General features: G+C 56.0%; 6 protein-coding genes across 7 annotated transcripts in view; all 6 read right to left on the bottom strand.

Moving 5' to 3' along the window:
* LOC311159645 (sulfate transporter-like) overlaps positions 1 to 945 on the bottom strand; it is a gene marked incomplete at both ends in the record, with an annotated part of 6,200 nt that extends 5,255 nt beyond the window's left edge. Inside the window, one exon of the mRNA XM_084215821.1 lies at positions 942 to 945. Coding sequence (XP_084071947.1) covers positions 942 to 945 — 4 coding nt within the window. The remainder of the gene's footprint in view (positions 1 to 941) is intronic.
* A 7,991-nt stretch (positions 946 to 8,936) lies between these two features.
* On the bottom strand, positions 8,937 to 18,421 carry LOC311159438 (sulfate transporter-like; the record flags this gene model as incomplete). Its single annotated transcript, XM_084215530.1, has 3 exons — positions 18,307 to 18,421; positions 12,689 to 13,327; positions 8,937 to 10,433 (listed from the first exon to the last, which is right to left on the bottom strand). Exons 2-3 carry the CDS (start codon positions 13,313 to 13,315, stop codon positions 8,937 to 8,939), a joined length of 2,124 nt encoding a protein of 707 aa, XP_084071656.1. The 5' UTR covers positions 13,316 to 13,327; positions 18,307 to 18,421.
* Positions 18,422 to 21,190: 2,769 nt separating this feature from the next.
* Positions 21,191 to 25,412, bottom strand: LOC311159558 (E3 ubiquitin/ISG15 ligase TRIM25-like). Of its 2 annotated transcripts, XM_084215699.1 has the most exons (5): positions 24,787 to 25,412; positions 23,405 to 23,500; positions 22,607 to 22,840; positions 22,456 to 22,478; positions 21,191 to 21,358 (listed from the first exon to the last, which is right to left on the bottom strand). In XM_084215699.1, the coding sequence occupies exons 1-5, from the start codon at positions 25,405 to 25,407 to the stop codon at positions 21,208 to 21,210; spliced, it is 1,125 nt and encodes a 374-aa protein (XP_084071825.1). In that variant the 5' UTR covers positions 25,408 to 25,412; the 3' UTR covers positions 21,191 to 21,207. The 2 variants fall into 2 exon arrangements, with proteins under 2 accessions (XP_084071825.1, XP_084071826.1); XM_084215700.1 differs by lacking the exon at positions 22,456 to 22,478 and having other exon boundaries at positions 21,231 to 21,358.
* A 369-nt stretch (positions 25,413 to 25,781) lies between these two features.
* LOC311159506 (E3 ubiquitin/ISG15 ligase TRIM25-like) lies at positions 25,782 to 30,675 on the bottom strand. Its single transcript, XM_084215623.1, has 6 exons — positions 30,025 to 30,675; positions 29,305 to 29,400; positions 28,701 to 28,934; positions 28,584 to 28,606; positions 27,473 to 27,651; positions 25,782 to 26,881 (listed from the first exon to the last, which is right to left on the bottom strand). The coding sequence occupies exons 1-6, from the start codon at positions 30,619 to 30,621 to the stop codon at positions 26,799 to 26,801; spliced, it is 1,212 nt and encodes a 403-aa protein (XP_084071749.1). The 5' UTR covers positions 30,622 to 30,675; the 3' UTR covers positions 25,782 to 26,798.
* Positions 30,676 to 37,444: 6,769 nt separating this feature from the next.
* PPARGC1B (PPARG coactivator 1 beta) lies at positions 37,445 to 78,674 on the bottom strand. The gene is made up of 12 exons (XM_084215685.1): positions 78,540 to 78,674; positions 49,808 to 49,981; positions 47,385 to 47,597; positions 45,492 to 45,602; positions 43,747 to 44,806; positions 43,216 to 43,252; positions 42,789 to 42,853; positions 41,641 to 42,388; positions 41,054 to 41,129; positions 40,184 to 40,305; positions 39,756 to 39,910; positions 37,445 to 38,183 (listed from the first exon to the last, which is right to left on the bottom strand). Exons 1-12 carry the CDS (start codon positions 78,621 to 78,623, stop codon positions 38,080 to 38,082), a joined length of 2,949 nt encoding a protein of 982 aa, XP_084071811.1. The 5' UTR covers positions 78,624 to 78,674; the 3' UTR covers positions 37,445 to 38,079.
* A 13,694-nt stretch (positions 78,675 to 92,368) lies between these two features.
* Positions 92,369 to 105,256, bottom strand: ARHGEF37 (Rho guanine nucleotide exchange factor 37). The gene is made up of 13 exons (XM_084215522.1): positions 105,052 to 105,256; positions 102,855 to 103,048; positions 102,380 to 102,503; positions 101,920 to 102,067; positions 101,013 to 101,212; positions 100,387 to 100,517; positions 99,799 to 99,903; positions 99,065 to 99,175; positions 98,122 to 98,451; positions 97,322 to 97,450; positions 96,784 to 96,979; positions 96,216 to 96,388; positions 92,369 to 95,932 (listed from the first exon to the last, which is right to left on the bottom strand). Exons 2-13 carry the CDS (start codon positions 103,044 to 103,046, stop codon positions 95,723 to 95,725), a joined length of 2,049 nt encoding a protein of 682 aa, XP_084071648.1. The 5' UTR covers positions 103,047 to 103,048; positions 105,052 to 105,256; the 3' UTR covers positions 92,369 to 95,722.
* Positions 105,257 to 117,875: the final 12,619 nt, after the last annotated feature.

Genomic DNA, 117,875 nt, shown 5'->3' with positions numbered 1-117,875 from the left:
ATCCATCTTTGGGTTTGATCTTATTTAGGAAGATCCAGCTCTGGATCTCTGCCCTGAGAATCACAAAAATGGGGTGAAGCACTTTTACAAGTGTGGTAGGATTTAGGTTACCTTTAGCCTGCTGCTGATTTTCCTTCCCAATTCCATCTTCATTTCTATATTCTGGAGCTCTTTTATCTCTTGAGGTTTCCTTTATGCCCTGATAAATCTTGGGAAGCCCAGACAGAGCCCTGCTCTTCCCCCTCCCCAAGATTTCTGCCTCCAAGCCTTCCCTGCCATCCTCCCCTGGAACCTTTTTCTCCCCTTTCTTGTGTTCAAATTCCCAGTTGCTTTTGTGCACTCCAATAATAAATATCTATTCAAATACATTCCACACTTCACTTTAAAATATTCCATGCTTTTTGCAGTTCTCAAGCTCCTCGTCCCTGCTGGTTCTCTGTGCTGGAAATTCCAGCTGTGGGCACTGAGAGAGGCCACTCCACGTCCTCCATCCCAGCAGAGGGGCTGTGAGAGCACCCTTGGTGACACTGTGCACACCTCTGGAATTCCTTCTTCTGCATGAGGTGAGGCAAGGGCAGAAAATACAAAACTGTCACATTTACTGTGGGAAAAGCATCACAAAAAAAAAAAAAAACAAAAACCCACCAGGGAACTCCAGGTGACCTTGAGGCACCCAAGGCTGTGCTGCCCTCCCCATGCAAGGGCAGCACAGCTGAAACAGTTTGTTTCCAAAAGCATCTTCAGGGCCCGTTCTTTATTGCCACTATAAACTCACCCCATGCTCCGCTCCATCCTGGGCAAGGCTGGGCTGCACAGCTGGTTTTGGACAATGCAGGTGGGGACAGGACCCTGCCTGCACTGACACAGCCCCCTCTGCTTCCCAGAGCATGAAATCCAAAGGTTTTATTCCTGGCATGGTGTGTGAGCAATTAAACACCCACCCATGCCCCACTGCAGGCAGGTGAGAAACAGAGCAGTGCCAACAAGCTCCAGGCACAGGAAACGCAGGAGTGGCATTTGCTGTTTTCTAGCCCAAAGTGAGCAAAAACCATGGAATTTCCTGTGTCTGGGATTGTTACCCAGGCATTTTGCAACGGGCAAATGCAGCAAATTGGAGTCTGTGCTGCTGTGTCAATGCATCCCTTCTGTTCTACAGGACAGGTTGGCACCTCCAGTTTGCCTGGGCACAGATTTAAGTGCACTGCACAAAGGGGCTGGGTTTGCTTCAAGGTTTGTAAATCTATTTGTGATGATTTGGCCTCTGGAAGCCTCTCAGGTCATGGGCCAGCCTGGCTTAGCCATGGCTGCACCCACTGCTCCCCATGACTTAGATCACAATTTTTATTTGAAAAAAAGGAAGTGAGCCAGGTAAAGGTGCCAGGTTAAGAGAGATGAGCTGCTTTTCCTTACCTTCATATGGGGGGTCCGGCAGCATTTTAGGATGGCTGCTGGTTCAGCTTCACTTGAAATGTATTTACTGCAAAACATCATCTTTTTTAAGGGGAAAACAAGGAAAAAGAGACAAGCCCAGAAGTGGTGCCACTGCTGAGATGGCAAAACACAACAGAAGCACCCGAGGACAAAAAAAGCTGAACAGAACCTCTGCAGTTGTTTCTTGGAAAGGGATTATTTACATTTCTGCAGGAGATAACACATCCCAGGAAACATCCCCTGTTCCCTGGCAGGGCAGTTTAATGTTCAGGGGCCCTAGAAGGGCAAAGATAACACAAATACTGAGAGGCCAAAAGTGTCCCTGCCCCTGGGACTGCACCTGGGGGGCTGAGGGACCAGGAGAACCACAAATAAACAACAATAAAGAGCATTTTCACTCCTGGAAGATGGGAAAAAGAGACAAGCACATCAGCTACAGAGGTTTTGGGGAGCACTCTATACAAGAAGGAGGAAAAAAATTCCTTTTGCTGCCCCTTGTTGCTGTCCTGTGTTTCTCCCTGCACGACACAGAGCCCTTGTCCAGATTATCCAGCTAATCACTGCAAACAGATTCCAGATGAATACAGTGAGTAAAAACATGGGGACACACTTCTGTTTCCTACTGGCCTGGCACCCAGCCCAGGCTGTTGGGCATCCTCAGGGGTGAGGACCTGGCACAGGGTGCCCAGAGAAGCTCCCCCATCCCTGGAAGTGTCCAAGGCCAGGCTGGACAGGGCTCGAAGCACCTGGGAAGGTGTTTGGAACGAGGTGATCTTCCAAGCTTTCTGCCAATACTGTCACCCTGTTTTTCTAAGTTCTTCTAAGCCTTCTGATGTTCGCATCATTTTTGTAATGGAGTTTCTCACACACTTTTATGTAGATAATGATTTTTTTTGCATTCCTTTCTGGAGGAGGAAAAATTTGATGGACTGTTGGTTTGACCAGTGTCGTTGGAGAGGTGGCAACTCCATCCTCCAAACCAAGGTCACTTTTAGAATTCGATATATATTGAGATGGAGAAATAAACTTTCTTCTTTTTACCTTGTAAGTTTCAGTGTGTGTCGTTCATTTCGTGTCCTATTGCAACACAATACCTCATCTAATCTCCTGCCATGTGACTGGATTGGATCTTCCATCAGATTTCAAACAGGAGAAGGTTTTTCCCACCACTCAGTCCCTGGGATGCTGTCACAGGGTGTGGTGGCAGCTTTGGGACAAGGGGTGATGGAGCTTCTCCATGGGGAGGTGCTGCAGGAGCTGTCCCAGAGGTCTCTGAGGTTTGGGTGGGAGGGCTCTGAGCAGGCTGGAGCCCTGGGACACCTTTCCCAAGCAGAGGCAGGAGATGGGGCTGGGGGTCCCACAGGATGGCAAGGATGAGTTAATCCCAGGTAAGGCAGAGCCCAAAGCTGCCCAGGTAAATAAATAAATGTGCTGCTGGCTGAGCCTGGTTACCTCAGCTGGGAACCAGACTGGTTTGGCTGGAGGCAAAGGCTGTTCTCTGCTTTTCAGGAGGAAGCTGCTGCAGGCTGTGCTCCTTCTCCTCTGCTGGCACCAACACAGGAGCTGCAGCCTGTGCACAGAGGTCCCCTGAGGTAAAAGGCATCCTCAGGTAAAGGCTGAGCCATGCTGGGCCAGGAAAGTCTTTTCCATAACTCAAGGACACCTTTGCAGACCCAGTGTCACAGGAACTGCCCAGAACTGCCCTCACAGGTTTTTCTGGCTCGTCCTGGCCATGACCTGAGCAAGCCACAGAACCTGGGACAGAATCACAGGATCGAAGGGAAGGGACCCACAAGGACCATCAAACCCAGCCCCTGACCCTGCCCAGCCCCAAAATCCCACCCTGGGCATCCCTGGAAGAGTTTTCCAAGCCCTCCTGGAGCTCTGGCAGCCTCAGGCTGTGCCCATTCCCTGGGGAGCCTGGGCAGTGCCAGCACCCTCTGGGGAAAGAACCTTTCCCAAAATCCACCCTAAACCTCCCTGGCACAACCTGATTTGTCTCAAGGAGCACTGAAATTTACCTCAAGGAGCACTGAAATCCACAGCAGCAGTTTTGCAAGGCTGAGCCTGCAGTGCCAGGTGCTGTAACTGCACCTGTTGTAAAGCACAAGCAGCACCAAAGGTGGCATTTCCACACCTCAGGAATCAGCCCTGGCTCAGGAGGGTGCTGGTCCCTGGCACAGGGCACATCACTGTCCCCAATGCTGATTTTGGTTATTAATGCCACCACAAACCCATCCTGGCTGCACAGAGCAGCTGGGGCAGAGCAAGGTGAAGGTGCCATCAGTCAGCGACAACAAAAAACCCCACAAATGTCATATTTTAATTGTGCTGAAGAAACCCCAGTGATTTTACCAGATTTGACAGAAAATTCTCATGCAAACAAATTAACAATTAAGAATAACAATGGGTACAGCTCAGACAAGACAGGGCAAGGACAGAGAGCCACCACCAGGCAGGGGATGGGCACAGAACTGATGGCAGGACATGGGACAAAATCAAATTTTCCCCACAAACCTGTGGCTGGTGAGCCCAGCACTGAGGGAGGGGCTGGTGGCAGCAGCTCTGTCCCCACCCTGGGCACAGGGTGACACAGCTCCCCCAGCACCCTGTGCTCCACCACCCACCTGGGGCCTTTTGCACCTTCTTTTTACAGACAAGTCACAGCAAAAAATAAAGTGATCTTTTCCACACACTCCATGATTTCCCCACATTTTACTCCAGTAAGACATGATTTATTTTGTAAACAGGTCAGATCTGCTGACCAATTGGATCTAGTCCAGTCCTGAGGTCCTGTTTGGTTAAACTGGGTCTCCAACCAGCTCCAGCCACAGTTTGCCATTTTCTTTGTTCTGCAGAACAGTATTCACAACTATCTAAAATTATTCTAAATTTTCAATGATTAAAAAAATCACACCCCGGACCATACCAAGGACATACTAGAGATATTCAGGAACACAAAACTAAAGACTCAAAGAATCATGTGCTTGTCATAAAAAATGAGATTTTACCTCTCCTTAACCATGTTTCAACTGCATTTCAAATATGCATAAAATTTACTTAAGTCAAAAAATCAGATATAAAAAATTGGACCCAAGTTCAACAAAATGTTTCCCACCTACATGTGGAATCTTTGGATCATTTGAGAGTGGGACCAAGTGCTGTCAGAGCTGGGATTCAAATATTGAAGCAGTAATTTTACCTCAATGGAAATTCGGTTCTCCATCCAATGCTGAAATATTTGGTGAATTTGCACATCAAAGAATACCATTATGCCTTAGCTTATAGAATCTCCAGAAAATAAAACAGACAAGTACTAATTATGCCATGAACTAAATCTTTTTAATGCCAGCCCCAAACCAGGCTGAGGCTCCAGTCTGGGACCCCTCAGCCAGCAGATCCCCAGCCCTGGTTCTCTCAGAGCACTGGGGGGGTTGGGGGCTGTTTTACACTCACTTTACTGCTCAGGAGCTTTGGCTTTATCCAAAGATCACGAAAAGGGAGCAGCAGGTCACATGGAACTCGTCAGACACAGCTCCTTGTGTTTACAGTCAACACTGAGGGACTGGCAGCACAACCCAGCAGGAGCAGCAGCAGGAGGAGCTGCAGAGCCTTTACAGGACATCAGCATCACTCAACCCCAGCCTGGCAGTGTCAGAATGACACCCAAAACCAGCTCCCCGTACCCACTGCAGCGCCTGAAGTTTGCAAAGTGGACTGAAAATGGTTTTTGTGTCAGAGCACTCAGACAAGTGAAACATTTCGAGGGAAAAACAGAGCCTGGCATTCAGCAGGAGAGTGCTAAAGAGATTTCCAGTACAGCTGAGACTGAGAGTTCATTTCCATAATGCTCTGTTGTTGTCATTAACGAACGTGCTAATGATCTCTTAATTTTTCATTTAGACTGATAATTGCTGATTGGGACATTTGGGAATAGAGCTGAGCTGATTTACACCCGCTTCCAGTCTGGTCTGGGGTTCTGGAGGTTGCACTGGGAGGAAGATCCCTGCTCCAGACTGATGGATAACCCAAACCCAATCGTTCTGAGGGGCCCTCTTCCCAAATTCCCAAATTCAGGGGATGGGGGAAGGCTCAGGAAGCAGTGAGTAAGGCAAACTTCCCCTTGAAAACCTGGCACATGCCCAGAGCACTGCTCACTTCAAACAGCAGAAGGCAGGAGAGCCCCTGCCAGGACAGGACAGGAATATTACAAAGGCATAAATGGAGATATCCAGCTGCTGCATCCATCACACGGCACCAAAACACAAATATATCAATATATGGACTCCTTTATAGAACAAATGCTTGGGAGGAAAAGTTTCCAATCAGTGATCCCCAATTCCTAAAGATAAAACTGGATCCCTTTAAAGGGTCCATACACAAAAAATGTGCTGCTTGCCAGTAGGCTCAAATCAGATTCATGTCACTGCTAAAAAACAATTCCAGGCCTAAGAGGAACAGGGCTGGAACCCACTGCTGTAAGAAATTCCAGCCATAACAAGCTTTAATCTCCAGTTAATTCCCAAGAACTCCCTATTGCACTGAACTCTGGCAAATGGCATTTATTTCAGTTCCCATTTAGCCAGGGCAGTGTGCATTAATAGATACTTATTAATTTTAAATAAGAACATTAAAAGTATTTATTGTGGCTGCTTTTGCTGTTGCATTTTAATAGTTTCTTGTGTTTTGCTGGAAATGAAATTTGGAGGCTGCACAAACAGCACTGAGGCCAAATGCAACATGCTCCAGGTAATGTTCAGCACATCTTTTAGATTTAATCTAATTTAATTACCTGAAAAATCATTTTATGGCTGTTTTATTGTGCTTTTTATGTAAATATATACCCAGGAGCCACAAATACACATCCCACTAGTTGCAGGAAGTGGGTCCTTTTTGGAGTTAACACTGCTATTCCTCCCTTCCTGGCACAGGTAGGAATGGATTTACAAAACCATCTTTTAATAAGTAAAGGTTTGGAATTTGGTTACACAAACCTGTGCACGGTCACGGGTGAAAAAATCTCCACCTGGGCAGCATGGAAAGAACGTGGGAGAGAGGGGAAGAGGGAAGAATCACCCAGAGCAGCTGTTATTTATTTCACTTCTGTCCCACTGCTGGCTGCCCTGAAGTGTCCTGGGCAGCAGCTCCTTCCTCCCGTGCCTCAGGGCAGAGGGGTGAGAACAAGCAGCTGCAGGAACATTTGCAATAACAAATAAAGCAATTGCAGCCACCACGTGCTGTCCTTTATCACTTTCAGCGCTGCTCTGCCCTCTGGCAAAACAGGAGTTAAAAATCAGCATTTCAAAGCTGCATCGAGGCTTTAGCTCGAAGTTCCAGAGATTCTTTCTGATCTTGTGAACAAGCTGAGCTGCAAAGGGACTCCCCCAGGCCATGGCACTGCCACCCCTGTGGGGACACACCTGCCCTCCCAGGGGCTCTGCACACAAACCAGGTTTGGCTAAAAACTGAAAGGCTGAAAATGTGACCCTGCTCACTGCTCCTCTCCAGCTCAGCCCAATCCTCCCTGGCCATGCCAATGCAGCGAGCACAACTCCCCAGGCTGCACAAAGCATCCTCAGCCCAGCATGAAAACGTTCCTGCAGGAGGTCATGGCAGCCAAGGAAAAACTCAGCAGAATTTGGGATCCATCTCCCTCACAAAGAAGCCTCAGGGCTGAGGCAGAACAACACGTGTGGGGTTTGAACACAGCAGACTTCTCCCAGTGACACACAGAGGCTTTTTCCTCACCAGGGCCCGTTCTAGGATGTGCAGTGGGAGGGTATCAGTGAGGTTCTCCCTTTCCAAGCTGTGCTGCAGCCACCCCTCACCTCCCCAGCACTTCTGTGCTGCTCTGTGCCCTCAAAAATGCAATAAGTTCAGTTAACACAAAAAGGACTCATCTTCCTGCTGCCTCATCCTTCTCTGAGGCTCCCAGAGTGAAGTGATCCATGACATTCAGCTTTCACAGAAAGAAGAGAATAGTTACTGGTCCTTGCTCAGATAAAAAAAACAAAAAAAACCCAACAAAACATTTAAACTCAAAATCTCTTTCTATTTAGTAAACATTTCACAATTCCTGTTGGATTTTACACCTTTTTTGACTTCTGACTCATTATTTTTGAATTTTTAAGGATGAGAATATTGTCTGTTCACAGTACCTTTCCCTTTTAAAAGCTGTGGAGCACCTGAAATTCAGACTGTGAACTCCTCTGGGAGGAAAGCACCCTCTTCCAGGGATGTGTGCTGTGTATAGCTGGTATTCAGGAAAAACTGTGAATCTCTCAATTCTGCCCTCACAATTTTATTCTACTGCTGTGAGGAAAGCAGTAAAAAATCCCATCCTTGTATTTTAGCATGCAGAACAGGCACTCTTCACTTCCACAGAATTTAAAATCAAAGTAAAAAACTCTGTTCATACTGACCTGGTAAAAAAAAGGTCCAGGACAGAATTTTCCTGGCTCTTTTTCCAATGGTCTGTGCACTCCCATTGCATAAAGTCCAGGACAGAGCAAAGGGTTTATAGCCAATAAATCCTGCATTCATGTACAGTCTGTGTGACATGGACACAGCTGGGCAGATGTTGGATAATCTATTTGTCCCTTTTCACTTTGGTGCCTGTGATTCTCTCTACCTGGCATAAAAAACTGCCTAGAAGGGACTTTTTTTGGTTAAAATTAAAGAGCTAGATATTTTCCATATCTAATGTTCATAATTCGAAAGAGCTCCTAAATATTAGGAAAACAATTGACTGACCATAACAATTAATCAGACTTCTAAAGAGTCATCTGTGGGAAAAAAAAATCATTAAATCAAGCTGGAGAAGCAGCATTTCCATGGGCACAGGCAGGTAAAGGCCTGAGCAGAAATGAGATAACCATGTCCTTGTGGCCTGGCTGAATTAGGAGGCAGTGCCAAAACCTCTGGAGGTGAGAGGTGCTTGCTTAGAAGATAATTAATCAAGATATTTTCCTGCATGTTTAGATTTGATTTCTCTATCTAAAATTCAGGGAGATTGCAAATTCAAGCACTGCCCAGTAAAGACCAGAGCAAACAGTCCCTGGCAGCCCTTCCTTGGCAAATACAAGGGTGTGGTGATGGAAAGCAATGCCAGAATGAGGGATGAGAAATAAGTTGCCTCATTCTTCAGCTGCACAGGATGTCCAGACTACTCCAAAATCCCAGTCCATCCACAAGGACAGGGTGGCAAAAAAGACTTGACCACAACTTCAGAGTGGAACTGAGACACACAAAGCTCCAGAGAGACGACATGAGATGAACAACTCCGTGCAAACCTAAGATCTGCAGATTGGCCACAATCAAGTTAAGAACTGCCTTCATTCAGCACCTCCCATGGAATCACTACCTCAGGCAGGTAAATCCAGAGAGACTGCAGAGTACCAGAGCGCTGGCACCACCCTGCCCTGCTCCCTGAGCACACACACATCGATTGCACAGACACACAGACACGTTTGCCCAGCCTTCGTTCCAACCCCTCTCTTTCCGATCTAGTTCTTGGGAGCACCTTGCCCCTGCGTGCCCAGGGCAAAGTCCACGGCCTGGTGCACGCTGTGGAAGAGCAGCTGGTCCTCCCCCTGCTTGAAGAACTCCCCTCGGAGCAGGGAGCTCCTGACAGAGGGGTTGCACTGGGCCAGCAGCACGTGGACGCCGATGTCCCTGTAGTCCTTGCAGACCTCCTTGAGCGCGCGGATGCCGGCCGTGTCCAGGAACTGCACGGCGCAGCAGTCGATCACGATGGTGTGAAACCCCACGGGCTCCAACCCCAAAGCCATGGGGATGCTGCTCTGCTTGGCCCCACACCCCTCCTCCTTCTCCTTGAGCTTTCTTTTCTCCGCTTTCTTCTTGGCTGCCTTCACCCACACGGGGTCGACCCCGGTTTGCTTGTAGAGGGCGGATTTGAAGCACTCCTTGTTGATGTAGTAGATGGGGGCCTCGAAGCGGAACACCACCACGCCAGGCTTGGTTTGCAGGTTCTTGTAGGCAGAGAGGGACTCGTAGGTCTCCGACTCGGCCACCCAGCCCAGCAGCGGCGCCTCGGGCCGCTGGGTGCGGAAGATGACGCAGAGCATGGAGAAGCAAACCCCCACCAGGAGCCCGATCTCGGTGCTGATGAGCGCCGTGGCCGCCATGGTGACGCCCCAGATCACCGTGTCCACCCTGCTCAGGTGCCACATCTTGGGCAGGTCCCTGAACTTGCGCAGGGCCCCGCGGAGGTTGACGATGGTTATGACGGCAAGGACGCACTTCTGCAGGGAGTAGAACAACGGGGCGATCACGAGGAGGACCAGGAGGATCACCAGGCTGGTCACCATGCCCGACATTTGGGTCCTGCAGCCCGTGGACTCCTTGACCAGGGTCTTGGCGAGAGCTGCGCTGGTTGTGAAGCAGTGGAAGAAGGAGGGGATGATGTTGCAGAAGCCGATGGCGTACATCTCCTGGTTGGCCCTCACGGAGTAGCCGTGCTTCTTGGCAAACATCTCCGAGAGGGACACGGTGATGGCAAAGCCAATGATGGCGATGGGGATGGCATCCAACGCCACGCTGGGAATCAGGCTCCAGACCGGAGGGCGTGGCGGCAGGAACCCCGTGGGGATGTGCCCAGAAATGCTGGAGCCGTAAGTCTCTCTCAGCTTCCCAAAGTGAGATGCCAGAGTGGCTGCCACAACCACAAAGAGCTCCACTGGAACCGGAGCCTTGAGCTTGGATTTGAAGCGCTCGTTAAGCTCTTTGGCTGGGATGAGCACCAGGAAGCACAAGAAGCTGGTGATGAGGTCACAGATGTTGGTGCTGTGGATGCTCCTGAAGATGTTTATCCAGGTGGTGATGAGGGAGCCCACGCCCCCGCTCCGAGGAATGTCCAGGCCCAGCAGGTACTTGACTTGTGAGGTCAGGACAGTGAGCGAGGCCCCTGTGACAAACCCACTCAGCAGCGAATCCGAGAGGTACACGGAGACAAAGCCCACCTGGAAGAAACCCATGGCCACCTGCAAGGAACCAACCACACACAACACGTCAGGACACAAATCCCACAAATCCCACAGATTTTGTCAGCTGGGATAAAAAAACCCAACATTGTGCACGGCCCTGGAGGATGATGCATGGTCTGAGCAGGGAGAAAAGTCTCCAGTATTCAAACCAGGCTTTTTGGGGGATCTTCATCCCCTGAACAAATGTTTATTGTCTGCTCTGCTAATTACCCTGGTGGGGAAAGAAGAAAAGAAGAAAGCCTAGGGGAAAAATCCAAACTCTACATTTGAAATACTGCCTGCTCCTGCCATTTCTCTTTCAGTTCCTCTAAACTCCGTGAACTTTGCAAGGATCTAAAACTTTCCTGGTGGCCTTTGTCTGCCTTGCACTGGAGTTCAGAGCCCGCAATAAACCCACAGCTTGTGGGGTGACAACTGTCCTTTGCCCTGCAGAAAGTTTGGTGCCTCTGACTCAGAAAGTCTATGAGCTGCAAACTCCTCTGCTGCAGATCATAAAAACAGAGATAACTGGGAACTCCATAAGAACCTCGAAGAATTACTGAAGATAAGGCAGTACTGGAACCTGGACTGGCTGGAATCAGCTCACAACCCTCAAAGGCTCCCTTATAGCATGGTTAATTAATTCAATGTTGTTCTAAGTGTAAAACATCAATAATAATTAGCTTACCTAGTTAGTATTAGTATTAACTGGTGCGAGAAGATTTTCTTTTTACGATTTGATTGTAAAGTTTCTGATACAGAGAATATGTGATTTTGGTTGGAAAAAAAAACAATTGAGGGTGTTGGCCTGTAGAGAATATGCCTAATATTCAGAGGGAATGAAGAGAAACTGATCTGATTTCTTCAGATAAAGAAACTTAATTGTATTTGTACTTGCAAAGACTATTAAGTGCAATTCACAAACTGCACCCATCCCACAGGGATGAAAGATGAAACTCAAAATCCAGTGTACCCTGGGAGAACCAGAATATTTCTGAAATAACAGGAACTTGCAGTACAAAAAGTTCCAGGTTGTGTCCAAAACCTGTGTTTTAAAGTGTCACAAACATGTTTTGTTCCCCTCCTATATATTTTGATTGGCTGTCACCCTGGACAGATGAGAACAAATGAATGTGAACTCACAAACTCAAATACCACAGCTCTGCAGTACTGCTAAAAATAATCCCATTCTGGTTAATGTATAAGACTCTAAAAACAAGGATACCTGCTTTAATTTAGGCAAGCAGTGAGTGAGAAACATATAAATATGAAATATATTGTATCCTCTCAGTAGAATCCTTTCCATGCAGTAGCATTGTTTTGGCTTCAAATGGGCAAACAGCAAATTTTTAAAAGCTCATTTACAAATAAAAGAAAACTAGAGATATTTTTACTGTCCAAAATTTTCTTCATTAAAGGCAAATTATTAAAGATTGGAATTAGGATCTGATGCACCACATTTTTGGCCCAGTGAAATGGGTTCTAATGCCAAACAAATAAACAGAGCTTCAGGCCACAGTGACGAAGGTTGTGAGCAGACCCTAAGAGCTGGAGGTGCAGGTAAAACTTTTTTTTACAAAAGAAAGGCCTTGCAAAATCAGGACTTATTACTATTTTAACTGAATTAACAGTTAGTCTGTTGAGTTTCTACGGGAAACAAATTCTAAGAGTGAAAATCAATTTGCAATCTATTCACGTGAAAAAAACAAGATGCACTTACAAAACAAGAATTCTGTCTCGTTAGAATATTAATATAGAAGAATCTTAGAAGAATATTAGAATACTAGAAGAAAATATGTAAACTATCTAAAACTAGGAAAGTTTGATAGACATGTACAATAATCCTTACCAACCAATGAACTGAGTGTCACTCGATTACTAACCAATTACATTCAAACACAGTACTTTCTAATACCATATAAAAATGAACTCTCCATAATAAAAAATATAATATTCTGCGCAAAAAAATCAGATGTCTAGTCTCATTTCTATGTCAGACACAAGGCCAACAAAAGCTCCAGCAGAAGTGTCCCACCCAGCTATCATGAATATGTTTTCCAGTTCTGTACATTATTTTGATCAGGTGCAATTTCCTTGTAAAACCAGTTTTGCCAAACGGTGAAGTGCTTTTTTTGCAGCGTGTCATTGGTTGTAAAAAGCCACTTCTTAGGTAACAAACCTTCACAGTATTTGGCAGGTGAAATCACTGCATTAAAAAGAAGAAAACCTAAACCCAACCCCCGGGAGGTGTGGACCAGCTCCAGCTGCCTTACCTGGTACACCCCGGAGATGAAGGTGAGGGTGGCAGCCACGGCCATGGCGTAGCAGCCGCTGTCACAGAGCGGCTCTGTCCCGTTCCCAGTGGCGTTCCCGTGCCCCCCCGGGCCTGGCAGGGCACTGGGCACAGCTGGCTCCAGCTGGTAGCCAGCCCTCTCCACCTCCCTGTCCACCACCTGGCCCAGCATCAGGCACACCACGCCGAAGATGCTGACGGAGATGTGGCGGGAGGTGCCGAAGATGCAGTAAATGATGCAGGAGAAAAAGGAGGTGTAAAGGCCATAAATGGGCTCCAGCCCTGCCAAGAGGGAGTAGGCAATGGACTGTGGGACCAGCAGGACCCCCACGATCACACCAGACATTACATCCCCCAGGAGGTACTCCCTGAGGTTGTATTTAGGGAGCCACTGTAAGATGGGGAAAAACCCCAAAACACAATCTTTAATTTTGGCCGGGGTGCAGCTGCAAGTTTCCTTTGCTTGCTCAACCAGCAGAGCCTTCATGTTCCTCTTCTTCTCTTGGGGTTCCAGGAACATTGTGTGATGGAAACTGCATTTGGAATCATCTCCTTCTGGCCCTTCCATCACTTCATGGATATGGTTGGTCTCTGTCATCGCTGCCATCACCAGGACTCACTGAAAACACAAAGAAAGACCATTAAACCAAAAATAAATGTACAATGTGAGACTTGAACACAGCATTTATCAAAAGCAAGGGCTGAAACTCTCAGTTCAGCAGAGAGAAAGCAATTTCCAAACAAACTGGGAACCTCTCAGCTTGCTTGGAAATTGAGAAAATGAGATTTTCAAGGGAGCCTCCTGACTGTATCCCTGTGATGCAAGGAATGACCTTTCCCAGGAGGGAAGCTGACATCCTGTGGAATACACCTGCTGCTGGCAGGGCTGGGAAATGGACAGGAATGCAGCAGCACTGCCTTTCTGGGAGGCTTCCTTGAAAAAAATCTCTGCCTGCAGCCTGTTCCACCTTGCAAAGCCAGACAGAGGGTTTATTGTAGTGCCACAGCCACTCCAGCTCAGCTGCTAAAAATTAACTGCAAGTGGGACATTTACAGCAAAGCACAGCTCAGTCTACATCTCCTGTGGGTTGTTTTTTGGTTGGTTTTTTTAATGCAGGGATTCCACCTGCCAAATACTGTAAAGGTTTGTTACCTAAGAAGTGGCTTTTTTACAGCCAATGACACGCTGCAAAAAAAAAGCACTTCACACTTTTGCAAAACTGGTTTTACAAGGAAATTGCCCCTGATCAAAATAATGTACAGAACTGGAAAACATATTAATGGGCACACTGGTAGGTGGGACACATCTCCCGGAACTGGTGCTCCAGACCGAGCTGCCCACAGACAGTAAAACAGGGCAATTATATCAATAATTTAATCCTGGGAACATACTGCCTGACTGGGAAAGAACAAAGTCTTGATGAGACAAACCCTAATGGAACTTGAGCATACCAAGTGACTGCCAGAACTCCGCTCTCCCACCTGCAGAAAACATCCAGAATTCTCCAGAAAACTCCTTAAGCCCCAACACCTGGTACCACCAGTACAGTGAGGCCATTTCAGCCAGAAACTCACTGGTCTGGGGTGAGACCCAGCAAGAGAACCCTGAGAAGTGTCACTGCCAGGCTTCCCTTTCTGGTACTGCACTCCCAGAGTGCCAAGGACAACATGGATTTGATGTGCTGCTCACATCCTCTCCGTGCAGTGCAAACATCAGCCAGACTCCTGTCCATGGAACACTCACTGCTGAATTAATTGCCCAATTAATTGTCCAATTGTCCCAAATTAATTGTACCAATTAATAAATTGCTACTGGAACTGGCAGTGCTAAGGCCACTTGAGTCTGCCCCAGAACGTGTTCAGTTAATTACCATTTCTCAAGCAGCTACAGCATCACAGAACTGTGGAGTCATTCAGGTTGGAAAATCCCTCTGAGATCGCCCAGTCCAACCACTCCCAGCAGAGCCAAGGCCTCCACTAACCCATGTGCCCACGTGCCACTTCTATAAGTCTTAAATCCCTGCTGGGATGGGGACTCCAGCACTTCCCTGGGCAGGTGTGCCAGGGCTGGACAGCCCTATTGGCACAGAAATATTTCCTGATAAAAACACTCCCTGCTACCATCCCTGCAGTGTGAGTTTCCCAAAGGTATGGGAGGGAGAAGTGAGAGGAGTGGCTTTGTGTGGTGCCTTCTGCCTTAGGACAGCCTGAGCAGAAGGAACCCACAAGGGCAGAACCAACTACAGAACCATATTTACAATGGCTTCTTCAGAGACTTCTAGAACCAATTAGAAAGTAATTCCACCCAACTAATCCAATCATGGTGTCCCTGTCCCTGGAGCTGCAGACATGTCTAAAGCCAACACACAGAAAATACCAGGGAGGAGTTTCTGTTTCACCTCCTCTCCATGCTGGGACTCCCAAAGCAGTTTCTATTCAGCACAGACCCAGACACGGAGCATCCCTTTGGTGGATGAGCTCCTGCACGCTCCCAAATAACCAAACCCTGCCACTCTGCTGGGTGTCCCTGAGCTGGTACTGAAAGGAGGGTTTCAAACACAGACCCCAAACCAGCAGGGATGGATTTTCTGTGTCACAGGGGCTGTCTCCCTCGCTGCTGTAATATCCCAGGATCACTGAGGTTGGAAAAGCCCTCCCAGCCCCATCTGTGCTCAATGCTCACCTTGACCCCAGCCCAGAGCACTGAGTGCCACGGGAAGAGTCAGGATCTTCAAATGAAGAACCTGCACTGCAAGAAGGGACATGCTCAAGATGATACAGTGATCACACCTGGAGGAGACCCCCACCCCTACCTTGCAGGTTTCCAATCTCACCCACCTGTACAGAACTGCAAATTGTGCTCAGGGATGATTTACAGCCCTCACAACCCCCCTTAAATACACAGTGAGAATCAAGGGAGTATTACAAAAGCCTGTGTCAGCTCTATTTTGCAAAAGTACATTTTGGAGCTGTATTTGCTCAAGAACTTTTATTTGTTTTACCAGCACAGAATTACAAATCAAAAGACTTCTCACTCACCCAAACCTCAGCAAATCAACACTGTAAAAGCTGAGGGGGCAAAAAAAATCAAGCCAGGCTACTTTTTATATGTAGCAATGAGTTTATTTTCTGAGATTTTAGTAAAGATTTCAGTAGTGAAAAATTCTTTTGATTCCTTCTGTCCCTCCTCCAGGACTTGCAGGCAGCTCAGTCAAACCTGGGAATTTTCTGAAATGTGCCAAGACAAACCCCAGACAGCTCCATTTGGTGCTGCTGTAAAACATCTGCATGGGAGGGGGTGCCTGGGTTTCAGCTGTGTCCAGACAGTAGGGAAATGTTCTAAGTAAAAACCTATTTGGCCGCAGAGCTCTGAGCACATACTGGCTCTTTGTGCAGACTTGCATGACAGCTTTCTCTCCATGGCATGAAAAGGACCTTTCAGGACACAGTCCCTGCCCCTTGCCATGTCAGGACAGTAGGAAATGACACAATTTCCAACACTCATTTCACCTTTTTCTGCCTCAAAGTACTGCCCTGTATCAACTTTGTAACCGTTAGCCCAGGCTTGCCTAATAAAACTGGATTTTATTCTTACACATTAAAAAAACCCGATCCTGAGAAAACACCTTTGGTTCATGGTTTGGACACTGAAGGACATTCTGTACATAGAACTTGAAAAAGGAGCTGCTGCGTTGTTTATTCTGAAAGCTGCTATTTACACACAACCCAGAATTCACTTTTATCACTCCTTTTGGCCTTTCAGGGAGTGTCTCGTTGCAACAAACTTCACTCAAGATAAAAAAACTACAAGACCCAACTGAGGAAATTTCCAGTATCTGTTATCAACTGACTGCCATAAAATGAAGATACAGAGAGGTCCTGCAGCCTCCAGAAGTCATCAGACCTCCAGACTATTTCTGGAGCCCATCTGGGCCCTTCTTTCTGATCCCATGATGTGGCAGCATCTGCCTGGCTTCTGTTTTTGGGGGAGCACTGCAGCCCAGGGCTGCTTGGACTTCATTCATCTGTGGCACATCAGAGTCACCTTGAGAGTAAGAGAAAACTGGATTGTGAAGCTCACTCACCTGCTGAAATAATTACTATGAGGTTGAAACTTCAGATGTGAGCATTTCAGAGTAGAAACGGAATCAAAAGTATTCTTGCTACAACACCCATCTCAGTTTTCCTTATTTTTCTACATTTAAATTATCATTTTATGTGATCACTCCCCAACTTCATGTACCCCTTGCTAGACAGCAGAATTCATGCACTAAAAACTAATGCTTAAATCCATTATCTAAAAAGACATGAAAAATTTCTGGAGAATTGTAAAGGTGAATCAGAAATCCAAGTTCCACACAAACTGAACCAGAGCTGGGCCCTTAGAAAATACACCCCCTAAGAATACAACAGGAAAGTATATCACATCATTTTGACAACTAAATCTTTGACCTTTCTCTTGTTGGACAACAACCTTTTTCAAATAACGCCTTTACTGTTGTGGAGCAACAAGGAAATTCAATTTTACCATGATAACACCCAGATAAGCACTGGAACAACACTGCCTGCACCTTGGAATTCGACAGAATTCTTCATATCCTCCAGCAAAACATTCAAGCCACAAACATTTACTTCCACAAAGGACTGAAAATAACACGAATAATGAAAACCACGTTTAAGGAACACATGTGGAAACAGAGCTGCCTTTCTTTTGGCAGAATAACCAGCAGCCATCCACTCATGTGGGAAAACCTGCAAAGCCGGACAACAAAACCTCACTTTTGTGAAATGTGGGATCTGCTCCCACTCCAAATATGGGATCTCCTCACTTTTCCCCAGCAGCAGCAGCCTCCTGCATTTTTGGGGAAGATCCCACGGAATCCCTGCTGGCAGCCAGCTATTCCAGGGAAGCTGTGTCACCTCCCAGGGCAGCTGAGCGCGCTGGCTGCCCTGCCCTGGCTGAAGCAGATCCCTCCAGCAGCTTCCATCCCACCCGGATTTCTCAGGGAGAGTTTCCCAAGGCTTTCAGCAAGTTATTCCCGCGTTAGGGCCCTTCTCCCACCCTTTCTGTTAGCAGGGGAAGGTGGCACACTGAGCAGCTGGGCCGGGCACTGAGGATGGGCTGAGGAAGAGCTGCCCAAAGGGATTTCCTCAGGCAGCAGCTGCCAGTTCAGCCCAGGGCATCCCACACTGCCCATCACAGCCCGGGCTGCATCCACAGAGCTGGCACTGTCCGATCCCAATGGAAACACACCGGGACCGCGCTGGATAATGCCATTGCGCTGGTCGTTGTAAAACCTGCAAGAAGAAGCCCGCAGGCTGTGTGCCCCCTGAAACTGCGGGGTTTGCCGAGCGCTTTGGAAGCCAAGGCAGCCCCGAGGGTCCCGGCAGAGCGGAAAGGAAGTGAGGGCAACAGCTCAGCTCTGAACGCCACATTCACTTTCAGCTTTTCGGGGTTCCGCCGCCTTCCTGCCCAGCTTCCCCATGGCTTCCATGGGCATTCTCCTCTCCTCCTGCTCGTTCCGCGGCTACGGGCAGGAGGTGAGGAAGGTCCGAGCCGGACCCCGCTGTCCCCCGGTCCCTTACCCCGGTACTCACCGCCCGCGGCTCCCCGGGGACCTGGGTCGGCTGGGACCCACGGACGGACGGACGGACGGACAGAGTTACAGACAGACGGACGGCCGGACAGACGGAGTTACAGACGGACAGACAGACCGAGGGACCGCCCGCCCGCGGCGGGCCCCGGCAGCACCGCCCCGCTCCGGGCAGGGAGGGCCGGGCAGAGCCGCGCCCCTTCCACCCCCCGGCCCGGGGCACTTCCGAGGGGATTCCGGGTGTGCCGAGCGGCGAGAAAGGGCCCTCCGGCTCCTTTGCTTTGCACGCAGCCCTTTTAAATTGAAAGTATACGGTTGATAAGGTGAGGTGATAATGTGAGGTGAAGTGAGATTAAACTTTGTGCAGGTGGGGAGCCGTGGGACTCTCCGGCCCCTTTTTGCCCTGGGGTACCGCTGGGATTCAGTGAAACCTGGATTCATTGAAATGAATGGGATTCATTGCAACCTGGGAAGGATGAAGCATCCTTGGCTATGTGGGTATTAGAAATCCCAGGTTTCTGTTAAGTGCTCTGCTCTTGTCTCTGGGCTGGAGGTTCAAGGTCGGAGGGGCCATGCCCAGCCCTGTCTGCCTTCCCTTCCCTTCGCACAGAAAAGCAGACGTTTCATCTGAAGTCAAACATTGCCCAATATTTGCATTCCAGATGGAACCTTGAATGCAAACTGTCAAAACCCCCCATCAATACACAGTTGGAGCAAAGGAGGCCAACTTCAAGCCTGCAGAATTCATGCTCTTGTCTTTCAGTGTTAAGCAAATGCTGTAAATCTTCCTGTAGAAATACTGAATATTTCCATAGAAAACATTTCCTTTCTCCATGAGGGTTTATTAGATGTCATGGTAACCAGAACAGGCAATTGCAATGGAAATAGAAGAGCTGCCTCCCTCTCCCCTGACTGTCCATTGTCAAAAACATCAGTGACTGGCTTCCCAATCCCTTTAGGGACTTCCACAGGAGTTTTAATTGAGTTTGAAGTATATGGTGACTTCAAGACAACCACAGCAAATCCTTGGCAGGAGTGACATCTATGACAAAAGCCTTCAAAGCCTATTCTGCAGGGACTCTGCAGAATCCTAATAAGAAATCACAAACCCAAGCTACGGGTGTTCCAGCATTTTCATTCTTGTTCTAGAAGCACAGACTGTGGAAAACTTGGATCATCAATACATCATGTCTTCATGGAAGAATCAGGGAAATAATATCTTCTTGGAACATGATAGTAAAAGGAAAAAAAATCCCGAGCATTATTATTTTTCTGGACCTAAAAAAAAGTAGGCTTTTTTCCTTCTTACTTTTAGACTGATTTTCTTAAAAATGGGTGGAAAAAATCCAAGCAATTATTTAAGGTAATTAAATAATTCCACTTCCAAGTGCTTTCCTCTTCTCGAGGTATATTAAGCTTTATGGTTAATATATTTCTGTGCTGAGGGAACCTTTGGCCTTGGAGAAATGTGCCTCTGGGCTCCTCACGCTGCAGAATCTCCTGCCAAGGAGCTGGGGTTTGCTGGCACACAAATGCCAGCATGTGCCATCTGCCCATCCCACTCAGCCTGCCTGGCAAACCCACTGCTTCTCCAGATCACATCATCTTTGGAATATCAAAGCTCCACAGACCAGTTGGTCAGACTGCAAAGTAATCCTGGAAACTGCTTTGCTCCACAGAGCAGGTACTCCTGGGCAGCCCTGGGAGCCCTCCCTCCTTGCCTTTTGCCCAGCAGCTCCCTTTTGTCCAGCCCTGCCGTGCCCTGGTGCCACCTGGCACATTGCTCTCTCTGTGATGGTGTTATCAGCCCTCTGTCCATAAACCCTACAGGCAGTGGCTCTCCCTGGCTCTTCCCAGGCTCCCAGCTCGGCGTTATCACCCAGCAGATAAGGGCAGCCTGTGATTTCCCCAGCTCTCAGCTGCTTTGTGTCACCTGGCTCCCAGCCTTGAGTAAGGAGCCTCCTGCCTTCCTTCAGTCCTGTCCTCCTGGCACTTCCCTGCCCAGTGCCCTGGTCCTGCGGGTACAGCTCCATGGGAGGATGGCTGGGTTATGCTGACAGTGGTTAAAAATGAGTTATTAACTCTCCTTGCCCTTCCCTCCCCCTACAGCTCGCAGTGCACTGAGCTTTGGGCCTGAAGTTGCACGTTCTTGCATTAAGTTTGGAGATGGAGAAGATGGAACTGCCTGGTTCCCATCTGTGAGTTCTGTCAGAGCTGGGACAAACCTTCCTCCCCACCATGACCTGCTGGGCTTGGAAGGCCCTAATTAATGTCACACACACAGGTCTACGTGTGGCACGTCTGACTTACTTAGAAAACCCATCAGACTAAGTAACAGGAAGAGGCCCATCCTAATGCTTGAAATGCATTTAATTTAATTCAGTCACATCATTCAGTGCTTGGCAAAATCAAAAAAGAAGAGCTAAAACGAGCTGCTTTTAAAGGCTTCCATCAAGGATGAGACAAATGCCAAGTAAAAATTGAGTGGTTGGAGGTGAGAGGGCGTAATACAAAAGGAAAGATGCAATGAATCAGACTTCTTAGGTAATCAAAATACTTAAGCCATAAAGATATCAAAAAGAAATAAGTTCTGTCCTTATCTCAGGACTATGCATGTCACAATTATACTGCAATCAAGCAAAAGTGTTCTGCACAAACATCTGTGCAGAACTGCTGCACTTTCAGTGTGTGCCCAGAATTTGGGAAGTTGATGGGAATGGGAAACCACATCAGAGAGAGGAGAAATTGGCCTTGCACTGCTCAGGAGCAGACCTCGTTATCCCCAGAAACCTGCCCCCTGCCCCTCCCTACAGCTCTCAGTACCCCACACCAGCCCCTCACACCCCAGTGGAAGGAGCTGCCAAGGACTGGGGTCCCTGTTTCCCATGGTGTCAGCACGGCTGGGTCAGGGCCGCTCACTGCGCACATCGTCCAGCAGATAGTCCAGCTGCAACAAAAACTTCTTTTTCTGGGTTTCATACTGGCTCATCAGTGTGTCATTCAGCTGCACTGCCTCCACCTTCACATCCTCAGTGACCAGATCCAGACTCGCAATCCTAGGGCACACAGAGTCATTGCACCAAGGAAAACCATCCAGCACCCAAAGGTAACAGAATTCTTCACTAGGACAGAGTCTGCAAAGAGGAGAGCGCTTTGGCAACATGAATTATTGGGTTAACTGCCCTTTGTGAAGGTTGAATTCCAATTGTTACATACTGTTATTTATTTGGCAATGCCTTTTGCTGACTGACCTGCACTGGAACTTTCAAATGCTGATAATGAGAGAGTAGGAGGTGTTTTGATAACCCCCATGTGTGAACAGGGCCTTGACTTGCTGCAGGCAGCTCTTACTGTTGTAGCAGTGCCAGAACTAGAATACCAAGTGTATTAAATGGTGCCCAGGTTTCTGGAAAATTACCTTGATCCCACAGGCTAGGATGTGACTTGCAGCACAGCTGTGAGTAACCGACCGAGCTGCAGCCCTGAGGTACGTGGTGATTCCAAGCTCTCCTTACAACCCGAGTTTGAACTCAGTTTTAAACTGTGCAAGTTACCGAGGTGACATCTCAAATTCCAGGTAGATGTTTGAGCCAGCTCTTTGTGCAGCTGGGGCCTGCAGTGCTGCTGCAAAGCCTCTCGTGGATCTGGAACTGTTGGTGTGCTGTTGCACCACTGAATTACAGCTGACACCCAGGCATCGCATAGGAAGTGGTAAGTTACAAATTAAAGATAATAATAAATCCTTCTAGCTACCAAGCTTGTCTGCAACTCAAAAACTTGCTGGGAAATGAGCTGGTTATCTCTGCTGCCAAAGGCTGTTCCCTGGGAACTCAGCTGTGGGAGGGTCACCAATGTGCATCCAGGACAGTGTTAATGTAAACAGAGCCCTAGAGGCTTCATTCCTGATAAAAAGTTTTCTGGTAATACAAGCCAGCGGTTTCTGTGAGAATCCAGCCAGAAAACCAAAATTTAAAGGGACAAGTGTAACAGCAGGCAGGGATGTCTCCATCCCTGTTACTTGTGTGTATGTGGTGCCCTCTGGCTCAGCTGGAATACAGAGCAGCTTTGCAGCATAGGGTGGTGGGGTTTGATCCCAGTTTTCAACACCATATTTTTTCAAATAAGAAAACAAATGTTATGAAGTGGAACATACCTGTCTGTGACTACTTTCAGATCCTACCAAGAGGATTGTTAAAAAAAAAAAAAGGAAAAATAGGAAAAATATCATTAGTGTGATTTTCAGAAAGGTCACCTGGCTGAGAAATAGGCAGATCCATGAAGAAAAGCAGAATACCGCTGCTTACTCTGAAGAAGAGGAAAATATCTGGTTGCTCTTTTAACATCTGCAAAGCCTGAAGATTCTGCTCAGCCTGGTCTCTCTTCTGTTCCATTTCCTTCCTTGCCTTGGTGACAACTGCCAGGTCCTCTTTCTCCTTACACCGAATGTCACTCAGGATCATCCTCCATTTCTTATCAAGCTCTGCCTTTATACTTTTGAACAGCTGTTTTAGGTCAGAAGTCAGTGTTTTGGTATTGTTCTAAATGAAGAGATAAGAAAAAGGGACACTGGCTCAGAAACTCCACCCTTCAGTTTAGTGCCTCTGCTTATCAATTAGGATTCTATCTGTCCTTTGTGCTGGCTTTAGAAGGAAGCAGACAATAAACATTTGCTTGGAAGATCTGATTCAACAGAGGCTTTTCAAAATTAATCCTGATATAGTAACAAAGTCAGTTGAATTTCTTGAATTGAATACCAATGTGAGAGCTTACTGGTACACAATGAAAATCCCACTTGTAGATATAAATTGCTTTTCTTTTATTAAACAGGTAGAAAACTTTAAAAATACATAATCTTATGTACAATCTGTGGGCTGCTAGTCCTGCAACCTGGTCTGTGCAACCACAATACAGGATGGAATCCTCCAGCTGGTTCCTCCTGTAGAGGAGCTGGAAGGCTGCAATGAATCTGAGTTTCTGGCAGTTTCTCAAACCACTCTTTTCCCTGTCTATTCATCTGCTTCTAACAGTATAGTTTCCATGACTTATTGCTGTGAAATTATGAAGGAAATATGCTCTGAATTAGCAATAAGCCTGATACCAACCTTGATCTGATTCTTGCTTTCCTGAAGCTCTTCTAGGGCAGTAACTAAATCACTTTTAGATTCCTGCAGGTCTTTCATGATGCTGGAGAGTTTAACCTGGCAGAAGGAAGGACAGCACTGAACTTCCCAGCAGAAACAGCTTCAAATCAAAGGGGCAGTTTGTGGAGCTGGTGAAATCACCATTGTCTCACACATCCCACTTCTGATTGGCAGCCCTGAAACTATGATATGTAACTTGGGGGAGGAAGTTAGTTTGCAATTCATATAACTGCAAAGGATGCTTCTGCTAATTCCTGAGGAGGCTGTGACCTGTCCTGAGGTCCAGAGCGAGCCATTTCCTGCCCATGCACTGGGTTCCTGCAGGGTTTTTGCTTGGGATCTAAACTGAGCCCAGATATTTCAAGTGCAAGGCAGTGAGTAAGCACAGGGAATGCATTTACTCCCCTCAGTCTCAGCTGATTTTGGAGTATTTCAAGGACGGCAGCTGGACTCAGAGGCAGGAATATGGAGACCCCATGTTTCTTGTATCTACTGGGATACTGGCTTCACAGAATTTGTGGCAGAGGGAGGAATCCCAGGATCACTGAAATTGGGAAAGGCCTCTAAGGTCATCGAGTTCAACCTGTCACCAATCCCCACCTTGTCAGGCAGCCCAGAGCCACGTCCAGTGGTTCCTTGGACACCGCCAGGAATGGGACTCCACCACCTCCCTGGGCAGCCCCTTCCAATGTTTAATAACCCTCTCAGTAAAGAAACTCCTCCTGATGTCCAACCTGAACCTCCCCGGCACAGTTTGAGACTGCATCCCCTCATCCTGCCACTGGTTATTGGGGAGCAGAGCTTGATCCACCGTGCTACAGCACAGACCAGAGCCCAAGGGAAGGACCTCGAGAGGGAAACTCCCTTCACCACCCAAAGGTCAACAGCATGGCATTCCCAGGGCTCTGTGGAGGAAGGGATTTTCTAATCCCTGCAGGAATACTTCTCAATCCCAGCCAGGAACGCCGCAGTGAGGGCGGCTGGCAGTGCCGGGGCTGCACCTCACTGCCGTGGGGCAGCGGAGCCTCTCGCTTAGGGGAGCAGCCCTGACGGACCCCCGCACCCTGAGGGACTGACCCACGCTTATCCCGGCCAGCCCCGAACACCTTTCCCCGCTCTTCTCCCTCTGCTTAGCTGTTCACACTGTTCTGGTAACACACAGGAGGGAATGAAAAGCAAATTCCAGCCCAATGCACCAGTCCCTTGCTGGGGGCGGAGAAGAATTTCCCGGGGCTGCCCTCACTGCCATGCCCACTCCCTGCGGAAGCTCCACCGCTCTGCCTGAGGCTTTCTCCCGTCCTCGCGGCCAGGGTACGGGCCACGGGCACGGAAGAGCTCCCTACCAGCTCTTTGTCGTGTCCCTCCTTCATGGTCATGACCTCGTGGCCCTTGTGGGCCCCGGCCATGAAGCAGAGCACGCAGATGCACTTCTCCTCCCGCAGGCAGTAGCATTCCAGCAGCTTGCCGTGATCCCGGCACCTCCTCTCCTCCGCCTCGCCTGCTCCCACCTCCACCAGGATGTGCTCCTGATGGAAATCCCTGGCATTGTGTTTGCTCAGATGGGCCTGGCACAGGGACGCCTCGCAAATCAGGCAGGTTTTCACGGCCGGCTGGGGCCCATCCAGGCACTGCTCACAGGAAACCACGTCCATCTTCCCCTTCTCGGCGCCTTCGTCCTGCTGGACGCTTTCTCTTTGAGCTTTGGAAGCGGTGGCCTTAAATGCCTCCACGATGTTGCGCAGCTTGAAGTTGGTGTGTAGCTCCCAGGTGACACCCAGGTCGGCCATGCATGTGGGGCAAGTCCAGAGGACCTCGGAATACAGCGCCTCCTCAATGCACACCCGGCAGAAGCTGTGGCCGCAGCTCAGCGACAGCGGCTCCCGGTACAGCTCCAGGCAGATGGGGCAGATGAGCTCGGCCTCCAGGCTGCCAGCCCCTCCACATCCCTGCCGAGCTTTGGCCATGGCTGCAGCAGGACCACAGAACCGAAACTACAACCAGAGGCAGGCAGCCGGCCCAAGGTCTTGCCAGCCCTCCCCGTCCAGCCCCTTCCTCCGCCCCAGGCCAGGCAGAGAAGTGTTTCCTCTGCCGGCTCCACCCTTCCCTACGCTGCAGCAGTCACTTCGATAAGTTTCCCCTCAGTCGCCAGCAGGGAATGCTGCCCAGTCTCTCCTCACCACACAGGGCAGCTTTGCTTCTGCACTGGATGTGCAGCATGGAAAGAGGCGGCAGAGGCAAAAGCTGCTGCCTTAGATCAAAGATCAGCATCGCTGCTGTCTAGTTCTGTAGCAGTTAATGTTGTGCTGTCAACTTTTCGATAAAATAAATTGCCATCGCGTTTAACAAACTAATAACATGACTTTATTAACATGAACCTAACACGGTATTTAGAACAGCTGAGCAAAAATGCCCAACCTAATGGTATTTCCATTATGATTAACAAAACAAATAAGAGAGGAGCTCTTGCAGGAAGAGGTGGGATGCTGTGATACACCCCCTCATAGCAGCCCACAATCCAGTTTCTGATGTGTCAGCTTAACATAGCCTCCATGCAAGGCTCACAATTTCTCGGCCTGAAAAAACAAAACACCTTGTCACCACATTACTAACAGGAGCTTCATCACACTGATGGGAGCATGATGGGACACTTGAAAGGGATGGTTCCAGTCTCTATAAGCCTGAAGTTCTCAGCAGGATGGCCAGCCTTGACAGACACATCATGAAAAGACAGCTTTTCTTCTACCACTAATATCTTTGACCTAAGGAGCACACAGAGGCAGCATTCAAACCAGGCACAAACAATTCCAAGCTTCCAGCAGCTCTCATTGCTGATATCCTCCTCCCAGCAGCTCTGGGCTGGCACTGTGTGTATTGGGAGTCCTGTTCTGGTTTGGGCTGGGATTCATTCTAATCATGAGAACTCCATTCCTGGGAATTCATTCTCTTCTCAGCAGCTGGTACAGTTTTGGGTTCAGTAGGGAATAATGTTGGTAACATGACGATGGCTTGGCTCTGGCTGAGCAGCTGAGCCAAGGAGCTTTCTGTGCCTCATGCTCTGCCAGAGAGGAGGTGCACAAAAAGCTGGGAAGGAGCATAGCTGGGGCTGGTGACCCAAACTGGCCAAAGGCATATTCCACACCACAGAACACCATGCCCAGGGTATGAACTGGGGAGAGACGGCCACAAGGAGCCAACTGCTGCTCGGGAACAGTGGCTGGACATCAGAGAGCAGGCGATGGAGGAGCAGTCATGCTGTGCATTGATAATTTTGGTTGGGTTTTCTCTCTCTCTTCCCTCCTTTCTTTGATTGTTATCATTATGATTGCCACTGAATTTGTATTTTGTTAGGCTAGTTTCAAGAAAAATGAAATCCATACGTGGAACCATGGTATGTTGTACCACCATGGTATGTTGTACCACCACCAAATGAGAAGGAACCTAAAGAGAAAAAACACATTGATTACCAGATAATTGTGGACATTTGGAGTCTGCCTCTGTCCTGACCCAAGGCCTGCTGCCAGCAAGGGCTGAAGCAACATCCAGAGAGCAGTACCTAGGGAACCCTAATTTCACCAATTCAGTCAGACAAGTGTCCGCTGTGTACAGCTCTGGGACTGTAGGCTAAGCTTGCAAAGCATTACAAAGGAGTAGAAGTATTTACACAGGAAGAGTAGGTTATTTATGTCCAACCCTGCTGCTGGGATGAGTTCTCAACATCCCATTGAATCAGAGAGATGCCACAGAGATATTGCTGTTATCTTCTCTTAATCCTCCCAAAAAACTCCAGGGACTTCCCAACCTCTTCATCCATAGCCTGGTTTAGCAAGGTGCATTCAAGGCAAGTCCCAAAGCCCTGAATGCCAGGACCAGCTCCCTTTGCTGCACACACATGTGCAAATAAGCACACAGTGTAAGGAATTAGCACTTCTAAGGGTACTCAGTGTACTTGGTGCCTCATTAAAATCCTTTCTTAAAGATGTTTTATTGACTTCCCCATCTTGCTTTTGACATGGTGAAATGAGCACTTACCTGTGAAATGAGCACTAGTCTGTCCTGCTTGATATCCCCCAGGTGATGGCTGCTTAAAGAACACCTCCATGTCTGAGGTGAATTTCTGGAAAAGTCTCAGAATACCATCTTTTGTTGATTTATCCAAAGTAATGGGTGGCTTTGGCACACCTTCAATTTTAGGAAGTGGCTGGCATTTCCTAAAACACGAAGAAGGAATCACAGAACCAGAGAATCACAGAGGCAGGAAAAGCCCTCACAGCCCATGGAGTCCCAGCTGTGCCCAACGTCCACCTTGTCCCCAGCCCAGAGCCCCGAGGCCACCTCCAGCCCTTCCTGGGACACTCCAGGGATGGGGATCCAACCCTCCCTGGGCAGTTCCAGTGCCTGAGCTCCCTTTCCATGGGGAAATTCCTGCTGTGCCCACCCTGAGCCTGCCCTGGCCCAGCCTGGGGCCGTTCCCTCTGCTCCTGTCCCTGTTCCCTGGAGCACAGCCCGACCCCCCGGCTGTCCCCTCCTGGCAGGAGCTGTGCAGAGCCACAAGGGCCCCCTGAGCCTCCTTTGCTCCAGGCTGAGCCCCTGCCCAGCTCGCTCAGCCTCTCCTGGGGCTCCAGACCCTTCCCAGCTCCGTTCCCTTCCCTGGGCACGCTCCAGCCCCTCAATGTCTCTCTCACCATGAGGGGCCCAGAACTGGACACAGCGCTCACAGTGACACCTCAGCAGTGCCAGCACAGGGGACAGTCTCTGCCCTGCTCCTGCTGCCACACTATTGCTGAGACAGCCCAGGTGCCATTGGCCTCTTGCCCTCCTGGGCACACCTGGGCTCGTGTTCAGCCAACACTGAACAGCATTCCCAGTTTCTTTCCTGCCAGGTACCTTTCCAGTCACTGCTCCCCAGCCTGGAACTGCATGAGATTGTTGTGACCACGGTGCAGGACTGGCCCTTTGCCTCACTTTGACCTCCCACTGCTGCCCTTGGCCCATGGATCCAGCCTGTCCTGATCCCTCTGCAGAGCTTCCTACCCTCCAGCACAGCCCCAGGGTGCTGCCTGCCTTAGGCTGTGTGGAACTCACCAAGAGCTCCATCCCTCCACATTGGCAATAAAGGTTTGGAACCTCCGGAAGAGCTTACCTGCCTGTGATTGCTGAAAAAGCCTGTAAAGACATTTTGAAAGCAGAATCAGCACAGTGCAGGCACAGGCCAGCCCTGGAGCTGTGATTCTCTGGGAAGGGGGATGCTGATAGGTACCTTGGTGAAAAGAAGTGTGTCCTTCTGATTCCTCAGAGCCTCCAGCTCCTGAACATCCTGGCTGGCCGAATCCTTCATCCTCTTGTGATTATTCACCTCTATCTGAATCTTAAGAAGTTGTTCCTCCTCATAGTCACTGAGAACTTGCAGGACCTCCCCTTTTTTCTTCTCTAGCTCCTTATACATCTCCTTGAACAGGCTCTCCAGCTGCTCCCTCCGCTGGTTCTCATCAATCTATTAAGAAAACAATTTCAAATTTGTAAGGGACATTTTCCACATTAGCTCTTACTCAGAAAAAAATCTGTATTTTTTCTGGGATTAAAAAAGTAACTAAACGTTGAAGGTTGGAAAAATAAAAAAGCCACACACCAGCCACTCATCAGGAGGCACAGACTTTCAAGCTTAACTAAGAATGGACCTCCCAGACTGCTAAGTTATGCATCATCCTTCCTCAAAGAGGAAATTTCAAAAAATACATGAGAAACCACCCAGCAACTAAAAAAGCTTCAGAATCCATGATCTGGGGAAGGGCAAAAGAAAACTTTTATCTCATTATTTACCAGCAAGCAACCACCCCAAGGTGATATGGGACCTTGAGACAAACCTTTAGTCTCTCCATTTGTTTCAGCAGTTTTGTTATGGCTTCATCCACAGCAGCTTCATGGTTTTTCAGTGTTTTCAGAATTCCATGATAAGATACCTACAAATATCACGGGAAGGAGGTATCAGGAGAGGACTGGCATAATGCACAAGATCAGCAGTTTTATTGACAGGGGTTAAGCTAGACTTGCAAAAGGTCAGCTCACTGCATGCTCTCAGGACAAATCAGTCCTGAGAGCATAAAGGTTCACTGGAAGGTTTTATCCCTGAACCAATGCCACAACCACAAGGACAATCAGGACAATTTGAAGTGAAAACTGTTCATGTGCACTAGCCACATATAAAGCTATTTCCCCTGTTGGCACCTTTCTTTCTTTTACTCTGTCATTAATTATCTTTGCATAAGTGCAGCTCAGGCTCATCTTTGCCCTGGAGGTGTACCAAGGACTAAAACCTTGCAGGAGCACTCAGTCCCACCAGTCTGGCCAAACTCTTCCCTCAGAACGTGAAAAAAGTGTTCATAACATCTTGTTTTATATCTCAAGGGCCAAAGCCAGAGAGAATCTGGGACAAAACTCAGAATAAAAGCCCAGGATTGCAATTTAGCTCCATCTTGGGTCTGTAGTTCTCAAACTCAGGAGCTGCCCCTGTGCCATGGGAGGTGTCTGGGGTTTTCCTGGCGCAATCCATGCCAGTGCCACCGTCCCAGCAGCTTCTTTCTTACCTGGGCTTCGCTAAAAGCCTCCTCCAAGCTGATGATCTTGTGGCTCTTGTGGGAGATGACGGAGCACAGGACGCAGATGCACTCCGAGTCGCTCTCGCAGAAGCACTCCAGCAGTTTGCCGTGCTGGGAGCATCTCCTCTCAGCCAAAAGCTGGGCATCGCAGGGCTCCACCAGCACGTGGCCCTTCTGCCCGTCCCGGCTGTTGTGCCTGCTCAGGTGCGCCTGGCACAGCGAGGCTTCGCAGCTCAGGCAGGTCTTCACTGCGGGCTGCGGCTCCTGGAGGCAGGAATCGCACAGCACCACCTCCTCTGCCTGGCCCGAGCTTTCCGCCTTCTCCTTGCCTTGCCCTTCCTGCTTTTCCTCCTCTTGGGGCGCGGGAGCATCCAGGAACCTCTGCACAATGTTGCGGAGGTGGAAGTTGGGCCGCAGCTCCCCGACGAGCGAGTGGCAGAGCGGGCACCGGGCCGGGGTCTGCTGGCCCCGGAGCGCCTGCTTGATGCAGTCGTTGCAGAAGCTGTGGTTGCAGTCCGCGATCGTGGGGTCCCTGTAGATGTCCAGGCAGATGGGACAGGTCAGCTCTTCCTTCAGCCCGGCCATGGTCTTTGCCTGGGCCGTGGCTCCAGCTCCGGGCGGGGCTGACGGGGAAGGCTCTGCGGGGAATCGAAACTGAACGCAGGCCGTGACGAGGAGCGAGCTTTACCCCACGGGCTCAAGACTGCTGCCTCCTCCCCTTTACAAGGGAGGGTCTTCCTCCCCTCTCTCCAGCTTCCTGCCTCTCGGGGCCACGTGGGCAGGGGCTGAGGCTGTCCCGGTGTTGACAAAAAAAGTTGTAACAAGTAGTGTTTAATTACTCTTGGAAATTCCTTTCGGTTTACTGGACAGGGCTTTGTCCTGTGTGCAAGCGGTTATCTCAGCCGTAAAGACTGTGAGCCTGAGCAATGCTGGTAAGAACTAATAACCTGGTCTGACCGCAGCAATGGGATGCATTCAAAGAGAAGAAACATTTTTGGAGGTCTGTGACCAAAAAAGAATAGTTGGAGAAATGGGATGTCCCCCAAACGACTAGCCAAGACCCTGAAAAAAAACTCTACTCCAATGAAAATAAACTCTGAGAAGTGATTTAAACATGCAGAAAATTCAGGGAGTGTTTAGCATATAGATATGAGTTTGGGGAAATGCATTGGCTGTGTGAAAGCTACAATAGATTTCAGCGGGTCGGTCAGCCAGGTGTGGTGTGTGTAATTGGGAGTTATTTCAGCCCCACATGCCTGGGGCTGAAACAAAGAAATGCCACTTCCTAATATTGAAATTACAGTGTTAGAGAGTTTAATTCCCCAGTGACAGCAAGTCAATCTCCTCGCAGCAGCTCGAGGCTGGGAGCTTGGACACTTCAAGGGCAGCATGGCAGAAGGTCCAGCCCTGCTGTGATGGGAAATGAGGCAGGAAGGAAAGCTGGGAAGAATCCTTGTGGGCAGGGAGGCTGGGACAGCTGGACCAGCAGCCAGAGAGCAAAGGAACCAAAGCTGTTCCCTTCTGCAAAGACTCCTGGATGGAGCTGGACAAGAGGCTGGGACTGATAAATGCTGAGTGGGCAATTGTGTGGCTTACCTGAAGTTACCCTGCAGAGCCCATGGGCAGAGCTTGTGTGGCCCAAAGCTGAGGTCCCTGTCAGGCAGCTCCTGTGCCAGCAGATCCCAGCAGGATTTGGTGTCAGGTGCCACTGCTGAGGGCACAGGAGGGAGCTGAGACTCCAGAAAGCAGCCCAGGACAGCTCAGCAGGCAGTGAAATGAAGTCCACACAGTGGGCATTGCACTCTGGTCAGGAACAGCAGCCTGGGGTGTGCTGCCCACACTGCCAGGTGCCAGCCAGCCCAGGGCACGACCAAAGCTGTCCCTGTTCACAAAAGCTCCTGAGTGACTGCACTGTGCAGGAAGATAAATAACACTGCCCCTCTCCCCTCCAGCAGCGACAAGAGCCACTCCAAAACAGCACCTGTCTATGTGAAAAGGAGTCACAAGGAGAACTTTGTTTTATCACAAAGTTCTGCCAAAATAAAAACAGGCCAGCTGGGATTTATCCCAAATGGTTGGAAGTGATCGCTGGGACCAAGGGAACTGATGAACTGATGTCAACATTCACCATCCCTTCACACAGATTCTAGATCTGCTTGCAGGAATTATCCTCAAGAAACAATCATATTCAATAAACAGATCAGTGCTTTATTTACAGGAGGCTGCCTGGGAATGCAATGTTGGAGGCACAGGTCAGGTTGGGAGGACAAACATCAGCTCTGCATCTGTCCCTCCCTGCAGGCCCCTCCCTTGTGTACCCCTCTCCCTCCTGGGAAACCCACTCCTGTGTCTCTGCCCCACATGTGCCCACCCTGGGCACCGCATCACTGGCTGTCCCTGCTGCATTCCCACATTTCCCCCCTCCAAATTCATGCTTTCATCTGTCTGGGCACTATCGACACGACAGTGCCTGATGTAGCTCAGAAAAACATTCCTCTGTGGTGGCCTTGAAGCCTGCTGGTTGTGGAAAGCAGCAGGGAATGAGCTTCCCATCAGCTCTGCGCTCTGGCCGCAGCAGTGGCAGGGATGAGGGGCTGGCTTTGGGCTGGGAGGCAGGTTCCAGCTCTGTGCCCAGCCTGGGGGACCCACACCGGGCTCCCACAGATGTGCTGGAGACAGGCAGGTGCAGAGCTGCTGCCTGAATCGGTGCCTATCAGCAAAAACCAGCAGCTGGCACAGCTCAGCACCTCGCAGAGCTGCCCCTTTTGGGCTGCTGATCCATGGTCTGGATAAAACAGTGCCACCCCTGTGGCCTGGTGAGGCTGGCATGGGCATGGCTGGCATGGGGCTCCTGTGTGCCTGGGGGAGCTGTGCCCTGCTGGGCCTGCCCCGGCCTTCCAAACATCCCTCCCACAGCTGGACTGCTACAAGGACCAGGACAGCAGGACACCAGGACAGCAGGACACGGCCGTGCCCCTGGGACAGCACTCTGGTTCCCAGGGCTTGCTCTCCTGGCTCCAGGGGCTCTCCAGCTGCCAGCCTCAGCTGCATGGCTGCTGCATCACCACCTGCAGCAGGTGATGATGCAGCACCTGCATTTTTTCCTGCTCTCTTACTCCACTCCAGAAATTTTGATGAGCATGCCTGGCTTCATTTTTCACCCCCTCCATCTGAGGAGTTTCTTCAGAAGGGGTCCCATGGCAGTGGCACCACTGGAAGTGCAGAGTGTAGAGCCCAGGTTTTTCCTGCGTGACTTAAATTGGGAGAAGCCACACTTAAAATAGCAACAGACAGTGATATTCCCAGGCAGGAGCTGCATCCCTGGCAGCTGGCAGGCTGTGCCACCCCCTTGGCCCTGGCACAGCCCCACTGCCAGCCAGGCAGAGCAAAACACCTCACCCCGAGCAGACTTGCACTAAAAACTGAAGTATAGCAGCACAAACTGGTTCCTTTTTTTGTTCTTTCCACTTTATAGTATATATGTTATCGTTTATTTATAGGCAGATCACTTCACTATTTACAGTACATGAGCGTAGAGATTCTACAGTCTTTTTGATGTAAACAAGAAACTCCACGGCAGGGGAGTCTGGAAAAAGAAGCCAGTTCTGAAGTATTTACACAATTTAAAATAGAACTTTTATACCCACTGGATAGATATAGAGAATACATTGAGCGATTTGGTTAAATTATCTATGAAACTATAGAATCTGACAATGTAAAAATACAAGAAAACGTTCTCTCATTTTAGAAGGTAGACAGTTAAATCACACTAGAAATAAATCTCTTTTCTTTTTTAAAAATAATAACAATAATAATAAAGGAAAGGCATAAGAATCCATGCCATCTCTTAAGGTTAAAGTATATTACATAAATAAGGACACAACAGAATGGAACTGGGGGAAAAATTAAGTGAAATATAAAAAAAACACTACCAATTAAAAAAAAATACTAAAAACTTGATTCTTAATCATAGAGGGATCAATTCTGCTGCTTTTACTTACTCTGCAAGTAGAAAATTGCAGAGTTAAGTAGTACTTACTCAGCATGAGCAACAGAGGCAGAATTGGCCCCTAATAATTATGAGCAGTGTCCTTTTATATTAAAAAAAAAAAGAAGAAAACCACAGAATTTAGCTTTTTTATATAAATAACAAAGCAGATGTGCCCCTTTTTAGGTGAAATTCTTACACCTTTCTGAAGAAATGCATCAATTGAACCGTTCTCTCTCTTTCTCACATGCACTCACACACTCCCTCCCCAGCTCCTGCTGCTGCCCCTGGCCCCAGGGAGGGCGAGGGAAGAGGAATGAAACCCCAAAATGAAACCCCAAGGCTGCATTTGGCTCTGTATTGCTTGAGATTGTCAGGGATGGACTTAGAACAGAACAGGTGTCGGGTTCAGCTCCAACACCGGTACCTCAGGACTCAGCAGACCTCCAGAAAGAAAAAAAATCCCCCCAAAAAAGGAGAAAACCATGTAGATCTGCAATTGCAAAACTCATTTGCATGGTGCAGAGCTGAGATCAGACCCAGGACTGCAACAAGGTGACTGAGCTGCTGCTTCCTGAAAGATGTGCAGCCCTCAGCTGTGCTGAGGAAATGAGAGAAACCTTTGCTTTGGGGCAGCATCCAACCTAAAACCTGGGATTGTCCTCTGCATTCAGCCCACACACTCAGAAACGTTTGCTCCTCCCTGCGGAGCCTCAGGGACACACTGGATTCCAGCCAGAAACCTGCTGCCCCCCCTGAACAACGAGTTTTTCTGGGGCAAACCTGTGCAAAACAAGCAAAGGGGCATTTTATCAGAAACTCTTCACACATTCAGCATTTGCCCACAGCACCTGCAGGAAACGGCTGGGGGACGTTCTATACCCACACAGTGTTAAAAAAATAAATCTCCTCCTGACTTATTGCCTGCCAGAGTAAACCCTTTTGCTCCCAGTTTCTCCTGCCCATCCCCAGCCCTTGCAGGGGGCTGGGGTGTGAGGGGTCCCACAGACTGGGTGGGTGGAAAGGAAATCCTTGAGAAAGGGGGGATTCCCAGTCCCTGGCAGCTCCTGCACAGCTCTGGGCACCTCTGGCTTCCCTGGCAGCAGTGCCTGGGCATTGCTTTGCTCCTGCCCCATTTCCCTGTCAGCATCCAAACCTTAGGCAGCTCAGGAGGGAGCTCTCACCTGCCCCTGTGCTCGACCCACCTTCCTGCAGACTCGAGCACTGTGAGCTAAAGACACCTTTAGAGTAAAAAAAAACCCACAAAAAAAAAAAAAAAATCAAGTGGAAATTTATTTTTCACCCAGTCCTAAAAGGTGGGAAAAGCCCCAGGGCAGGCAGCACACAGCCCAAGGGACTCTAAGCATAGTGCATAAGTCTGGAACAGAAAGATTTTTTTGGGGAGGAGGGAAAACAAACCATCCCAAGTGAATGGAAAAAAAGTAAAAACCCAAAAAAAAAAAAAAAAGAAAAAAAAGAAAAAAAAGAAAACCCTACCCCACTTATAGGCTTCAGGCACCACAAAGACCACTTATTGCATCTCTTCCTACCCTAGGGCTGCAGTACTGATGAGCTCTGTGCAGGACCAGCCCTCCCCTTCCACAGCACCAGCCTCAGCACCCAGCAGCTGGGCTGAGGCCGACCCAGGGCACCCAGCCACAGGCAAACACTGGAAAATTCTGGGTCTGGGTATGCCAAAACCAGTGCTTGGGAAGTGACTGAGTGATCCTCTGGCGTGGGCTGGAGCCCCCCCAGCTCTGCACTAACACTTCCCCTCCACCACCCTTGATGCATCCCCAGCGGGGCCCAGCCATGGGTGCCCCCAGCTGAGTGGGAGATGGAAGAATTCCACTTATTTGCTTTTCTTTTTTTTTTTTTTTCCTTTTCTTTTTCTTTTTTTTTTTTTGTTGGCTTTTTCTTTTGGATTGATCGTTTTCTGAAAAACATCAGCACAGCACAGGACAGTACTACCCACCCTAAATGTGTCGCTATATACATTCTACATAAGCTCTATAGCAATCACATGTAAACATCATCATCGTGAGGAAATACTAGGACAGAAAAAGGCAAAGCTACAATGAGGCAATTGCCAATAGCAGATGCTCAGTCTCGGCCAGAGCTGCTCGTGGTCGCTAAGGTGGGATGAGAACAGGGGGATTTTGGGGAGGGAGAGGTGCCAGATTTCACTGCTGAGGCTGGAATGGCACAAGGACTGTTCCCTGGCAGCGATGGTCACCGGCGGCGGGGTGGGGACCCCGCGGTGGCCTCCGGGCCCTGGCGCTGCCGGGCTGGGTGTTGTCAGAACCACGGCTCTCCCGAGGGAGCAGCCAGGGAACTGTGCTGGTGTCGGCGCTGCCGGCGTTCCTGCTCCTGCCAGAGCCCAGCTGCACTCCAGGGGCCACCCTGGCAGGGCTCCGGCTCCTGGCCTCACATCTTGTGCCATTTCCGAGGCTTTGGTCACTCTCCCTGCAGGACGGAACATACCCGGGGAACCGGGGATAAAACCCCCAGGTCATGGGGAGGGGAGACCCCAGGAGACTCTAATCTATCTATTGGCAGAGTTAAGGCTATAATATTCTATCTACAGAGGATGGCTGAATCCCTAGTGGTCTCTGGGGCTCAAAAATAAAAGAGGAAGGTGGTGATGGCTTGAGGAGCAGCAAGGTTCCCGCTCCCTTGGGAAAACAGTGCCTCTGGCCAGCTGGTGGTGGGCTTTGCTCTGGCCGGTGGGGGGCTGTGTCCCCTTCCCACCACACCCACACATGGAGGGCAAGTCCACAAGTTCATTTTACACTTAAATCCAGCGCCGAGGGCCCTTGGCCAGAGGCAGAGCTGTGTCCTGGGGTGCTGGACGGATCCGGGGTGCAGGTGGGTGCTGGGACGTGTATGGCTTATCAGCTATGGGGCAGGGTGCTGGGTGGGTGCTCACTGTGGGTGCCATGCCTGCCCCGCCTCTCTGCACTTTGGGCTGGACTTACTTTGGGCTGGGCTTTGGGCTGGGCTTTGGGCTGGATTTGGGGCTGGCTGCCCAGTGGGAAGCACAGACAGGTCTTCTCACCCCGCTTGCTTTGCAGGGTATGGAAGAGAGTGTGGATCAAGCCACAGGGCCTGGCCAGTCTCCCAGCCAACCAAGGAGCTGGAGAGGAGCCAGCTCCTCCACATGGACTGGAGACATCCATCCCCCAGGCTGTGCCAGCAGGACCCACGTGCCCAGCTGCAGCCCCCCAGCCCCTCTCTCCTGGCTCCAAAGGCAGTGGAGGCCAGAGCAGCGCTGGCTGCAGGAAGTGCATCCCTCTCCCACCCTCTGCAGCCTGCAAAGCTGCATCCATCACCCACCAGGACCCAGCTCAGCATGGGGGTGATGCTGGGGGCTCAGGCCACATCAGCACAAAGAATGGCTTTGAGAGCAAAGTGGGTGACCCCGGGGCAAGCACCGAGCACCCCGGTTTGCCAGCAGGGGAGGCAGGGGAATGTCAGCTCTGTGACTGCTCTGACCCCCCATTTGCTGAGTGGCAAGTGCCTCATTACAGTGCATAGTTAAAAATCAAGGAAGCGGTACAATAAATCTGAATTACAGTACATCTGAGCCATAAATACATTTTTTTTAAGTATATACTTTTTTTTTCTTCTCTTCTTCTATTAAAAATTAGTTTATAATCCTGATTCTATTCACAATGAACAATTTCATCATCACACACTACAGACAAAAAAATGTTATGGTGAACACAGCTGCAACTCCACGGCGGGAGCATGGGGAGGGCTGGGAGGGGGAAGAAGGGCCGGGGGGCTCCTAGGCTCACCCTAAAACAACCAGTCAGAAGCAGAGGGGGACTAACGTGTGGCAGTGAGACATCAACACCATGGGGACTCACAGACAGAAGCAGCTTTGTTCAATGTAAACATCGATCAGGGGACAGCAGTCTCTCTCTCGCGGGCACGCTCTCGCTCTCTCTCGCTCTCTTGCTTGCCATAGACTGAATAATTTCTTTGAAAACGTAAACATATTGGAAGTGCCTTGACTGAGGTATTGAGGTATTCCTCCAAGGTTAAGGCTGTTACCGATGCAGGCTGAGCTGGGCCTCCTGCAGCAAGCTGTCAAAATCCATGGTCTCGTACTTGCTTTTCACCGGAGCTGGGGAGGACTCGTCCGTGCCGCAATCTGGGGATGGCAGGGACAGAAGGCAGCCGGGTCAGGGAGGGGGATCAGAGTCCTGTCTGCCTCATGGGGAGGGAAACTGAGGCACAGCAGGGCACTGCTCACTGCCCTGCTACTGCACAGCCAGGCTGGACACAGCGGTGATGGTGACACTGAAAAGAGCTGGGGCAGAGGCACTGCAGCCAGGCTCAGCTGGGTAGGACACACGCCACTGGCATTCACTGCCAGGGGTGAAAAAATCTGCTGGGTGCAGCTGAATTTGGAGGGGCTGACACAGGGCCATCCTATGGGAGCTGTGCTGGTGGCAGAGCCAGCCTGCTCCACTGCCAGCCCTGTGCCAGGAGCTGAACATAAGAGTGCCCCTGGAAAGCCCAGGGAATTTAGCACTTAGCAGAACTAAGGCTGCCTGATTTCACAGCAGCTTAACATTTTGGGTGTATATTTTGAATGGCGTGGTTGCATTTCCCCTCTGCCTGGGGGCTTCCCTTCTCATCCTGCACCAGGATGAGCAGGATTTTAGGGATGAGCTGGGCTGTGCAGGAAGAGGGTGACTGGTGGCTCTGCAGAAATCAGGTGAGGAGCACTCAGGGGGCTTCTCTTAGGCAGGGGGGCAGCTCTGGGCCCCCTTCCCCACAGCACTGCACAGTCACTATCTTCCTCACGGGGTGCTATCTGGTTCCTAATTTCTCTGTGCCCAAAACAGGAGGCTCTGGGATTTACTCAGATGAACAATGGACATTTGTGCCCACAATCAAAGTCAAGGGATTGCTGCTCTAAGCAGAGCCAATACTGATAAAAAAATCAGGGAGTACTTGAATCAGATAGGGCATCTGGAGGTAAGTCAAGACTTGGGGCTTTATTTTCTGGACCTCAGTCTTTCACTCATCAAGTAATATCCAGAACCCTTCAGCCTCTGCAGAGGGTACAGAAATAAACATGCAGTGCTGGTGAAACACCTGAAGCAAGGAGGGCTGGGCAAAGCCTGGGACACATTTCTCTTGCAGACTAGCACAGGCTTTGGCTCCTGGCCCTCAGCTCAGTCTGCAGCCCTGGTGACACAGTCGCTGAGACCTTGCTGAAGCACTGAAAGGATTAATGCGACCACAGCACATTTCAGTGCTGTCACTTTGGCTCCAGAGTGCATGTGCAGCCTGGTGAATCTGTCCTGCAGAGCAGCAAACCACCCACATCACCTCTTGGGCTAATGAAATGTTGCTGACTGCCTTCTCTAATGCCTGGGAAGGGAGTTTTCTGCTGGAAAGCTTCCAGCACTGTGCAGAAACCCAGCAGACACAGGATGGGCTGTGCTCAGCTGAGACCCAGCACCCCAGGCTGTGATGCTACATTTTGCAGCCAGCACACCCTGAGGCCTCACACCAGTTTCTTTCCTTCTCCTCAGTTCCCCAATCCACCTGTCTGAGCCACGAGCAGTCCCATGAGCCATAGGACAGGCAGTGGGCTTCTCCTGCAGGCTCTGCAGGCGTTTGGGACCCTGCGTGACCAGGGCTCAGCAGTGCAGTGTGCTGTAACTGCTCTGCGCTAATAAAAGAGACAAAGCAGCTGCTGCTTCCTCACCCAGGTCAGCGTATCTGGTCCAGAAGAAGCGCCCCAGGCCACCAGAGCTGAGCTGGAAGGAGGGCTCGTTCCTCTTCCTCAGCGAGGGGCCGTTCTTCAGCGATAAGGCGGCGTGCTCGGAGTACCGGTAGGTGATGAAGCCGTACTTCTCCCCCCTGAGCAATCAGAGAGAGGATTCAAGATGTGATGAGCCCCACAGACCTTGCGATGCACCACTACACCCCTGGCCCATCATTCTTCCACTCCTCCATCCCACAGATGCCCTTGGAGCTCTGGACAAGCTGAATCTCCTTGACAAAAGCACCAAGACCGAGGGCTCGGCTGACCCAGGAGATTGATGTGGCACTGCCTGGCAGTGCTGTGGGGTTTGAGGAGAGGAACTGCCTGTAGCTGCTGGAGCCCTGGGCCACAGCTCATTGCCCACTCACCTGTTAGTCCTGGTCAGGACCTGACACTCCACGATTTCACCAAACACCTCGAAGCGTTTCTTCAGCTCGCTGGAGCTCATGCTGCTGGAGAGGTTTCTGATGTACACCACCCGGCCTTCCCCCTGCCAAAGCAACCAAAAGCTTTCAGGCTTGGGCCCTGCACCTCTGTGCTGCTGATGGGCTGTGGAGGAGCCCCTGCAGCCAGCACTGGGAAACACTGCCATGGACAGAACCTGACATCTCCAGGATCTGGCTGTCTCCATTCCAGGTCACAGTGTCAGCCCCAGAACAGCCATAACCAGGCTGGAGCAACCACAGCCCCCTTTTCTCTTTTAAAATTCACCTGCATTCTTGCACCTTCTCCTGGCAAATGTGGGATATAGTCCCAAGAATTGCCAGGGGCAAAATCTAATTGCAATGCAGGAAGAAGTGCCAAAACAGCATGTGTGAGTATGTGTGTGTGCACAGCAGTAGGGAGCACCAATTTACTCTCCCACGTGCCCACTCCTCTCCCGGCTCCCAGCATGTGCCCACAGGTTCCTGGTGCATGAGGATGCAGCAGGGCCATATCTGTGACATCAGGGATTCCCCAGTTCACCCCACAAACTGCCAGTGCCAAGTACACTGAGGCACCAGCGTAGGAGGCTCTGGGCATCCCTGTGCCAAGGACTCCGTGTGTTGCCAATCGCTGGCGGCTTCCGCTGCACGCTGGGTTTTCCTCCCTCCACCACCCCCTGTCCTTGTTTAACACTGGCCTTGCACCAAGGGATGCTCAAGCCAGGGCTAATGGGCTCCACTGCTGCTTTTTGGAGCAGGGGATGAGCTGAGGGCTGGTCTTGCTGTGTCCCTGTGGGGTCCCCCCTCACTTACGATGGCCTTTTCCCGTCTCTTCTTCAGCTGGCCCCGCTGCCCGCTCCCGCCCTGACACTGCTCGCCGTTCTCACACCTGCAAGGAGGGACAGGAGGTCAGCCAGGGGCTGGGGGAGCTGCTGGGGAAGCTTCAACCATCAGTGAGAAGCTGAGATGCCCACAGGAGTGGGGGGGCACTCAGGGGCACTAGGAACCAAGGAGAGACTGGGGTCCAGAAAGGACACTGCAAAGCTTTTTCTCATAGATGCCAGGGTGTCCCCAGCCAGCACTTGCCCCTTCCCAGGCCTGGGTCCTGCCCATGTCCTGCCACCCATGGAACCCCCTGGCTGCTTCACTCTGCCACTGCTTCCTCAGGCCATGGCTGACGCTTGCAGCAGTGGCTGATGCAGCACCAATTATTTTCATAGTTTTTCTTTCATTAATTAGCATCTTTACTACTTGCAGCACCAATTATTTTCACAGCTTTTCTTTCATTAATTAGCATCTTTACTACTTGTGCCAGCAGAGCAGAGAGCACTGGGGCTGCCCTGCACCACACTGAAAATTCAGGGGACAAAACCAGTGCCAATGTCCCCGTGTCCCCATACCTGAAGGTCCGTCTGCTGGCAGGTGACCGCGACCGGCAGCACGAGGAGCCCGAGCTGGACCTGCTCCGAGAGCAGTAATGCAAACTGCTCCTGGAAAGGGCGCTTCTCCTCAGGCACAGCTGGGTGTCGCCATGCTCCTCCTCTTCCTCCTCCTCTTCCTCCTCATCTTCCTCCACGGGGGAGCCGCTCTCACTGCAGCTGTCCTCAAAGACGGTGTCATACTCGGGGGTCTTGCAGAAGACCATGTCCTCGTCATCGAGGGCACTGTCCAGAAAGCCAAAGTGCTTTGTTAAGCTGGCTCTGATCTCCTGGTCTCTCAGCTGCTTGACGCCGTCCTTCCAGAGCATCTCAGTGCCCGTGTCCTTGCCGAGCTCCAGCCCCTGGTAGTGGGCGGCCGGGACCCTCCTCTTGTGCTCTGTCTCCACCTGGCTCGGGGGCTCCCAGGACTTGAGCACCTTCCTCTGCAGGGCAGGCTCTGGTTTCAGCACCTGGCAGTAGTCGTGGTCCCCGAAGGAGCGGGAGAAGGGCCGCTTGAGCAAGCCCTGCTGCTCGGAGAGCGGGCGCGCCCGGCTCAGGTGGGCGAACAGCTCTGTCCTCTCCGGGTGTTTCCTGGGGGCTTTCCGCGAGGCTGCCACGTCCCCGGGGCTGGGGGCCATCCCCTCCTCCTTCCCTGCCTCCTGGGGGATGTCTGGCTTGTACAGGTCCTCCTCGGCGGGTTTATATGGCGGAGTGGTGGGCGGTGTGAGACCTGGACCCCCCAAACAAAGGGCAGGGGTCAGCTCTGCCCCCTCCGGCCTGCCCTGCCCCACCCCAGTCCTGGGCTGCCCCCACAGCCTCATCCAATGGCACTCAGGGGAACAAGAAGGATGCCTTGATCCCAGCAGGGACCAGAGGACTCTCCCTTCCCTCCTGGCTCATGCAGGGCCCCCCTGAACATCTCCTCCCACCCCAAACACATTCCCCTGAGCTGCTCCTGGTGCTCGGATGCGGCAGTGCGCAGCAAGCTCCTGTGTCTGCAGTGTGAAGGGGATGAAGGTGTCCCCTTGGCACGGTAGGCTGGAACTGATGCCTCCAGGCTGAATTTGGGGTGAATGAGACCCGTCCTAGAATACATTTTTGCAAAATTAAGAAATGAAAGCACATCCTACCTGCTGTCCCACACAGCTCCACGGTCAGCATTGGCTCAAAGTTTCTCTTCCCAAAGGTTGGGTCACTGGAGAAGAGCAGAAAACCAGGAAAGTTTTAAGGTGAACCACAGCCCCAAAACCCAAAAACAAGCTGAGAAAAGACTTCCCACAAGTGAACCCTCCCACTTTAGCTGGAGCCTGACAGAGTAACCCCACAAGGGCAGTGGGGTGAGCAGCTCCAGGGCACACACAAAATGCCCTGCTCTGGGCATGGGACTCTCCCAGCTCCTCACACCCTGTGGCTCCCCACAGCACTGTGCCCAGCAGTGCAGCTCCCTGTGCTCTGCAAACACAGCTCCCTGTGCTGGCTGCAGGGGCCCTGCCCAGACACACAACCCCAAGCAGTTTCCAGCCCCAAAATGGTTCATTCAGCCCCACCTGCACTTACGTTTGTGCCAAGGACAGTGTGAGACACCTGGGTGTTTCTGAAAGGCAGGAGAGAAGCAGGTTACCAGTGGAGCTGTACCCATGCAGTGCCCACTGAGGGCTTTGCCCACCCAGGAGGGATGGCTCACGCTGCCAGGGCTGAGCCACTCCTGCACTTGCAACTTGCTGGGGTTTTGGGGCACCACTGCAGCTGAACCCCAGAGCCTAAATCCAGGGAGAACCCACAAGGAAAAACCTGGAGGGATGGGGCAACCTAGTCCTTGCTGGGTTGTGGCCACACCAACTCCTCCACCTCATTATAAGGATGGGTAAACTGAGGCAGAAGATGCCCATGGATTGAAAAAGCACCCCAAAAGGGAACAGACCCCCAGCTGCCCATGCATGGGACCCGACAGCTAAGCAACACGGGGGGCTGCTCACAGCTCTCCTGCCAGCTGAGTGCCCAGCAGCCAGCCAGCATCACTCAGCCACAGCAGGGCAGCACAGGCACGCTGGGGATGGCGAGCAGAGTGACAGTGCCCAGGCCCCTCACCTGTTTGCTCCAGAAGGGCACAGCGCCGGCTCTCAGTGGCCACCTCTCCATCCCCCAGGGAGCCCAGGCAGAGGGGCTGGGGTTCTGCCGACGGGGCTGTGCCCCCCACCTCAACTTCAGCCGCCGGCTCTTCGGCAGAGAAGCCCTCCAGACCTGGGCAGGGTGCAGCCTCCCTGCAGCCCAGGGGCACGGAGGGCTCGGGGTGGGGCTCCTCAAGGAAGGAGAGCCAGTGCCCGAGCTCGGGGTTGAGTCTCTTGGAGCGGCGCACGGCGTAAACAGCGCTGTCCTGCTTGCGGGACCCCTTCCCCTCCTGCCTCCCGGCATCGTCCTCAAGGGCCCCCAGCTCCCGCGGCGCCTCCGCCTCGGGGCTCTGCCGGGGCTCGCCCCTCTCTGCTGCCGCTGCTCTCGCTCTGGACGTGCAAGTCCCGCTGGCATCCTCCCCGTCGGGCGGCACGGGGGAGCAGGAGCCGGGCGGCCGTGCCAGGGCGGCGTACACGGGCTTGCCCAGGCGGTATGGCTTGCTCACATCGCACAGCAGGTCCCGCGCCAGCAGCTCCTTCAGGATGGAGAAGGATGCTCCGGGCTTCTTGCAGCTGCCAGCTGCCTGCCAGGCGCAGCCCGGCCGGCTCTGTCCGGGGGCACAGTCCGGTTTGGCTCTCTTGAAGGGGCTGCTGCAGGGCTGGGGCCTGCCCTCGGCGGGGTCGCGGGCGGGCAGCTTGCGAGGGGGCAGGCAGTAGGTGTGCATGTAGCGGATCAGCTCCAGCACCGAGTGCAGCTCCCCCTCGCAGGAGAACTGGCTGCCCGGGCCATCCTCCGCCGAGGACAGGGCGGCCGCCGAGTCGCCGGAGCTCAGCGAGTCCTCGCTGGAGTCACTGTCGTCCTCGTTGTGGGAGCAGTCGCCCGCGGACGGGTGGTGGCCGCTGCCAGGGCACTCCTCGGGTGCCTGGGGGGCTTTGGTCTGGGAGCTGGAGGTGCTGGAGGTGAGGTGCCGGTGCAGCTCCGTGCAGCTGCGGCTCTGTGCCTGCGGGACGCTTGCCCTCCTGTCCCGGGGACCCTCCACCTTCCGAGAGAAGAGAGGAGAAAGTCAGCTCTGAGCCCCACAGCCACGACCCTGGGGGAGGCTGACAGAGCCACCCCACATCCTCACACCTCATAGCTGTGTCTCACCAGCACCCCGACCTCCCTGGGACAGCCCTGTGCCCCAAGTGCTGCCCCTCCTGCAGGCAGGGATGCTCCTTCTCCCCAGGAGGGATCTGCTGCTCTTCTCACACAATCTAATTGGCCAGGCCTAATGCACTGCACAATTACCATTAGCAAAGCAGGAAAATCTCTGGTGGCACCTTCTGCCAGGTTTCAGATCAGCTCAGGCGTTGGGGTGGGCTCTGCACTACCACAGGCAGTGACTCCTGGCCAAAGGCCTTGGCTTGGGCTGAGAGTCAGCAGGGAGGGGAGCAAGGGGGTGACCAGGGATGGAGCACATGGGGCTTTCACGAATGGGTGCTTAGGGAACTTGGGAGAGGCCAAACCCCCCTGCGTTCAAGCGAGATTAAGGTGCTTCTTAGCACAGCACAAAGTCTAAAGTTTTGCTGAGCCCAGACTGTGTCAGACAGGGATGGAAGCACTGCGGGTGACAGTCCCTGCCTGTTCCCAACGCTTTGCCCAGCCCACAGCCTGCTCACACTCCCCAACACCATCCTTTGGCCCAGCTCTCAGGAGGTGGGTGCTGCAGGGGCTCAAGGAAATACCTTAGTGCAGGGTCGTGGGGGCCGGGACTTTGGGGTCCCCGGGCGCCGGGCGCTCCCGTCCCGCTGGGCCTCGCAGCTCGGAGGTGATGGAGACAGGAGCAGCTTCTTCAGCTGCAAAGAGAAGGGGCAAGAAAAGGAGTCGGCATCGCAGCGAGGGCAGGAGAAAACCCCTGGGGCCACGGCCCCTTGGCTGATGTGTGAGCACATCCATGCCCAAGCATCCCACCCAAAAATGGGGCAAAAAAATATCAGGCAGGGAGGGTTAGGGTTAGCAGTTCCCACCCCACACGGCTGTGGGGCAGGTGCCTCGCTGTGTGCAGCCCTGTGGGGGTCAGGGTGTCCCCGCGGCATTCAGCCCACAGGCCCCCAGGCAGGTTGGGGTAGTGTGCAGGAGGGAATTTACTTCCCAGGGACAACCCCACTCGGGTCAGACACACAGGAGCTGCCGTGGCATCCCAACTTCTCACTCCATCAGCTCTGCCCTGAGGTGACAGAGGCTTTACACTGGTGTGAGTGATGGGTTTGGACAGCTCGCTGAGTCCCCGTGTGAGGCTCATTTAGCCAAAACATCCAGAGAGGGCCTCGACTCATTAACGAGCTTTCAAGGCTCTTTGGAGATGCAAATCCCTGTGGGATCTGTCAGGATGTCCCCCAGCTCTCTGTCACACCCATGGGCGCTGGAGCGGGTTTTCCCCAGCTCACCCGCAGTGCCACCCCTTCTGATGGCAGGGTCAGCACGTTATCCTTCTACTCAACCCCAATTTTGGTCAGGGGGAGGGAAAAAAACCCCCAGACCCCACACCCAGCAACAACATTTGAGATTGTGCCCATGCGGCGCTAACAACCGACAACAGCTCAACAGCAAGACGACTGCGTAGGCACCGGGGACTGCAGGAGAGACAGATCTGGGGGGTTTGGGACTGATAGAAAAGGGGTGCCCGGGTCAGGTCTGCCAGGAAATGCCAGCCAGGGCACCCGCAGCTTTAGGAGAGAGGCTCCTGTGGGTGGAAGCGCCCAGCTCCCGTTCCCCCCCGCCCCTGCAACGTATACATCCTATATATACACATACAGGTCATGTGTGATATATACCCCTGCGCGGGGCGTGGGCGGTGGAAATGCACGCTGTCACCACTGGATGTCACTCCTCCCCTTTGCTGGGATTTCGGGGACACCCCGGGACCGGACTGGGGGCTCTGGGAGGGACTGTGAGCGGCAGGAGGGAGCAGGCTGGGTGTCCTGTCCCAGGGAACCTCCCGGGCATGGCAGGAAACGCTCCCAGTTCATCCTGACCAGGAAGGGGAGCGGGGCTGGAGCCCCAGTATTGCAGGAACCAAGAAGGATGCTCCAGCCACCAAATCTGGAGGGACTGGAAGCCACACAGCCCCTGAGGGGCTTTGGTGGAAGGCACAGGGAGGGTCAAACCCTCCCACTGAAAGCCGAGGGCAGGGGCTGACACTCAGGCAAGCCCCTCTTGTGACAGCAGGGAGCTCAGCCCAGGGCAGAGCCAGGGGGAAAAGCCACCACTGCCCATGGGCACGGGGCTGGGATGAGCCAGGGAGAGCCCCGGGCAGCCCCACACCTGCAGGTGGGGTTAAAAGCAGGTGTGGGTGTGCCAAAGCAGCCCCCAGCCCTCTGCCGCCCGCCCCCACCCCGTCCAGAGATAGGTTTGTATACACACAGCTGGTTCCCGTGAGGATGGTGATGGAGGTGACAGCAATGATGCAGAACATGTATACGTATACAATACAAGTATATGCTTTGGTATTGACGGTTAAAGAGAGTTTTAAGCCTAGAATGAAAAAATTCAGACCTTGGCTTCCTATCATACCCATGCAGCCGGCTTATCTGGGGCTCATCCAAATCCACCTTAAACAGTAGGAAGTGGGTTCTTACTAGAGACAGCTCATCACCCTCGGGGGCCGGGGGCGGCCCCCCCGTGACCGGGGCGGTGGGTTTGGGGGAGGGGGCAGGTGAGGTGGTGGCAGGGTTGAGCGTGTCCCCCTCTTCCATAGTTCGGAAGGCAGCCAGGCCCATGTCATCTCCCTGTATATCATCCAAAGTCTCGGTGAGGGCTGCCAGCAGCGCTTCGTTCTCGCTGTCTATTATCTGAAAGGAGCAGGCAGAGAAGAAAGGGGGGGTTAGCTTGGGCAGAGGGTCCCCAGGATGCTGGAGAGGGGACAGGGACCAACAGAACCACACCAGCTCCCACACTTCCCAGTCACCCCACTGAGAGACCTGGGAGAGGAGTGTCAGTCTGTCCACCTGTACCCCAGCAGGAAAAGAAGGAATCAGAGCATCTTCTCTCCCCACAGTCCCTCCACCCCACCATGAGGCAAACAGCAGCAGATGAAGGATCTGTCAGAAAAAGCTCCTGGCCCAAATCCTCCTGACTCTGCAAGCGCAAGAGCTGTGAGCTCAGCCAGGGCTGCCCAGTAGACAAGAGGGCACAGCCTCCCAAGAGGGCACAGGGGGAAGCTCTGCACCACTGGCCTGATGCCAGAGCTTGTGACAAGAACCACTCTAGTGAGTGAGTTTTGTGTTCACTGAGAGCCCCCAAACACAAGCACCTCCTGCTGCTCAGGGGCTCTCAGCTCTCCCGCACTGGTGCACCCAGTGCTCTGTGAGAGATCCTGTCCAGAGCACAGCCCCAGTCACTCCCAAATCTCCCCAGATCATGCTGTTCACCCAAAAACTGGGTCAGGGAAGTTGTAGTGCAAGGCCCATCCCATGCTGGGCCAGGCAGGGCCAGGGGCTGCTCCTGCCTCCTCCCTGCCCACTGCTCCAGCTTGGCTTGAGTCCCTCCTTTCACCTGGGCTTTGGCTTTGCTGATGCACCTCCAGCCTCCCCAGTACCCTCCCAGTCCCACCCAGCCCCACGAGTTCCATTCCAGTCTGGCAATACAGTGCTGAAGCCCAGAAGAGGATGCAGAAGCTGAGGAATGGCTGGAGTGAGCCAGGAGCTCCTTTTTGGTCCTCCTCCATCACAATCTGAATGTAAACCATGTCCAAGGAGAAGCAGGCTACCATCAGTGATAAAATTAGCACGGGGTAAAGTCAGGCTCACAGGCAGGACTGCTCCCTGCACACAGCCTCCTGTGTTTCTCTCCTCTTGTTTGAAAATTAAACATCTTTTGTTCCATGCCCTAACCTTGCTCGCAGTTACTAGAGCAGGCTCCAGGGAAAGGCAGCAGGATGCTCCATTTTTGGCTCAGTTTCTTTTCCTCCTGTTATTGGCACGAGATTGCTGTGCATACAAGTTCAGTGGGATACATTTCATCATACTCCACTGCTCCTCATCGGCCTGGCTTTTGCATTTCTTTTCTGTTTATCTTTTCCCCAGGAAGTTCACGGAAAATATGCATCTCGTGATGAAGGTCCCTCAGCTGGACTGGACCATTTTCAAGCACAGCATCAGCCCAGCATAAAAGCCAGAGGGTTGTTATTATGGGCATGTTAGAAAATATTGAGGCTTTTTTTTCCATCTCCTTGTTTAAATAGAAATCTTCCTCCTCCCAAAATGTAACCCAGGGCTGGTGATTAGCTGGTACCAGTGGGTCACAACCTCCTTGTGCAAGGGGGTAAAGGCCTGGGTGCTGCTCAGGGGGGCACAGAGACCCCAGCTCCAAGGACAAGCACATCCAGGGCACGGCACGAGCTTTGGGCAGGAGCGAGGGGGCTGCCCAGCCTGCTCTGTGCCCAGTCCCCTCTGCATCTCCCTGCTTCCAACCTGTCTGTGCTGTGCCCACAGCCCTGCCCTGTCCCCACGGCTCCAGGAGATGAGACAGGAGCAGAGGGACATGGAGCAGTCCCGCCTGTGCCCAGGAGCATCCCCTACCCCAGCTTTGCACCGTGCTGGCACAGCCACGGATCCATCCCAGCCCAGAGCCGAGGACAGGAACCAGCCCCTCTGCCACAGGGACCCCAGGGACAGAAGGGCTGGCAGAGCTGGGAAAACAGAGGAAGAGGCTGCTTCCTGTGAAGGATCAGGGTGAAGGGGCTGCTTCCAGCTCCTGGGAAGGAACTTTCCAGTGCCGAGACCCCCGCACTGCCGCCCTGGCATTCCAGGAATGGAACAGGACACGCTGCACCCCGGCTGCAATTCCAGTGAATAATCCAGCACAGGAGGGCTGCCTCAGCAGCAGCAGCAGCCTCCCCCTCCTCCTCCTCCTCATTAGCCCTACTCCGCTTGCCCCATTTAGAGCCGGTGCACAAATTAACGGAGCACTAATCAGCTGGGGAGGAGATATTAATAGTCGTGTGTGTTCCCTCCTGCCAGCCTCCCTCTCCCCCTGCCTGCACCCTGGGGGGATGGGGTACCTGGAAGAGCTCGGAGTCGTCGGTGCTGTACTGGCTGGAGTCGGTCTCCGAGTGCTCCCCGCCCCACTGCAGCTCGCTGAAGCAGCCGGCTGAGTCCAGGTCACCGGCGTCCAGCTGGGACAGATCGATCTCGGGGAAATCAGAGTAGAGGTGCTCCTCGCCAGACACCTCATACTGCACACAGGAGAGGAGAGAAATGCTTGAGCCCAGAGGAGCAGGCACTGAGGACAGCAGCATCCCCCCCTGTCACCCAGCGATCCACCCCAGGTGCTCCCAGCCCGGCTCCAGCCTCTCTTCCCACGCAGCTCCAGGCACTGGCAGGGTGTGGCGGGCACATTTTCACCCACCTGGCCTGCACAGCCTGGCACTGGTCACTGGAGCAGCCCCACAGCTCCACCACACCCCCGCTGGTGTCCCAGCTGTGTCCCAGCTGGGAACAGCAGGAGCTGCTTGGGAAGAGCCTTGTCCCTCCCAGTGAGCAGATGGTCAGGGCACAGCACAGCCACAGCACAGTCATCATAGGGGCAATTCCTGCCCTTGGCGTCCTCAAAGTGACATCCAGTGGTGGCCTGGGGATCAGCACAGGAGACCTGGGACAGCAGCACACAGGGCCAGCCTCACCCCTGCTGCTCACCCTGTCCCACCACATGGCCCTGGAGCACTCAGGACACCCCCCTGGGGAAGCAGCAGATCTCAAAGCACCACCAAGGCAGCCCAGAGCCTGCTCCATGCTCCCTGCAGGGTGAGGGGACAGCGTGGAGATGAATGGATGTCTGAGAGCACTCAGGGTGATGTGAGCTAAAAAATCTCCATTTAACCACAGAAAGGAGCTGGCACCTGCCCCACTCGGGCCTGGCTTCCAGCCACAAAACCCCAGAGCTGCACCCAGAGCCCGAGGGAGCCAGGGCTGGCACCAGCACCCGCTGCCTGTCCTGGCATCTGGACCATGCCTGGTTCTGCCTCGGTGTCCAGGGAAAAACACAGGGGAAAGGTCTGGTGAGACTCCTCCCAGCACTGTCTGCCCAAAGGGAGTCTTCTGGCAGTGAGGGAAGCAAGTTTATTTACAGAGCAAATGGATTTTGGAGCAGGCAAACATCTGAGCATGTGAGAGAGGCTGCAGGGGAGCGTGGGGGCCCCTCCTCCTGAAGCACCCTGGAAGGGTCTCCTCCATCACTCAGTGGGAAGGAAAAGGGATTTCAAACCCAGCTGCAGGAATGGAAAAGACAGCTTTTCTCTCTTTCTCTTCTCATTTTTTGTTTTTCAAATTGGGATAATCTGGGATTACTGGCTGTGTTCCCCCAGGCTGAGGAGCCTGTCTGCCACGCTCCCCACCGCATTCAGGACACTCCAAAGGACACTCCTGTGCATGCACTCACTCCCTTTTTGCATTTCTCACCTGCTTCCCACCCTGCCCAATCCCAGGGGAGGTGGAAAACAGGGAGAGCACCTTGGAGGGCACAGCAAGGGCAGGGAGAGTGATTTTATGGCCTGATGGTGAACCAGTGCCGTGCCCCAGCCATGCCCAGGGGCTGCAGTGGGGCTGGGGGTGCAGGGAGCTGCTGGTGCTGCCCCAGACAGAGCTCTGGGAACTGCCCCCACTCTGGGGGATGCTCTCCCAGCACCCTCCCTTCACCTTTTTGCTGGAGGGATGTGTATCAGGTAGATACCACAGGTGTGGTGCCACAAAGAGTATCAGGGAGCCCTGAGTGGCTCTGGGAGCTGAGACTCCTCACTGGGCCCCCAGGGATGGAGATTTTCTAACCTGCCCTGCAAAAACCTTTGTTCCCAGGTGTCAGAGCACATGCAGCAGGTCAGGAGTCCCCACTGCCAGCTCTGGGGGACACAGATGCTGCCTTTCCCCTTGTTCTGTCCCCTCTGCCCAGACTGCTCTGGAATCAGATGTCCTTTGGCCTTTCAGATGTGTCCCTTACCTGCTGTGGCTTGTCCCTGCCTTCCTGTCCCTGCTCTAATGCCTGCTCCAGAAAAAGTCTTGTGACAACTTTGTCTCCCCCTTCTCCCCAATTCTTCCCATGGGAACACAGGCAAAGGTTTTTATTTTTAGCCAAGCCATACATACACAGCTATACGTGTGTCTGTGTGTGCGTGTGTGCGTGCAATTAAAAATAGCAGAGCAGCCAAATTCTCCTGCTCCTTTTGATATGCCACAAGGGAAAAGATCCTGGTGCTGAGATCACAAGGAGCAGCTGACACCAGTGCTCGGGATGTCTTTTGATCAACTCCACAGATGTGACATGTCCCCATTGGCAACAGGGCTGGGTAAAAATAAACTCCTGCAATCCAAGGCTGCTGAGCTGCCCTCTCTGGGCACTCAGGGCAGGACTGCCCTGCCACTGCCACGCTGGGGATGCTCCCAGCTTCCTGCCTCCCACGGGTCAGGAATGCCCAAAGTTCAGCTCTGTCTGTGTGGAGCCTCCTCCTCTCCTCCTCGAAAGGCATGGGGACAGCCTTTGCTTGGAGAGGTCACCCATACTGCCACATGATGGGCACCCCAGCCAGTCCCCTCTGCTGGGCAGCGTCACTTACCCAGCCCAGCCACCAAGGACTGGGCTCCAGAGGGAACCCACCAGTCCCAGCCCGTGGCCCTGAGCCCCTCTGGGCTGGCCCCAGTGCTGGGGAAGGGGCAGCCCCCTGCCCAGCTCGGGGGTGGCAGCAGTGATGGGGACACTGCCTGTGGGCACGGGACCTCATCTGCTCTGACTCTCCCTTTTCCCACCCTCTGCACTTCCTGCTGCCTTGGGAGAGGAGTGAACTTTTGTTCTAATTTTACTCAGGACTTTGTAGGAAGATCAGCCATGGGTTCTTGGTGTGCAGCCAGCAAACACCCATGGAGACATGCTCGGAGACTGCGAGGCATCCTCCAGCCCAGACACCTGGGCCGGGTGTGCTGAGCAAGGCTGCCACCAGAGAGCTGCTGCCAGTGCCTGAGCAGTCCCTGCTGCAGGGAGGAGAGCTCCTGCTGACTCCCTTGGTCAGCATCCCTCTGGCTCTGGGTGCTCTGGGGCTGCCATGTGCTCCCACTGCCTGTCCCTTTGCCATGTCCCCAGTCTGTCCTTCCCAGGGCAGTGGCAGCACGAGGAGCTGGCACAGAGTTGGATCCATCTCCCTGCCCGATTGGGAGGGTGTTCAGTGCAGGCCACTGTCTCTGGTGGCCCCAGAAGCTCTGGGGAAATGTCCTGGGCTGGACCTGCAGCCACTAGCTGGAGTCACATCCAAAGATGTCCCAGCTCAGCGCTGGCTCTGACACCCTGGGGACAGCAGGTGGGATGGGACATGTCCCTTTTGGTCCTTCTGTTTTGGAGCAGTGTGAACTCTGGCACGTGAGGTCTTATCTCTGAAGAGACACCAGACTCCTCCCCAAGCCCAACTCTAATTCAAACACTGGATTAACGAGACAGGAAATGTTTTCCTCTTTTTCAGTGTCAACCTGGGCTCCCCAAACAAAACCCCTGCAGTCAGCAGGACTGGAGAGGCTGCCTGGGGTCAGCTGCATCCCTGAGCCCAGGGAGAGCAGGAGCAGCCCTGCTGCCAGGGAGCAGCAACCTGAACAGGGCAAGCCAGGGCTCAGCTCATTGTCTGCTCTGCTGAGCTGCCTCAGGAGCTGGGGACAGCACAGTGACCGTGACACAGAGACCTGCAGGTGCTCTCCCTGTCTCACTCCAACACTGCCAGAAATTATCCTTATCTGCAGAACCCCTGGGTCCAACCCCTTGAAGTCATGGCCAAGAATTCTGGCGTGGGCTGTGGGCACAGGGGGGATGGCACACGGGGCTGGTGCTCACTCAGCCTGCACAGGGGCAGCCTCTGAAGTGCCGCTGGCCACGGGAAGCACCTTCCAGGAGCCTCACCCTGCCCTGGGGTGCCCTGAGGTGACCCTGTCACTCACCTGCCATGGAAAAAGGGGAGGAAAGAGGCAGCACCTCGGAGGGGCCAAGGGAAGCAGGCAGGGACAGCAGCCCACTCCTCACTGGGGAGCAAACGGTGACTCAGCTCCTCCCCGCACAGCCAGGAGCCTGCCCAAGGCATTAAGGGATAAATATCCATCCACACGTGCTGCAGGCAGTGCCCCAGATCAGCCAGCAGAGTCAGGCTGGCACCCACAGCAGCAGCAGGAGAGAAATGCTGAGAACACCAAGTGCTGCTCCCACCAGCCCTGCCTCGGCCCCAGGGCAGCTTCTCCCTCCTCACCCTCACCAGGACTCAAAAAAGGAAAGAAAATCCTTGGGCAGGGGTTTTGCAGAGAGTTGTCTGGGCTTATCAGGGAAATCCGTAATCACAGACTGCTTCAAACGGGGATTACAGCCCTGCAGGGAGACTCAGGGTGTTCCTGGGATGGGCTCTCCCCAGGGTGGTGGCACTGGGCACAGCCATTCCCCCCTTTCAGGCAGACCCCCCAGCACCCTCCTGAGCTGCCCCAGAAGCAGAGTGAGGAGGCTTTGGGGGCATGACCCACACCAGGACCAAACCCAGGGGTGCACCCTGCTGCCCCCACAGCTCCCAGCCAGGGGACACGGTCCCCATGGGGTCACCCATCAGCACCTGGGCCAGGTGCTGCCAGCCCCTCATCATCCCCAAGGATGTGCCAGCTCCCTGCCAGCCCAGAGGAATGAGGGTTGTGTGGGGGGGACAGCCTGGCTCCAGCACCAGGGAGGAGGGCAGAGGTGGGAATGGAGGAGACAGCTATAAATAAGTGTAAATACAGCAAGGAGGCACCTGGCCAGAGCTGTGAAGGTCACCAGAGTGTGTGCCAGCAGATAAGCAACCCCCCTCCCCAGTGGCATTTGACAAAATGTCACTGTGAATGAGGGAGAGGTGGTGTCGGGTTGTGCCTTGGCCCTGTCACCCCTTGACACCCCTGATATTTATAGCCTGAGAGCCCCACAGTGAAGGGCGAGGGGTCCCTGGAGGTGAGGGGACCCTGCCTGCACCCACAGTGAGCACAGGCACAGGCAGGTCCCTCATCCCCTCCCCAGGTTTGGGGGGCAGGCCCACAGGAACCTCCCAGGCTGCACAGAGCAGGAGACACCTCTCTGTCCTGCCAGGCATTTTGCCCTCTGCCCCCTGTTAATTTTTAATTACTTTTTTTAACTTGCTACTAATCCGTTTTAACGATTCAGCCCAGCCAGCAAAAGGCAAAACCTCATTTAAAACCTGGACTAAGCAAACAGCTCCTTCTTCCTCCTGAGCCACTCCAAACCAAGTTCTGCTGGTCCCTCTGGGTGCAGCACGTGGGAGCTGAGCATGGTGTGCCAACACATCCTGGACTCAGAGCTCGGACTCAAAGGTTGGACCTGATGACCTCAGAAGTCTTTTCCAACTGAAATAATTCTGTGATTCAGTGGCACACGTGGAGCAGCTTCCCTCCCAACAGCCTGAGATGTGCTGGGTGGGAAAAGCGGGTGCTGGGTGGGAAAAAGGGTGCTGAGTAGGAAAAGGGGTGCCCAGCATCAGGCTCTGAGCCCCAGCCCCAGGCTGAGCACAGTCTCGCTCCCTGACTTTTGTCTTACATTAGAAGGTGTAATTAAGATCAACCAGGAGATGCCAGGAATGGGAAATATTAAACATTAACCGCAAACAATAAACATGAACTTGCCAGGATAACTTTGATATGCAGGAAAGATGGAAGAAATTGCACTAAACTGTCCTTGAGTCACAGGACAGAAAAAAGGAGCCTGAGATACTGGTAATAATGCCCTGGATAAACAACATTCTGCTGGAATACTTCAAACAAAGGTGTGTCGGGTTTAGGAAGAAGGGCACAGCAAAGTATATCACAGGTTACAGAGCTGCATGTTCACACCATGCTCAGCTCATTTCTTCAGGCTCCAGATTACAGAGTCCACTTTGGTTCTGCCTGAGCTCCAGGACCAGCCTAGGGCTGCAGCACCCACCAGGGAGCCCCTGCAGCCCCCACAGACCCTAAAGCCCCCCCCAGTGCTGCCAGGCACAAGGCAAGGGCAGGTGGTGGCTGTGCCCTGTGCAAGGAGCAGACAGAGCAGGAACAGGCTGTTCCCAAGGAACACCTCCTCTCTCAACACCACCTAATGGAAACAGCCCTGTCTGTGTCCCTGTGGGCTGCCAGGGCTGGCCAGGCAGTGCCAGCACACCTGGGCACCCTCAGCGTGCTCAGAACTGTGCCTGCCCAAGTGTGACAGCTTCACCCTGCACCCCCAGGGCCAAGCTGCAGCACCCCATGGCAGCCCAGCCTGCCAGCAGCCAGCCTGGCAAACACCATCCACCACCCAAACACACCCGTGCCAGTGGCTGCTGCCAGCCCTGTCCCTGTCACCAGCTCCCTGCCACTCCACGGCACTAGGCAGGCAGGGCACAGACCCCGGGCTGAACATTCCTGGGGTTTTCTAGGAAATTCCCTTTTTATCTCCCCAAAGCAAAGGCAGGACCAACGGACAGCAGCTGGCACGAGCTGGGCTGGGCACAGAGCACAGTGGGGACTGAAATGTGCCACCAGCTCCCCAGCCCTGCCATGGGACCCCCTGGCCATGGGACAGGCAGGGAAGGAGCAGGGGTAGGAGCAGGAGCAGGAGCAGGGGCAGGGGAAGGAGCAGGGAAGGAGCAGGGAAGGAGCAGGGGCAGGGAAGGAGCAGGGGCAGGGGAAGGCAGGGCTCCCCCACCATCCCTCCTTCTGTGAGGTGTCCTCCAGCCTGTGTGGGACAAGGACAGGGCAAGAGGTGGCACAAGCCCTGCAGCTCTGAGGGGATGCCCAGTGGGACTGGGAAAGGCTGTGGAGCCCTGGGAGCCAGGCTGGCAGCACAGGGGACATGGCTGTGCCATGACAGGGGACAAGTCCTGACTCACTGAGGAGCTGACTGTTAGCCAGCTCTGCTGGTCACAAGAATTCCCCACGATGGCAACTCCCTCCTTTTGCAAGGAAAACATGAGGGGGTGATTATTTTCAGAGCTTCCTCTGCTGACGTCCCTGCAGCCAGCAGCCACATGACTGATGTGGGCACAGGGACCCCGGTGAGGAGGAGCAGCCCTGCCCCTGCCCTGGGGAGGTTTGGTGCCCAGCTCAGAGGCTGACAGGGCTCCACGAGGCCCTATCTGCCCAGAGGACATTGCAAACATCTGCCATGGCACAGCCTGGCACACCCAGCCCCAGCTCCGCTCCATGGGCACTGCTCACCGTGGCACTGGCAGCTCTTCACCCCCCCCAGCCAGCTCCAAGAGCAAATCCCAGATGGAAGCACCAACTGTCCCTCCACTGCCACACCATGAAGTCACAGCTGTGGTGGCACTCAGGGGCAGGCAGAGCCCCTGCCCACGGGGACATCACTGCCTCGTGCCACCAAGGCCAGCCACAGCCATGCTCCCTACGCACAGCCCCAGCCTCGGCATCTCCCAAGCTGCCAAAGCTGCCCTTGGCTTTCCAGGAGCCACAGCCTGGGAATCCCTGCACTGCCCCAGCCCGCCCTGCCCAGCTGGGCAAGGGCTGGGACTCGCAGCACATTCTGGTGTCACCCGTGTGACAGAGCTGAGGTCACACCGTGTCACACCGGGCCCAGTCACACCTGACAAGCAGGTGGAGAGAACCTGCTGCCTGCCAGCCACCCCAGCCCGCTGTCACCCCCTGCCAGCTCTGTCCCCAACACCTGCAGGACATCCTTCACCTCCCCAGGGCACAGCAGCCTTTTCACAGCTCGCTGATGCTCTGCTGAGGAGCAGGGACTGCCTGGACAAGGTGTCCCCTGCTGGATCCCTCCTGGCACGGAGGTGGCAGCAGGGCAGGGGGAAAGCCCAGCTCCTGCTCACCCTGCTGCTTCTGAGGGGGTTCAGGTGCCTCCAGCCACGGAAGGCACCGTGGGCTGGCACTGCTGGTGCCACCAGCAGCCTCTTAGTGCTAATCAGGCCGAGGCAGGAGACGGGGAAGGTTCAAGCTGGGGTTAAGAAGGCACAAGGAGGATCTTCCTGCATTAGCCTGACCTCGCAGCCAGCCCAGCCCCAGCCCTCTGCAGGGACAGCCCTGCCCTGCTGGGGCTCAGGCCACCAGCACCAACCCTCAGTGGGACCCTCCAGGAGCCCTTCTGCTGCTGAGCTGGCCCTCCTGCCAGGGGGCTGTGGGAGCCCCCCTGTGCCCAGCTCCCACCTGAAAATGAAGTTTTCAGCTGGATGCATGAGGATGCAAACTTCTGTGCAAGGGGGAAAAACCACTCAGATCTGTCCTTACCCTCCAAGCTACCCAGATCTGTCCTTACCCCCCTGCCCAGCCTGCCCAGGTGTGTCCAGTGCAGCTGGAAGCCCCAGCTGTGCCAGGTGGGTGGGTGGGCACTGCTGGCCACCCCTCACTGCTGCACTGCCCATGCCAGCTCCTGCTTCTGCCCTGCACAAACCTGGCACCCTGTCCCCATCACCTGGGAACAGCAAGAGGTGAGTGCCCCCTCTTCTCCTCCTGAATCAGGGGCTCCCTTTCCTCCCTCATCCTACTACACCCAAATAAATTATTGCCCATTTTCTGCAGGTGTCCTGGCCAGAGGGGACTGTCACCACCCAGTGTGGTCACCTCGTGGTCACCTTGTGCCTCTGCTGTGACACCTCTGTGCCCACAAAGCTGCTGGGGAGGGGCAGTGCTGCCAGCTGGGTATTTTCCAGGTGGGCATCAGGAGTCCTTGGCATAAAGTGATTATCAGTATTGACACCACTCCAGTTCTGTGGGAAAGGTGGGAGGAGAGCAGGTCCCAGCAGGCCTGGGGATGCAGGGACACGCTCCCAGGTGGATGGTGGAGGTGAGAACCACGAGCAGCAGCTCTGGGCAGGCTGGGCACACAGCAGCACAACCTGTTTGCTCCGGGGATTTCCTGGGGCTGCACAAGGCTTTGCTGTGTCCGGGTCTGCACCCGGGCACTGTCAGCTGTCCCAGCCAGGCTACCTGCCCCAGGGCTGGGCTCTGCCCCTGCTTTTTGGCTCTGCAGGAAGCATTTCTGCGAGCCACAGCCTGGAGCCGGTGCTGCCAACCTGCTTTCCTCGGGCTTCCTACTCCACAAACAACTGACTCACCCTGGAAAGAAATGGCTCCAAGATCTCCAGATAGAAAAACCCTATGAGGGCAAGAAGCTCCTTCAGGAGCACATGCAAACCCACATCCACAAAGCTTTGTTCTATTCCAAATTCTCTCCTGTGAGGGACCACACCTTTCCCCTCCCCAAAACCCCAGGCAGGCTCCAACAGGGCATGAGAGGAGGGGTCTGGCTGCTCCCTGCGGCAGCAGCTGGGGCCCCTCTGCTCCTCCCAAACCAGTTGGGGGCCCCTCTGCTCCTCCCAAACCAGTTGGGGGCCCCTCTCCTCCTCCCAAACCAGTTGGGGTGAAGCTCACAAGCATGAGTTCTTACACTAAATCAGATCCTTTAACTGCTCCACGTGCTGTGCCACCCTGCCCTGAGCTTGCCTGCCCCCAAGCCTTGTCCCCCCCTATTTCTGACCCCAGCTAATCCAGGGATCAACAGAAAGCCAGAGACCCCAGGGCAGGCTGGCCTGAAAGCCAGCCCTGAGCTCTGGATCTGACAGGAACTGCTCTGACCCAGCAGCCACCCCTGGGTTGGGAGCATCAGAGCCAGGGGTCCCCTCTGGAGTGGGGGATGCCACCTCTAGCCTGGCAGTGCCAGGTGGTTTGAAAGCCCGAGCAGGGCTGGCAGGGGTTAAGGCTGCTCAGGCCTGGCGTGGTGTGCCACCTCCATGCACTATGCATGGCTCCAGAGCCTGGCAGCAGCTCCCCAATCATGTGAGATGTGAGCAGCTCCAGCTCCCAGCCCTGCCTCGCTCTTATCCACCCGCTCTTATCCATCCCTCTGCCTCTGCTGCCCCCGTGGCAGGGGCTGCCATGTGGGAGCCTGGCCAGGAGCCCTTGTCAGAGCCCCAGGAGCCCTTGTCAAAGCCTGCAGTGTCACCTTGGAGGGTCCTGCAGGGAGGGAGGGCAGCGGGACAGGGCTGCGCTCGGTGTGGCACCGAGGGGACATTGCTGGGCCACAGCCCCACAGCTGGGGCTGCACTGGAGGAGAACAGCCAGCCCTGCCCCTCCCAGCCTGACAGCAGGGTACAGAGGGCATGGTGGGCACCAGAGAGGCAGCCCCTAGCCTGCCCACCCAGCCGCACTGCCAGCCTGGTGGCCAGGTGACACCGTGTGTACCCAGAGCTGGCCGAGCCAGGCTGGGTTATGCAAACCACAACGGGAGCTGTTTCAACTAGTTGGACTCCTGCCTGGCAGTCAGGTGCCTTCCTCCTCCTCCTCCTCCTCCCAAACGGCTGCCAGTGCCCTGGGCAGCTGCCCAAGCTCTGCGGGTGCCTCTGTCCCCACGCTGAACACGCCACGCCTGCTCTGGCCGAGGGGCTGGGGTGCCCTGGGATGTGGGGGGCAGGCAGGGGCTCACTGACCCCCGGCACCATGTGCTGCTCTCCCCCAGCTCAGCTGTGAGCCAGCTCTGCCAGTGGGGTGTCCTTGGGGTGTCCTCAAGTGTCCCTGTAGTGCCAAGGCACAGCTGGCACCACGGGCGGGCGCAGGGAAGGTGGTGCACCTTCACAGAACCAGGGAATGGTTTGCAATGGGAAGGAGCCTTCAAGGTTTTGTTCCACCTTCCGTATCCCAGGGTGCTCCAAGCCCCATCCAGCCTGGCCTTGGGCACTGCCAGGGATCCAGGGGCAGCCCCAGCTTCCACGGTGCCCAGCTCAGAGCAGAGATGTGGGGCTGTGCAGGCAGTGGGAAGGGGCTGTTGGCCCCACTGCTGGTGAGTTTTACCCAGCACTGTGCTCACCTTGGCATTTCCCATCCCTGGGAGGTGCAGGAACTCTGTGGAAAGAAGGGTGCAGGGAAAAAGTCCTGGTGCTGTGAGCCACGAAGAAAGGCCTGGGCAGAGCTGGTCACATTCCTGTCACCAGCTGTCCCTGCCACACTCACACCTCATGGCAAGGGCTCAGTGTTTGGCTTTGCCTGGAGAAACCCTCCCCAGGCCAGGAGGAGCCAGCAGTGGACAGCATCTGTTCCCAACACCCTCTGACATTGCAACACACGGGGAAAATCCCAGAGGCAGCACCAGGAATCTTCATGCAAATCCCCTCATTCCCAAGCCAGTAGCAGCCTGGCACTCTGGGCTGCCAGGAAAGCACAGCCTGGCTCTGCACAGGGCTCTTTGCACAACACTCCAGCCTCTGCTGGAATTTCAACACGGATTCCCTGTCAGCTGGGACAGGAGCTGCCACGGGGCTGGGGTGGCACAAGGGATGGCTCCATCCCTGTTTTCTTTACTACGAAATTCTGTGCAACAAAATAAAGCCTTTGCCAAAGGAAACGGGCCCCAGGCCAGCTCCTTCCAAGGCTCCCTGGAATGCTCTGCTCTGTCATCCCTCGGTGGGCACAGAGATTTTGTGCAGGTATCAGATTTTCTGTTCGGGGTGCTTTTCCAGCTGGATGTCTTTGATGAGCTTTTCTGCAGAGGTGGCATGGAGCTGGAGGAGTGGGGAAACCTGCCTGTGGTGAATGGTAAAACCCTCTGGCAATGCCGTGACGCTGCTCCAGACACAGGGTCTAAATTTAGACTCCTCATTTATTATCCTGCAGCTGCTGGCTTTGGTGTGAGAGGAGCCAGGGGCTGCACTGATGCTCCCCTCACCCATGGCTGGGGCTGCCTGGACATATCCACAGGCTCACACTGGCCCAAACTGGGTGCAAAGCATAAAATAATCCACGAGGCTTTTCCCTGGGTGTCTCCTGAGAGATGAGACTGAGTCCAAATCCCCCACCCTGCATCCCACAAGGGTTTACATGCGCTGGCATGAGCAGGGAAGGGGGTGGGAAGGGGGTCCCCTGCTCCTGGTGAGGGTGCCCTGGTTTCTGGCAAAGGACAGGAGGCTTTCTTGTGGCTTCCCCACAGTGAAAATCAGGGATCTTCCTCAACCAAACCAGCCACAGCTGGAGCAGAGAGGCAGGAGGGGCAGGGAGCCATGGGTGCCTCCATCTCCTCTCCTCTGGGATGTGCAGCAGAGAGATAAATCCTGGTGTGACCCCGGTGCTTGGCAGACGATCCCCTGCCTGTAGTGCCAGGGAGACAGCAAGTGCAGCCAGGCTGAGCACTGGCACCGTGGCTGCCTTGGGTGAGGAGCCATCCCTGGGCTCTGGCAGCAGGGAAGCCACAGGAAAGCCACCCATCCTTTGGCAGGAGGCCTGCGTGCCTCCAGCAGCACATCTGGGACAAAGAGGTGAAAAGGAGGGATGCCAGGCAGCCAGGATGGGCTGTGGCCCTGCTAGGACTCTCAGCAGCCATCCCCCCACTGCTGGCACTGAGTGCCATTGAGATGGGGCCAAGCAGGACAACTCCAGGCATCCCATCCTGATGCATCCATCCAAGCAGGAGGCTGGCAGTGCCAGGAGAGGGTTAAGCCATTCATCATCCCTGCTGGAGAGCAGCTGGACCCACAACAGCACCAGTCCTGCCCCCCACACTGCTACTGGGACCTCTCAAGGGCCTCCCAAGCTGGGAGGTCTGCCAGGGCTGCCTCATCCTCCTTGGGGACAATAGGGTGGAGTGGTGGCAGCAGCAGAGGCAGCCTGGTGCCCACTGTGCCACCTGCTTGGGAGGGGACTGGGAACCTGCCTGGCACTCCTGCTGCACACCCACCCTGTCGCACCTGGGCACTGGGAGGGTGGGACACAGCCCCAGGAGCATCCCCCAGCAGGGGTAGAGGTGACAGTCCCTGCCCTGAGCCTGGTGGCTGCAGGGACACCAAGGACACGAGGGACTCACACCCCAGGCTGCTGTCCCCATACAGGGACAGGCAGGACAGGCACAGGGCTCATGAAGAAGCCGCTTGGAATGACAGGTCCTTGGTCCCCCCAGAGGGTCCCCACTGTTCCTGCCACTGACCCACGGGGACCTGCAGCACCAGAGACCTCCCTGTACCTTTTGGGGCTGCTCCCCCTTCTCCCCTCATTCCCTTTTCAGGCACCATCCTATGCACGGACTTTCAGCAACCCAAAAAATGCCCAGATGCGATCCCTGAGTGACCTCCTCCGGCTCCCTGTGCTGACATCTGCTGAAGCAGCACAGAGGGGACACAGGGACACCCAGTTTCTGCCTCCCCCTCGGCCCCAGAGGCCTTTCCCCTGCTTTCCCCAGGGTCAGGAGGGGCACAAACCCTTGGGCAGTGGCTGGTATTTGGGTAAGAGGCCACACTGGGGTACAGAGGCAGGAGCACGTGCTGCTGCTGTCCTGACACACAGAGGGCTGGGGCTGTGCCTGGCCATCAGCACAGGCTCAGCAACTCTCCCACGGCCATCAGCAACACCCCCGGGACCCCCAGGGACCCCCTGAACCAGCTGTGAGGGGTGACAGGCAGGGCAGGAGCTCAGTGGGGAGCAGAGCCTGCCTGCCTGAGGCTCTGCCCTCTCTGCTCCCTGCACTGCAGGGCTCCCACTGCTTTTCCCCACTGCAGGACTGCTGCTGCCCTGCTGGGAGCAGCCCGTGCCCATCATGGATGGGATACTCTGCCACAAAGCTCCTTGCCCCCTCTTCCACGCTCCTCACCCTCCTTTGGCTGACAGCTCTGACCCTCTCCCACCTTTCCCACAGGAGGATTTCCCAGTGCCTGCCAAGGGATTTGCAGGTATAAAGTGCCCACTCAGTGCCATCGGTGCCCGGGAGCCGCTGGCATCCACCTTGGCAGACACCCAGCACTGTCCTGGAGAAATGTGGGCAAAAATCTCACCCTGACACTGCTGAGCCCAGCCATGGCAGCCCCTGGCCCCGGGCATCACCCCTCACCAGGGGCATGGGTCCCATGGGGGGAGGCAGTGTCCAGGCAGCCAGAGCAGGGCACATCCAAAGAAGGAAAAGAGTTGGATGGATGGAGGAGCCGCCCGGGCTCCCTGGCCAGCCAGCCCATACTGTAAAAGGAGTGGGAGCAGGGAGTGCACAGCCCTGGCTCCAGCAGTTTTAAGATGGCTGTGAAGCTGAGAGAAGGAGGAGGAGGAGAAGAAGGAGGAGGAGGAGGACATTAACCCTCCCAGCACTCCGCTGCAGCCACAAGCACTGCAGGGAGATGAATGGCAGCTTTACAAAGGCTCCACTTAACAGTAGATGGATTGGGGACCACTCAGCTCCACCCAATAAAATCCAGCTGGTGATGCTTTCAGGCCTGGCAGGGCCGAGCTGGGAGATGCTGACCTCAGACAGACTGTGGGAAGGAGGAAGAGAAAGAGAAGGAGAAGAAGGAGGCACATAACAAATCAAGGACCCACCATGGGACAGGACATTCAGCAGGACCTTAAAGAGCCCTGGAATATGGACTCCCTGAAACAATGCCCTTCCACTCATGCTGTCCGTGGGGGCTCAGCACACCAGAGGGGCAGGAAAGGGGCACCCCTGGTGCCACCCTCTGGGTGCTTGCATTGCCATCCCCTGCTAGCTGCTCAGCAGGGAGCAGCAGAGCCAAGTGACTGCTCAGCTTCCCTGCTCTTGTCCCTGTGGACACTCACGTGAATATTCACGTTTTTCCTGCTTAATGTTTTCCTTTAAAAACATCGGGCTTGGCCCTCCCGGCGGCGCTTTTCTGCAGGATTCATCAGAGCTGCAGCGACTGGAGGAGCAAAGGTACCGGGCACTTAACAACAACTTCCCTTCTCCAAAGTTTTAATTGGCCATTGACGTCAAGTGATTATTGAGAATTATTAATTAAGAAAGCATTTAAGAGCCTGGCTTTTGTTGAGGTTTCGCCGTTACAATTAGTTTATGGGCCAACAGGAGAAACATCAGCCTTTGCAGTCACTTGGAGTGCAGCAAAGTGCCCATAATTAATTTCCCTTTCCGCAGCAAGTGCTTTGCTCTGACCTGCCTTGGGGACTCGCCTTTCTCCAGGTGTGCCAACCACAACAGCCCTGGAAACACGCAGCCACAGGGACATCAGGATGGGAACACCATGTCCCCTCCAGCCCCTCACTACGCAGGGATTGCGGCTCTTTTCGGGAAAGCATCCTGGCCACCCGCCCTGATCCTGGGGAGGAGGCCACCCTGCCTTTGAAAGAGATTTTCTTTTTATCTCCTTCCTGCCCTGGGGAAGCAGCTGCCTCGCAGGTGCTTGGCAATGAGAGGATGTGTTTTGGCAGCCCAGCGCTTTCCAGGAGTTCCCTGAAGCCCCTCACGCAGTGGCAGCACCCACCGCAGACAGCAGCAGGATGCTGGCGGGGTGAGCTGAGGCTGGAGAGCCAGGAGAACCCCATGGGATGGCTCCAGGAACGGGCTGGAGCAGTGCCTGCTCCTGCCTCAGGCTGTGCACAACCTCAGGCTGCTCCCTGCAGCAGCAATTGCTGCCTCTCCACCCCTGCTGGGGCACCACAGCTCATCCTTCCCTGTGGGATCTGGGGTGCTGCTGGATGGGGAAGGCTGGGAGTGGTGCTGAGGGGCTGGCAGGCTGCAGGGTGGGTGCCAGCACAGTCCAGCCCTTCCAGAGCAAGCTCAGGGTGCAGGGATGCAGGATGCAGGAATGCAGGGATGCAGGCCAGCCCTTCGCTCCCAGCCGGATGCTGCTGCTGCACTCCCTCACAGCACCCCAAGTGCAGCACCAGGATGGACCAGCAGCCCCCGCTCGGCAAGTGGGTCAGCTAAATATAAATGGAGCAGCCCCAGAACCAGGCACCTTCCTGCCTTGCATCATTGACACCCTAAAAACCACGGCCTGGGGACAGGGGCTGTGGCAGCTGCTGCTTCACCAGAGGCTCTGTGGAAGCTGCTCCTGGGGAGCCCCTGCTCCGAGGGCTCCCAGCCTTCCTCCTGCTGGCCCAGAGCAGCCACCACGGAGCTGGGGGACCAGGTGGGACAGATGCCTGCAGAACAAGGGGACCAGGTGGGACAGCTGCCTGCAGGATGGATGTTCCTAGGCGGCCACGGCTGCAAGCTGTGTGTGCACTCCACACAGAGCAGGCCCCCAGGAGAGAGACTTCCCCTTCCATTTATCCAAACCAGCCAGATCAGCTCCCAGGCACCAAGGTAAGCAGCTCAAACCCCCTCATTAGGGCTGGGCAGACGCCTCCCAGCCCAAGGGGTGCAGGCATGCACCCACAGGTTTGGCTCCTAGGGTGATGTCCAACCCCTGTGCTGCACACCCCTGGGTAAGAACATTTTGTAGGAAGACTCTGCAGCAGGTGGGTTAGTCCCAGTATCCCCTGTTTGCTGCACCCCAAGGGCAAATGCCACCCTCAGTACAGCCTGCCCTGTGTTTGTGGGTGCAGTAGGTCTGGTGCTGGAGTCCAGGAGAGGCAGATTTGGGGTGCTTTGAGCTGCCCCCTTCACAGCCTTTTTGGCACCGTGTGGGAGAAGAGAGATGGTGCTCACCCTGCACCCCACACGCAGCCTGAACAGCCCTTTGCAGCCTGCAGGTCTCCAGTTGTCTGTAGCTGAACATCACCCAGCCCGGAGGGTTGGTTATTAGGAAAAACACTTTAATGAGGCAGCTCATTAAAGGCAGGAACAGATTAACCCAGGAACCTGAGGAACTCAGCGACTGCCGAGTTCAAGAATAGGAGCAACAGGCCTTTCCCTGGCAACGGTGGGAGATGCTGCCTCAAAGGAGTGGGATGAGCCCTTGAATCCTCAAAGCCCTTTCAAAGCCCTGCACCCTCCCAGGATCTGTGTGAGCTCTGGAGATGAAAGATGCTGGGAAGGGTGGACCACAGCTTGAAACCTATGAAAACACCCACTGAAGTACAAGGGGAAAATGCTCCATCCCCAATAGTCAACTTCATGCACTGCCTCCTCCACTGATCAAGCAAAATCCCAGCACCAGCGTGGAATTCCAGCAGGGATGCTCCAGGGAGAAAGCTTTTGGCAAGATACAACCCTGCTGCACAGGAGCAATGTGGGAGGAGAGGCAAAGCCAAGCAGAGTTCAGAGTTACGGTCACCACAGAAAAATGAACCCTGGAAAAGAAATCCAGCTCCATTTCCCACTACGGGGAAAGGTTTGCAGCACAGGCAGAGGAAAGGCTGCTGAGTGGTGGAAGCCCAGGCGAGCGGGGCACCTGGGGATGCCGGGGTTACCTCAAAGCCACTCCAGCAGCAGGGCGAAGAGTCAGGCCTGTGCCATGGCTGTTATGAATGAAGGTGGGAGCACTGCAGCTAAAGATAACTTTGTGAGCAGGTACTATTAATAGCAATACTCTCGGGCTTTTGCTTTGTGCTTCCTGCAGGGCTCTGCGGGATGGAGGAGCTCTAATGGATCGGGCCCTGCCATGGCTCCAGGAAAGGGCCCCGTGTGCATCCCCGAGCCCAGCAGCGGGACTGACGCCCCCAAGGAACGGGGACCAGCAGTGGTGGCCAAGGCTGCCACCGGTCACCCGGCACCGGCGCGGCACCGACCGGGCGCTGGGAGTGAGGATGCTGGCGAGGCTGCTGCCATGCCGGTTTCCATGGCGACTTCAGCACTTGGCGCGAGATGGAGATGACGGGATCAGCCAGCGGAGTCACTGAGCGGAGCTGGCGTCCTCCGTCTGCCGTGGCCGGCGGCACAGCCCTGCCAGAGCGAGCGGCTGGCACAGGGCGCGCGCCCGGCAGCCTCGGGGCATCTGGGTCCCCCTCCTTACAGGGCGCGTGTGGCTGCCGGTTGTCCTGGTGATGCAGAGCCCGCACATCCCATCAGCCCCTCCCTGGCATCTCCAGGAAAGCTCTGTCCAGGTCCTGACCCCAGCCCTGTGCTGGCCAGCCAGCACACCCGGCTCTGGAGCACCCCCCATTCAGGTCTCTCCCCCAGCAGGGCATTTCCATTCCCAGTGGGGCTGTCTCCCCGGCACAGGCCACACATCCCTTCACATCCCAGTTTGTGGCATCAGGGCCCGCTGGCACAGCCTGGCAGGATGGTACCCAGCTCCTCTCTGCAGCTGAAGGAGATGCTGCAGGCTGGGGCTGAGCTGGCACCAGGACAGCCCTGATCCTCACTGGCCCTTGGCCCCGCAGAGGCTTTCCCTGGCTTACAGGTAATCTAAGATCAAGCGCTCCAGCCAGCCGTGCCTGGGCAGACACACACAGACACCACGGAGCAGCGGGGAATCGAACACCTGCAGCATGTGACTCCCCAGCTGGCTCGGCCTCCCAGGCCCCAAAAGAGACCTCCCTGGGGACCCCAGCCCTCGCCAAGCTGCCACACCTGGCCGTGGCATTCCCAGACTGCAGGCAGGAAGCACAGAGGGCCGGGGCAGCGGGCGGGGGACTGGGACCCCCGGCACCCGCTCCTGCCCGCGGGCAGGATCCTCACCACGCACCCTTTTATTCCAGCAGTGCAATTAGCCTTGCTGACCCCTGAAATCCTCAGCCTCTCTAAGCAGCCATGCATTAAATCCCGGATCCAAGAGTGGAAATAGACTTTGTAAAAGGCTTATGGCCCTATTTATTACATTTTACGCATGACGGAGCCGGACAGCGCGGCTGCGGCCGCACCGGCGCTGCCTCCACGCCGAGGCAGCCGGACACACGGACGGGCAGGGGCTGCAGCAGAGCCTGGGCGGGTGTCTGCTCCTGGGCAGGCTTGTGCTGCCAGCTGAGCGCTCCCGCAGACGCAGGCCAGCAAGGATATCGATCCAGATGAAAGCCAACACCGCTGCCGGGCCGGGTAACCGTATCTGCCGCACATTTGTATTCCTCGGAGCAGGGCGGGAGGGCTGCAGCCATCTGCCAGGAGCTCGGGGATCCTGGGGACACTGAGAGCCATCCACACAGAGCCCACCATGCCACCTCCTCCCCTTCCGCTTCCTCTGCCTTGTCCATTTCACCTGCACCCTGCTAGGGCCCAACACCGACCTGGGCAGGGCAGCGCCCAAACAGGACCTGCCTGGTCCCTGCAGTGCACTGGCAGCTGAGGGGACACAGCACCAGGGCTCACAAGGTTGTCCAAGGGCGCTGTGTGGAGCCAGCCTGCAGGTGTTCACTGACACATCCCCGGGGTCCCACGGTTTAGCCAGGTGGCTCCTGCCCCAGGGGCATGGCAGAGGAGCCTGCACACCACAGGCTGCACAGCTCTGAGCTGGGCACGGGGCACAGGGCACAGGGAGGGGCAAGGATGGGCAGCGGGGGGACGAGGTGTGCAGGGAGGCAGAGCCAAAAGCACGCCAAAAGCACAGAGGCAGTGCTCAAACAGCTGAGGGACCCTCTGCTTTTCTGCAGAAAATACAAGGCAGCTTCTGTGTGTCTCCCTATCCCAAGGAGCCCCTGCAGCAGCCCCAGGCCAGGGAGCTGCTCTTGTGTCAGCGCTGCAAAGCAGGCAGGAGCAGAGGGAAATATAAGGGTGTCCTCTCCACACTCTTAAAACCAGCCTGCTGCAGAGACTCCTGCAGCATGTGTCACCAAGTCCCTGGAACATCAGCACACAACACACAGACAGCCACTCCCCACTTCCTTGGAAGTAACACCCTCACTTGCAGGGCAGTTGGAAATGTTACAAGGCAAAAGCAAAGGTCACCCTGTGCACCTCTGAGAAACTCAGCTCCCATTAATGCTTGGTGCAAGGTGCAAGCCTGGCTGATGCTAGGGGGTGCATGAGAGGCCCCCCACACCACATGGTCAGACCCATCTCTTGTTCTCATCCAAAGGCAAAGAGCTCTGGTGTGCGTGAAGAAGCAGAAGTGGGTCCATGGGATGTGCACAGTGCCTGGATTCTGCCAACACCTGCCTCTCAGGGAAGCGTGCAGGCCCTGGTGCCCAGGAGGGTGGGTGTCCCTGAATGCCCATGAACATCCCTGGCAAAGGGAAATGGCACCTGTGGGGTGTGTCCCTCAGCTTGGCATTTCAAAGGCTTGGTCCCACACCTTTCCCTAAAAGTGCACCTTACCTGAGGTGCACCTATGGGCAGAAGGACTCTTGCACTTCCCTGCCCTTCCACCCAGCCACGTTGTGGGGGTGATTCATCTCCAACAGCCCTCACTGATCACCCCGAGGCACTGCAGCCCCACGGGGCCCTTTGGCAGGGCTGGATGTGGAGGTTTCATCCTGTAGCTCAGCTCTGCTTCAGCGCTTTGGAGCACAGATCCTCCCTGCAAGGGGAGGTGGTAGCACAGTAACAAACAGCATGTTTGGGCATAGAAGGGCCCTGGCCTCAAAAGGCATCGAGACATTCAGAAAAAACCCTGCAGTCCACATCTCCACAGGTTTGTGCTTCCCAACTCGGTCACTGCCGTGAGCTCCCCGCTGACCCAGAACACTGCAAGCCCACCCTGATAATGGCAAAGGGAATAATCCCCCCAGGCCCCACTGAATGAGGTTCAAACTCCCCATAACACCCGTGCACAAAGGTCCCATACCCGCCAGGGCACTTGCAGGCTAATCCTCCCTCCGGAGAGGCTGCTATATTTAGGTATCTAAATGAGACAGAATGGCTCTTTCCAAAAAAGAGTTCGTTTGGGTTACATAAATACAGAGAGAAACTTGAAAGCTGTATTTCCAGGTCCTTGCACTGCCATAAGTGAGCGGCAGAGATGAGGACAGTCTCCCCCTGATAATCTGCCTTTCATGTATTTTTGACTCAGCTGGATGTGCAGACGGGTTTGCAGCTCCTCTGGGCAGATGGGCAGCGGGCACTGGTGGACACTGAGGTGGACACTGAGAGGAGGCAGCCAGGGCAAGCAGACCCTCAGTTCTCCCCAGGGAAACCACTCTGCATCCAGGATGCCCTGGCAGAGGAAGGGAGAAGCCAGCACTGCAGGCAGGCCAGGCAGCACCACTCAGAGCAGGGGCAGGAGGAGTCAACATGAGTAAAGGAAGTGAGCAGCTCCAGCCCTTCCCATTCATGTTGTCCCAACATTCCCCCCATGACATCGCTCTCCTCTCAGCCACCAACTTCCTTCCTGCCGCATCCACTTCCACATCCCAAAGCCTCTGGTGTCATGGAGAATTCCCAGGAGAATGTCCTGCACCTACCACAGCTCATCCCCAGCTCCAAGGGCTGCCCCCCAGTTCTGCTGCCGGGGTGAGCTGGGGGTGGTCACCAGCAAAGCAGTGTCCCCCCAGAGCTGGGTGGCAGCATGTACCATGAGGGTTTCTGGGGACACGGGCCATGTGCTTTCATTTTCAAAATACATATAAATAGACATACTTATTCCTTCTTAAAAGGACACAGCAACAAGGGAAAAAAAAAAGCAGCTCAAATACCGTCCAACCTTTCAGCCTGAGAAAACCACACAGTTCTCACAGGCTGGAGTTCTGTTACCTGGGAAATGGGTTCTAGCACTGGAAACCCGCATGCGCCAGCCTCCCTGTGGGGCCCACACAGAAACAGAAACTTCCTTTTTAAGAAAAAAATTGCGTTTTTTTTTCCTTTTCATTATCAGCACGGTTTGGTCGTGACTGTGTGCAAGCCTGCTCAAAAGGAGAAACGATGCTGGTGGTTCAAATCTCCAGCTGTGCAGAGCTCTGGGGCTGATGCTGTTGGAGGGGAGGCTTGAAAATCCTCCTGCCATGAAGGTGCAGGAAGGTGGCCCTGAGCCACACACACCTGGCACAGGCAGAACCGCAGGTCCCCCAGCCCGGGGCAAAGGGAAGCGGCCTGGGTTTGCAGGGAGCCAACAGGAATGCAAAGTTTAATTAGCTGGAAGCCAAGGGCTGTGGAAGTTGCAAACATTTGCACCGAGGCAGGGAAGGTGCCAAGAAATCAGGACTGAAGCTGGACAAAGTTCAGCCCCGCCGTGCCGGTGCCCGGTGAGCAGCCTGTGCGTGGCAGGAGCAGGTGCTGGCAGCTCACCGGGCACCAGCCAAGGCGAGCCCCTGGCCAGCTCTGGGATCTGGCCCTGCTCCCAGCCCAGGAGTGTGGGCTCTGCCTGGGCAGCACACATGGAGCAAAGGTCCACAGCCACTGGCTCTGTGCCCACCAGTGTCACCACACCAAACTGGCAGAGGGATTGGCCTCTGCAGGGTAAAGAGAGGCAGAGCCTGGCCCTGCTTCATCCTTCCAGGAGAGCTGTGAGTGCCCTGTTTGTCACCTCCAGCTCCTCACTGCCACCCTGGCACGTGCACAGCCGTGGCCTTGGGGTGACCAGTGCTGGTCTCAGCTCCAAGCCAGCCCAGCTGCAGCCCAGTGTGCCAGTGCTGCGTGCATGCAAGGGGTCATGGCAGTCTCCCGAACACCCTGCAGCTACAGATGCACTTTCTTCATGAAAGAATAATAACTCGACTCCCTCCTACCTAGGAACTTGGCTAAAAAACGCAAGAAAAATGCTCAGCAAAAATGCTGCACCCCCAGGGACAGCTGGAGCTGCTCCGGCCATGGGTCACCTCGTGGCAGGACAGCCAGGGCCCCAGCTGTCACTTGTGAAAGCCACATCCCCCCTTGCAGGGCGCAGGAGGGAGGAGAACAAACATGAAGAGAGGCAGCTGGGCTTCCTTCCATCCCAGGCTGCCCCAGCTCGGGCCTGCAGCCCCGGCCAGGACGCTCGGCCCTCGCCACAGGATTTCCTTGCTCTTGACGTCCATGAAAATTAGGAAATGAGGGTTCCTCGGGGAATAGGTGGGGAAGGCGGCTTTGGGCAGCAGGGGCGAAAGGATGACACTTCCCACATTGTCCCCCTGCATGCTGCAGACAAAGCATGTCCTGCAGCGTCCCAAGACAAAGGGGGGTGCAGAAGTGACAGCAGGGCTGAGCTGCCGCTCTCTGAGCCCAACTGGAAGCAAAATGAAACAGGAACCGAGGGGTCTGGCTGTGGCTGGCTCAGCAGAGGGGCTGTGGTGCTGCCCCGGCTGCAGGGCACACAGGAAGAATTCAGAAAATGCATCTCAGTAAAGATATGCTGCTGCCCTGCAACTGGAGTCCCTGCAAGAGCTGGAGGCGCCACCTCAGCACAAAAACATCCATATAAAGCATGTACTGCTCATCCCAGGGGAGGGGGAAGTGTCACATCAGCCCTCCATGGGCTCTCCAGCCTTTGTCCCCATCTGGGTGGGCAGGGGGCCATGGGGACAGAGGGGACACAGATGTAAAAAGCTCCTGGCACCCTTCAGCATCATCATGCTTCCTTCAGGGAAGCTCCTGGTGCTGGGGTGCCCACCCAGCTCCCAGCGCCTGCGGGCTTTGCCTCGGGACATTGGGATGTGAGATAAGGGAAGTATTTTCTCTAAGCCCCACATTGCTGCCCGGAGCCGGCAGAGATCAAAGGTGACTCTGGCTACTGCATGGGGCCGTGTCCCCAGGGCTGCCACAGCCCCTCCACATCCCCCACCAGCAGATACCACGCTTGCCACATGAAGAACCCCTCCCCCGGCGGGTTTCCAGATCTCCCAGGGCCAAAGGAGATTTCCAGCTTTTACTTTTTCCTGTGTTAATTCAGAAGTGAACTGGTTTAATGCAGCAGCTCGGCCTTGGCTGTTGCCTCCACGTGGGGAAGTGCAGTGAGACGAGGCTGGATGAGGACAGGGCTGACAAGGCCCTGAGCGCAGCCAGATCTGTGCAAAGTCCTTTGGCGTTTCTTGGAAGCTCCCGTTATTGAAAGAAAAAGGAAAAAGAAAAAAAAAACCCGACCGCCATAAATAAATAAATAAATAATAATTTGTAAGCCAGAGTTCAGGAAAAGTGCTGAAAAGCAGATTGGACGGGCGATAAGGGAAGGGAAACACATTGGCTGGACCATCACCCAGTGCCTCCGGTGCCCGTGCCCCTGGAAGTAGGTCACTACCTCACCTGACCACCCGCCCCATTAACTTCAACCTTTAGTCCCTGGCTCCTCACTACAAGCACAGGCATCTTAAAACACCCTCGTCCAGGCGAGAAGGCGGCTCTGCAGGCAGCAGGAGGGGGGATCCTGCCCGCTCCCGGGCTGCGGGCAGGGCTCTGGAGCCCCGCACGGCCGGCAGCCCCGCAGGGCCGGAGCGTGGCGGTCACCGCGGCACGGCCGCGCTGGCGGCGGCTCCGGCGCGCACAGAGTTCCCCCCTGCTAAATCACTCCAGGCTGCCAAGCAGTCACGAGAAATATAAGCCCGCGCCGGGTTGCCATGGAGCAGGGCTCAGCTGCGGGAGCCTGAAGCCGATTCCTCCGGCAAACGTGTCTGCAGCCGAGGCCCTGCCAGCACCTCGCGTCCCCGGCTCCGCGGTGGCGGCCAAGCGGTGCCACACGCGCGGTCCCGGTGGAGCCGCGTCTCTGGGGACAGCACTTCCCTTCCCCGACAGAGCCAGCGCTGCAGAGCCCAACGGGGATGGTGCCCCTCGCCGCGGTGACAGCATCCCCCCAGGGCCACGGGCATGCAGAAGTGGTGGCTTCGGTGGTGGCATTTGGCAGTAGCAGCCGCGCAGACTGGCCCTGCACAATGACTGGTCTCTGCCCCGGCCCGGGGATGTCCCCAAGCCTCCATGGTGCTGGCACATGCTGGCCGGGGGGAATCGTGTCCTTCGTGGGATCATACAATTGTTTGGGTTGGAAGAGACTTTAAAGCTCGTCTATTCCACCCCATGCCATGGGCAGGGACGACTTCCAGCCTGGCCTTGGACACTTCCAGGGATCCAGGGGCAGCCACAGCTTCTCTGGGCACCTGTGCCAAGGCCTCCCCACCTTCACAGGGAAGAATTTTTTCCTAGTGTCTCCTGTAACCCTACTCTCTGTCAGTTTGAATGCATTCTCCCTGTCCCGTCACTACAGCACTGCAGCTCCCAAATCCTGCCACAGCGCCCAGCCCCACCAAAGGGAATCTCGGAGCCTGGTGGGCTCCTGCTCTTGGTGCCACAACAAACCATCTGCCAGGAGCCAGCCTGTGCAATCCCTGTCCCCAGCCCTGCACCACAGACATGGGACCCATTCCCCAAAACCAGGAGTTTGGGGTTGGAAGGGGCATTTCCAGAGCATTTTTAATTAGACAACCATCCATGCCAAAGAGCTTGTGTAAGTGGAGTTCCTCCCCACAAAAAGGCTTTTGACATTGGAAAGGTTAATGTGAGAGAGATCCCGCTCCCTCACAAAGCTCCCTTTGCTGGAGGCCCTCGTTGAGCCCTTAATTATTCACCTGTTGGAGAGGTGCCTTTCCATTACAGCATGAGAGTGGGGCAGGGATGTGCAGGCAGGCAGGTGGGGGAAAACCCCCGGGCATGGGGCACCCCTGGGGCGGGGAACACAGGTCAGAATCCCGGGGGGAAGGCAGGCAGGTGTGGGGGCAGGCTCTGAGGGGCAGGTTCCAGCCCAGCTCTCCTCTCCCTCCTGTTTCCTGGCCCAGCTCAGATTCTGCTGTGGTGGGGACAGCCACCAGCACCCCCAGCTCCAGCACGGTGACAGCCACCAGGACACAGCGACCCTACTTCCCAGAAAACTTCAGCCTCCTCCAGCCCTGCCACTGCAGCAGCCCTTCGACCCACGCTGCAGCAATGCAGCTGAGGATGCATTTTGCACAGGCCCTCGGGCTGTCCATCGTCCAAACCCACCCCAAATCTTCGAGAGAAAGGCCACAGAAAAAGCAGGATATCGGTCAGCTCAGTGAGGACTATCAGAAATCAGAGATGCATCCCCACTTCAGCACTAGAAATGCCAACCCAGCGCGGGCTCGCTGTGCCTCCTGCACTCATCGATGGATTAAGCTGTTAGCAGGAGGCTGGGAAGTTAAAGAGGGAATATTGTATTTCAGTTCATGTGATCTTTAAACATCCCTCTGAGAAGCAGCCTGGGTTTTTTTATTATTATTTCTTTCCCCCTCCTGCTGCACTTTGTTTGGGGTTTTTAAACGAATTGAAGCCGTTAGAGCCACAGAGCTCCAGCCTCTCACAGGGATGCTGAGAGCTGCTCCGCGGTGCTCTCGGCAGAGCTGCCTGGCTGGCACTTCCCAGTGCCTGGTGCCAGCAGATGAACCAGCTACAACCAGCTTCATACCTCTGAGCAGCAGAGTTGCACAAAATGGATTAAGCAGGCCCAGAAAGGACACATTTTGAGGCGCAGCAGAACAAAATCATTCTTTTTTTGTTGGAAAAAAAAAAGGAAAAAAAAGAAAAAAAAGGAAAAAGGAGTTGGCAGGAGAAAGGCAGATATCAAGTGAAAACTCCTGATTTTCTTTCTGTAGCAATGCAGGTACCACGTGAATCATCGCTGTCCTCGATATGTAAATAGAGGTTAGCTGGCACCCTCAGCACAAACCCTTATGAATAAGGGACTGATGCAGATACCCCTGTCAAACCTTCCCTGTGCATCTCCCCCAGAGCCTTGCTCAGGATTCCTCCCCTGGAGGGGAAGGGATCACCTGGCACCTGCACCAACTGTGCCTTTCTCACAACCTACTGCAAAAGCAGGACGGGGAGAAGCACGGGCAAGAGAGCAGGAGAGTCCCGGTTCCTCAAAATTTCCACGAAGGAAACGGCCACTATTCATCATCCCGTGGCCTCCTGACAGCGCAGCCTCTCAGGATAACCTGCTCCGTGCCGGGGCACTGGGGTCCTTGGGGCAGCAGCTTTGGGGCTCCCCAGAGGAGTCAGTAACCCAGTTGTAAGCAGAGGCTCGTACAGTAGTAATGGGGAGAGACGTCAGCGCCAGCCCGGCCCGCCTCCCGCTCCCAGTTAGAAGGCAGCATGTGACAGAGCCAGGGCTGGAGCCTTCCCCCGGTTTCATCAGAGGTTAAGGTACAAGCACAACACATGCTTACAACTTCAGGCGGTTCTTAAGCAAACGCATGCAAATCATAGCTGGGGGGGGCTGTTTTTTCTTCCTTTTTCTGTCTTCTCTTTTCTTCCCATGGCGGCTCTGAGCCCCTCAGCGCACGTGGGGACAGAAGAGGAAACGGAATTATCGAAAGCAGGCGCCGGACGGGAGAGCACAGAGGGGCTGCACGGGAGCTGCAGCGAGCTGCAACGCTGCCCTCGCTGCTCCTCTCCTCCCACACCTGCAGATTTCAGAGCAGCGCTACCTGTGCTGCTCCCTCCAGCAGAGAGCACGCTGGGGACAGGGAGAGAAAACAGGGGACACAGCCAACTACGTTTCATCAACATTGTCTCATTTCAGCACAGGCCATTTCACAGTTCCAAATTTTCCAGGAAATATTCACAACATGGTGGGCTTGCACCAGAGAAGGATGACAATTCGTAGGATTTTTTTTCCCCCTCTCTTAGCAGTCGCTCTTTGGAATAATATTCTTAAATTGGCACATGCTGACCAAAAAGCAAAGAAAAAGAGAAACAAGGCTCCAGGCACACGCTGCAACCATAAGAGCTTTTCATGTCACGGTTAACACACTGAGAACAGGAGTGTTATTATAGGGAAATGGAGCCAGGAACTTTCACCTGCTCAGGGAGCAATGGGGCTGGTGGGAGCTGCAGCCTTTGTGCCATACTTCCAGGGGATGGCATCCCACACACGCAGCCCGCTCGGGGGACAGTGTCCCACACAGCCAGCCTCCCCTCCTGCAAGCCGATGGCTCCCTCAGCAATAACAAAATGGAAAAAACCCACAAAGTGCTTACAAAATCTCGGCCCACTTCTCACCTTTCCTGACCCTTCTGCTGTAATCAACCTGTCAGCAGCTCTTGGTTAAGAAGCCAAGCTGCCTCCCCCCTGCTCTGCCCCCAGAAGCCGCCCGGTCCCGTGCCAAGCCGGAGCGCTCTGGCGCTGGTGCAGGCGGGCAGAGGTGCCGGGACTACATCAATCTGGCTGGTGGCAAGCCCTGCCTGGTTCTGTCTGGCACACGCACCGCGGGCAAATCTGATTTACCAGGTCTCGAGCCCGTGTTTGTTTTGAACCCAAACGGCGGCAGGATTAGCCCTGGTCCTGTTCCCCACAAACACACACGCTCCTGGCTGTTTGCAATCGCGGGGCTGAACTGGTGAGAGAGCAAGGGTTGGGATGAATGCGCTCGCTTCACAATCAGAGCTATTTTGTAATCCGTGGTTATGAAAGTGAAGGGTCGGGGGGGATGATAAATAACTACAGAAAACTCTTCGCACTTGCAGCAGCCTCATCGAGCCGACTGCGAAATGCGCGGCCATGCTCGGGCTCAGCCCCGGCTCCGGCTCCTGCCCGGTTTATTGTATAGCGCCTCTCTTGCAGCCCCCAAAATGGAAAAGCATGCGAGCCCTATAGCCAGCACGGCTCGCTCTCGTGATCCCGCCGGAGCTGCCAAGGAGCCTTAATCTGATTTTAATACCCAGCTCCGTCCAAAACACAGCCCATCCACATTTGGGAGCCGGCGACTCGCAGCACCGAGACCCCTCTCGCTGTCGCACCCCCCCCTCCCCAAACCTCCATCCCCCAAGATCCCAGCCCGTATGCGTGGAATTGACGCTCGGCATGACTCATCCCCCAGCCCGGCTCTATCAGCCCCCACCGCGCAGCCCCCTGCGGAGCCCCCCCCCCACCACTGCGCCGCCCCCTCCCCACCTTCGGGGGAGCCCTAACAACCGGGGGGTGCTTCTGTACCGAAACCCATCGACCCATCAACTTGTCCCCTGTCCCCCCCAAGCTGCCGGCCGATGGGGGAACGGGGGGGCGCGGGAGTCCACGTGCGAGTGGTGCTGAAAGCGCCGGCGGGGCTGCGGGGCTGCGGCCGCCCGGGAGCCCCGGGAGGGGCGCGCACAGCCCCGCGGGCGGCCGGCTCCGCAGCCGCGGAGAGAACGGGACCGCCGCGCACCCCCGGGCGGCCCGGCGGACGAGCCGAGCCCCGCAGCCCCGCTCCGGCAGCGCCGGCTCTTCCCCGGGGTGCTCCGGCAAGCAGCGGGGGGGTCCGTCCGCTCCCCCCCTCCGGTGCAGCGCGCCGGGGAGCCGCGCAGCAGAGCCCCCCCCGCGCTGCCTACCTGGCTGTCAGCTAGGTAACTGAAGACGAAGGAGGAGAGATCCTCGTCGAGCAGAGAGCTGCAATCCGGCCCCGGCTCCGCCATCTTCCACCTCCGGCTGGGGCTGAGCACCGAGCATGCAGCAGGCGCGGCGGCGGGAGCCGGGCGGCCGGCGGGGCGGGGAGCGCGGAGCGCCGGGGCGGAGCCGCCCGCAGCCCCCGCCCGCAGCCCCCGCCCGCAGCCCCCGCCCGCAGCCCCCGCCCGCAGCCCCCGCCCGCAGCCCCCGCCCGCAGCGGCTGCGGGAGCCGGGCACGGGGGGATCGCTGCGAGGAACCGCCCCGGGGGCTTTGCAGACACGCGTGGGACACCACTTTTTTGTGTCCCTTGGAAGTGCCACCCCGTCAAACGGGGGGTGCCACCGGCCCCTGGGTCGCTCCGAGTTTGGATGTGTAAGCGCTGGGTGCAGCGGGTCAGACCAAGGAGTGCGTCCAGGCTCTCTCTGGGGCTTTTAAAGAGCCCCGTAGTTCCTGCTGGAATGCCTTCCCCAGGGACACGCACACACAGAGGGAACCCACTTTGAGCAATGCCACTGCGCACACCTTAAAATTGCCAGCGTTTAAAAGTGGGAGCACCCAACAGCACCAGGCACCTCTCAACAGTCCCCAGATCACCCCATTTGAAGTGAAATTTGGAGATACAAAAACCCTGAGAGCCGCGGCTGGGCCAGGGGACACTTCCAGGCTCGGTGGGTCTGCATGAAGTGGGACCAGGGGACTGCAGTAAAGAGTAAAAAGGAGCAAAAGATCTTCTGATTTTCCTTGTTTTCATTTCTGCTGCGGCTGTGAGCATCTTGATGTCACGCACGTCATCTTTCTGTCTGGGGTTTTGAGGCGTATCCTAAAAGCCCTTTCAGAAATAATTAATGATGGGACCAAAAATCTCATGAATGTTCTATTTACTTACCCGTTGCAATTACATGGGAAAGAGCAGGGCTTGGCACTGCAGCCTGAATTAGCTGATACACAACCAACTAAGTGGCAACACCTGCAGCCTAATGGCTCCAAATCCTTGATTCCCCTCAGAGCCTAGACAGGCCTGCAGGGTCACTGTAAAGAGCTGAGGGAGCAAAGTGATGTGGAGTTAGCGGGGTGGGGAGCTCTGTGCCAGGCTCTGAGGGGTGAACAGAAAGTGCTTCTCCCTCTGGCAAGAAAGGCCCACTGCCTGCCCGTGTTCTCCTTGCTGTTGTTTCAAAGGCAGAGCTGTTTCCAGCCACTCTTTTAATTCCCTCTGGCCTCCCTTTGGCTCAGGACACGTTGTGGACACCACGCAATGGAGCAACACTGGGTTTTCCCTGATGATCCCAAGCCTTGTACCAAAAGGAGATGTCATGGACAGCATTTGTTGTGTCACACTGATGGGAGCTGCAGGCCAGGGTGCCCTGGCTGCTGGGATGGGACAAAGCAACTCTTCCTCATTGCTGTGCACTCTAGTACTAATTACTGAGTGCCAAAACACTTACCCAAGGTGCTTTTCCGGCTGCCCTGCCAGCAGTGAAACTTCTCTTCCCATGGGTGGGAGGCCTGGGCCCCGGAATGTCCTGCCAGGATTCCCAGCTGTAGTCACAGCGGGCACAGCACAGTCAGCAGGGCCAAGGAAGGAAATTGCCTTGCTCTGGGGTGTGTGCAATTCCTTGAAGACTGAGACTCAAATTCCCAGCTGATCCCACTGATCAGTGTGGTGATCAGCAGTGATCCGACGTGCATTCCTTTCCTTGCAGAAGGTACAAGTGATGAAGGCTATGGTGTGCTGAAGATGAGCTCAGAACAGAAAGGAGGTTTGCCCCATCAGGGCTGGAAGGCCTCCCCACGCCAGTCCTTTGGGAGGAATTCATTGCACAAAAGGCGAGGTTTGCCCTTGAGTATCTCATGATTTCCTTTGCACCATCTGCACTAAAGTAGGAAGTAACATTGGTGGGAATTACTCGTCAATTGTCATCCAAGTTGTGCATGGCTGAGTTCTTTAGAAATACCTTTTCCCTTCTGGTCCTTTTTTCCTCCTCCCTTTCTTTCTAACCGAGGAGATGAGCCCTTCCCAGCCTCCAGCCTGCAGGACACCCGCCCTGGCAGCAGCCACCCCCAGGTGTGGAGGAGCATGAGGAAAGCAAAGCCCAGCCTGCACTGCCCCATTTCTCCTCTGAACAGACAGGTGAGGGCTTCTTCCAGTCCTGCAGCAAAACTGGATGTGGCATTGGGGTCAGGCCCTTCTTGTACTGGGAGGGGGACAGAGGACAGCAGAGCACAGTGGGGGCATCTTGGCCAAGTGGACTTTCTGCTGCTTCAGGTTTCTGTGGGATCCTGCAGGATGAATTACAGCTGCTGACGTGGCTGCAAGTTGTTGTTAACCTGCCCAACTTCAGCTCCTGACTGCTCTGGACTTTTGCACAGTCCAAGCATTTTTCTGTGCCTTTTGATTCTTTTCACCTATGAAATGGAGATCACACCACTTCCCTGTGCCCTGCAGTTTCTGGAGGAATTGGTTGAATAACACTCATAAAACGGCTTCGGAAGCACCAGGAGAGAGGCGAAGGAGGACAAGATGTTATAAGTGGTGTTGTCTCCACCTTCTAAGAAGTCAGTCATGTGGCAGCCTCAGAAACACCTGCGGTGGGTAGGGATGGTGTCTGGGATGCCATGGGGTGAATGGGACGTCACATTGTCCGTGTCACACACCCTGCCCTGTGCACAGGAGCCGGCCAGCTCTGCCAGCTTTCCTCCTCAACCAGACCCTGAGCTTCGAGAGCAGGGCAGCTGCCTGAGCTCCAGCTCCTGCTGCTCTCTGTATCTACGGACTCCAAGCGGTGTCAGCGGCTCTCTAGCAGAGTTAAGCCCCCTGTGCCCACCCTGGCCTGGCAGCCCTGGCTGTGCTGGAGTGCCCCGTGGTACCACGCCGCTGCTGCAGCAGCAACTCGATGCTCAGCCCGGAGGGACTGGGGATAACATTACCGAGGTAAAATATAACAGGAAATCTTGCAAATGTCCTTTCAAAACAACAACGAGCGAGTAATGTCATTGGGCCAGCGGTCAGGAGGGGACAGGGTTTGAAGGTACCCGGAGCCTGCCAAAGGCCAGGCGTGGGACAGGGGCAGGAGCCAATGAGCGCCGGCTGGGCAGGAGCCACCCCGGCCCGGCGACCGCCCGCCCTCGCTCTCACGTTGCAGCTGCCTCTGTTTGTGGATGGCAAAATGTTGTAAGGAGCGGGCAGTGAGAGGCAGCGGCAAATGGGGCTCCTCCGAGGAGTTACAACATCCGCAGCCCCCCGCTGGCGACGCTCTCTGCTTGGCACGGGGGACTGGTGCGGTGGCCGCTCTGGCTGGGCACGGGGCAAGGCTTTGTGGGCTGGCAGGAGCTCTGTGAGCCGGTGCTGGGTGAGCTGGGGGCAGCTGAAGGGGAAGGTGTCCCCAGGCTGCCCGGAGCCCTGCCCTGCAGCGCTCTCCATCCACGCAGGCTGCTCAGGCATGCACAGCGGTTGGCGGTGCCATGCCCAGGGTTTCGCTGACTTTCTCTGCCTGGCTCCTTTCCATGAGCTCTGCTTTCCCTTCCCCACAGCCCTGCTCAGCACTCGGCTCAGTCTTATCCTTCACCTGAGATCATGAGCACAGGGACAGAGTGTTGCTTTCCCTCCACGCTCTCCGTGCCTCATTAGCTGTGTGCACCTGGGACCTCCTGTCTCCTCCTCCTCCTCAGCTGGTGACAGGAGGGCTCTGTTATGCTTGGTGGCCAGCAAGGAGTGAAAGTCTGATGTCGTTTCTGCCACAGGGCTGAGGGACTGGCCCCTGGGGCTGGAGGGACCTAGGAAACAAAAGTGGATTTTGAGGGCAAGTGGGTGGTGGGTGGGCCCCTGGCTCTGAGATCCAGCTTGTCCAGGGGGCAGGAGTGAGCCTCTGGTAGTTCAGTGGTTGCCATTCCTGCTCCAAACTCCCTCAGCATCACTGGGGAGTGATGTCCCACTGTGCCACAAAGCCCTCAGGCAGGCACACCAGGACACCATGGACACTCTGTGCCACAGCCCCCCAGGCCCCCTCTCTGTGCACCTGGCAGAAGGTCCCTCCCCCCTGTGCCACCTGCCAGGCTCTCTGCAGCTCTTTCCTTGGAGCAGGGGCTGCTGCAGCTCTGTCAGAGGAGCCTGTGGCCAGCACTGAGGGCTGAGGGATGCACCCGTGCAGGGGGATGCAGTACAGACTGCAGCCTGCCCCACCCTGCAGCCTGCTCCTCTCCCAAACTGCAGCCTGGAGCGTGCTGGGGAGGCAAATCCCCACAGTTATTGCAGAGAAAACCTGTGAGGAGACTAATGTGATGGCAAAGGAGCAAGAAGGGGATTTTGTGGACGCATTGTTGAAACAGATGGGAATTTCCTGGAGCAAGAGGCAGCGGAGGGTAGGGATGGCTCCTGCACGATGGCTCACACTGCCCACCAGCTGTGTGGGCTGAGCAGGGGACCAGGATGCCCATTGACTCCTTATGGCACTTTCAGTGACTCATTTGTCCATGGAAGCAGCACACCCACAGCAGCTGAAGCAGCCTGTCCTCTTCCCCAGGCTGCTCTGGCACAGCAGGGCCAGCCGGCCCCTTCTGCCTGGGGATGAGAGGCTGGCAGCAGCCCAGGGCACTCGGCTCATGCTGTACCTCACTTCATCTGGGGGATGGAACGTGCTGTCAGAGACCTTGCACTGCTCCTTCTGCACTGCCTGACATCCCAGCCTGCAGCCCAGCCTGCCCCTCGCTCTTCCAGGGCCGGTGCCCCCCATGCTGCCCAGAGCAGCCTGGCACAAGGCACCAGCCAGCTGTGGGACTGGCAGGATGGCACCATCCGCTTCGTGTCCCTTGTGTCCCTTTCACTCTGGCTGAGCTCGGCTCTCCCACAGCCCTGGCAGCTCTCACACTGTGCTGCCAGTGTCTGTCACAGCCCATCCATGTCACCCCGCTGGCCTCTCACTGCCCTCCCTGCCTCATCCCTGTCTGCCCAGCTGCCTCTGCTCCTGGTGCTGCTGCCTGGGCTCCCTTCACTGCCCATGCCTGCCTGGCAGGAGAGCACAGGAGCTGGGCCATCTCCCGTAACCCCACCATCCTGCTGCCAGCTGCTCCCAGGAGGGAGTGAGGGGCATTGGGGTGGCCGGCTGTGACCCAGGCTGGCCTCATCCTCCTCTGCCGATTGCTCTGAGCAGGGCAACTCCTCCTGCCTCTCCCTGGAGGTTGCTCAGAGTCTGGGTGCCTCTCTTTTAACTGCCTCATCCCAGAGACGTGCCATGATCACCAGAGCAGGTCCTGATCCTCCTGCACCAGCAGAGCTGGCCAAGGCAGTGAGCAGTGGAGGGAGACGCTGTGGATCTGCAGCACTGCTGAGCAAGGACTTGCTGTTCCCCAAGCAGCTGTTGCTGGCAGGGATGTCCATGGGCATCTCCTGGCTCGTGACTCCCAGCCTGCCAGGCAGGCTCTGTCTGTCCCTGGGCCTCCATCCCGCAGCACCCCCTCCTCCTTTGTCATCAGCTATCCTCTGAGCACCCCCCATGGTGACTGGCCACCGCTGTCCCCAGCTCCTGCAGCCCTGCCTGGGCTCGAGTGGTGGGAAGGGGCTGGTGCTCAGCTCCTGGCACCCCCTGAGCACTGACACTGTTGTCAGAGCAGAATCCTCTCTGCAGGTGCTCCCCCCTTGCCAGGCTGGTGAGCAAAGCCACCCTTAGCACTTTGGGGAGTTGGGGGCCGGGGGCTCAGTGGGGCTGGCTGCTGGGGGGTGGGCAGCAGGCACTGGTGCATCTCCCAGCCCTGTGCAGACATTGCTCTGCTGCTCCTCAGCACCATCTCCCTGAGCAGGAGACACTTCAGCTCCAGCCAGTGCTATAAATAAAACCACGTTCTTTTATCCCACCAAATAGGTTCTCATTGATTTTACCTATTCCTCCTCCTCCCCCCGAATCCCTTTGGAATGTGAAGTCAGCTGTGGAAGAGCTTGGGGAGCCGCCAGCCCGGCTGGGGAAATGCCACCCCCTCCAGCCCCTCTTCCTGGGAATAGCTGCTCTCTCCCTGGGCAGGCGGCACCACTGGAGGAGAGCAAACGAAGCTCCCTGGTGGAAGTTTGCCGGCTAATTATTTATTAATGTCCTGGCAGTGCAATCACCGGCAGCCAGGCAGCCCCTGAGCCCCAGGAGAAGGAGGAGGAGGAGGATGGAGAGCTCTGCTGGAGAGGCTTTCTTGCCGAGGAGCTCGGGGCGAGCCGACACCACTTCGGTGTCCAGCTGCTTTGGTTCCCGGTGAGGTAAAGGGGGCCCATCCCAGAGACCCTGGAAAGTGCTGAGGGCTGGTCCCAGGGTAGCTCCAGTCCCTTGTGGGTGATGGCAGCTGTGGGGTTCAAACCCCCCCACCCCACCCCAGAACAGGCAGCGTTTGGATGCTGACTTGCTGCAAGCAGCTCTTCTGCACACAGGAGCTCCCCGTGCAGGGATAGCAACAGAAATAATGCAGCAAATCACAGCTCGCACAGCCTCCCTGGCACTTGAAAGCATCTCGAGAGCTTAAAAAGCTGCAAGATGCTCTCATTCCCACCCTCTCCCTGCTCCTGTGCTTAGAGGACGGGGGGAGCATCAATTTCCCCGGCAACGGGGCCCCGGTTGGGCTCGGCGGGCGCTGCCCGCACGGTGCGGGAGGCAGGGCAGCCTCGTGCTGCCCGAGCGGGGCTCCGGCTGACTCATCGCCATGCAGTATGCAATTACCACGGCAAGTGCGGGCCCCTGCTGTTCCGCACAGGTATCTGTGTCAGCCAGGGCTATTTCCAGCTCTCCCCGCACTCCCGGCTCCGGCGAGAGGTAAGAACACAGCCGCCTCGCTCCTCCGCCCGCCACAGGCACGGGCACGAGTTTCCCAGGAGCGGCGAGCCAGGGGGCTGGAGATGGCATCCCAAGAGCCCGAACTGCACAACTGGGGGAGGAGAGATCCGTGCCGCTCACTGCCCACGCGTTCCGTGCTGCTGAGGGCGCAGCGCCGGCTGGGAGCGGCCGGGGGCTCGCAGCGCCGGCACCGGGCGGGCGGCGTTTAGGGCCGTCATTATCAGCGCTGGTGGCGCTGGAAAAGGAGCAGCAGGGATGGGATAAAGCACAGACTGAGAAATGCTCCGGCCTGGAAAGGCAGGGGAGGGGAGGGACCGGGATAACGGGAGCGCAGCAGTGAGAGGCAGCGCCTTTCCCTGACGGAGCAGATAACGGAGCTCCGCGGGTCAGCGGCTCTGCTTCCCCACTTGACATCGAGTGCCTGCCGTTCCCCAGCAAGCTGTCGAGCCGAACTGCGCTCAGAGAGTGAGATTTTTAGATTCCCAAAATGTTTCCCTAAGATTTTGCTAACTGCTTTTCCCGCTGGTTGCCGCGAGATGGAATTGGGGAAAGCCTCAGATGTTGGGAACATCTTGGACAAGGATGGAGCCCTCCAGCCACAAGCCTCGATCGTAGCAGGGGTTTTACAGCTGGGGCTGTCCCAACAGGGCAGGAGCTGCAGCCCTGTCCCCGTGGCCATGAGCAGACGTAGCTGTGCCACCACACCAGTGCTCAGACTGGGAAGGACTGGTGCCCCTTCCTGGGAAGCCTGGGTGGGATGAGTCTGCCCCAGGGGAGCAAGCCCAGCCTTGCACAGCCTTTGGGGGATGAGTCTGCCCCAGGGGAGCAAGCCCAGCCTTGCACAGCCTTTGGGGGTTTTCCCGAGGTGCTGGAGGTTTGCTCACCTTCCCGGGGAGGATGTGATATGGAAGGAGCCTCCACATGTCATTGCAGATGTACCTGGTGTGGGTCTGCCCAGGGTGGTGACACCGTGGATGTGTGACATCCCTGCCCCAGGGTGCAGGCTGCAGGTGTGGCAGGGAACATTCTAAATCCATTTTCCCTGCCCTGACCGTGTGCTGTGTTCACCACCCAACTGGGCTCAGACGGCTGGGCCTGCTGGGGGCAGGTGTGGGGGACAATGGAAAAAGAAGGGATGGATACATCCAAGGGGCTGGCAGGGCTGTGTTCCTCAGCATCCCTTTGGCCTTTGTCTGATCTGTGCCCACCAAAGCCAGGCCTGGGAGGGGGTGAGGAACAGCCAGACCTGTGCCCCTGCTCCAGGTGCCAGGCTGAGAACAGCGCCCAGAGCCTTTGTCCTTCCCACAGCCCTCAGCACAGGAGAACTGCTACAGTATTTCACTGGGAAAACCACATTAATCATCCTCAGCACCGCCTCCCTGGCCTTTGTCACAGTTTGGTGCCCCAGCAGCGGCTTTAAAAGCATTATTTATTTTTAATAAAAGCTGATCTAAAGAGCGGCATTGGCGGGATGATAAAAATAAAAATGCAGTGGTTGTCACAACTGTCAGCATCCCTGGGAATGGGGTCTGGCAGTGCCCAGCTGCCTTCCCCCCCAGCCTGAGTGGCTGCACAGGAAGGGAGGAAGCAGCCAGCAGCATGTGCCTTGGGCAGCCTCTGTGCCAGGAAAGCAGCTCCTGCTCCTTATTTTAATACACAGGTGCACTTCTCTGGTGTATTTGTAATTTTCTAAATGTTTAGTAACTTTAATTTCATTTACTGCATGAATAAATGAGCAAATAGGACATATACAAATATTGGGAAGTAAATTAGCTTAAGTCTTTTCATTAAAAGAACTATGTGTTATTAAAACATCTGTGTTGCAATGTGCTGATATCACATTAGCAATAGGAATAAGAAATCCTGTTTATCCCTAGGAAACTAGATTTTTAGGGCATGGATCTGGCAGCGTGCACCGGGGCTGAGGCTGTAAACCACAGTGCCTGGCAGCATCTCCATTTCCCCAGGGAGCCCTGGAGAGTCACGGGGCAGCATTCCATGTCCCAGGCTCCAGGGCAAGCTGAGAGCTTCATCCCGAGGCTGTCCCTGGAAAACACTGCCTGCACTGCCCAGCCCCAAGGCAGTGTGCGTCAGGCAGGGGGAGAGGGAAGCATGCAGGAATGAAAGGAATTGTGCAGGAAGGATGCAGGAAGCACACCTCACTCACTTCCTGACCATCTTTTCTCTTTCCATCACTTTTCCTTCTGGCAGACAGGAACAAAGCTAGACTGGAGGCCCTGGGCAGAGCCCAGCCCTGTACATCCCTGCTGCTGAGGCTCTGCCTGCTCTGGCCAACCTGGCAGGTTTCCCTGCAGAGCAGGGTCAGGGAGCTGCACCAGGGCTCCTCTCAAGCTCAGGTTTCTCCCTGGCTTTTCCCGGGGAGCTCCATTTGCAGAGCCCCGTGAGCAGCAGGGTTTGAATGCCGTCTGGCCGAGGCAGAGCACAGCCGTGGCTGGGACAAAACAAAACCAGCATTCACGGGCGGTCATTGAAATTCCCAGCAGCTGTTCCCTCCCAGCACACTCAGGTCTGCCCTCCTTTGCTGTCCTCAGGCACTTCCAGGGACATTTTCCTGGGTGGCAGGGGAACAAGTTCACCCACGACCAGCATCCCTCCTCCTCCTGCTTCTCCTGCCTGATGAAAACCAGCCCCGGTGGGGTGGCACTGCCTGGTTCAGGGGGTCCTTCAGTGCCAGCTGGGTGCTGGTCCCTGGCAGACACCCCCCGGTCGCCGGCACCCCCAGCCCCTGCCCCGCGTGTCCCGCAGGCACCTGCCCGGCTCCAGCTCATCCCCGTCTGCTCGTGATGCTGCCTGAGCCCCCGAGGCCGAGCCCGGCTGTGGGGGTGGCAGCCCAGGCTGTCTCCATCACCTCCCGGCAGCGGGAGAGCCCTCGGGGATGGGGCTGCTGGCCAGGCATAGCCGCAGCGGCCCGAGCCGGAGCTGAGCGCCGCCCCAAGCGCGGCTCACATGAGGCAGAAATTGCTCGGGCACATGTTTTGGTCAGGCTGGGCTTAACCCCAGCCGTGCCTGGCCGTGGGGCAGGCAGGGGCACGCCGAGCACGGCAGCGGGAGCCAGCACGCTGCGGGGAGCCGGGGCTGAACGCTGCCTGCAGCCCCAGCACGGCTGCGAGCACAAATGAGTTTAGTGGCCTCAATTTAATTCCCTTTTGGACATGGTGGGAAAAAGATATAAAAGGAGGGAGAAGGACAGCAGAATCCTGGATTGATCGGTGCTGGGATGGGATGGGATGGTGAGCTGCAGACGCGTGGGAGGCATGAGGTGCCAGGGGTAAGCCCTGGGGCAAAGGGGGCTGTGCTGGCAGCAGGGATGGGTGCCACGGGGACAGCAGAGGGGCTGTCACTCCCACTGGATGTGCCCAGTTCCTGTAGCTGGAGAGTGAGGGTGCCCCAAGCACAGGGCTCCTCCATCCCAGATATCCATGGCTGCCAGGAGAATGCCCCTCTCCCCCTGTTCTCCTCACCCAGGGTGTCCCTCGGGCCAGGGCACACTCAGCCAAGGGAAGACTGGCAGAGGGAAGATGCCACTTCCAGCCCTCAGGAGCCAGGGCTCCGATTTCAAAAAATAAAGTGAGGTTTTCATCTGTATTTGCTTAGCGAGGTAATGACTTTATTTCTGATTTGATGCTCTTGTCCCTCATGGCTCAGGCACAGAAAGGGAGAGCTGATAAGAGTGAAGAGGCCCGGCCAGAGGGATGCTGGTGGCTGCTCTGTGCCTGGCATTCCCCACCTGGATCCCTTCCAGGGGATTCCAGAAATGCTGTCAGCTCTGGGAGCTGGACTGTGGGCATGGGGGGGGCAGCTGCTCAAGGAGGTGAAAGCCAGCCCTGATAAGAGCTGGGCTCTGCCCCGTTATGGCTGTGGGGAAGGCACCAAGAGGAGCACAAGGTATGCCATACTTGGTGTGACCTGCCTGGATCACGCTGTGACTCTGGCCTCATCCTCTTTGGGAGGAACAAACCCTCCCTGACATCCTTCTATGCCCACCCCATGCCCCTGGGTGACTGCTGAGGCCTGGCAGGCAGCAGGGAATGTCCCTTCTTGGAAGATTTAATCACTCCCAGAGCAACCCAGCTCCATTTCTCCATCACGAGAAACAAACTGATGTGTTTTGCCTGAGGTAGCTGCTTTAGACTGGGAGGACAATCCCGACCCCACTGCACCCAGTTCCCCCCAGCCTGGACAAGAAGCTGGGCAAAAGACACATTTTTCTTGCTGAGGAGGAAGGAGGTTTCTCCTCTCCCCCATCACTTGTTCCAAGTTTGCCAGTCCCACAGAGACATGAGCAGAGCTCTGTGCAGCTGGAGGGTTAACGTCTCAGCTCTTCCAAATAAATAGAAAATGACCCAGTTTCTTTATTTTCCTCTTTTCCCAAAGTCCAAACACCCAAAAAATGAGATGGTAAGTGGAAGCCACAAATAGATTTTATGTATCCTGGCAGAGCTGGGAGATGAAAGCAGGGAAATCAGCTCCTGCCTCCCCTGCTCAGACCTGGGAATGGTGCAGCACATCTTGCCAGAGGTTCGTTTCCCTGGATCAACCAAACAGAAGAGGTTTTGGGTCTGATCCCAGCTCAAATCCTCATCCCTGGGGAACCAGGCTCTTCCCAAGCTCTCCCCAGCGCTGCTCCCATCTGCCTTGTTCCAAGCATTAAGGTGAGTGGCAGAACGTGCCCAGCCTTCAACTATTCCTATCACGTCCCATCTGGAGACAGAAATCTGCCTGCTGGCTTCACAATTAAAATTGAAATGATTTGATTATGGGGCTTCATTAGTAAAAACAAACACCAGGCAGCCTCTCTCCCCCCACATCCCCGCCCAGCCGTTCCTCCCTGGGGCTGTTTTAGGTAAATCCCAGCCGGGCTGCGGTCGGGCTCACAAAAGGCTTCGCGTCTGCAGCTTGGAGCTCTTGTCGGGAGCAGCCTGAAAGAGGCAGATTTTAGACCCACAAATCTCCTTTGGGCAGAGATGGAGGAGCAGCCCCCAGGGCTGGATGGGCTGCACGGAGTTCCTGGCCCAGCAGGGAGGGGAGCAGGATGCTTTCCATCCCCTTGGGTGCTTCCCAGCCCCTCTGGGTGCTTGCAGACCTCACCAAGGGGCTCCCAGAGCTCCTGGGGCTCCTGCCTGGGCCCCATCCCCTTCATTCTGGGAGTCTTTGCCCCTCCACACCAACCTGGCCTTGTCCTTGCTCGCTCCCTTTTCCTTCCCTGCAGCTGCAGCACCCCACGGGAAGGGCTGAGTAGGCTCGGAGTGGGCTTGGAGCAGGCATGGAGTAGGCTCAGAGCAGGCTCAGAGCAGGCTCAGAGCAGGCTCAGAGCAGGCTGCCCGTGGTGTGTGCAGATGCTCCAGTCCCTGAAGCATTGGCAGGTCTGGGGGAAGCAATTCAATTATCACTTGGGGCGTTGGGAACAGGCTGTGCAGGCTGGGAGAGGAGAAATGCCAATGGAGGAGGGCTTGGGAATGCTGCTGGGTTAGGGTGCACTCCCTGGGACTGGTTTTCTCCAGTAGTGGCAGGACAAGGGGAATGGTTTCCAACGGACAGAGGGTAGGGTTGGGTCAGATATTAGGAAAAAATTGAAGTGTCACCAAGGCAGTGGCACTAACAGCATTGCTGTCCTACCCTGGCTTGCCTTGTGGGCTAAATCTTTAACCAGATCAAGGGTTTAACTTTATCAGTAGCTGGAAAAACGTGGCACCACTTCCCTGGGGCAAAGTATCTTGATCCCTGCAGAAATCCCTTTTACTGGGCCTCACTCAGCAGCTCCTTTGGCATGGGCACCCGTGGGACCCTCTGGAGCAGGGAGCACCAGTGCCCCATGCCACACCTGGGCTCCACGCTGCTTTTCCCTCCAAAATCATGATTTTCACAGCTCTGAGGAGCGGGCACTTCCCCTGGCAGGGTGTGTACCTGGTCATGGATTACCCTCCTGGTGGGCAGTGCAGGAGGGAAGCCACTCCCAGAGCAGAGGCTTCTGCATCCCCTCAGGGGAGCCCCCCAAAATCCCCCTGCCAGCCCCACCAGCTACCCAGCCCTGGAAAACCTTGCACATCCCCTGGCCAGAGCAGGATGATTGATTATTGTTATTAGAGGTGGAGAACGGTGTCTGTGCACAGCCAGGTGGCTCAGGAGCAATTTGTAACCCACGGGCGAGGGGGGCCGGGCTGTCCCTCTGTCCCTGCCACGGTGGGAGCTCTCTGCAGCCTCGGCAGGGTCCGAGGTGGCTCCGGGCGCGGCCGGATGGAGCCCAATCTGATGGGCACGGGCAGGGCTTTGGCAGCGGCACAGCCGCAGGGCAGGGCTCCGACCTGAGCTGATCCCTGCGCCCCGGGGCATCCTGTGCCATCCTGCGGGATGGCAGCCCCCAGCGCCACGGCGGGGATCCAGCCCCACGGCAGGGATTCAGCCCCACGGCAGGGATCCATCTCCACGGCAGGGATCCAGCCCCACGGCAGGGATCCATCTCCACGGCAGGGATCCAGCCCCACGGCAGGGATCCATCCCAGCCCCACGGCAGGGATCCATCCCCACGTCAGGGATCCAGCCCCACGGCAGGGATCCACCTCCACGGCAGGGATCCAGCCCCACAGCAGGGATCCATCCCAGCCCCACGGCAGGGATCCAGCCCAGCCCCATGGCAGAGATCCATCCCAGCCCCACAGCAGGGATACATCCCCACGGTAGGGGTGATCCCCATCCCGGTGATGCCCCCACCCAGCAGAGGGGCAGAGAGACAGGGAGGGGACACTGGGAGCACCCACAGCCCCTGGCACAGGGGTGCTGGGGGCAGTGCCAGGCCCGGCAGTGCCAGCCCAGCCCGGGGCTCAGCTGGCAGCACCAACACCGCGGGACAGGCACAGCCGGTGCGGGCGGCGAGGGGGGGCCGTAATGACGGTCCAGCTCAGCAAAGGTAGCAGAGCATGAAAGCAATTTCACACTTTATTAGACAATTCAGGTGCCAGCTGCACCAGCCTGGAGCGAGCGCTGCTGTTCACAGCTCCTCTCCTGCTCTGCAGCCCCGGGCTCGCTCTCCGTGGGGCTCAGCCCTTCCTCGGGCCACGCTGGTCCCAGCAGGCACGCGAGGGGCCAGCGAGGGCGCCTCGGGCTGCTCCTCGTGGGCCACCATGGGCAGGTGGCAGGGAACATTGCAGCACAGGCTGGCTCTGCTGGGAGCCAGCTCAGCCTGGCAGCGTGGGCAACCCAAGCTCTGTGCCTAAAGCCACTCGGGCTGGCTGTGCCCTTCAGCACAGGTGGCCATCCTGCTCCTCCCGGCTCCCTCTCCGACCTTTTTGTCCTCTCCTTTCTGCACCCCGTGGAGAGGGGATGGTTCTGGGATTGGGGCTGGTGGCAGCTGCTTTTTCTCACACCTCTCTGCCCCCGGGGTGCCCCAGCAGAGCCGATGGGCACGTGGACACCTGGGCACTCAGCCATCCTCCTGGCATCCCGGGATCTCACCTGGGGTTGTTTCGTGGCCCCGCCGTGTCCCCAGGGAGTAGCAGGCACACGGAGCAGAGCCGGAGCTGCTCCCTGCACATGGCCGGGCTGGCACCCGCGCCCTGGGGACACTGTCACACCCCGCGGGTGGACAATATCCAAATGCCTGCACGTCCAGGATATGAATCAGCCCGGACAGGAGTGCAGCAGCCGCTCTGGGACACCCGGAGCTGCCCCGGAGGCTGCTCCGGCAGCCAGGCAGCGCCGCTGCCAAATTCCGGGCGGGCTGGAGGGCGGGTCACGGGCAGCAGCGGCTGCCTGGCCCCGCTGCCACCTTCAGATCAGCCCCGGGCACGGCAAACCCCTGGCCTGGCATGCATTTCCCTGTTTGCACGGCTCTGTTCCCCCGGTGCCAAGCCGTGGCACGGTGGCACCGGGCCAGGGCCGTGCCTAACCTTGACCTGGCCTCCTGGAGAGCGGCCGGCCCTGCCCAGCTGTCCCCCCGTGCCCCCAGGCGCAGGCATGTTCCACCGGGCCAGCCAGAGCATTCCTCCCGGGAGAGCCTGTCCTTGAGAGGCTATTTAAAGGCACACTTGTGCCCTTTATCCCCCCTCATGTCTGGGCTGGAAGAGCCCCATGCCCTCCCGTGACTCCAAGAGGGCACTTCCAGGCTCAGGGCAGCAGCAGTGCCGTGAGTTTGGGTGCATTCAGGAAGAAGGGAGGGATGCAGGCACCCACGTCCTGCAGCCAAGCACCAGGCCCCATCCTGGGGACAGACCCCTGGGAAAGGTCCCCGGCCATCAAGGCTGGCAGCAGGGCTGGGGGGAACTGCAGAGCCCGGCTCACCCCTTGGCACACACAGGCTGGAGGAGCCACATGAACTCCTGGTCCTCTTGCTGCTGGATGTGCAGCCCAGGCCTGACCACCCCAGGTCTCCTTCCAGTGGGAAGATGGGGGCCCAGGCAGCAGCTGGCTCAGCACTCCGTGTGCCACCGTCACCTTTCAGCCCCCAAAGGGTCTCAGCACCCGAGGGCTGTGGAGCAGGACCTGCCCCACTGCTGCCATGGCTGGCATAGGACTGATTGCTTGTGCACCCCACCGAGCTGGCAGGAAGGGGACTCGGGAGGGAAACCCGACCTGGTGGGATTTGATTAGGGATGGAGAAGTCCAGAGGAGCCACCTGCAGGGAGCTGGAGGGGTGAGCCCTGTGGCTGCAGGGCTTGGGCTGGGTGGGCAAGCTCAATGACCCTGGTGCCCCAGCTTACTCATTTTCCCTTGCTGAGGAGCCCGCCGGCCTTTCCCCAGGCTGGGAGCATCCCCAGGCCACGTCCCCAGCTCTGGCACTGCTGTCCCCTCCCAGGTTTGGTGTAGGTGAGCATTTCCTCGGGCCTTTCAGTGGCACCCGGGCAGAGGTGGCTGCCCCCAGCCACCCCACAGGTCCAGGTGAAAAGAGGGTGAGCCCCACTCAGCCTCACACCAGACCCCAGCCCCACACGGGCACGTACAGGGCACTGCCTGGGGCTGTCCCCACCCGCCTGGCCCCTGCTCAGGGTTGGGTGAGGCCGTGCCAGCCCTGCCCCGCTGCCCAGCCCACGGCCTCGGCTGCGCTGGGGAGCCCGCGGGGAGCCCGTGGGTGGCCGGGCGTGCTGCTGCCCCCGGGCAGGGCAGGGCAGGGCAGGGCAGGGCAGGGCAGGGCAGGGCAGGGCAGGGCCCGGCGTGCTAGCGCTCGCCAGCCGGCACGGGCACCTTTGATGCGGGCAGCGCCAGGAGCCCAGGGCAGCCCGGGCGACGCCAGCCGGGTGCTCCACTGGCCTCGGTGAGGGATGGGCAGCGTGCGGGGCCAGTCCCAGGGGGCTCCTAAGTCCCCCCTGGCACCATGGCAGGGCTGCCCACCTCAGCCCCTCAGCATCCCATAACAGCGCAACCGCGGGGAAACTGAGGCACGGATACCGCGGGAATGGTGGGAGGGGGCTCTCTCCCTTCTGCAACCGAGCCTCAAGTCAGGACCGACACGGATTGATTGTCCCAAAAACCTCTTCCATGGGACCTGTGTCAGCCCGCCGGGGATCCGTGCGGGTCGCAGGGGGACGGAGGCCCGGGGGTGGCGATCTCCGTTCCCCGCCCGGTGCGGACCCCGGGCGGGGCCCCCGCACCAGCGCTCCCGGTCCGACCGGGCGGGCACGGCCAGCGGGGGCGCGGCGCCCTCTGGCGGCCACAGCCCAGCGCTGCCACTGGGCTCGGGCACTCGGGGCCCCGGGAGCCAAATTCCCAGGTGCCCAAATAGCCAAATTCCCAGGTGCCCAGGCGCCCAAATAGCCAAATTCTCAGGTGGCCAGTTTCTCAAGTAGGGAGGTACCCAAGTAGTCAAATTCCAGGTGCCCAGGTGCCCAGTTTCTCAGGTGCCCAAGTAGCCAAATTCTCAGGTACTCAGGTGCCCAGTGCCCATCTGCCCAGTGCCAAAGTGCTCAGGTGCCCAAGTGCCCCAGTGCCCAGGTGTCCAAGTTCCCCCTGCCTGGCTGAGGACCTCTCTGCAGTGCTGCTCCCTTGCTGCTCAATCCTGCTCTAAGCAAGGACGACGCTGCCTTATCTCCACAGGACACATTTGTCACTTGCAGGGATTGCAGCAAATCCCTGGATAACTGCAGCCACCTGCCCTCACTCCCTGGTGCTGCTTTGCTTTGTGCCAACACACACACAGGACCTGGCACCCTCACACCTCCCGTCAAAAGGTGCCTCCCAAGTGCCATCCTCGCACCCATGTCCCCCAGGTGCCTCCCACCACCTTCCCGGCCGGGGGCCGCCTCCCTCCAGCATCTCCTGTGAGGTTTCCCAGGTGCCAAGCTGGCTGCTCCATCCTTGCCCTGCTGGGCTGGCACGCTCACACGGGCAGGCTCCAGCCCGCCGGGTCCTGCACGGGGACGGTCACCAGGTAGCTGGAGGGCACGTAGCCCCTCCGGCCGTTCACCTCCACCAGGCTCCACTCCCTGCTGCCCTTCTTGTCGTGGGGCTCCAGCAGCAGCACGGGCTGCCCCGCCTGCAGGCTCAGCTCCTGCGGGCTCCGGGCTGCGAAGGAGAAGCCGGCCACCACCTGTGGGAGGCAGGCAAGGAAGGAGGGAGCGAGGGAGGGAGAAAGCCCTGGCTGGAGCTGGGAGTCAACGGGGGAAGGATGTGGCAGTTCCTAGAGGGCAGCACAGCAGTGCCATGGATGGAGGGACTGGGGACCCACCAAGGACAGTACTCTTGCCCCGTCCACTCTGATGTCAGCAAGGGGGAGACCTGGAAAAGCAGATCCACCTTCCCACCCACACCAGGACTAGCAGGGAGCTGGCAGAGTTGCTAGAAATGTCCCCAGGGATGTCCCCCACTCTCACCTGGAATGTTGGGGTGAAGGCGGCCACCTGTGGCCTGGGAGCTTCAGGGGATGCATAGGAATGTCTCCTTCTCTCTGGGTCACTGTCCAGGCCCAGCAGCTGCATCACAGGCTGCTGCACTTGGACTGGGCTGTAGGGCCGGAGTTTTGCAGCAGGAACAAACCCTCGGGGGCCTGCAGGACACAGACACACACAGGTCACGGGGCCCTGCTGCCTGGCACATGCAGCACTGGCTGGAGGAGACAGGAATGACAATGTGGCTGTGGCCTGGCACAGCACAGCAGCCCTGTCCATCACTAGGGGACACCCAGGAGAAATCCCCACCAAAAAAGGAATTCCAAATGCTTTTGTGTGCATGGATTCTCCTTCCCCAGCCATGACACTTCCCCTGGGGAATCAGTCAGGGCACCTGAACCTTACAGCTGATGGCAAAGCTCAGGTAGCCTTGGGCTGAGCACAGCCTGGAAGGGAGCACAGGAGACCACAGCCTGCTGCTTCATCCAGGATAAGAAATGATTCAGGGGAATCTGGCCCTGGTGCCAAGGCGAGGAGAGGCTGCCCACAGTACCTCCAGCATCCACCAGCCACCTGCTGGTGTTCCCCTTGGTGTCGGCGCTCTGCAGCAGAGCCACGATCTGTCCCCTCAGCAAGGTCAGGTCCAGGTCTCTGCTGCCACTGATGTTGCTGGTCACTTGGTAAAGCTTGTCTGGGCCGTGCTTGCTCACAAGGGAAAGGACCTTCCTCTCCTCAGCAGGGGTCAGAGGCTGGTGGGGAGCACGAGACACAGGAGCATTCCATGAGACCCTCAGGATGCTGAGGCCCTCCAGGTGCTCCTGCTCTCCTTTCTGCAGGATCACATCCCAGGGACAGGTTAAGAGCAGAAACTCCTTCACATTCCCTGCTCCACCCCCAGGTTTGGAGATGAGTGTCCAGAACCAGCAGAGCTGAGCTTTTCCATCCCTGGTCATCCCCAGCTCTCAGGGGCTTGGGGGAAATATTGTGGCACCTCCTGAGCCAGCCTCCCCACCAAGGGCATTTCTGCACTGGGAAGCCACAGTCCAATCTCTCTACCCAGCTGCCTAAGCCATGCCCTGCCCTGCCCCTACCTGTGTGCCAGGGCTGGGTGCCACGGTCTCAAAGGCCTGGCAGAAGGCACGGAGCTGAGCCCCCCACTGCTGCAGGCTGTCCTCCACCACCTTCCAGAAGCTGGGCAGGGCCATGTGCCCATGGGGCAGCTGTGGAGACAGACTGGGATCAGGGAGGGCCCTGAGGGAGGAAGAGCTCTGGGTAGAGGCAGAAGGGAAGCAGGAGGAAGAAAAGGGGTGAGAAAGCAAGAGAGCAGACCTGACCACTAAATTCACCTTGCACAGGGGACCAAAGGTGCTCTCTCTGAATTTGAGCTGCACCTTGTTCTCCTCCTGGTCCTGGCTCAGGCCAGGGCTGTGCTCCACCCCAGGGCTTGTGACAGCCCTCCCTCCCTGTGTTTACAAACATCAGTGAGGAGTTTTGAGCAGTGAGGAGTTCTGGGAGACATCTTCCAGAGGATGGAGCTGGGGGAGGCTTTCCCTAGCCCAGGAGCTGCCTTTCTCCTCCCTGCCTTCCTGGCACAGGGCTCTCAGGACCTCTGAGCTCACACTGATCTCTCAGACAGCAGCACCACATCAATAAATTACCAGTAATGTCCACAAACTGAAAGCAGAACAGTTTCTGACAGTGCAGAAGAGAAAATTTGGCTTTTGCCAGGCAGGAGGGAAGGGAGATCCTTACAAATGCTCCACAGGGAGCTGTGTGTCTGCAAGGGCAGGTGGGCCTCAGCAAACCTTCAGTGCCCTGATGTCTGAGACATCTCCCAAACCTGGAGAAGGCAGTTCTAGCTCAGCTCCTGTGCCTGAGGGGTCCCACTCACCTGCTCCAGCTCCTTTTCTGCGTGGTGCAGGACCTGGGCAGCCAAGTCCAGCTGCAGGGCACTGAAGGAGCGCAGGATCTGCCCCAGGAGCTGCACAGCCACCTGGTTGAACTGGGGCAGCTCGGCCACCAGCAGGTCATTGATGGCCAGGTAGGTGTTCATGGCAGCCTCCTCATCGTAGCTCACGCTGCCCGTCTCACTCTTCCTCTCCTGGATCTCCTCGTAGTCCAGCAGCTTGTCCAGGCGCTTCTTGACCAGCTGCTGGGGCCCCTCCAGCATGTCTGAGAGGCTGCAGAGGGGCTGCCACACCAGCCTGTCCACACGCTGCTTCTGCCAGGTGAGAACCCCAATTTCCACATGAGCCCCCCAGACAGGAGCAGCTGCCAGCACAGGGGCAGGGGGCAGAGGCCTGGGGATCTTGTGTGGAGTGGGGAGCACCTGGGACATCTTTCCCTGAGGGCACGCAGGATGCCAACCAACACAAACCCTTGGGACGGAGCCTGACACAATTCCAAACTCGTGCTCCGTGGAAAAGCCTGGAATGGCTCAGAGCAGTCTCAGCTGAGTCTCCCCCCACACCCTGCCCAGAGCCCATTTAAGGGCCCTCTGCCCCTGCCTTGGGCTGTTCTGGTCTCCTCCCCATCTCCCTGGAGGCACATTAGGCACACACTGCAGCTCATCCCAGCCCTGGGTGGGCTCAGGAGCTGTGCTCTTACTGTGTCCCTGTCCCTGCCCTCCCTTTTCTCCCCTGGAGCTGCTCCCTCCCTCCATGTGCCAGGGACTGCAGATGGATCCTGTTACTCACTCCTGGCTCTGCCTGCTAAGCTGGGCTCTGGGGGACTCTGAGGACACTGGGGTGCCCTCAGCTCCTGGCTGCCAGCCCCCAGTGTGCCCTGGCAGAAGGTGGGAGAGCTGAAGGAGATGTGCAGGCAGGAGCACTCACAAACTCGGGGAACACGGTGCCCTGGAGGAGCTCGGAGAGGCGGCGGTGCTGCTGGGCTGGCCCCTGCTCCATCTGCAGGTCACACCGGTGCGGGGCGGGCAGCAGGAACGCCTGCGAGGGAGGCAGCACCACACTCCTTTAGCTCCTTCCCAACAATCCTGTGTGGGCAGCCCTTGTCAATCTTTCCTGCAAGGTCTTTCCAGCCCAGGAACTGCTGCTGAACCCTCGGCCAGTTCCCGAGGCTTTCCTGATAATGCTGTGTCTGGGGATTGCATGTTTTGCCAGCACTCAGACTTTCATTTTCCTCAGATGCCCCAAGGGATTTCCATGAGAAAATCATAGCAGCTGCTGACCCAGGTGATTTCAGAAGGGCAATTTGTTGTCAGGACTGATCTGGGGACATTTCTGCCTTATGCACATTATTAAAGCAAGAATTCCCAGGCTGAACAACACCCGGCCTTTTCAATCATTTAAGACCTTGAAATAATGATAAGTTTAAGGACGGATTATTCTCAGCTGACACCAGCTCAGACAGTGTTGTCAAAGCCTCAGCTTTGGTTTAAACTCCCCTGGACCTGAGCAATCCTTGGGTGTTGTGCAACTCCCTGACACAACAGCTCAGCTGCAAATCTCTGAACATCCCCAACAGCTCCTGCTTTCCACAGGGCTTGAAAGTATTCCACAATCCCAAGGAACAGCTCCTGAGGGGATGGCCCCAGTGGTCAAGGTGTTACCTCTAAGTGGCCCAGGTAGGATGCCATGTTCTCCTTCAGCGTGGCCACACTAGATGCCACGCACTGGAACTTCTCTTCCAGGTCATCATATTCCTTGTCCTCAGTCTGTAAGGAGAGAGGCAGCCTGTCACCAGCACGGGCATGGCTGATGCCCACTACAGCAGCCAGGCACCTGCCTGGAGCTCACAGGGCTGGGACAGCAGAGCAGACCCTGGGGGGCTCCAGGAATCTGGAAAGGGATCAGAACATCACTTCAGGCAGCAACAAGGCTCTTGGTGTGGTCGTGGTGCTGGGGAACACTGGGGTGTCTTCCCTTTTGCTGGGAGGCCCAAGGGTCCTGCAGGTCCTTTGGGGGCCAAAGTGCTGCCCTGCAATGCTCTGGGGTGGGCAGAGAGGCGTGTCCCTGCATTCCTCCATTCCCCTGCTCCTGGGGATGATGGAGGACCAGCAGGCAGCACCCGCCACCCCTCCCCATACTGGCCTTGTCCTCCCCATTCTGCCATTGAGGCACTTCAGGAGCAGCAAAATGCCCCAGAACCGACCCAGGGTGGGCAGCAGGTGCCCGGGGTGCAGGTGAGGGCTGCCCACCTTGGCCACGATGCCAGCCTCGTGCATGAGGAGCCGGCTGAGGCGCGTGGTTTTCTTGGCGATGGAGTGGGTGTTGAGGCGCGCCAGGCGGTCCCGCAGCGTCAGGTGCTCGGCCTTGTTGTACTTGGTTGCTGCCCCGGGTGGGAGGACACAAAATAAGGGGGAAAAAAGATCAGAAGAGGAGACTTCATGGCTGAGCAGGCAAGGAAGGTGAGCAGCACAGGGGCTGATCAACAGGATAAGCACAAGTCACATCAAAGAAGGAAAGGACTAGGAAAACCAAAGAGAAAGGTGGGCTCCCATCTCTGGGGAGCCTGATTTCTCCTATCCCAAGGGCAGGACTGTTATTCCCCATTCCCCAGCCTCAGGAATGTGGACAGACTGGTTTTGTCCTCAGCCCCCCCATGCCACCCTGCTCCTGCAGCCTTTGGGTCTTGCCCAGAGTGGCATTGACAGGACCAGAGCAGTTCCAGGAGCTGCCTGCACAATCTGCAGCTCCACCAGGCAGGATTAAGTGGAGGGCAGGAGAGCTTTGAACTGATTTAAGTGGGAATTAGTGCCCAGGAGACCACTGGGGTTGGGCTGGGTGCTGTGCCCCCTCCTGCACCAAGGCCCTGGCCACTCACCCACTTCCCGGCGCCGTTTGTACTCGTTGATGTTGGCATTGACCTGGGCCATGGCACGAGCTGCTGCCTGCAGGGCTGAGTGGGCACTGGCACTGCTCGGGGTGTTCTCCAGGATCTTCCCCAGCAGCAGAGGGTACTTGGTGACCCTCTGCACGGGCATCACCAGGAAGAAGCTGAGGTCTGACGCGCCCGTGTGAGGCCTGGTGGAGAGGGGAATTGCTCAGGGTTGGTGTGTGGGGCTGCCTTCCTGCCCTGCTGCTCTCCACGGCTTCTTTGGGAGTGTTTGAGGGAGAGAGTAGCCCAGATGTCGTGGGGCATTTCTGGCTGCTCCCCTCCAGCTGCAGGGGACTGTCCCTGCCAGCCCCAAGGGCAGTGCCAGCCCTGGGCGGGTGTCCTGCCTCTCTGAGCAGTGCTGTGCTTGTCCAGCCCTGGACACGGGATCAGTGTGCAGCAGGGAGGGAGGGTGTTGGCAGTGTCTCCCTTCCCACCCACAGGAAGGCACCCATCTCCCTGTTGGGAATCACATCACCTGTGCCCTAAGCAGTGAATCCCAGGAGCTCCTCCCCTGCCAGTCCTGCTTCTCCTGCCTCTGACAGTGTTTGTGACCCCCCTGATAGTTCAGGTCCCCTAGGGCCAGCCTGGGTCTCTCTGGTCAATGTGGGGAGGATGTGCCCTCCTTGGGGAAGCTGTGGATGTCACCCATCCCTTCTTTTGGGATCCATCATAAAAGATTCTGAACCAAGGGTCCAGGACAGGCTGCCAGGAAATGCCACAAAGGTGGTGGCCATGATATGGCACCCAGCCTGGGGACACAGATCCATGCAGGCAGCTTGTCCCGAGAGGGGAAGGGCAAAGCCAGGATGTGAAACAGGGACAGGGAGGTGGTGCCTCAGCAGCAGGGACCTACACGGTGGCATTGAGGGTGTCCAGGATCTCCTCCTGCAGCCGGGGGTCCCTGCGGTAGCTCTCCACCAGCTGCAGGGCATGGTCATAGCTGGCACAGTAGATTTTGTAGACAGCCTCCATCTCTTCCTTGAACTCCTGGAACAGCGTGCCTGGGGAAGGAGAGTGGGGCTGGAGAGGAGGGTCCTTTCCCATGAGAAGGCAGGGGTTTATCCCCAGCCTGCTGGAAGGACAAAGCCAGTGGAGCAATGCCAAGCATGCCAGGGCAGGGCTCTGCCCCCTGGGCACCCTGCTAAGCTGGGGCTGCTGCTGTCCCCATCACCCTGCAGGCTGGGCAGGTCAGCCTTGCCCATGGGTGAACACAGTGTGGTGGCCCCAGCACTTCCCAGAGCGCAGGGCTGGGGGCTGGGCTGGCACACCCCCACACGGGGGCACGGGGCAGCCATTGGCACTGCACCACTTACTGATGCAGAGCAGCTGCTCCTGCCCCTGGCCGGCCGTGGCCTCCAGCCCCTTCAGAAAGCGCCTGGAGACATGGAGGATGTCGTCGGTGTTAGAGAAGAGTCCTTCCAGGTCCAGCTCAGGCAGCTGAAGGGAACAAAGATGCCCCAGATTAAGCCAAATATATCAGAGATGCAGATGGACCAAGTGCTTTAGAAGCACCGCTGGTGACCTTCTACCTGTCCCATGGGACACCCCAGTGAGTGATGCCATGCTTCAGGAGGCTTTGGGGATGCTGAGACCTGTCTGGGCTCCCAGGTTAAGGTTACAAGGTGGCTGTCCTGGGTCAGACCCAGTGTCCATCCAACCCCAGAGCCTGGCTGGTGAGGGGGAGCACAGGAAGGTGGAAGGAGCACCTGCAGTGATTTGGGCATCTCACAGCTCTGGACAGAGTCCCCCTGCAGTCCCCAGCCCCTGGCAGGGGGTGTCCCGTGTCACCTGCTTCTCCTGGAGGTGCGCCCGGATGTCGGACACGCACAGCTGCAGGTTGTGCACGTAGCTGGCCTCGGTGCTGATGAGCTCCTCCACGGCCAGGCGCTGGCTCAGCTCCATCCTGTCACAGGGCATCTCCTCGTACACAGCCTCTTCAGCCTCAGCTGCATCCTCAGAGCCGGGCTCTGCACTCGCCATCTCTGCAGGGCATGCAGGAGTGGCAAAGGCAGACCTGGGACTGGTGCTCTGGTGCCCAACCCAGCTCAGTGCCCGTGCTGCCTCCCCTGGACCCCACAGCACATCCCCAGGGACACTCAACCCATCTGCACACTCCAAAACCATAGAGCCATCAAGTGCTGCGAGGCAGGAGCAGGCTGGCTGCAGACACCCACGTGTGGCAGGCAGGAACTTGCCACACACACGTGCCCACACTCTGGTGACCACGTGTGGGGCTGGGGTGCAGGCAAGGAGGCCCCCAGGTGCCAGCAGGGGCCTGGCAACTGTCACCCAGCACTGGGACTGTGTAGGGACCCGTCCCCATGGGCAGAGAAGGGTTTGCCACCTCTGCTCCAGCTCCTTGCTGCCAGGGCCAATTGTTCCCTCCCTGCCTTGGCTGCCGGCGCCTGGCACCTTGCCTGGCATTCAAGGGTCCTGTTCAAAGTACAAAGAGTGGTTCTGCAGCGCTGGAACAAGAGATGTTTCTGTGACAGCAAGAGCTGCTTTAAAAGCCACTGGGGTGGGGGAGAAGAGGACAGAGCTGCTGATGCCTCTGCCAGATGCACTGGCAGCCCCTGGTACGCAATGTCAGGGCCCTGCGTGGCACAGCACACTCTTCTCTCCTCTCTGCTGTGAAAAATCTGAGCTGATTCCCGATATTTTCTTCTCAGGAAACACGCTCTGCTCTAACTGATACCAGGGAGGATGAGCAGCTCCCAGAGCATCACAAACAGTGCTTGGCTGCTGGCAGGAAGGCCTTGAGAGAGAGAGGTGTGGCACAGGCACAGCTGGGCTGTGACCAGCCCCTGGCAGGGCAGGATTCCTGCCAGGCTCCCTGCGGAGGAGGAGAGGAGCAAAGGCAAAGCAGAGGTGGCAGATAAAAGCCAGATGGCACAAGCAGCAGCACAGACTTTGCCCTGCCCTGCCTGCCCAGCCAGTGCCAACCTCCACAGCCAGATTGCACCATGCCAGGTGCCCCCTTTGGAGGCTGCAGCCCCTCTCCCTGTCCCCACCGGGTCCAGCTGACAAGTGGCTGATGCAGCTGTGAGCCATGGGCAGGGTCACTGTCCCCTCCTGGCACACGCCCACTGCTGGGCTTGGCCCAGCAAGAGAAGTGAGGTGGCATTGGACCTCCTCTTGCCCGACACGGGTGCATCACCCTGTCAGCTGTCATCCCTGCCCTCTGGGACTTGGCTGCCACCCCTGCCTGTGGCATGGCATTGGCTGAGATGGGAAATGGGGAGGAGGAGGCTTTTCTGCACCCCTCTGGGTGCTTCCAAGGTGTCCAAGCAGAAGGATTCCCATCAAGGACCAGTGTCCTCTGCCTGGGGTGACAGCAAAACCCCTGCTCAGTGGAGGCAGGTGGAAAGGCCCAATCTGAGACACCCCCTGAGCCCTGGAGGGGTGCCCTGCAGCTCAGGGCATGCCCGGATTGGGGTGTCCCTGGTGGCTGCAGCAGCATCCCCAGAGCACAGGGCTGTTTGGGGGTTTCCCCAGGCTGCAGAAACCTCGTTTCCTCCTCTTACCCCCCTGGCCTGAGACCTCAGAGGGGCAAGGGGACAGTGCAAAACGAAGCCGCAGCATTTCTGGGCAGCGTGGGAGCAGGCAGAAAGCGCAGGAGCAGGTTTCTTTTTCCCAGCCCCCCCCTCCCAGGCAGCTTCCCGCATTTGAGCTGTCACTGCTGCCCCTGTCCCTAAGGGGGGCTGCCATCACTCCTGTCCCTATTGGGGCTGCCAGCATCCCTGTCCCTATTGGGGCTGCCAGCATCCCTGTCCCTAAGGGAGCTCCGGACATCGCTGTCCCTAAGGGGGGCTCCGGGCATCCCCGGCCGTGACGCGGAGACCGGCCCGGCCCTCCCCGATACCCGCGCACCGGGGTCGCCGGCTCCGGGCCCGCAGCTCCCACCGCGCCCCAGGAGTGTCACCCCCGCTCCTCAGCCAGCCCAGCCTCGCCTCTGCCCCCCGAAACCCCCGACCCCGGCTCTCACCTGCGGAGCGGGCGGCGTTGCGCAGGTCGCCGCGCCCGGCCGCGCCGCCGCTGCTGCGGGCGGTGACACCGCAGCCGCTCCGGGCGGGCACGGGGAGACCCCGAGCGGGGGATGAACCCGAGCCGGGGATGACCCCGAGCGGGGCTGATCCCACCCAGGGGGCCCGGCCCCGCCGGTCGGGGCCGCGGCAGCCGCCGCCGGTCGGTCTCGGGCTGAGCGGGGCGGTCCCTGCGCACGCCCGGCGGGCGGGGGGGGCTGGCGGCCGGCCCGGCCGGCACCGGCTGGCCCCGAGCGCACCGCCCCCGCCGCACCGGCACCCGGCAGCCGGCATGGGCTCCCGTCCCCGAGAACAGCCGATCCCCGGTCGGTATCGGCCCCCGGTGCCGCCCTCCGTGTGCCCCCCTGTCTATCCAGCCCCCGGTGCCCTCCCGGCCGCAGCTGCGGGTGGAGGGCAGGGGACACACCGGGAGAGCAGGGGACACAAACTCGCCCCCAATAGCAGGGACCGGTCCCCCATGTCTCCCTGGCGTCGCTGTGGGAGAGGTACAGCCCCAGTGATGCCCTGCCGTTCCCACAGCCCATCCCAAACGCTCAGGGCTCCCGCCGTGTTATCCCAAGGTCAGGCGTGTCCCCGGCACTGCTCCGCTGCTCTGCCGTCCCTTACCAACCAGCTGCTCAGCCTCGGGAACGGGGGCAGGGAAAACAGAAATGAAAATATAACCGAGGAAGCTGTTGCCAAGATTAGGACATGGGGAACCAGTGCCTACTTGGCAAGAAGTTTTTTTTTTTTTCACTTGGTGAGGTGTTTGCATCCTTATAAACAAGCTATTGAGAAGACAGAGGTGTTCCCTTGTCCTGACCACAGGGAGGGGATGGCAGCACCGGGGTTTTTCCAGGCTGACCCACAGTGTGCAGAAAGTGTCACTGTGAAAAGGACTCTGAGTTTGTCAGTGACTCATGCAGGACAAGGCAGCACCTGTGACCAGATCCAAAACTCCCCATGGGCCAGGACAAGCTTTCTGGCACTTCCAGCCCTTCCCTCTGGTTTCCTTTGTGATATGGGCTGGACAGGGCAGCACAGAGATCCACATGCACCTGCTCCACTTGCTCCCAGCCAGTGCTGGTGCCACAAAGGCCATCCTGTCCCACTGCTGGTCCTGCCACAAAGGCCATCCTGTCCCACTGCTGGTCCTGCCACAAAGGCCATCCTGTCCCTCTGCTTGTCCTGCCTGCCTCCCATCCTGCCCACAGAGAGACAAAACTCATGGAACTGGCTGGGTGGGTGGCTGTAAAGCACCCCAGGAGGATCATTCCCAGGCTGGTCTGTGCCATATGGGAGTGACACAGCCACAGGAGGGACCCACACATGGCTGGGCAGCGAGGGCATTACCTGGCTGTGGCCTTGGGCACACAGATGTCCTTCCTCCCTTGCAGGTGGCAGCAGGGCTTCAGTCCTTGCCCAGGTGCTCTCTGAAGCAGCAAGAGGCCCTTTGGGCTGGCATTGCTCTGATGCCAGGAGTTCTCAGCTCCATCTTACTGCCATGTCCAACAAAGCCATGGGGGCATATCACAGCTGCTTTGCTCCCATCAGCAGGTTGTGGATGATCCAGGACAGGAACCACGAGGGAATCCCAGCAGGGCAGAGCTCCCTCCTCCCCCAGCATCTTCATCCCACACCCCAGCCCCAGCTCCTCCCCAGCCAGCTCACACCACGGGTGTTCCCTCAGGCACATTTCCCATTCCAGTCTGGTTGTTCACAGGCAGGATAGCCTGGCTCCAGCGAGTTCCTTGCAGGATGGGCTTGTCCTCCTTCCTGACAGCTCCTTCCCTCAGCACAAGCTGTTTCCTTCCTGCCCTGCTGCTGGCACCACACACCTCCCGTCCAGCCCCGGGCTGGGGCTGCGGCTCCACTCGCCTCACCTGGGTGGCTCGGGGAGCACCGGGAGCGCTGTGACAGTGCTGTCACCGCTCCAGGGCTGCCCAGGAGGTGTGGCAGCGGGCTGGCTGCCCTGGCCCGGCTCTCCTTACACGAGGAAAACAAACAGGCGCCTGCTGGTCGAGCACAAGTGTTTGTGTCCCAGGGTTGTGCTCAGGTGGAGCCAAGCCCAAGTGTCCCAGCAGGGTGGGCTGTCCCCTGGCACCCAGCTGGGTGTGCTCCCACCCTGCCAACACAAACCTGGCAAGCTGTGGCAGGGAGTGGGGTGTCCTGTGGGACCCTGCAGGGAGGCAGGACCGGCTTCTCCTGAAGCAGAGCCAGCTTTGTGCAACCCCATTGCAAAACTGCTTCTCACAGAGCAGGGTGAGCCACCTCCACAGCATTGCCCAGCCCTCTCCAGACCCACTGCCACTGCAGGAGTGCTCTGCCAGCCCTCCTCTGGCAGTATTTAAGGAAAAACCCAACCCCATGAGGCTGGTGGGACTTGATCCCCTGGGACACTCCTTGTGTGATGAGCACAGCCTCAGCAGGGGCTGGAGAAGCACCCGATGGTGTTTCTGTGCTCTGGCTCCAAACAGGACGTGGTGAAAGCCTCGGGAAGAGGCAGCTGGATGGGAGGCAGGAGCATCCAGGCAGAAGGCATCACCTCACCCTGGAATGGAGTTATTTCCACCCTACATCTCACCCTGAACTTGCTGGCTCCTGCAAAGCCTTTTGCTGTTTTGCCTTTCCCCAGCTACTCCAAACATTAATGCTCAGGATATGGGGATGAAAGCTAAAGCCATCAGGGGGCTCTCTGGGAACGCTCCAGACAAGCCTGAAGTTAAACAGGGCTTGCTCAGAAAATAAACACAGCTTCCAGCCATGCAAAGCACAGCTCAGGCTCTGCCTAATAACAGCAGGTGGGGGGTTTCATCCCCCAGCAGCACGTTTGTACAGGAAAGTTACATTTCCTCAATTTAATCTCTTCCATTCTTACTGTTCTTGGGACTTCTTTCCTGTCTAGAAAGGACCTGGTGACCACAGGATGGAAAGGAAAACACAGGGAGAAAAACAGCTCAAGAATGTGCTCCCAGGTGCGTCCTAATCACAAAACTTCCTCCCACACAGGGAGGCAGGGTTCAGAAGTGGACTTTGCCTGCAGCCCCACTGTGTGTGCTGCGTGTGCTGTGTGTGCTGTGCAGCTCCAGCCACTGGAAAGGAGGGAAAAGCCTGTGAAATTAAAGGTTTTAATTCTGCTGAGCTTGCCACCAGCATGAGCAGCTCCTGAAAAACCACAGAGATGTCATTGCTTCCTCTTCCTTCTTCCCTCCCCAGATAATGTACTTAGGAGGGAAGGAGGGCTGTGCCTGCCTGCTCAGCATAATCCCATCAGGTACTCAGCCAGGACTCCCAGGCAGGTGGAAATGGTGTCAGCTCCAGGGGTCTGGATGGAGCTCCAGGCTCCAGCCCATGCCTGCACATGAGGCAGAGCACAGCCTAAAAATAAGCTGATAGGATTTGATCTAGGCAGAATAAATGAAGAGTCAGCTCTTTATTTCCAAGAGGGTTATTTATGGGCCTTGCAGAGGTCTCCTTCATGGAGGAGGCTTCAGCCCCTCTCAGCCTCTCTGAGGCTACAGCATGGGTCTTCCTGGATCCATGTTTTTGTGGTAGAACTTCATGTCCACCAGCCTCTGTGGTCCTTCCCTCTCCCGTCTGCTGCCCTGCCTTGCTTTCCTACACCAAGATCTCCATTTCTCTCCCAGGGCTGGTGGCTCTGGGCTTTTCACCCAGTTGTCACAAATCCCTGTAGCCAGCTGAGCCAGCTGGTGCTGACAACAGCTCAAGGAGAAAGCCAGAGGCTTGTGTGAGGGCACTGAGGTATTCATATTTCTGTCCTGACAGAGGATCCTGCTCTCTCAGGACCAGCACAGAGAATGCAGAGGTGTGCACAGTCCATGGGCACCTGGGCTGGAATGCAGGCAGAGCTGGAGGTGTCTGCAGCATCCTGGCAGGAAGGACACATGTCCCCAGGCCAGTCCAGCCCCACACAGGGCAGTGCCAGTGACAACACTCCTTGCCCAAAGCATCCCACAGGGCACCCCACTGAGGACCTTCTGCCTGCAGCAAGGAGGTAACAGGACATGAGAAAAGTAAGAAGAGCTCAGAAAATTCTGGTGGTTTCTGCTGATTACTCACTTGCACTGATCCAATACTGATCTCCTCCCTGCCTGACTTTGTAGGATTTCTGCTCCAGCCACGTCATCACAACCACCCACCCACGGAGCTGGAACTCCACGTGAGCTCCTCCTCCTCCTCCCCGCTGTGGGCACCCCACACACCCGGGCACCCCCTGCCCACAGCCAGGCTCGGCTGCTGCCGCTCTCCTGCACAAGGCGAGGCAGTGAGAAGCCAAGGGGAGGCACATCCCCTCCAGAGTCACCTTCTGCTTTGGGATCAGGCACCTCTGGAGTCCCACCAGCTCCGCCAGGCAAATTCCTGCAGGAGTGGTTGTTCTGGAGCAGCAGCTGCTGCCTGCGCAGGAGGAGCTGCAGGAGCTGACTTCTCTTGCTTCAGAGGGAAAGGAGGGGTGCCAGGGAAGCGAGAGCCCCTTCAAGCTGCTGAGCCAGTTCCTGGGCAACCTTCCCATCCCTGTGCCCACTGGTGCACCCAGGAATGGCTGTGCCATGACAGGGCTCGTGTTTCTGCCACATGCAAGTGTACCAGGTGCCCCTTGAGAGAGCCACTGGGTGTTGTTTCACTACTGAGGGCAGAAACCCAGCCCAGGGGTTTCAGCTGGGGCTCACAGTATGGTGAGGACACCTAAAGCAAAGACCTGGCAGGTCACCAGCTCCAGGCTCTGCTGGGAAGGAGGGCAGCCCTGAGCTTTGTGCTGCAGCCTGGGGAAGTTCACGGCCAAGAGCTTTTTCATGGGAGCAGCCTCATGCCTGGGTCCCCCTTTATTTTGGGAGAAATGATCACCAGAGACTTCAGAGAGCTGGGACTGCTGGGGCTGCCAGGTGCCAAGGCTGAGAAAACAGGGGGATGCAGCTGAACAAAGCCAGAAGGGATGAAAAGCAGTGGAGGTCGAAGGAAAGCTCCAGAGGTCCCTGGAGCCTCAGCAGCAGCAGAGAGGCTGCAGGGCCAGCTCATTGTGTTGCCCACACATCCTCCTCTCCCCACCACATCACATCAGAGCAGGGAGGCTGTTTTACTGGGGAGGAGTTTGTTGTGAAAAAACCCAGCAGCTCATGCCATGGAACATAAAATGACAGCCAGGAATCCCAGTCCTGGTGGCACTGAGGTCTGCCAGCTCAGCCTGGCTGCCAGGTACAGCTCAGAATCCCCCATACCTGTGGGGTTAGCCCCGCTCTGGCCGTGTGGAGCTTCCTGCCAAAGTGGCAATGCCTGTCCAAGGTTACTCAGCCTGTCCACTGCTTCTGCTGAGAGCAGAGCTCCCCTATGTGTCAGCAGCCATTGCTTCACCTCCTCTCTCCAGCCACAGGGTGGCTGCAGTGTCAGAGGGACGTGTCCATTATTAATGAGTCTCCATTATTAATGAGATTCCAGCTCCTGCAGCCGCCCTGACTCACCAGCCCACGCCCCAGCTCCTCCCCAGGCCACGCTGGTGAGAGCACCAGCCCTGACACCCTCTGCCAAGCCTGACTCCTGCTCTGGGCCAAGGGGGACCAGGGGGCCATCCTGCAAGGATGGGGAAGGAAACCTGGATTGTGAGATCCAGCCAGGCCTCCCAGCAGAGCCCCTCAGGGACAGGGGAGGGACAGAGGAAAAACCTGCTAGGCAGAGCAGTTGTTACAGGCAGGAAAGGAAGGGCTGGAATAAAGGGTTTGTTTTCACAGCTACCTGTGGGCAGCCATTGAGTTTGTCCACAAATTATCTGGAAAAGGGCAGGGCAGCAAAGTGACCGTGTTTGGCACCAGCACTGAACTCTTTGGAGGTGCTGGTCCATGTCCCTGAGCAGGGGGCAGCCAAGGGAACGCAGGAAAGGACAGAGAAAACACATAAAAACCAGAGCTAGCACTGGTAGCCCAGTGATAGACTCTGAGTGGTGCATCTCCTCCCAGGAAGGGAATCCTGGGGGTCGACCTAAATGATGATTTCAAAATGCCTGGAGCAGAGAAAGCAGAAAATTGACTGTTGGAAATGAGCAGGGAAGAAGCAGAGGATGAGAAAGGAAGCACTGGCACACCGTGTGAGCTGGGGATGTGCCCACGCTGAGGATGCTGCCTGCAGCTCTCCACGCTTCCTTGATTCCAGAGGGGTGTGGAAGAGGCTCAGAGAAGGGAAGCAGGGATGCCCCAAGCTCTGCAGCAGCCCCTGCATGAGGAATGGCACCGTGGGCAGGAGAAGGGCTGTGATGCAGCTCTGCCCTGCCTTGGCAGGCGTGTGAGGGCAGGGAGGGTGATTACTCACCAGCTCTGCCCCTGCAGGAGTGCAGGCTCCAAACGAAACTACCTGCAGGGAAGTTTGGGATGAGGAAAAGGAAGTGGTTCTTGGTGCAATGTATAGTTAAACCATGGAGCTCCCACCACAGGATGTGACAGATGCAAAGCATTTAAACAGGAACTGGATGAATTCATGGAAGAAAAATCCTTTGGGTTATTAAAGACAAAGAACCACCACCTCTTCCTTAAGGCTGGAGGTCTGGGGGGAGCTCAGGGGATATTCTTGGGACAAGAACACTGCAAACATCTGCTGTGGGCCACAGCCAGAGCCAGAGCATGGGTGAGCTGTGCCATGGCTCTGACGTGCTGTCCTGAGATGGAACCAGAGATGAGGAGCTTCCTGGGAACACGGCACACCACTTCCTCCCCCAAGGAATGCTGTCACCTGCTGCACCCCAAGGCTTGTTCACCTTGTGTGAACATTCAGCACTCCTTCCTTCCCTTCTGGAACGAGGCCTTTTTTGTCTCTCTGCAGAGGGGAGGCAAGTCCCACATGTCTGAAATTTCTTGAGAAGTTTCAAAGTGAAAAATCTCTTCAAGAGAAGGCAGATGGGATCCCAGGACCATGGCTCCACCAGCCCAGGAACATGGGCTTGCTGTGGGGTGACATTGTTCAGTCACCACACATTCTGGGGACACAGGGCACTTTGTGTCCCACTGGAGGCAGGGTCACAGGACACCTTGGGACACCATGGGGACTGCCTCACTCAGGATCCTGAGAGGTGATGAGTCCTGGGCCTGCGTCACACGAGATTTTGATCTGCTCCCCAGGTACTAGTGGGGTTTGGACTGGGCCAGTAGTGCAGTGATGGGGGTGAGGTGTCCTAGCTGGGTGACATTTCTGTGCCAGGCATCAGCCACCACCTCACAGACCCACAGGAGCTGCTCAGGAAGGAGTGTGGCTATGAGAGCTCACGCAGTGACAAATAATTCTGTCCGGGGCAGAGCAGACTGGAGGGTCATCCTCGGCCCCTGCTGCTCCCGCACTTGCATCTTGGGTGTTTGTGGAGTGAAATAAACAGGGCAGGCGTTCTTTCCGCTTTGTAATGCCTTTATTAAGAGTAATCAGCTCAGGTAGGGATAACTGACAGGTCTGTGCTCACACTACCGGTGCTCCCAGCAGTGGCTCGGAAGAGGAGGAGGAGAAATGCGCAGCTTCGTCCACTACTCTGTAGGCAGCGCTGGGGGTCATGTCCATACGAGAGCACCAGGGATTCTCCTTAAGCGCATTATTCTGTTTGACCTTCAGGGTCCTGCCTCCAGCTGACATCCTCCGTGGCTAAGGCGAGGGGCCAAAAAGGGTCTCAGCGTCTCCTCAGGCTCTGGGTGCTGTTCTTCACGTCCAGACATCACTTTGATCTCTTAATTCTGTGTTGGCTCCTTGTTTTAGGGGTATTTCTGCTAGGTTTGGTGAGGGGCTTTTCCCGTGGCATGCCGGCTCCGAGGTCATTGGCATGCGCTCCGATGTTCCCTCCTTTCACTGTCCGAGAAGGGCCATCCACCTGGCCGCAGGCAGGGTGGCACTGACAAAAAGAGGAATTCTCAACAACAGGGAGTTAACGACTGACTCTTAACAGGTGATTACAACACGAAGCTAACAAAGAACTCTCCTCTGCCGGCAACCGACTCAACTTGTAACTCCGCAACCTTCAGAAAAATGGGTAACCCTTTTTTTACTCATAAGATGGAGCACCCTGCTCTTCAAGGCACCCAGCTGTTTCCCAGGGCTGTCCCCTTGAGCAGCAGGTCAGCCCACAGCTGCCTTGTGTCACAGAGCCCTGGCCCAGCTGTCCCCACAGAGCCACCCAGCTCTGGGGCTGCAGCTGGATGTCCCCAGCTGGTGCCCATGAGACCCCACAGAGCCACTCCCCGGGTGCCTCAATATGGGCTGGAGTGTCCAGCATGGGCAGGACTGCAAACCATGGCCCTGCTCTGTGCTGAGCTGCTGCTCATTAGTGCTGAAATTCACTGAGGGCCCAGCACTGAAGGAGCCCTTGACACAGCTCATCCCCAAGAGCATCCAAGCGGGACAGCCCGTTCCCTCTTCATCTGCTTGTTCTGCTCCCTGAAGGACCCACCTGTCCTGGCTGATGCTCCAGGGCGTTGTAGGGCAGGGCTTGTGCATTAAGGGGCTGATGGATCCCTTAGTGATATTTCCAGTGCTGTGCTGACAATAACATGTGATGAGCCTTTCCCCTTATCTGGCACTTTCCACCCTGTGCTCTTCCCAAACGCAAATGAACCGGAGCTCGTGATGATCTTTGGAGGAGGGGAGAGAAAAAAATTCAGGCATAATCAAACAGCATCTCTCAGCTCATTGTTGGGCTTTTTTTAATCTCAGCAAGCATCAGCTTTTGAATGACCTGAAAAGCTCACCCATTGACTAGAAAAGATGTTTGGGCAGGAAGGAACTTGCTTTAAAAAACAGAGAGAAGGGACTGTAATGTCCTGACAGGGGAGCTCAGCCTCAGCTCCTGCTCCATCTAATTTCTCCCCCAATGTGTAAATAGATCCAGAGCACCCCAAAAAGCGGGTGATGGGGGCACTGGGACAGACTGTGCTCAGCTGGCTCCTGCCATTGGAGAGCAGCAGTGTCCAGCAAGCACAGCCAGAGCCTGCATGGGACCAGCTCAGGCACTGCACCAGCTGCTTTTGTTCCTCTTATCCTCCCCAGCATCCTAAACCACTGCACACGACATGTATAAAACCCATGTTCCCTAAAATGGTTCAAGAAATTGCACTTAGGAGGATGATTTACTCCCAGGTGTATCAGCTGTCATCCAGCAGCTGAATTATTTTGTGTTAGAGCAGACTCACCTCAGTGATTTGAACCTGACTGATTTAAGCAGCCACAGAGGAAATGTGCCTTGGCTGCCAAATACCAGAACTCTGCACACCAGCAGGGTAATTAATTCAAAAGCACCAGAGAAGCTGCTGCTGAAGACTTCTCCACAGCCCTTGACATGCAGTGAATCAGCTGTGCTGCCATTTACATATTTTTGGGCCCATGACTCCTTCAGACTCTCTTTCCTCTCGTCCCAGTGCATCCTCTCAAGCACTCAAAGCAATTTCAGCCCTGACATCCCTGGAAAGTTTGGGCCTCAGCTCCACACACTCTACAGGAAAGTCTTCCAGGGAACAAGTTCATTGGTGGAGCTTCAGCTGTGCACTAACAACATTCCTGTGAATCATCCAAATTCCTTGAAAATCCCCCTTTTCCTCCAGTACTTAAAAAAAACCAAAACAACAATCCTCTCTCCAAACAGGCAAGAATGTCTCAGGCTGCAGAATTCCCCTCTACCTTCTTACAGCTTGGAAGGGGCACTGTGTGCTCCTGGACACTTCTCCCTGGACACAAACACCTTTGGTTCAACCCAAGCACTGCAAGAATGAGATTTGTGCCACTGTCCCTGCCTGCTCCAGGCTCTGTCCCAAAGCCACATTCCATCTCCAGGGCCTGCTGTGTCCTTTCCCTGCAGGAGGCTGAGCACAATGGCTGTGGGTGCTGGGATCTGCCTGGAGACACGATGAGGTCGAGTGTAAAGGTTTGGCATTAGTGAGGGAGTCTTGTCCCTGCTGCCCTCTCCTGCAGCAGTGCTGGAGATGAAATTCCATCATTTCATGGCTGCTCACATCCCTGCTGAGGCAAAAAGGCATCTCCTGTGCTGGCTGTAACTACAGGGGCTGACAACTTTCTGAGGGTTGCATGCAAACACTTAAAGCAGATGCCCTTGCCAAAAATAATGGTGTCTCTTGCCTCGTGCCAGCACTGGCATTGAAGCTTTGCACTGAGATTCAGCCTGGCAAAGGCTGCCAGTGTCAGACTGTTCCGGAAAAACGGAGTTATTTTCAACCTGGAGCAGCTCCCTGGGCTGACTCCCCACAGCCCTGTGCCAGTGCAGGGGAGGGAGCCACAGGAGGGCAGGGACAAGTGGCTCTGGCAGAGGTGGCCAGCAGCACCTCTCTGGGCACCCTTGGCATGGGTGGGTGTCAGGCAGGACTCTGCCCGTGGAATGTGGAGGGACAGGATCCCTCCTGCCACGCTGCAATGTCCAGGGGAGCCCCATGTCACCCTGCTCTGCAGGAGCCCCCTGAGGGACAGGAGGGTTCGGCAGAGCCACCTGTCCTTGGGCTGGAGTGTCCGAAGGTGAGCTGCCTCACACGGGGGCCCAGAGCGAGCCTGCTTTGGTTCCTGCTGGCACAAGCTGCTCCTCTCCAGCCATTTTCCCAAACACCACAAGCCCTGCTAAAAATAGCTGTGTGGAGGATGAGCTGAGGTCAGCTCCAGGCTGGAGGCAGGGGCTCGGGAGGGAGGGCAGAGGTCCCTGTGTGAGGGACACGCTGCTGGTGTGAGGTGAGGGCAGATGCCAGAGCGAAGGGGGTGTCCCAGAGCAGGACCTGCTGGGACTGCACACCTGGGACCTGATCTGGCTGACACACCACGCTCAGTCGTGCCAGAAGCTCACGTGCTCCTCCTGGCAAAGAGCAAAGGGATTCTGAGGTGATTTGGGCAGCCCAGGACTCAGTGACACCCATTGGTGGTGTCTTGGCTTTGTCCCCACCTGGGATTTGCTCACTTATAGGGAAAATGGGGTAAAATTGTCTTGGTTTCTCCATCTCTCTGAGACAATAAACACTTCAGAGAGCAGATCAGAGCTCGGGCTGAAGATGAGGGCTGCTCACTCTGGAGGTTTGGTCATGCAGCAGGACTTCTGGCCTGCCTTTTGGAAAGGGAAGAGAGAGGATTTATTCCTTTCACTCTCCTAAGTGATGCAGATACAAAGATGTTTTCATTATCTCAGTGGACCTGAAAGATTTGGAAAAAAAATGGACTGGAGGATGGGAATTCACAGATTCTCCTGCTCTCTCCTGGTGTCTGCAGAGCTCCTTTCCAGGCAGTGGGAGATGTTCCTTCACTTTTCCAGTTGACATCTCCTGTCTGTTGTTCTGCCATGTCACTGCCTAGCTGGGACAACCCTTGCACTGTTCCCTGGAGCTCCATCAGGGTTACCAGCCTGGCAGAACATTAACCCAGAGAAAGCACCAGGAGAAACCATTTGGAAAATTTTCTGTAGGTTTGGAGAGCTGAGCTGCCCGTGGGGGCTCTGCTGGCCTGCCAGAGCTGGGCAGTGAGAGAGTGAGTAGGAGGAAAAGAGGATGAAGAAGAGAGACCACCCTGTGTATGAGCAGCAGTGAGACCTGGGGTCAGCTCAGCCTGAAATTCCCCTCCCAGCTGACATTTTCAGTACTATTTAATTGGAATTTTAAATCCAATCTCTGGACATGGAGATACCCCCTGAACAAGGAGCTGTGCCCTGGACAAGGAACTATCACCCAGACACAGAGCTGTTCCCAGGACACAGAGCTATGCCCTGGACAAGGAGCTATCACCCAGACACAGAGCTGTCCCCAGGACACAGAGCTGTCCCCTGGACAAGGAGCTATCACCCAGACACAGAGCTGTCCCCAGGACACAGAGCTGTCCCCTGGACAAGGAGCTATCACCCAGACACAGAGCTGTCCCCAGGACACAGAGCTATGCCCTGGACAAGGAGCTATCACCCAGACACAGAGCTGTCCCCAGGACACAGAGCTGTCCCCGCAGGCAGGCAGGCAGGAGGTGGCAGCATTGCCTAGCCCAGCAGATCCTGCTCTCCTGCATACCCAGGCATGGGGCTCTCTCCCGGCCCAGGAGCTCCAGACCTGTTTTTCCAGCTCCTCGGAGGATACGTGACTCAAGCCAAACGCCTCCCAGCTGCCCAGATCCCACTCAGAGCAGCCATTAAACACAGCCCCAAAGGGCGACAGAGGCACATCAGCCCTGAGCTGTCTGCAAATCACAGGGGGCACCTGAGGACACGGGGCTCTGCTTTCAGGAATGGCTGCGATGCTCACAGATACCTCATTTGCCCTTGAAGCTCCAGCCCCCTGAAGGAGTGTGTGATGCATCCCAGATCCCCCACACGAGATCCACAATCCCTGTGAGTGACAAGAGTGTGGATATTCTTGCTTGCACAAATGCTCCCTGACAGAGCCGAGGTGGGAATGAGTTGGAGGCCAGCTCCTTCTCGGAGCATCGTTTTCCTTCTGGTGCATCTGGCTGATTTTGAATCATTTGCATTTCAATTTTTTCATCGGAGATGCAGAGAGAGCTGTAGTAAAACCTTGGATTTAAGCTCCCTGAAACACAAGGGGAACTTGGAGATGGTATTTGCCATGTAGGGCATTGCTGAGTGCCAGTCTTCCCTCTCCAATCCTCCCGGTCTCTCACTGTGGAGTCATCTGGAGCTCACTGAGTCCACCACAGGAAGAAACTCGGGAAAATCACAGATTTCCCTTCCTGCCTCACAGCCAGATGGACACAATCCAGGACTCTTTTGCACTTGTGCAGGCAGAAAGTGTTTTTACCAAGCTAGAAAGCAACATGGTGAGTTCAAGAA

Source organism: Fringilla coelebs (assembly GCF_963513975.1).
Source record: "Fringilla coelebs genome assembly, chromosome: 15".
Lineage (NCBI taxonomy): Eukaryota > Metazoa > Chordata > Aves > Passeriformes > Fringillidae > Fringilla > Fringilla coelebs.
This window is presented reverse-complemented; position numbering and strand designations above follow the sequence as displayed.

Excerpts from the sequence above, each read along its gene's own strand:
- LOC311159506 (XM_084215623.1), bottom strand. The coding sequence starts at position 30,621 with ATGGCCGGGCTGAAGGAAGAGCTGACCTGTCCCATCTGCCTGGACATC. Across the intron at positions 29,401-30,024 it reads AGGCTTTTAGCGAAGCCCAG|GTATCTTATCATGGAATTCT; the intron begins GTAAGAAAGAAG and ends TGATATTTGTAG. Across the intron at positions 28,935-29,304 it reads AACAAATGGAGAGACTAAAG|ATTGATGAGAACCAGCGGAG; the intron begins GTTTGTCTCAAG and ends TTTTCTTAATAG.
- PPARGC1B (XM_084215685.1), bottom strand. The coding sequence starts at position 78,623 with ATGGCGGAGCCGGGGCCGGATTGCAGCTCTCTGCTCGACGAGGATCTC. Across the intron at positions 45,603-47,384 it reads AGGGTGATGAGCTGTCTCTA|CTGAAGAAGCTGCTCCTGTC; the intron begins GTAAGAACCCAC and ends TTCTCTTTGCAG. Across the intron at positions 44,807-45,491 it reads CCCCACGACCCTGCACTAAG|GTGGAGGGTCCCCGGGACAG; the intron begins GTATTTCCTTGA and ends TTCTCTCGGAAG.
- LOC311159558 (XM_084215699.1), bottom strand. The coding sequence starts at position 25,407 with ATGGCCAAAGCTCGGCAGGGATGTGGAGGGGCTGGCAGCCTGGAGGCC. Across the intron at positions 23,501-24,786 it reads AGGGACACGACAAAGAGCTG|GTTAAACTCTCCAGCATCAT; the intron begins GTAGGGAGCTCT and ends TCCTTCTGCCAG. Across the intron at positions 22,479-22,606 it reads ATATTTTCCTCTTCTTCAGA|GATCTGAAAGTAGTCACAGA; the intron begins GTAAGCAGCGGT and ends TCCTCTTGGTAG.
- ARHGEF37 (XM_084215522.1), bottom strand. The coding sequence starts at position 103,046 with ATGGCGAGTGCAGAGCCCGGCTCTGAGGATGCAGCTGAGGCTGAAGAG. Across the intron at positions 99,904-100,386 it reads AGGCTGGCATCGTGGCCAAG|ACTGAGGACAAGGAATATGA; the intron begins GTGGGCAGCCCT and ends CTCTCCTTACAG. Across the intron at positions 96,389-96,783 it reads GTGGCTGGTGGATGCTGGAG|GCCCCCGAGGGTTTGTTCCT; the intron begins GTACTGTGGGCA and ends TGTGTCCTGCAG.